The 143295-nt window shown below is 40.7% G+C and overlaps 9 protein-coding genes across 18 annotated transcripts; 7 read left to right on the top strand and 2 right to left on the bottom strand.

Moving 5' to 3' along the window:
- Positions 1-25449: 25449 nt before the first annotated feature.
- On the bottom strand, positions 25450-60841 carry susd2 (sushi domain containing 2). Its single transcript, XM_034692880.1, has 14 exons — positions 60410-60841; positions 60058-60256; positions 56186-56334; positions 54343-54691; positions 52808-53009; positions 52408-52493; positions 52052-52320; positions 50848-50991; positions 49098-49250; positions 47641-47892; positions 44846-45124; positions 44376-44552; positions 31392-31488; positions 25450-27219 (listed from the first exon to the last, which is right to left on the bottom strand). Exons 1-14 carry the CDS (start codon positions 60474-60476, stop codon positions 27168-27170), a joined length of 2475 nt encoding a protein of 824 aa, XP_034548771.1. The 5' UTR covers positions 60477-60841; the 3' UTR covers positions 25450-27167.
- Positions 60842-60855: 14 nt separating this feature from the next.
- si:dkey-174n20.1 (uncharacterized protein LOC796174 homolog) lies at positions 60856-66232 on the top strand. Its single transcript, XM_034692881.1, has 4 exons — positions 60856-61274; positions 62869-63111; positions 64390-64692; positions 65758-66232. The coding sequence occupies exons 1-4, from the start codon at positions 61154-61156 to the stop codon at positions 66015-66017; spliced, it is 927 nt and encodes a 308-aa protein (XP_034548772.1). The 5' UTR covers positions 60856-61153; the 3' UTR covers positions 66018-66232.
- A 2402-nt stretch (positions 66233-68634) lies between these two features.
- LOC117819591 (nuclear factor 7, brain-like) lies at positions 68635-73311 on the top strand. The gene is made up of 2 exons (XM_034693040.1): positions 68635-68784; positions 71221-73311. The coding sequence occupies exon 2, from the start codon at positions 71434-71436 to the stop codon at positions 72883-72885; it is 1452 nt and encodes a 483-aa protein (XP_034548931.1). The 5' UTR covers positions 68635-68784; positions 71221-71433; the 3' UTR covers positions 72886-73311.
- Positions 73312-78498: 5187 nt separating this feature from the next.
- Positions 78499-80313, top strand: LOC117818554 (nuclear factor 7, ovary-like). Its single transcript, XM_034691490.1, has one exon. It carries the CDS (start codon positions 78829-78831, stop codon positions 80311-80313), a length of 1485 nt encoding a protein of 494 aa, XP_034547381.1. The 5' UTR covers positions 78499-78828.
- Positions 80314-82349: 2036 nt separating this feature from the next.
- LOC117819593 (nuclear factor 7, brain-like) lies at positions 82350-86972 on the top strand. 2 transcript variants are annotated; one of them, XM_034693041.1, is made up of 2 exons: positions 82350-82419; positions 84888-86972. In XM_034693041.1, the coding sequence occupies exon 2, from the start codon at positions 85101-85103 to the stop codon at positions 86550-86552; it is 1452 nt and encodes a 483-aa protein (XP_034548932.1). In that variant the 5' UTR covers positions 82350-82419; positions 84888-85100; the 3' UTR covers positions 86553-86972. The 2 variants fall into 2 exon arrangements, with proteins under 2 accessions (XP_034548932.1, XP_034548933.1); XM_034693042.1 differs by lacking the exon at positions 82350-82419 and adding an exon at positions 82833-82891.
- Positions 86973-94249: 7277 nt separating this feature from the next.
- Positions 94250-96223, top strand: LOC117818721 (nuclear factor 7, brain-like). Its single transcript, XM_034691733.1, has one exon. The coding sequence runs from the start codon at positions 94352-94354 to the stop codon at positions 95765-95767; it is 1416 nt and encodes a 471-aa protein (XP_034547624.1). The 5' UTR covers positions 94250-94351; the 3' UTR covers positions 95768-96223.
- Positions 96224-98741: 2518 nt separating this feature from the next.
- Positions 98742-108049, bottom strand: LOC117818720 (UDP-glucuronosyltransferase 2A2-like). The gene is given in 3 exon segments (XM_034691732.1): positions 98742-99713; positions 99715-100689; positions 107867-108049. Coding segments are annotated over 2 exon segments (1584 nt in total). The 5' UTR covers positions 100677-100689; positions 107867-108049; the 3' UTR covers positions 98742-99091.
- Positions 107256-118858, top strand: LOC117818719. 7 transcript variants are annotated; one of them, XM_034691726.1, is made up of 10 exons: positions 107256-107351; positions 109161-109746; positions 109849-109885; positions 110890-110969; positions 111189-111269; positions 111441-111500; positions 111600-111686; positions 112629-114507; positions 117222-117371; positions 117707-118858. In XM_034691726.1, the coding sequence occupies exons 2-10, from the start codon at positions 109198-109200 to the stop codon at positions 117940-117942; spliced, it is 3159 nt and encodes a 1052-aa protein (XP_034547617.1). In that variant the 5' UTR covers positions 107256-107351; positions 109161-109197; the 3' UTR covers positions 117943-118858. The 7 variants fall into 7 exon arrangements, with proteins under 7 accessions (XP_034547617.1, XP_034547615.1, XP_034547619.1 ...); XM_034691728.1 differs by having other exon boundaries at positions 107330-107815; XM_034691730.1 differs by having other exon boundaries at positions 107331-107815; positions 112629-112827.
- A 4964-nt stretch (positions 118859-123822) lies between these two features.
- Positions 123823-140832, top strand: si:dkey-13n15.2 (protein transport protein Sec24C). Of its 3 annotated transcripts, none has more exons than XM_034692727.1 (21): positions 123823-124012; positions 124778-125482; positions 125688-125746; positions 126103-126156; positions 127006-127117; positions 128333-128460; positions 128630-128762; positions 130223-130332; positions 130602-130714; positions 130832-131023; positions 132018-132114; positions 132248-132352; positions 133420-133587; positions 134280-134376; positions 135300-135448; positions 135611-135749; positions 136632-136753; positions 136866-137045; positions 137500-137697; positions 137944-138033; positions 140272-140832. In XM_034692727.1, the coding sequence occupies exons 2-21, from the start codon at positions 124825-124827 to the stop codon at positions 140410-140412; spliced, it is 3045 nt and encodes a 1014-aa protein (XP_034548618.1). In that variant the 5' UTR covers positions 123823-124012; positions 124778-124824; the 3' UTR covers positions 140413-140832. The 3 variants fall into 3 exon arrangements, with proteins under 3 accessions (XP_034548618.1, XP_034548616.1, XP_034548617.1); XM_034692725.1 differs by having other exon boundaries at positions 128627-128762; XM_034692726.1 differs by lacking the exon at positions 123823-124012 and adding an exon at positions 124064-124378 and having other exon boundaries at positions 128627-128762.
- Positions 140833-143295: the final 2463 nt, after the last annotated feature.

The raw sequence follows: 143295 nt of genomic DNA, 5'->3' as shown, positions 1-143295 counted from the left end.
GCCCTTGTGTGTTTCCCTCCTTTTTAATTACCCTGATTAGTTTCACCTGTGTCCTGTGTTCCACACCTGAGTTAATTACTCAGTGTATTTAGTTCCTCTGCTTCCCCTGTCCCTTGTTGGATCATTGTACGTCTTCCCTGTGTTCTCCCTGTGTTTCTTTTCTTGTGCTCCCTATGTTTTATTTGGGTGTTAGATGGACATTTAAGTAAGTTTTGTTCGTACCTTTTGTTCTTGTATTATTAAATCAGTTTTATTTTTAAGTCTGCATCTTGGGTCCTCCTCCTTCGTTTCTCCACTCCATGAAAAATCATTTTTTTTAACCTTTTGCTTGTAGCTGTATCTTAAACTTTTCTGTACGTCGTTAACGCTTTATCTTTATGTTGAAGGCTTTTTATAAGTAATGCCTCTCAACCAAGTGGCAACCTCCGGGTGCAAGAATTGAAGCCCATGCGGAAGTGTTAAAAACTGCAGTTCATCGAGTGTCCACTTGGGGCCGGCTCCAGAAGTACCAGAAACCACATACACACCCATTCAAAAAAGCTGATCTTTGCAGCAGAAATAAACATGTTTACAGCCTGGTACAAAAAAACGATTGTAGTCTGGATAGCTCATTTCTCGATCGGCACACACTGCAGGGGGGGTGATTTTTTTCATAACGCGACAATTTGGAAGATATTGAGATTACGAGTTTTCCATAATGAGAGGCACAGCTGACTTAATTGACAGGCGGGAACACTGTAGCTGTTGACGAGGAGGCTCACAGCCTGCCTCTTTACCTCACACTAGCTCGACAGAAGTTAGGTTAAGTTCAGCATTACCTATATGGCTCCTGCTGACGATTGGCTTCAAAACAGATGGGTGACATCACGGATACAAGTCCATTATTTATACAGTCTATGCTCTCAACAAGCCCTCAACCCTCAAAGACCTAGACAGCAAGCGGTGGCTACTTGTTCTTAAATGTTTGATAACTTTTGAACCGCGAATCCTATCAACAAGCTTTAAAAACTCAGTTACAGCGGACATTTTCAGCTTTCCATTCATACCACATTTGTCTCATTCAGCATATTCAAAATAAATTCAGGATAGTCTGGCGTCCCCCAAAATGGTCTAGGTCTTTAATTAAGAGGTCACTAAAATTAGTAGTTACTGTCAAATGTACCTCGGTTTTATCCTGGCTCTTGTATTGAGCAGTAAAAATAATATACAGAAGACTTACACACACATCAAATGCTCACATCTAAGAGGCTGGAATCAATGACGTCTCATCTGAAACTGATGCAAATGTCAAAAATAAAGATTTTCTGCAGCCTTATTCATATACTTCTACACAAGATTTTTAATGCAGAGCTACTATTTTTAAAGCTAAGCTCTTCCATAATATAACCTGTGCATTCTTATCATTATTGAGTCAGTGTTGTTTATTGACTTAGCACTCATACGTGGTAGCCTCAGTGTCCCCAGACGGAATATGAACCACTGTCTGTTTGGAAAAGAGGCTAAAGTGAGTCGTGTCATTATCTTCCATCCTCCCTGATATCAGTCTGCTGTGCAGTTATAGCGAGACTTCCTTTGTCTTCTTTGTGTGTGTGTGTGTCTCTCTCTGTGTGTGTGTGTGTGTGTGTGTGTGTGTGTGTGTGTGTGTGTGTGTGTGTGTGTGTGTGTGTGTGTGATCACATGTTGGGCCTGTCTGTACACGCTGCCTGGTCACATTCCTTGTGGTCTGCTGGAGTTACTGTAATTCTGTTGTCTTTTGTTTTTGCTCTTTGGAGATCCGTCATTCACACTCTATTCCTTTGCATTTAAGTCACTTCAAATATTCCTCGCCATGCTTTGAACATCAGATAACGAGGGCTCAGTGATCCTCGCAGCACAATGCTGCTGCTGCATTTTGAGCATGGGTGTCCACAGTGAGCGCTGCCGGTGCGTCCTGCCTGCTGAGTTATGCGAGGCGGAGTCTGGAGGTCACACAGAGAATAATCCACTGAGATGTATTAGAGAGTACTCCAGCATCCCTGACCTGCCTGCCAATGGGAAGTTATGCATAGCTGAATTAGATGTTGGCCCAGATGCTTTGAATTCACAAATTCAGGAGCCAAGACTGTGTCGTGTCCTTGTTTCCTCTTGGGTAAACACGTGTGCCTGGCCCTGAATCTTAATACCACATTACTCTCCTTTGTGGTCAAAACTATTCCTGCGTCCTGGCTCTTTGTTCTCTGGAGTATCTTTGCTTGCTTTGTTCCCCAAGGCTCTGGAGTCATATTTTTATTAGCGAGACATGATTTTTTGATTAGCTTTGCCATTTAGTTTCAACGACAGAGTGAGAGACAGCAGACCTTTTTGGTTTTCATTATTTCAACTTTTGAGTTTTTGACATTTATGCCTTCACTTCAATACAATAAAAGGTGAATGGAAATTATTTTGGGCTGCTCACAGCATTAAAAATGACATTTCAAAATTCAGCAGCTGCGTGTCTTTCCAGAGGCAGCTTCCAGGTTATTCAGGATAATTCACAGACCTCACTGTGAGAAGTGTTTCTGGGAAGTTAAAACTGCAACAGCTCTTATTCTTCTTCTTCCTGAGGCGCTGTTTTGAAGCCTGAGCACAACCTAACTTTGTCCAAGCTAGTGTGAGGTAAAGAGGCGGGCCTTTCACCTTTTCCCTAACAGCTACAGGGTAACCACCTGTCAACCAAGTCAGCCATGTCCTTATTTGGGTAAAACTCATAAGTTTAATATCTTTGAAAATACCAAGTTATTAAAAAATTCACCCCTGTACAGTGTGTGCTGAGAGAGAAACCCACTGTATTTTGGCCTGGACCACTCACTCTTGCAACACCTGCAGCTGGTAAAAAACACAGCTGCCCATATCCTCACTGGCAAACACACTGTAGGAGTTGTTGTTCCTATAGAGGAAGCATGAACAAGACTAAGTATACAATTCCATTGTTGAACAGAGATTGGGATCCAGAGGTTCTGGAGTTGAGTTGAATTGAATTGAGTTGATTTTAGTTGAGTTGAGTTGAGTTGATTTTAGTTGAGTTGAGTTGAGTTGAGTTGAGTTGAGTTGAGTTGAGTTGAGTTGAGTTGAGTTGAGTTGAGTTGATTTTAGTTGATTTTAGTTGAGGTGAGTTGAGTTGAATGGATTTGAGTTGATTTTAGTTGATTTTAGTTGAGTTGATTTTAGTTGAGTTGATTTTAGTTGATTTTAGTTGAGTTGAGTTGATTTTAGTTGAGTTGAGTTGATTTTAGTTGAGTTGAATTGAATTGAGTTGAGTTGATTTTAGTTGAGTTGAGTTGAGTTGAGTTGATTTTAGTTGATTTTAGTTGAGGTGAGTTGAGTTGAATGGATTTGAGTTGAGTCGATTGGAGTTGAGTTGATTTGATTTGATTTGAGTGTAGTTGAGTTGATTTTAGTTGAGTTGAATTGATTTGAGTTGAGTTGATTTTAGTTGAGTTGAGTTGAATTGAGTTGATTTTAGTTGAGTTGAATTGAATTGATTTGAGTTGAGTTGATTAGTTGAGTTGAGTTGATTTTATTTGATTTTAGTTGAGGTGAGTTGAGTTGAATGGATTTGAGTTGAGTCGATTGGAGTTGAGTTGATTTTAGTTGAGTTGAGTTGAGTTGATTTGAGTTGATTTGAGTGTAGTGTAGTGGAGTTGAGTTGAGTTGAGTTGAGTTGAGTTGAGTTGAGTTGAGTTGAGTTGAGTTGAGTTGAGTTGAGTTGATTTGAGTTGATTTGAGTGGAGTGGAGTGGAGTGGAGTGGAGTGGAGTGGAGTGGAGTTGAGTTGAGTTGAGTTGAGTTGAGTTGAGGTGAGTTGAGGTGAGTTGATTTGATTTGAGTTGATTTGAGTGGAGTGGAGTGGAGTGGAGTTGAGTTGAGTTGAGTTGAGTTGAGTTGATTTGAGTTGATTTGAGTGTAGTGTAGTGGAGTTGAGTTGAGTTGAGGTGAGTTGATTTGATTTGAGTTGATTTGAGTGGAGTGGAGTGGAGTGGAGTGGAGTTGAGTTGAGTTGAGTTGAGTTGAGTTGAGTTGAGTTGAGTTGAGTTGAGTTGAGTTGAGTTGAGGTGAGTTGATTTGATTTGAGTTGATTTGAGTGGAGTGGAGTGTAGTGGAGTTGAGTTGAGTTAGCACCTTGTTCCAACAGGAACAGATAATAATCCATTGTTGTGTAGATTGTCCAGACAAACCAGGATAGTGTTTAAAGACTGCTGAAAAAATGTGCATAAGAATTCAAGCAGCAGTGTTGGGTAGGTGACACAAATCTCAGACGACTGCAATTTTTTGTTTCTAAGAAGAAAGGAAATCTTATGAAATGTATACCTGCAAAACAACTTTCTCTCTCTGTTGGGTCAGGTTTCTGGACAGAAAAGAAGAAAAGGTGTACTTGAATTTCAAGTAGGGGAGGTAGCAATAGTCTTAGACAACTGTAAGAAAATTTGGTCACATGAAATTAAAACCAAGTGATATGTTCTTTGTCAGATTGGCAAAACAGAATCTTTAGAAAAGGGAATATGTCAAACATCCTGATTTAGGAAAAGCCCGTTCTCTGGGGTTGATTTTCTGTTTTTGGCATCAGTGTGACAAGAGGAAGGTGATGATTTACTCTCCCTCTTTGACATCACCACTGAGTCACCGTGTACAGTTGGGATCGCTGTCCTCAGCGCCAGAATTATCTCTGCCATCGCTCGGCTCATTATGTTAATTAAAAACAAAACACACTGGCACACACATTGACGCACGACTTCCTTGGTCTACTCCTGTGAGAGACGCAGTGAGTCAATGTGATTACTCAACCCGAGCATCTGGATGCTGTCTGAAGTCTGCTCGAGTTGGCTAACAAAACCCCCCCTCCCCCACCCGGCCACATCAGTGTCTATATGATCCACATCATTAGTGGTCGCACACACAACACAACAACGCATCATGGTGTCACTCTCTGACCCCGTCAAAGCTCTGCTGAAGTGGGATCCCTATCTGACAAATGGCCGCCTCTGGCTGTCTCTGTAACTCTAACAACTCCCCCCAAAGTACCGTCCTGTCTCCACTCCCCCCCCCCCCCACACACACACACACACACCTGCACAAGCCCCTGAGCTTACCTGGGTTCAAAGCTGAGATAAAAGCAAACGCTTTACATTCAGCCACCTGCACGTAACCAGCAGCCACAGTAGCACCGCAACCCCTCCTCCTCCTCCTCCTCCTCCTCCTCCTCCTCCTCCTCCTCCTCCTCCGCCTCTCTCCGCTGACACACACAGCCGTCATCCATCTTGCTGGGCCTCCCGGGTCTCTAATTAGGCTCCGGGTGGGTGACACCCCCTGGAATGTTTATTGTAACATTGCTCTGCTTTACCTCCTTCAAAAGAAAGACAGAAACAGGAGTGAAAAAATAGAAAAGACACATACAGAGAAGCAGAGGGAAGATTAAAGGTGAGTGGAACATAACTTTGTGAAATCCAAAATATTAAATTGGTGCATTACAGAATATTAAACTTATGAAACAAAGTCCAGTCCAGGATTTAGACTTGATTCTGTTTTAAGTCCTAATTTTCTGTACTCATGACTCGACCTGGACTGGAGCACTGATGACTCAGACCCAGATTTGGACTCAAGCTCTGACACTGGCCTTCAAACTCAGGAGATGGAGAGGGGAGCTTGGGCTTATTCATCGATAAAGACAGCTTTATTGTTTTCGTTAGTTTTAAATCAGGCCCAAATAAATGATCCAGTTTCGAGCAAGAGCTGTAGTGTGTGTGGCGTGGCTACCTGCATGCACATTCATGTGCTGTCTTTTTCAGCAACAGTTCTTGCCAAAGAGAAGCCATGAATCATGAGTTTAGCTTTCACAGATTATAGAGCAATGCAAGAAGGAGCAGTTCAGCATGTGCACTGTTGAAACGAAAAAGCTGTGAAAACTCAAAATTTCAAGGCAACTGTCTGCACTACTGTAGGTTTTTTAGTTTTGAGGCTATCTAGAAATCTTACATTTGAGCCAACTGATTGGTTTTTGTTGAGATAACTTATCATTCATATGTAGTGTAACTAAAAGTTTTGAGTTCTACATACTAAGAAGTTAAAAGTTGTGGGGCACTGGTGGCCTAGTGGTCTAAGACATACAGAGGTCGACCATTTCCTGCATGTCTTCCCCTGTCTCTACTCCCCACATTTCCTGTCTCTCTGCAGCTGTCCTATACAATAAAGGCAAAAAGGCCAAAAATATAACTTAAAAAAATAAAAAAATAAAAAAGAAGTGAAAGTTGTGCCAACTTATTATTGTTTGTTCAGAAAATGTCCCTTAGTTACTGCACGTTACTGCACCGTTTTCCCACTTTCAAGGTAGCTAGCTAATGTTCAAGGCGGCTAACTATTGGTAATGACCATGCCTTATTAAACTAACTAAACAAATTAAAGTGACATTAACTGTTAATCAACTCACCATCAATTGACCAACTGTAAAGCTAGAGTTTAAATACAATACTCAAATAAAATACTCACCTTTAGGGCGATAACATCCACACAGGACAGGAGAGATGGCGCCACATGTGGGGAATTGAAAGTGTGGAAGGCCCCTGTAGATTTGAGTTGGAGACCCTGTTCTTTGCCTGAAGCATACTCAAATAATTTAGTCTAGCCTCAAACCCATATTTTCAAGTTTTGCCAGCCTAACTTATGAACTGAGACCAACTTTACACAACAAACTTAACACAGGTAGTTGAGGTAACTACTTTGATGTAGTTTGCAACAAAATGGAACATTTTTTGTTTACTTAAACAAAAAATCATTTTCATTTGGTGTCCAAGCAGAAGCTAGAAATGCTGGAACGTCACCTGGAGCAGAGGCTTAAGGAAATGGTCTGGAATCTGGTGGAAGTCCTGTGTTAGAAGGTCTGAAGAGACTCATTAGAAATCATACAGGAGAGGAACTGGTCGTTTAGTTTGTGCTGAAACCTTTGAAGGTGACATATCACGCTTTTTTCATCAATATATATTGGTCTAAGAGGTCCCCAAAACATGTCTTTAAAGTTTATGCTCAAAAAAACACTTTGAAATCAGATTTTGGCATGCCTGAAAAACCCTCTTCTTCAGTCCTCCTCAGAACACTCTGTTTTCTCTCTGACCACGCCCCCTCAGGAAGTGGATGTGCCTCGGCTCTCCAGCACGTTGATCTAATGTTTACATGTTGGCTGAATATACACACTGCTTACCCTCTGAATTTGATCCAGAATCTGATCCTGACGGAGAGGCGCCTGCAGCAGGACCTTTCTGAACGATTGGTCACAGATTTAGTGTTTCTTGTTGTTTTATTTATCAATATGTCGACATGTGTCTTGGTACACAGCGACGAACATGTAGCTATGTGGCTATGCTAACTAGCGCTAGTACTTATCCGTGATAAATAAAAATCATCCACTAGATCTTCAAATCTGCAGACGTGGGGAGTAAAACCGACCTTTGCCAGGAAGACAGCAGGACCTTTCTGAAGGATTGGTCACAGATTTAGTGTTTCTTGTTGTTTTATTTGTCAGTATGTCGACGTGTGTCTTGGTACACAGCTACAGCTACAGCTACGAACATGTGGCTATGTGGCTATGCTAACTAGCGCTAGCACTTTTCCATGATAAATAAAAATCATCCACTAGATCTTCAAATCTGCAGACGTGGGGAGTAAAACCGACCTTTGTGTTTATTAAGACAGCCTACAACAAGCATGCCTCCCTCCTAAGCTCCTTGTTAGCACACATTTGTGCAGGGAATGAAAAACAGAGGAAGGGTTGAGTTGTATTTTATACAGTCTATGGGCTGAACAAGCTCCGAGCTCTGACTCCGCGAAAGACTGGATATTGTTGTGACGTATGAAAAACACGGAAGTCTGAAACTGCTCGTTTCACACACATTTACAGAAAGGTGGAGAAATCAGAACAGGGGCAGAATGGATTCTTTTCATTATCGGGGGGTTTGTAGACATGCCAGGGAAACATATTTCAGGTAGAGAACCATTAAAAAGTCGATTTTGCATGATATGTCACCTTTAACAGTGCTTACATGTTGTTTGGTATTTAATTCTCAGCCAGATAGTAGAACTGAAGTGAGATTCATTACAAGATGTTGACTAGTTCAGATATTTAAAAATACATCCGCAAGGTTTTTCATTTTGTGACTTTCGTCAAATCAAAGTATTTTTAAAGTCAAATATGTTTCATTGTTGATGTTTTCTTAAAAGTAGTGTTAAAATACAGTCTTGTCTCGTTCATCAAGAATTGTCTCTTGTGTATCGTTGCACTCCGACAGATTGGCTTTCAATGTGAGAAATATCAAAGCATAACACAAATGTTAACTTAAAAATCAGCTGGTCTCCGGACTTTCCGTTTGGACATTTTCATTGTCTCTTTGTCTTTTTTAGTCTTTTAACCACTGTGGGTGTCAGACATTCATGTCGTCCATCAGCCTCAAAAGTGCAAAAATACCGAAAAAACTCAAATGTTTCAAATCCAAACCAAAAACCAAACCCAAAGAATCTGGGTCCTTGTAAACCCGATGTCGGTCCCTGCGTAAGTGATCATTCCATTTTGGGTCAATCCTATAAAAAGTGACTGATTTACTGGGTGACGCTGTAATGTTTGTTCGAGGCAGCCCTGGCAGAAATGCTGAGGATATTTAGAAATAATGATCTAAAAGCAACATCGACGACAAACTCTTACATGAGGACAGCTTCAACACCAGTTAGAGAAACAAACACAACATTTAACTATTAATAAAGAGACAGACATCATGGCTCACACCATCACAGTCAGCACTACTTAAAGTCACAACAACTGCACTTAAACATGATAATATTCCCATCTTTTGTGTTTAGTGTGGTCTTCTAAAAGGAACATTTAGATACTGTATAAGAGGAAGTGACAAGATAAAGACTTTTTGGGTAGAAGTGATGTATCCTATATGGAACCTAAGACTGTTATTTTAGAGGTTGACCCTCCTAACCTTCATGGAGAAAGGAAGGATTGATATTAATAAGTTAAGCATTCTGAAAGAAAAACGGGCAACTCTCTATTGGGGCCTTGGTTGAAAATATGGTATCATGTATGGGCATGGGTTTTTTCTTATTTAATCATTTCATGGACCAGCTTTTGTCATGCTGCTGTAGGACTAGACTGCTGGGGGAACTGGCGCACTGACACACTGGAATCCTAGCTCACCCCCTTCCCCCCATCACTTACTTTAACTCTCCCTGTCCCAATGAAAGTTACTAACCATAGACCTTTCTGGAGTCCCTGAGCTCTCTTGTCTCGTAGATTCCTCTGAGCTGCCGTAGACGTCCTCCTGCTGCGGACGATCTGGACTCCAGCTGATACGGACGTACTGGACTCCAGCGGCAACAGCTTCTACTACTCGTCTCATCACTATCACCTCTCTCTCTTACTCCCCTCTATCTGTCTTTCCAGACCCAACTCGGTCGAGGCATGATGGCTGTCTAACATGAGTCTGGTTCTGCCTGAGGTTTCTGCCTGTTAAAAGGAAGTTTTTCCTCGCCACTGTAACTAGCTAAATACTGCACTGTGCAATGCTCATGGTGGATTAAGGTGGGGTCAGACTGAGTCTTACCCTGTCTTGGTGTTGGGTCTCTGTTCATAATTTGACATAGAGCGGTCTAGACCTCCTATGTTTGTAAAAGCGTCTTGAGATAACGTTTGTTGTGATTTGGCGCTATACAAATAAAGATTGATTGATTGATTGACCATGAATTTTACTGCGCTATTACACAGGACTTCCACCAGATCCGTGTCCGGTCCATCTCCAACCGGTCCGGCTCCGTGCGCTCTCGTCCGTCAACACCCACCGGTTGCGTTTTCAGAATGCAGCATGGAGCAGGACCGCCCTACAGCTGGAGTCATGTGACCAAGGTTTTCCTATGGTAATTGCTGACTCAAGGATTCTCCACCTCCTCTCCTCATCCATGTTGTCTTTCTGGTCCTCTGAAAACCTCTGACCTGTTGACTCCAGGCCTGGCTCCGCTCATCATGACGGTTTGTTGTTGTAGTTAAGTGAAATACGATCTGGTGATAACACAGAGTGTTTTATTCTGAAAATTAACCGGATGTTTTCATTTTGTTTTGGTGCCTGCCTTCCTGTCCCGCTCCATCTGTTCTGTTGAGATTGATGCATCATGCCCCGGCATCTGGCAAAAATAGAAGTCTTGCGTATCTGATCTGGAGGGCTCCGACCTGCCGGATCAGAGACGCAGCCAGAACGCAACAGAGCGGATCCAGTGGAAGTTAACACATTGACTAGAATAGAAACGTATCAGACCCGGTGCCATGGCGGATCGGAGACGGACTGGACACTGATCTGCTGGAATTTGGCCGATACGCTTCAATAAACTGTCATGTTTTATTTTTAAAAAAGAAACTGATATGGAATTTACATTTTTCTTTTCTATTTCTGTGTTTTTTCTTTTTTCTTTATTTTACATCATTCATGTACATATCATGAGCGAAGAGATGTGGGGGTTAAAAGGAAGTTAAATGTTTTTTGTGAGTGTTTTTCACCCATGAACATGAAAACAATACAAATAATATTGGAGAAAAAAAAGAGCCTAAAGCTTGTTGACGAGGGATGTTTCACGTCAAGCCACAGAACAATAAAAGACTTCCCCACCCTACTGACCCCACAGGACTGAAGCCCCGGTACTTGAGCTTGAATGACGCACCTGGACAGTAACAGTATAAGTTTTCTGTGTACGGTTGGATTGACATTTCATGCAAATGTTAGATTTATATACTGTGGTTTTATTAGAAAACCCTAATAAAATGTATTTTGCTTAAACAGGAGAAATAAAACTCCCTGCGTTCAGAGATGGTGTATATATTTTTGTTTGAGAGTTGTCCGAATCTGCTCTTCAGAGGATTGTAACAAGCTGTCACCACATTAAATCATCTTCCATCCGAATGCTCTCTCTGAGCACAAACAACTCCAGGGGGTTTTATCTCTGTGGGGTACATTCAGGCCAGACTTGTTTTTACGCTGCACTTTTTCCCCCCTCTCTCTCTCTCTCAGAGTCTCACTCGTAAACACTGCAGACATCCTCTGATGGGTGTCCTTTTCATTTCACCCATCCAGGGAAGGCAGTGACAGAACCACAATCCAGCATATGCAAAGTGTAAACTGCTGATGAGGAACACATTTTGAGGATGCAAACTTTTGTACGGAGACTTTGTTTACTGCACAAGAAGATGAAAAGTGTCTTGACGTCATATTTCAGTTAGGCTTCTAAACACTTTGTGGCTAAGGGAAAATGAAAATACTGTTCTATAGTGTCACAAGAAATCTACGACACGATCCATAAAGTCAGAAATGAACATGTGTTTGCAGGATTATACTTTGAAGTGATCAACGAGGCCATCCCCTTTGAAATTACTGCTAATACATCATGCTGTGCTCATGTCTGGCAGAACTCTTACAAACATCTCAGTCCCAGTGATGAGATGATGCTGTCTTCTGTTATTTTAAAGGTGCATTACAAATTATTGTCTGCAACTTGTAATAAAACTGAAGGAGAAGCAAGTTGGAGGAGTTCACCTCTTTAATTAACATGGTTTGAGAAAAAGCAAGACATCACTGCAGATTGTTTTAAATCTAGGGCTGTTAACATGTTAATGCGTTAATCGTGACGCAATAAAGGCTCCAAAATTAAAGCTGGGGTTGGTAGTCAGATTTAGATACACTTTTTGTTATACTGGTTAAAATGTATGTCCCGATGGCAATCAATACATAATGTGTTCTTAAAAAAGAGGGGAAAAAAGCTGCTATCTACAGCCGGAGTAAACCTGGGAAAACACCAACCAATCACAGTTTTTGGGGTCCAAAATTTTCAACCAATCAAATCCTGTCCTGCCGTTCTGCCCGCCTCCTGCACGTACATTTCCCCGGCGTGTACTCCCCGGCTCCTGTCTCTGCTTCCCCTGACTCTACTGACTGCCCCTCTAGCTCGACCTCGGGCCTGTCCCCTCTGACCCGATGAGGTGCTTTGCTCAGGACTGTATTCCGGATCAGAGTCTAGACAGCTCTCACCACGGGGGCTCTGACAAGCAGAAGAATTAATGACATTTACTAAGTCCTACAGAAAGTGTATATGTACTGTAGCGTCCGTCTGGACGCTGTAGGGATCACAAGCCGATTCGTGAACACATTGAGCTTTAATAACCGGTCACTGTCGACCGTGATCACGCCAACCAATAAAACAACAATCAATGTTTGAATGAATGAAGACCTTCTCCTCTTGTCTCTCCTCTCTCCAGCTCACACACTCTACACCTCTCTTGATGCCTTCACTGACCGTCAACACTGTAGGAATTAAGAACATCTACACTTTACATGTTTAACAAACAGTAGAGCTGTTCCAGTATTAAGTGTGTTATAGCTTTTCTCCTGATATCGTGTCACCAGTACAACTGGATAATGCTAGCATGACAGTTGTGAGTACTAACAGCAGCCATGTTTGTTTGTGTTTTTAACTTTCACTATGAGAATGTTTCGGTGAGGACTGGTTTTGAATCAGTCATGATCATAGAAGCAGCGGCGCTGGTGCATGTGAGCGGGGGCGTCGTTTTGGAGGAGCTCCGAGGGGAGGGGTTAGACGGAGTCCTAAGGAAATGCTACATTCAAATTCATGCTAGTTTTCCGTGACTACCAATCTTAGCTTTAAGACATAATTAGCCTCCAAATCCCTCAAACCAACCAAGCGTCCATGGGATGTGCTGGAAAACTAAGTCAGATCCATGGAGTCCTCACCCCGCACCTTGCTGGATTTAAAAGATCTGCTGCTAACATACTGGTGCCAGACACCACATCACACCCTCAAAGGTCTAGTGGAGTCCATGTCTCATCATGTCAGGGCTGTTTTGGCCCTGACCTGGTAAGAGGAGGGCCTACAAAAATAGGCAGGTGGTCATTATGTTATGACTAATCAGAGTAAATTCCTCAGTGAGCGAGAAAGAGCTACTATCTTCAGCTAATAGTCATGACAGCAGTGCACACACGCACCACATCAATGACACAGATGTGTAGTAGATTGCAAAACAAGCAAAGGTAGTTACCAGATATTGAGCTACAATGATGCTCTGAAAGCCAGACCAGCTAACACACAAAGCATCAATAACATCATCAGGGTTTCTCACATTAACTCAGATGGATGGAGATAAGGCTGACAAAGAGTCTCTATAAAAAGAGGCAGTTTCCACAGAGTCCCTTTCCCAGGTCGTACAAAGGCATCACACTGAGTCAGCGTCATTACCATTTAAAAACTCCTCACAGCAGTCGAAATGAACTCGAAAAAACAAAAATTGAACCTGATGATTCTGTGGCTGCTCTGCCTTCATAATAAGTGGCAGGGCTGAGCGGAGCCGCTGCTATGAATACCTATGAGATCTTTGACCTTGAGGGTTCAGACATGCAGAGGGGGTAGACAACAAAATGAAACAGAGCGGTGAGAATTCATAACAAGACTGAGGGAGGAAAATAATAAAGGACCTTCGATGCCCTCTGTGATATGTGTCGTAGAATCATACTGGAAACTTTGTGCAAAGACACTCAAGAAGATAGAATATAAGTCAGCCAGTCTCAACAGAAATGAATACCTCAGAGGCCTCTGGGACCTACGAATGTGGGCCAGCTAGACTCAAAAGTCAAAGTCTTTAAAGTAAAGAATGTTGTTTAAGTTTGTCAAGTCATGCAGCCGTACAAACATTTACAGGACAGATTGATGTGAATACTTTTAAGAAGCACCAGATTTGAAAAGTTCCTGTGTGGACAGTGCAGTTTGTGTTGATTTGGCACCCCCAAGAAGAAAAGGACACATCTAATATCTTTTCTGATCATGTCTTGAAAATGAGTAAGGAGTGACAAAAAAATCTGGCTCACCTGTTTAGCTCAGTTACCCGGGACTTCCACCAGAAGTCCGATCTCTCGTCTGTCAACAACCACCGGTTGCGTTTTCATAACGCAGCACGGTGCAGGACACAGCTGGAGTCACGTAACCAAGATTTTCCTGCAGTAATTACTGCATTTATGATTCTCCTCCTCCTCTCCTCATCCATGTTGTCTTTCTGGTCCTCTGAAAACCTCTGACCTGATGACTCCAGGCCTGGCTCTGCTCATCATGACGGTTTGTTGTTGTAGTTAAGTGAAATATGATCTGGTGATAACACAGAGTGTTTTATTCTGAAAATTAACCAGATGTTTTCATTTTGTTTTGGTGCCTGACTTCCTGTCCCGCTCCATCTGCTCTGTTGAGATTGATGCGTCGTGCTGCAGCATCCGGCAAAAATAGAATGCTTGCGTATCTGATCAGGAAGGTTCCGACCTGCTGGATCAGAGACACAGCCGGGATGCAACAGGGTGGATCCAGTGGAAGTTAACACATAGAGTAGAATAGAAACCTATCAGATCCAGTGCTTGACGGCGCATACACCCATCTTCTTGGTAAAATACCTTAACACAATAACAAATCCACCTCTGCATTTGATATGGCAGTTTTGTCACACAAGTATAAAACCAACAATTTAGATGAAATCAAAAAGTATTGAAAGTGCATCTTAAACACTGAATTTCACAGCAAATACTGCAGCAGAAACTACCCTGCTGCTGTCTGTTAACTGCCATACCTATCGCTCACTTTGAATATCTGACCTATGACCTGTTGACTCCAGGCCTGGCTCCACTCATCATGATGGTTTGTTGTTGTAGTTAAGTGAAATATGATCTGGTGATAACACAGTGTTTTATTCTGAAAATCAACCCAATGTTTTTATTTTGTTTTGGTGCCTGACTTCCTGTCCCGCTCCATCTGCTCTGTTGAGATTGATGCATCGTGCGCCGACATCCCGCAAAAATAGAAGTCTTGCGTATCTGATCCGGAGGGTTTCAGCGTGCCGGATCAGATCCTGGGCCGTGACGGATCGGAGACAGACTGGACATGGATCCGGGGGAATTTGGCCATTATATCATGTGCCCCATCTACAGAGGCTAAATGGACTTATACTTCTATAGTCTGTCTGACCACTCAAAGCCCTTTTACACACTACTCGTCACATTCACCTATTCACACCCATTCAGTCACTGATGGTAGAGGCTGCTTTATAATATATATATCAGTGTTAGCCGATCTTATTCGTACAGCAGGAGCTGAGTCTTTCTCAAGGGCACTTCGGCATGTGACTGCAGTAGCTGGGATCGAACCGCCAACCTTCCGATTGATGGACGACCGACTACCCACTGAGCCACAGCTACTAGAATTTTCTTTGGGTTTAATTTCAGCTTCATCATCCCCTTCTCTCTCCACAGTTTCCCATTCTACCCTTGAGGTCTGTCACAATAACTGATATTGATGATAACTGTCTTTAAAAAAGAAAAGGAATTAAATGTTTATATCGTGCTTAAAAGGAGCAGACGGTCACTAACTGGATCATATTTGGGGGCGGTATAGTTTTTTAATGCTGGTTCTGTCAAATGGAGGACAGAGGCAGCAGAAGAAGATAGATGAGCTGGCTAGCTAGGGTTTACTGCATTTAGGGGCTACTACTGCAGCACACATCGTGTCAGAGGTGACAACACTCCAAAGTGAGGTGCTCTAGATGTGGTGTTTTTGAACAGTGTGTGACCAAGCATGCCGGATACGGCCCTGGTGGTGAGGCTTTCAGCAGTGTGACTGCCCCCTGGTGGCTGGCTGCAGTATAGGTCAAAAAATCCGTCTCCCCCATTCATTTGTATGGGGGAGCAGTCAAACTTTAAAAAATAAATACACGTCGTACGAATGTTTCTCACATCCGTATGCTGTGGTTATATGTAGTTAGTATTTGACTGTTTTGTGTCCAAGGCCTCTTTTTTCTGAAAAGTTTCTTTTTCGTTAGTTATTAGAGTTTAAAAAACGGGGTTTTACTTCCTGGTTTCCTTTGATTCACAGCCGCCGTAGAGGGAAACTTCAAAGAACACACAGCGTCTTGTGATGTCACGCTGTAGGGCGGAGCTTATTACAGTGGCTTCACAGGCTCTGGCTGCACAATGGCTGCGCCCAGGAGAGGGATTTTTTGGCTTCAGAACTGAACAACGGGAAGAGGCGGAGCAACGCTGTCCATTTTTATTTACAGTCTATGTGTGTGACCCACAATCACATACAGATGACTGAGTTTTCATTTCATTAGAAGTTTCTGTCACGAGCTGGTGACACAGATAAAGCATTACTATGAAGTAACGTGTCGTTATTACTTATTTTGACTGATAATGTTTTTATAAGTTTTCCATGATTAGAGCAATAATGTCGTTATTATTGGCAACAGCTTCTACTACTTGTCTCATCACTATCACCTCTCTCTCTTATTCTCCTCTATCCCTCTTTCCAGACCAAGCGGCAACCTCCGGTCTAAAAATATGAGTCAATGCGGAAGTGTTAAAAGCTGCAGTTCATCGAGGATCCGCTTGAGGCTGGCTCCGGAAGTACCGGAAGTCACATACACATGAATGGGAAAAAGACGATCTTTGCAGCATTAATAAACATGTTTACAGCCTGGTACAAAAGATGAGTGTAGTCTGAATAACTCATTTCTCGATGTCCTCTCACTGTGAGGGGGGTGAATTTTTTTCTAATTCGGCAATTTCGAAGTTATTGAGATTACTAGTCTTCCAATGAGAGGCACAGCTGCCTGCAGGAACACTGCAGCTGTTGGCTAGGAGGCTCAAAGCCTGCCCCCTTTACGTCACACTCTACCTGGTTGAGTTCTGCATTTCCAATATGGCTGCCACTCCCGATTGGCTTCAAAACAGCTTTCTGAAACAGATGGGTGACGTCACGGATACTACGTCCATATTTTTTACAGTCTATGTTCCAGACCCAACTCGGTCGAGGCATGATGGCTGTCTAACATGAGTCTGGTTCTGCCTGAGGTTTCTGCCTGTTAAAAGGAAGTTTTTCCTCGCCACTGTAACTAGCTAAATACTGTAATGTGCAATGCTCATGATGGATTAAGGTGGGGTCAGACTGAGTCTTACCCTGTCTTGAAGTTGGGTCCCTGTTCATGATTTGACATAGATTGGTTTAGACCTCCTATGTTTGTAAAAGCGTGTTGAGATAACGTTTGTTATGATTTGGCGCTATACAAATAAAGATTGATTAATTGATTGATTGATCATGAATGTTTTTGGCCAACATTAATGTGAGGGGAAAATGTGATGTCATGACAGCCCTAGCACTGAGCAATGAAATTAAAAGTTGCTGTTTTAAAATGTTTTAATAATTTTTTAATGTTTTTTTTTTTTAACAGATGATTAAAAGGCATGATGGAAGTTATTTACAGATTGGGATTCAGCCCACAGGCCACTGACTGAGCTCTTAAAAAGGGTGTAAACAGAGGAAACTAACAACAGATTAGCATCATATGAAATATTAGAGAAAAGGAACATCTTGTTGTAGTTACTGAATATTAATATGTTCTTAATTAAAGCACTGATGTCAGCAACTTTATAAGATGAGACAAAGGCAGGCTGTGGCTTATTTCAGCTGATACGAGTTCATTTTTGAGACATGAACATTGTATGCGTGTGGTGTCTGTGCACTACTACAAACAGACCCTCAGACTGTATGTACACCCACACACAGAGCAACACAAACAAGAACCCTGTGATGAAACTCCACGTACACAGAGCAGGGATTTAGATACTTCTGCAACATATCTGTGCATCGGACGAGTTCGACAGCGCCTGATCAGGAGATAAAGAAGGAAAACACAAACCGAGCATGGAAGAAAATGTGCCTTTTGAAGTTGTCTTTCTTCTTGGAACTAGCTTTGGCGTAACGCTGCTGGTTAAGCAGATCATTAAGCATAATGGTTGGGGAGGATTGCAAAGCTTTATCTCTGATGGCAAGAACAAAGTTCTCGAAGATCTGGGGGATTCTGGAGCTGGATTTGATGGGAATTCCCGAACCTGCTGGAACAGTTTACTTGTACTAACAGACAGGTGCTATCATAAATCTTGAGTGAAGGAATTACTCACTCAGCTTTACATAGTGAGACATAAGGTATAGTAGGGATAAAGTCATCCTTTGACAGATTAAATCTAGCGATTGAAGCGTCTCCCTTGGATAGACGCCATAATTGTTAATGTCTGGCGGTGACTTGAGAATAAATGAAAGATATGAAGAAAAACGTTTCAAATTTTTGAGGTGTCCTTTTGTTAAACTTGTTGCTAAAAATTCTAGAGGAGATGAATGAACACAGATCAAATAAAGGACCACACAGCACTACAGCGTGTATGTAAATAGGATCTGAGTGTTGCAGATAAAGCCAAATCTGAACGGCTGCAGGTTTCAGTCAGCTGGGGTAAAAAGTGATAAGAAGAGCAGTGAAGCTGAGTCTGTAAGGACTTAACTTCTTCAAAGGGAAACAACCAGCAAAGAGCAAAACTTCATCTCTGCATGCCGTGAAGAAGTGCGACGATGCACATCTTTATTCATGAAAACAGTTGATCCATGCATGAAAGCTTTTGAAAATGGTTTGTATTCTTTTCAGCTGAGAAATAAGAGAGGGGAATGTTGTTTGAGGATTATCACCACTAAAATGATTTCTCAGGATGAGATTGAGCTTTCAAAATATTTTGCCTCCAGGGAAATAAAAGGCATACGCTAACAATTCCTTTATTTTTTCCTCCTCTCACTTCTCTTCTGTGAGTGCCCTCCGCTGCTTTGCATTTGAATCAGTCCAAATCGGGGAAATCACTTCCACCCTTTTCTGGTGTTTATGAAAACACAAGTTTTCCAAGAGCCTGCAATGAACTTATATTTGGTACAAGCTGCGTAGAGCATCTCACTCCCCTGGCAATGTGCCCCTCCACAAGCTTTCCACGGAGGTTTGTCCCCCCCCCGGTTTCCACAGAGCCGCCTGATTGATTTACTCTTTAATGGCTTCCTGTGTTGGGCATGGGCTAGGACGAACATCTGTAAGGGCGGATTGGGCACGCTGGGTCTGTTTTGCTCTGCTACGCTCATCTGTGGTGTAGTAAAGTGAAGTATCTGCCTTTTCTGTGGCCTGGGAGAATGACGTGCTCCTTTATATAAAGAACTGACTCCAATGAAAAATGAGCCGCGGGTCCTTTGGGCCACTGGTTGCTGAGTGGATTACACTGCCTCAGGGGATGAAGTGCAGCCTCAGATGTTGATGACGGAGAGGGGGAACACTGGTAGCTGGCCTCTGAGGGGTAAACTTAGACTGAGAGTTAATGTCAAGAGCAGTTTGTGTCTGAAGGGCCACTTTGCTCTGGGTGGACTTTAGAGTAATTCCTGACAGGCAATAGTCACAGTACTCAAATACTGATTACTACGCTGCAGATGCAAGTGCATTAAGTGTGTGAATCGTTGGAATAGATGCACTGGTGCAAATCAGAGGAAATTGGGAAAAAGGAAAACAAGCAAAGACTAAATTATTATCGAAATTATCTTTAAAAAAAATGCAAGTTAAGAAGTTTGATTAGGGCTTAATGGTTAAGTTGCACGCCCATGTAGCAGGTGGCCTGGGTTCGAAATCCTGCCTGCAGGCCCCTTTCCCGCATGTTATTCCCCCACTCTCTCCCAGTTTCCTACACTACACACTGTCCTCTGTCTCTGTCAATCAAGGTGTAAAAGCCCAAAAATATAAATTAAAAAAAAGAAGAAGTTTGATTACAGAGAACATTAGAGCATGACTCAATAAGGTTTATTCCTAAATTTACAAAACTACTGTTAACTTCTTCAACTTTTCAGGGTGAGCGGCATGTGTGAACGCTAAATGCTGAATTTTTCAGCCCAACTTCACCTGGAATATTTTCTGTCAGCCCCTACGTGACGTCATCATGAGCCATGTGAGAAGGCAGAAGGTGATGAGTATTCATATCAATCTTTATTTCTATAGCGCCAAATCACAACAAACGTTATCTCAAGACTCTTTCCAAACAGAGCAGGTCTAGACCGTACTCTATGTTCTATTATTAACAAAGACCCAACATCAAGACAGGATAAGATCCAGTCCCATCTTACAGACAGGACTCAGTCTGATCTCATCTTAATCCACCATGAGCAGAGCACTTTGCAGCATTTAGCAAGTTACAGCAGCAAGGCCATACTTCCTTTAACAGGCAGAAACCTCCAGCAGGACCAGACTCATGTTTTTGACACGCATCTGCTGAGACTGAGTTGGGGTTGGAAAGAGGGATAGAGGGAGATGAAGAGAGAGAGAGAGAGATGATAGTGGTGAGACAGATTGCAGTAGTTGTAGCCACTGGAGTCTGGAACGTCCACAGCAGCAGACTGTCAATCATTTTTGAGACCAGAAGAGTGAAGATGTCTGCACATGCACACATTTACGAGTAGCACTGATGTCAATGCAGAAGCTGTTCTGTCACAGTGTCGCTGGTCTCTGTTGCTTTGTCTACCCTCATGTTATGAACACAACACTGCAGCGTTCACAGCGTGTTTTTAGGATTGTGTCCTCACTCATGAGACTCCTCCCCCCTTCCCTGCCCAGCAGAAAAAAAAATAATGAGGGACATGTGTGAACGAGCAACTTTGGAAGATTTCCAAGGCAGAGCTCCTGAAAGTGTCTTTAAATTTCCAGGAGTAAATATGTAAGAAAGACTTTTGAGAATTTAAAGGATAAAGGTGATAAAAGAAAGCTTTTAAATTATTAAAGTTTTCATTATATTGGTGCTGTGTTTGATTATTTACATGAATTTAAACAAATGTCTTTATTTTTGCAGTTCAAAAATGTGTCAAAGGGTTTTTTTTTAACTATCTGATTCAGTTGACCTTCTTGTAAAATGGTCAGTGTAAGAAACAAAAACAATCTAAAAGCTTGTGTTTAATCTAGCCTTACAGGACTAGCTGACATTGCTAAAATCTTCTCCCCATTGTGAAGCGTTCACGCTGCCAGCGACAAACTCCAACATAAAACTCTGTGTTTGGGCAACCCCCCTTAATCCTGAAATCTAACTTTGTTTCAACCTACGCCTTAAAATTAGAGCTAACATCAGAAGGCGCTGCTCAAGCGTGAGGTATTAAGAGGTTAGAGACAAAGCACACCTGCAAAGCTGGAGTTGACATGAAACAAAAAAAAAAAAAACACTCCCAAAACAAAAGCCTCATCCAAAAGCCACTTCAGAAGTCTTTCTGTTCTAATCCAGGGATGTAGAGCAGATCTGAGAAACGGGAAAAGTCCCACGTGAAAGCAACAGGCTTCCACAGAGTGCATTAGCATTTACTCGTGTTTGTCTTTGATTGAACTAATTACGCCGGGCTGTTGGGATGATAAGCGAGCATAAACATCCAGGGTTAGAACAGGCCTCCACAGAGATGAAAACCCTAGCTTCTTTTTTTCTCCTGATGCAATTAATCAGCATCAGACTCTGCAAACAGACACAGCAGCTTGCTCCACCGCCTCTCCTCGTAGTTATGACTGACACATGAAAGCAGGGAAATATGCACCCAGTTAAGAGTTTATACAGCGAGTGAGGGAAATTAGCTGATACTGTGAAAAGACCACAAAAATCAGAGGGATGCTTACTCCTCATCTGTGGGGGGATTCTTTTTGTATTACTGGGTGCATGTGTTCTCACAATGACCTGAGGACACTCTACAGAAAGAGCACTTTATCTTCATCCAGCATGAGTAGACACACGGCAGCATTGGCAAGGAAAAACTCTCTTTGAACAGGCAGGGGACCTCGAGGAGAACCAGACTGCTGCGTCCAGATTGACTGTGAAAGTTGGATAAAAGAAGAGGCAGAAAGAGAGAGAGATAGATGGAGACAAACTGACACTCAGCAACGAAATAACCACAACAGATAATCATGGACTCTACAAATCATGGACATGGTCTCAGTGACGTCACCCACAGGTTTCTGAAGAGGTGTTATGAAGCACAAAGATGGCATCTGCAATACTGAAATGCTGACTCAAACTTACTTTGGATCAATCCAGAAACAAGGAAATACCGATGCTGCCCTTACAACGCCAAATCATGCCCTTTCAATTTTGTAGTTACCACATGTTCAACAGTTTATTCCCTTTGTTATTCATTCCACGTTTGTAAAGACACTTCCTTCGGTGTCATGAAAGTTTTTCCCACTACTCATCTTTAAATCAGCCCTGATGGACTCAAACACTGTATGCTTGACGCCATTAAAGTACATAAGGGTTCAGTATTAAGTCCCAACTCGGTCGAACATGAGTCTGGTCCTGCTGGAGGTTTCTGCCTGTAAAAGGAAGTTTGTCCTTGCCGCTGTAACTTGCTAAATGCTGCAAAGTGCTCTGCTCATGGTGGATTAAGATGAGATCAGACTGAGTCCTGTATGTAAGATGGGACTGGATCTTATCCTGTCTTGATGTTGGGTCTTTGTTAATAATAGAACATAGAGTGCGCTCTAGACCTGCTGATTTGCCGCTATACAAATAAAGATTGATTGATAGATTGTCCCAGCTCTTTCTGCCTTATCCCACTTTCAACTCCAATGCCTGAGGCGGGCCCTAAGCCTCCTGGCAAACGGCTTCAACGTGTCCACCTTTTGCTAAAGTCACCATACCCCTAAATATGTAAATGTATGCTTAACTCTTATGATATAAAACAGATGATTTATCAAAATGAACAAAGTAAGAAAACAATCCTCCTAAACTGGAAATCAAAAAAGCACATCAATACTGCTCAATGGAAGAATCTTCTAATAGAACATATATCCCTAGAACAACTTTCTGCCTCACTCAATCACAAATCAGCTGACTTCTCCAAAACCTGGTCTACATTCATCAATGCACTAACCTCTGTTATGGCATGGATCCCAATCAACAGTTCTAACTCAAATACATAGACCAACTTCACTTATTTAGACAAACCACATGCCTGTGCACGGGCACACACACACGCACACCCCTCTCCCTTTATGTCCCCTACTTGCACTCACACTCCCTCACTGTACTCTAAACACTAAATGTTCAAATTTAATCATTAGGAAACTGTGATTAAGCCTCATCTGTTTCATTATCATTATTAATATAATATATTTATTTCCTTTCAAATGTATTTATTTATTTTTCCTTTTGTCACTGCTTACTTTTTATAGGTTATTTCTGTTCTATTTTTAAGAAACATTACTTATTTTTATTTGATTGTTTTTTGTTTGTTTTTGTTTTTGTCTTGGATTTAGACTCTTATTATTATTATAACCCAGTCCCTCCAGGATTTCGCGGGATTTTTTTGTGATTGTTGCGGCCCAAAAAGCCTGAATTTGCGACAGCTTTTTGAAAAAATTGCGTTGAAAGTTGCAAAATTTTTTTTTTGCTTTTTTCCCCCCAATAACATCTCAGGGGCAAGTAAATATGCTAAATTACAGTTGTTTTTTAGAAAGCATTCTTGATGTGGCCACTGACTGTATTTTGATTCTCTTGAGTCACAGATAAATGCCATGAAAGGGCTGTATTGCACATTTACGACGGTCCCTGAATGCACCTCGCAGCGACTGATGCACAGTCAGTTCACGGCACTCTGAAATGAATCTGCATCTTTGATGACAAGGAGTTGATCAAAACTTACTGAATGTGTCTGATGTTTCACCAAACTGGATTAAATCAAGCTGTAGACGCAGAGCTTTTTACGGTAACCACGGCAACGTCAAACATCAAATAGTAAACAGACGTCCCCCGGTTGTGTCTTTGTCTCTAACGCACACCGGGGGTAAAAATCATCAATGAAGATGAGACAGATGCATGGAGGTGAGGAGAGCTGGTTCATAAAGCACACCTGCTGCAGGTAGAGACCAAGCGAACACTGAGCCCCTCAATCTATAAATAACAACGTTGTCATGGTCACTTGTCCTGCCTGCTGTCCCCTCTTTTCACCCGTTCTCTGTGCGTGTTTTGTTGTTGAAAAGTGCAGATCAAGTGAGGACTTACGTTTATGTTCCAAGGAAGTCAAATTGATGACAAAACCGATGACGTGCAGGGGCTGAGATTGAGGTAATTGGTCAAATTTCCGGAAAGTTGCGGTGATTGTAAAAAAATTGCAGGGCCGCGAAAAAATCGCGCTGATTGGTTGAATTTGCGTTGATAGTTGCGATCGCGAAATCGCAACTTCCTGGAGGGACTGATAACTTCTTTGTCTGCTTTTTTATGTTGTTCATATTTGTGCCTTGTTTACTTGTTATTCTGTCTACTACCATTTGGTCACCCTCTCCTTGTAAAGCACATTTCTTGCACAATACATTCAATTTTTTATTAACAAAGCCTAAGTAATGTAAAATAAGTAAAGAAGAAATGGGGACCAAACAGGATTACTGTACCAGGCTGTAAGGGTGTCATCCTGCTGTCAGAATGTAGCATGGTGTGTTTCAGGGAAACGTGGCTGCATCTGGATATTCGCGACCACAACGTCTCCATTGACCACAAAGTCTCCATCGACGGCTTCCTGATTGTCCGGGCAGACCGGGATAGCACTGAGAGCGCCGTGGGCCTCCAACCATGTTGTCTGCGCAGGGAGATCTCACATGTCATACTGGTAGCTGTTTACATCTCCCTTCTGCCAACCCGACTACGGCATCCAACGTTGGATTTAGACTCTTATTATTATTATAACTTCTTTTTTTGTCCGCTTTTTTATGTTGTTCATATTTGTGCCTTGTTTACTTGTTATTCTGTCTACTACCATTTGGTCACCCTCTTCTTGTAAAGCACATTTCTTGCACAATACATTTAAAAAATGTTTTAACAAAGCCTAAGTAATGTAAAATAAGTAAAGAAGAAATGGGGACCAAACAGGATTACTGTACCAGGCTGTAAGGGTGTCATTCTGCTGTCAAAATGTGCATTTCAATACAAGGAGTGGTGGGGATTCTGCAGCTTTTGGATCCAGTCTCAAGAGGACACTTGCAGAACTGGGATCTTTTTCTTTTTTTCCCTTTGGATTTATTTTCTAACACCAAGAGTTGCCACTTGCAGACGATACAGACTTCTTTGTGCAAAAACAAGAGAGTCCCTAAGGCTCCACAGAGCAGCAACAACTGCCAGTGTCTGCAAGAGTCTGTAATAGAGAGAACATTGCACAACAGTGAGATAGAAAACAGTTTTCACATGCTGCAAAAAAAAACAACAACTTCAAAGACTTCCATGTCCAGCCGACCAGGTTATTTCAATTAGCCTCCAACAAGAACCCTTCTTCTTCCACAGCTGGACCCCCTCCTATCACTCCCAGGGATCAGCCACACAGGATCCTGTCACTCTGTTTCCTCCTCCCCCCCAGGGACTTTGTTTTGGGAAAGAAGACCAGAGTCAGGTTCAAAGAAGAGAAGACCGCCGGGGTAACATGAGATGATGGTCTGTCTGACGGGACATGTGGCTGTGTGAGACAACAAACATCTGCTTTATGGAAGAGAAGACCTTCGAACTAATTGATTCCCTCATTGATCTTTAATTAAAACATTTAAAGATATACTCATTCAATTTGTGTTTAATTACAGATATGTAGCAGTGCAAAGAATGCAAGTGTTGATTAAGTGCAAAGAGGTGACCTTTATGTAACATTTATGTTGTTTTGTCGCTCAGTCTCTCATCAAAGCTCTCAACTTGACTGAAGGCTGAGAGCCCACACAAAGGCTGCGTATGAGTTCAAAGTCTGTCAACCAAAAAATGATCAGGTTCACTTCCAGTCCGACATGAACACATCTGCTCCTGTTTTAAACTGAGCAGGAGAAAGGGAGTGTTGATTGTAATGATGATATCTCTATGTAGTATTTATACAGTTCTGTCTCTGGCAGAGATAGGACGTTCAGTCGTGCAAATCAGGGATACAAAAACAATCATGGCATTTCTGCTTCTACTTCAATGCCCTCAATCCGCAACCCATGCGCCATTTACCACGGCCTGGAGCTTCTCCAAACTAAACAATGAGGGAAAACATGAGGCCGAGCAGCACAGCTGACAGCCTCGAGAGCACCTGAGGTTTTCCTCCTACTCCTCGCTTACAAATCCCTGCATGCTCTCGCTCCCCCAATACCTGGCTGACCTCCTCCACCGACACACTCCATCCCGGAACCTGGGTCTCCTCTCCATCCCCCGGACTAAGCTGCGGACTTTTGGAGACAGAGCCTTCCGTGTTGCAGCCCCTACTCTGTGGAACTCTCTCCCTCCCGACATCCTTAGCGCCCCAACCCTGGACTGTTTTAAAAGAAGCAGTCAAAACGCACCTTTTCCTCAAGGCCTTTCCCCATTAGCTAGTGTTGTCCCCACCTACCCTTTTGACCCCTACCTGACCCTGTGAAGCAACCTTGGGTTTCTTGAAAGGCGCTATATAAATCCCAGTTGGTGTTATTATTATTAGATCATCGGGTCAAAAGATGACCATCAGCTTCATGAGCGACATGTCTGAGGACGCACAGAGGCAGAGGAGGAATAAAGCTACGAGGGAGGAGAGCGTGTATAAGAGGATGGAGGTTTATGGAGAGGAGATAGAAGCCATGTCTCTCTTCTCTTTCATCATGGGCAATGTGAGATCTCTGGCTAATAAGATGGACTGGCTAACAGGACTAGCCAGGAGTCAGACGGAGTTTCCAGAATGTAGCATGGTGTGTTTCAGGGAAACGTGGCTGCATCTGGATATTCCCGACCACAACGTCTCCATCGACGGCTTCCTGAATGTCCGGGCAGACCGGGATAGCACTGAGAGCGCCGTGGGCCTCCAACCATGTTGTCTGCGCAGGGAGATCTCACATGTCATACTGGTAGCTGTTTACATCCGGCCTCTGCAAAACTGACTACGGCGTCCAACGTTCTCAACGCTGCCATAGCCAGACTCCAGACAGACCACCAGAGTGCCCTAGCTTATTTTGTCTTCTGTACATACTTTTATTATCATTCTTTTCATTGTTTTTGTATTTATATCTTATTAATTAATTTCCTCTTTTAATATTATTTGATATTCTTACTTATTGTGTATAGGAGCAACTGTAATGACTGAATTTCCCCCTGGGATAAATAAAGTATTTCTGATTCTGATTCTGATTCTGATGTCTGTGTGTGATTTTCAAATGCTGTGTTTGATTTTTTAGCGCTCTTTTACATAACTGGAAACTAAGATGTGAGGTTGGAGTGATCCATCATCTGAGAAGACTTAGCAAGTCTGCTCTTGGGCTGCCTTCTGATCCAGCTTCTGTTTTCTCTCCCTGAAAACACAAATAGGAAAGAGTCAGGGAGAAAACTCAAGCAACTAATAATAACACAATGTTACAAAACGGCCAAACTACCAAACAATGACCTCCACCTCTTCATAGCTATTTTGGGGATAGAGCCACTCAGACGGTGCGTACTGCTGCTTGATGGGAGTAGTATGAGTGAAGTCATAGGAAACATTTGCTTCATCAAACTGGTTGCAGGAACGTTGTCTGGTGACCTTGCATCAGGGCAGGGATCATTCTCAACTTGGTTCCTAATAAGAGCGCTTTATTGCTCTTATTAATGGTGCCTTATTAAACTCATTCACCCATTAGGGACACTCGGAGAGCAGGGACATGAATATCGAGGAGCAGAAAAATGGCCGGGAAAAAAACAGAGCTAGATAAATTCATACTGTGTTTTAGACTACAGTACGGGTGTGCATGTAAGCAGTGTTTTTAGAGTGATCTGAAAGCATGTGTTTCAGCTCCTCCCAGATTAGACTTATTACTACAGGGAAGCTGGTTGATTTCAGTATTACCTGTGACTTTTAAAAAGTGTATCTCCTTCTTTTTAAAACATAGAACTGCATTTATTGCTTCTAAGTAGCCTGTTACCTTTCTAGAACGCTACACTCCCAGCATGCATTCCTGCTCATCGTACCTAAAGTCTCTAAAAGTAGTATGGGAGGTAGAGCCATCAGTTATCAGGCCCCTCTCCTTTGGAATCATCTACCAGTCAGGGTCCGGGAGGCAGACACCCTCTCTACTTTTAAGAGCAGGCTTAAAACTTTCCTTTTTGATGAAGCTTATAGTTAGAGCTGGCTCAGGCTTGGACCAGCTCTTAGTTATGCCCCCGCCCCCATTAGATACTTTAACTCTCCCTGTCCCATTAAAGTTACTAACCATAGACCTTTCTAGAGTCCCTGAGCTCCCTTGTCTCATAGGTTCCTCTGAGTTGCTGCCGAAGACGTTCCAAACTCCAGCTGCCACAGCTACTACTATCGGTCTGAGAAGCTCCTTCAGCAGCAGACTGGGACACCGATCCTGCAATCAGACTGCTTATCTAGCACTGCAGTGTCGCATTAGTCATCTGCCATCCATCATGATCCGTCATTTCACTACATGACAGCTACTTTGTGACCCTGCACTATGTTCTGTCTTCCCAGGTCATTGTTTCTGATTCAGACCTACAAACTGACTGTAAACAGCCCAAATTGAATCGCTCTGTGTGTGTTTTGCATACTGTGTGTGCTCATAAAAACCTGGTGCAATTTTACCGTGCACTAACTTACCTTACCATCGACTCATAAGGTAGACATGTATAAGTGTACGTAGTGTATATATCTATTATATTTGCAATATTTTATTTTACTTTATCTTATTTTATTTTTTTTTAAACTGTGTATGTACATCGTTGTATTCTCTTGTTTCTTGTTGTAGGCTGCTTTAACAAAAGAATGTCCCCCCCTGGGAGATCAACAAAGGTGTACCTTATCTTATACCTTATCTTTGATGATATAGAAAAAGATTTTGCCAGTCTGAAAGATTGTTGGTTGTAGTTTAATGATGACATATGGATTCAAAGTTGAATCCAGACATGTTTTAAAATGCTAATAAACTGTTAAGATCACAAAGGTTGGAGAACTGTGGGCCTCGTCACAGTTTACACGAGTGCTTCCACCCTCACCCCTTCAATCCATTTTGAACCCCTAGCCAGGTTCAGACAAAGCCCCCCTCTACCTTTTTGATGTGTCATATAGCTGCAGCAGAGTGGAGATGATGGTACACACACACACACACACACACACTCACAAACTTCTTAAGGTGTAATGAGTTTCTAGCTCCTGTGGTGAGCTTCCAGCAGACCTGTTGAAACCTGCTGAGTAACCCTAGATGTGGAAAGTACCCGAGCAAGTCTGAGTCTCAGACACGGGGAGCTGAGGCACAGGAGACCTTCACTATCTACCTGTCGCACACACACTTGCACATACACACACACTGAGTTGTGTAGTGTTGCTGCTTCTTTCCTCACGACACGCAACCCAAAAATGATGTGAAATACAGTACGACCCCGCTGCTTCTATCCTGTTATGCTTCTGATGCTGGAAGGAATCAATGTGTCTGCACTTGTTTGTAGGGGAGTGTGTGTGTATGTGTGTGTGTGTGTGTGTGTATGTGTGTGTGTATGTATGCATGTGTGTTTATGCATTTCAGTGTGACCACTAACACTCAGGGTATGCATAAGATTTCTCTTTTAAGCTACTGTGTGCACACTATCAGACCCTGTATGTCCCGGCTCCTATATTATCATGAGTACCAGCATGTTGTGTGTGTGACATCACCTCCCCGACATCTGCAGACCTCTTGACACTCTTCTTCTCTTTTTACACCTGGTCTCCCATGATCAAGGCTTCAAGAGAAGGCAGGTGTGCTCCCTTCTTGCCCTCACATCTTAAAACATAGTAGTTTCATCGCCCGCAAGCCCCAAGTGCTGCTGGGAGGTGGAGGTGGATCTTGACTCCTGACATGAACCTTTTTTCCCCCCCTTGCTGGAATTATAGCGGGGGAAAGCCCAGATGAAGTCTCTGAGACCATAAAACAGGCCTTTAATTTGCTGGTGTACGCCCAGGAGCTCGTGAGGAGTTAGCCTCTGGTTTCTCTGGACTGAAGTCATAAGTACGAACCCACAGGGTGAAAAGTTTTATTCGTTTTGATCAGATCAAAAAGGGAAATTTATGTGTAAAAGCTAGAAGGCTGGGACAAGTAAGATATTTCAAACAGACAGGTGGGATTTGCTGCTTTGTTGGCGCAGGAAAAAGGTTGTGTGTTGGGAGGAAGTGTGAGGGGGAGATGACCTCTAGCTATTTGCTGGTTTTCACAAGATAAGTTCCTCCTTTTCTGACATCTCATCTATCTATTCAGAGACGGAATAAAAGATACACGGATGGTTATTACTGGATATGTCTGTGGACTTTATCCCTAACCCGAACCTTCAGGCTTTCTCGCAATCTATCACCTCACCCAGACCCTTAACCTAACCACTCAGACTTAATGCCTTACCATAACCCTTAGTATTTGTCAGTTGACTTTATCCTGAACCCTAACCCTAACCACTCAGACTTTATGCCTAGCCCTAAATGTCGGTGGACTTTATCCCTAACCCTTACCGTCAGTGGACTTTATCCCTAACCCTAACTGTCAGTGGACTTCATGCTTCACCCGAACCGTCAGTGGACTTTCTGCCTAACCCTAACCGTCAGTGGAATTTATCCCTAACCCTAACCGTCAGTGGACTTTATCCCTTACTGTTAGTGGACACTATGCCTGACCCAAACCGTCAGTGGACTGATACCTACATCAAAGTCCTCTGCTTACCAGGGACTCAGAAGACAAAAGCCAGAGAGAGGCCTGTGGAGGAAGTAAAATGCTGTTTGTACAGTAAGTAGTGAAATAATAGCTGCTGTGTCAAATGGATGAAAATAAAACCACCCATTAGAGCGCGTACTTTTAGTTAAAGCTGGAAAAACCTAGTAGTAAAGTAGTTTTTAAGAACTTTCCTGGTACTGGGTTTGAGTTGTGCAAGATTACTCTGCAAAATAATCATAGAAAAAGACACACAATAGCTTTTTCTTCTAGCATTCAGAATGAGGGATGACCATGGGAAATTATTTACAGCAGAAGCTGTTGGGTTGTTGAACGTCAAGTGTAGTGATTTATTACCAGCAGCAGGGATTGAGTTTAGACTGCAAATTGAGGTGGGAATCACCTGGGGTCTCATTTCTAAAAGAGTGCTGAGAATCCCTACTAATAGTATACGTACTCCGAAAACCCGCCAACCACCTTGAGATATGCGCACGTAGTCTAGCCTCGTATTCCGCCCTTTTCACGCCCACATTCAACCATATACAGTCAATGCAAAGAGCTTTATGAATAAAAATGGTTAATGGAATGGAAAATGGATGGATGTGCATTTCCATGACTTTGAACCAAATGTTCTGAGTCTCAAGTGGAAATAATCTCTGCAACAATCAAGTTCAGGTACTTTGAAACTGCTGAAGGGGCATCATCAGCCCTCATCCTGAATCAAGTAGATTTTATGTCACTTGTTTCTAGTTTTGTAATTTTTCAAACCAGTTAAACAGAGGGATTTATTTTTTATTTAATGTACTGTTTTAACCCACCTTTCCTGCTTCCTGTTGTGCAGTTTGACCATCAATCCCATGGTTACCAGTGCAGTGAGGGAACCAATGGCGCCGAGAACAAACCCCACGTTGTCATCTGTGAAAATCAAACCAGTACAGAATTAGTCTCTCTATCAGCCATATATCATTATAATGCTTGTAATTTTGCTTCTTCTAAATTCCATCATTGTAGCTCTTTAGATATTTAACAATGTAGAAACTTTAGGTTGTCATTTCCACTCCGAGCTGCAGCAAACTAATATGTTGACTTTCCTCCATTTACCCATAATGTGGTGTGAGACCTCTTTCTTTTGTCAACAAAATCTTATAAGCGGGTCAATGTGTGGCTCCCCTTTGTCCTTCTTTTTGTGTCACGAGTCGGCCAGACTCTGTTGCTACAGAGCCATGCTGTTGTAATAAGTGCATAAAGTGGTTCAGCATTGTCTTGCTGAAATATGTAAGCTCTTCCCTGAGAAAAGCTTTGTCTGGATGTCAAGCATTACACAACTTTTCAGTGTTTTGTTGTCCGTGCCAACTTTTTTAAACTTGTTCCTGGCATCAAAGTTTCCAGTTTCAACATTTGATATGTTGTCTTTCCACTATTTTCAACTGAATCTAAGGTGATTATAAGGTGAAGGTGAATACTAGTGATTGCAAACCATCAGAATCAGTATTTATTAATGTTTTAAACAGTGGGTTGTATTTTGCACCAATGAATGATAGAATTGCAAATAGCTTTTAGTTTTTATCCGTATCTATATTATCCATGCAGCCATCCCAAAAAAGCCCATTGTGTTCTGCCAGTAAAACAGCAAAGCCATGAACCTGTTTTTATATCTATGAAGGGGATCAAACCAAACAAACTAACACCTTTGCTTCAAATATTATAATAAGCATAATGCTTGGTGGAGTGACAAAGTCCTCATTTAATAGACTTTCCCCAGAACTCTCCTTTGACATTGTTTGAACTTGATTAGATACTTTCGTGATCAAATAAGAGCATCTGAAACTTCCCTCAGGTCTTGGCAAATCCAGTGAACCATTTTTTTAATTTATTTGACTTCACTTTCATACAGTGTAATGAGCCAGGAGGTTCATTTGTCTCTTCAAGGTAGGCAAGTAAACAGGCATAGTCCGGTCACTCCGAGACATACGACAAATTTGGTTTATGTTTGTGAGAACGCACTGCAGGAGCTGGTTCTTTAAAATCCATCAGCCTTGGAACATCTAACACACACACATACAGAATCACAGTGAAATACACACCTATGTGTGCAAATACTCCAAGAAGTTTCTAAACTAATCAGTTCCGCTACACATGTCCAGGCCTTGGATTCAGCAGCACTGGCATCAAGCGGCCTGATGCTAAAGCCCTCAGCGTCAGAGTGACAAGCTGCCCAGAGTATAATTGTGCAGGGAGCATGTCGAGAAGCTTTAACATCCACCTCTTTTAAAGTTTTTTTTTTTTGCTTCTGGCAAATCCTTAAAGCCCCATCATCACTCCACTGAACCCAGCTTGTATTGGTCAAAAAGCAAAGCTCCAGGGAGCAATGGTGCTCAACTTGGACCATTACATTTCCAGTGATTCAAAGAAATTGAGAGACATCAGGGAGTTGGGCAGAAGAAGCTGTGGATAGAATACAGAAGAAAAAAAAATCTGTACACTTCAAAAATGGAAGTGTTAACTAGTGGAGGTGGAAAATTGAATGCTTGAAAAAAAAATTGAATAGTTCAATATTTTGCATGAGGATGTTATATCAATGCATGGCCCCCTAGTCTCACTTTTTATGTATATTAACTGCAAATATGAAATTAAGTCATAATTTTAATCAAGGGGTGCAACATGGAAATGAAATACTTAGGGTACACAACGCACATGAGGACTCAGCTCCCTCTCCAAAGATCCAGAGGTTGCATTAGCCAATGAGGGCAAAGCTAAAGCTAAACCAGCTCTGAGCAGACTGAGCAAACACTGCATATTATTAATAATGCCACTCTGTCTCCATCACCCCATATTGGTAACCTCACTGTCGAACAGCATATCACCCACGTCACCAGAACTGCCTTCTTTCACCTGAAAAACACAGCTCGACTCCGCCCATTAGTCTCCTTTTCTACAGCTGAAACCCTAAACCATGCATTCATGCATTTCATATAGTTCATCATCCAAAGTCCTCAATAAACTCTAGTATACTCAGAACTCTGCTGCCCATCTACTCTCTCACTCCCATTCATATCATATCATTTAACTCGCCCTCTTACATTAAAGTTACTAACCATAGACCTTTCTGGAGTCCCTGAGCTCCCTTGTCTCCTAGGTTCCTCTGAATCACTGCTGTAGACATCCAGCTGCTGTGGACCAGCGGCTACAACTACTACTATCCGTCTCATTACTATCATCGCTCTCTCTCTCTCTCTCTCTCTCTCTCTTATCCTCCACTATCCCTCTTTCCAACCCCAACTCGATCTCAGCAGATGTGTGTCTAACAAGAGTCTGGTCCTGCTGGAGGTTTCTGCCTGTTAAAGGAAGTTTGTCCTTGCCACTGTAACTTGCTAAATGCTGCAAAGTGCTCTGCTCATGGTGGATTAAGATGAGGTCAGACTGAGTCCTGTCTGTAAGAGGGAACTGGATCTTATCCTGTCTTGATGTTGGGTCTTTGTTAATAATAGAACATAGAGTACGGTCTAGACCTGCTATGTTTGCAAAAGCGTCTTGAGATAACATTTGTTGTGATTTGGAGCTATATAGATGGATGAATGGATGGATGGATGGATGGATGGATGGATGGATGGATAGATGGATAGATAGATAGATAGATAGATAGATAGATAGATAGATAGATAGATAGATAGATAGATAGATAGATAGATAGATAGATAGATAGATAGATAATATTAGTCCATCACTTACTTCTTGTGCAGGCATTCAACGGAAAACAAGGGCTAAAGAAGATGGCGCTACAAACACTAGAACCAGGGTACGTGACTGTCCCGTTATTTCATGGATACAGTCCCACTGAAGCTCAACAGAGAAGTTAAGTTAAGGAGGGTTGAGCACAGAAGAAAGGGTTTGCTTTGATGCCAGGATGTCACAATAACATGGACACATGGAGGTCACAGTCAGTGGATTCATATTACTGTAACGGCTCGTTTTGTGACGGACGACTGGCAGCAGCTATCTCACCTTCTCCAGACTTGAGCAGCACACGAAAGTCACACTGGGCAAACTACTCCAGTAATAGTACAGGCGTCCATACATGATTGAATTCAGTTAAGTTAAGTTAGACTAGACTGTAATACAAACAGTTCTGTTTGTCAGGTGTATGTCACCTTTATTACAGCAACAATAAGCTCTTTTAGTACGTGAACTGTGGCTGTCTCTGAGGTTTATAATGCAGACCTCACAGCCCTTTTTCACGGCTGAGAGGTCATTTGACTACAAAACATCTAATAAAAAAAGGGAACATGGTCAGAGATGCAACAAGTACCCTTATAAACTCAAAACTTTTCAAAGACCTGAGCTCACCATTGTTCAATCCCAGCGTTTGTCTCCTGGAGAAATTGCAAACAGGTGATACCAATCAGGAATCCAAGATTGTTTTCATAACCTCAACACGTCCACACACCCCTGAGACAAACTCTTATCACTACAGCATTTCGTAACACAGGGATGAGTCTTTTTGACGATGCTGATATCATCTTACAATAATTCTGCTGAATTTTCCTCCTTGAGAACAGCGTGTGTGTTTCTGTACTGAGCTACTGTTGTCATCTGATATGTGAATCTCCCCGGCGGACTGACTTAATGTGATGGGTGCAAGTATTCGTGGAATTCGAACCCCGTGTCAGACGGCGAACTCAAGACATCAAATGTTTTCATGTACAAACTTAACCAGCGTGTGGTTTTCTTAACACACTCAAAAGCAACAAGGCAAAGTAGAACTCCATCCTTTCATGACTGCAAACCTGCTTTTTTGACTTCAACAATGGTTTGAGATTCAAAACCCTCCTGGAGGTGTTTAGGATTACAAAGTGAACACAGCAGCAGCAGCAGCAGCAGATGTGGGTTTGCAATGGGATGCCAGGTGTGTATGCCTCAAATGCTAACGTGCGTATGATGCTGGCTCAAATGTATTGTAGGATTATATGTGTCTACTTGAAGGAAATATAAGTCTACGCCAAGCGGCAACCTCCTAAAAATATGAGTCCAATGCGGAAGTGCTAAAATCTGCAGTTCATCTTGGATCCACTTGAGGCTGGCTCCAGAAGTACCGGAAACCACATACACACCCAATCAAAAAAGCAGATCTTTACAGCAGAAATAAACACGTTTACAGCCTGGTACAAAAGATGAGTGTAGTCTGGATAGCTCATTTCTCGATCGGCACACACTGTACGGGGGGTACATTTTTTCATAACAGGGCAATTTCCAAGATATTAAGATTTTGAGTCTTCCAATGAGAGGCACTGCTGACTTGATTGACAGGCGGGAACACTCTAGCTGTTGGCTAGGAGGCTCAAAGCCCGCCTCTTTACGTCACAATTGCTTGACAGCAGCAATATGGCTCCCGCCAACGATTGTCCTCAAAACAGTGCTTTACAAACAGATAGGTGACATCACGGATACTACGTCCATTATTTATGGTTTTGAGCTCACAGCCAACAGTGTGCAGGTCAGGTAAAATACTCTGTGAAATGCCATGACATCTGAAACTCAAATCTTCCCAAAGTAAGTTACTCAAAGGTAAAGAGGTCCAGCCAAAGGGAAATTGATTGAAAGACAATCCTCATAAAAATAGCAGAGTGTAGCAAAGAGCCAAGAACAAGCAGCAGGTGGTCATAGACAAATAAAGCTCAAACATCTGCATCCACTGGACAGTAAAGTTGCAAATAACCACTCAAACTTCAAATAAAACATTTTTCCATGTAGAGAGATGATGTTGCTACATATCTTCATCCATTCTGGGATAAATAAAGTATCTTAGAAGTGACTTTATGACTTTGTACTCCCACAGTCCTTCATTTAACATCAGTATAATCTTTTCGAGACTCTGAAGATGGAGAGAAGTCTGACTGATTCAATATTCATGTCACTTTTTTTTAAAATAAGGCAATCTTGACACTAACCCCGAAAGTCCACAGGATGCGCGTGCCCCGCGTTACGGCTGCTACACGGCTTGCGCCCGGGTCCACAGGACGCGTGTTGGGAGTGCAGCGCCAGCAGGTCAGCTGGGTCCAGCTTAAGGCTGATTTATACTTCTGCGTCTCCCCTACGCAGCAGGGGCTGACGCGGACATGAGCCCCACATACTTGTGCGTCGATGTGTCCGTGTCGCGCAGCAATTCTCCACCGAAACGCTTGAGGGCAGTGCGGTCTCTCTGATAGCCGGTCGCCTGCTTCCGGTCCCGCTACGATCTCTGTTTACTTTTCCACAGAGATTCAGAGCGTGTTATGTTAATCTACAGCTGATACATGTTGCTGTTTATCATACAGACATGATTACGTGAAGAATAGAGAGGAGGAGATGAAATACACGGCCGATGTGCGGCCGATGTCCGGGATCCCGGAAGTGATATGAATGCGGGAAAGACAAAGCTGCCGAGCGGACCAATCACAGAGCTTGCAGTCCGCGTCGGCTCTACGCGTAGTTACATTTTGGAGGAGGTGCACGTCAGCTACGTGCGTAGGCCTCGGCGTAGGTACGGGAGCTACGCGGACCCCCCGGCGTAGGGTACGCCGTCGATTCAACGCAGAAGTATAAATCAGCCTTTAGAGAGAACTACATTCAAACAACAGGTTACAGCGCCTTTCTGTGGTTGAATTTCTGCTCATTTGGATAGTATTCCATTACTTTTGTGCTTTAATCATCACTGAGGGTCTTTGTTAATAATAGAACATAGAGTACGGGCTAGACCTGCTCTGTTCGGAAAGAGTCTTGAAAGAAAGAAACAAGTGTGAGGTCATGACTAACAGAGTCAAAGCAACTTGTGAAGACAGATAGGTTTTTGTGAAACTGACAGGGAAGAGGGGATTAAAACATTCCCAGAACATCAACAGAAATTGCCAGATTGAAGTGTTGGCATTTCAACATCTTCCTTCTTCTGTGCAAACTTAATTTTTCTACACTGCTCGGCCTCAGGGGCATCTTAGAAAAAAAACAAACCAAGGTTTTGTCTTGCAACACATTTTCTTGAGAAAACCACTCTTCCCCACTCTTGGAGCTGTCACCTTCCTCTGAATCACTTTCTTCCCCTTGCGTAAGGAACTCTATTAACACTATACTACCATCAACGTGGTGGTGGTGATGATCCTGTTATTGGTATGCATCTGATTCTCAATCAGGGCTATTGTTTTTCAGAGGACCGTGACAAAGAGCCGCCAAGCTAATAAACCCCATAACCTCATAGCTCTCACTCTCCTATGGTCCTGTTTGTGCTTGGATCAAACACACTTCAAGGACTTTATATCCCATCATTCCAGCCAAAGATACCAACATTGATCATCCGAATTCACCACACCCATTTGAGGAGGATAAAACACACACTGACAAGTCAGGCAGCAGGTTATAATCCATGTCAAATAGGTGGGGCTTTCACTGATGGAAGATATTCATACAGAGATTCATTTTTGACTGAAGGGACTTAGTGTCACCTCTGCTGACAGGCGCCTTAAAGTGACTCAGAGAAGAAGTCAAACTGGATGCGGTGGCATTTGTTGTTGGGCGGCGTGCTGCTTTCATCCAAACAATGGCTACAGTGCTCCGACTGTTGAGCCTCCACATCATGCTGTGGTGATTCATAAAAAGGGGGAGGAGGGGATATCTGTCAGGGCGGCTCCTGCTAGCTCTGCATTTAGTGTTGTTTACATGACTAGAGGACACATTTGAATGGCATAGGTAACAGCTCATGTGACACCTGCCATTGAGCACCTCGGGTCATGTTGACAGTTGTTAGCCCTGATTTATTTAATGAGAGTGTGAGAGCAAGTGTGATTGTTCTTAAATAGCTACAAATGCCACGCTTTGTGTTTGTGTGTGTACACCATGCTGCCTCAGTTCTGTAGGGTTGTGTTTATCCTGATGGTAACATGCATGTTAAGACAGACAGATAATAGAGAGACAGACAGACAGACAGAGATCAGATTTTGTCTTCTGTATATACTTTTATTATCATTATTTTCATTGTATTTGTATTTATATCTTATTAATTACTTTCTTCTTTTAATATTATTTGATATTCTTACTTCTTGTGAATATAGCTGTAATGACTTCATTTCCCCCTGGGATAAATAAAGTATTTCTGATTCTGATTCTGATTCTGAATATCAAGCGGCAACCTCCGTTCCCAAAATATGAAGCCCATGCAGATTTGTTATAAACTGAAATTTATCGAGAATCTGATTGAGGCTGGCTGCAGAACCACCAGAAACCACATACACACCCATTCAAAAAAGACGATCTTTGCAGCATTAATAAACATGTTTACAGCCTGGTTCAAAAAACGGCTTCGGCCTATGCAGCTAATCTCTCTATCGGCACACACTGTACGGAGGATGAATTTTTTTCTAGCACGACGGTTCAGAAGATATTAAGATTACAAGTTTTTGCCCAAATAAGGACATGACTGACTTGATTGACAGGTGGGAACACATAGCTGTTGGCTAGGAGGCTCAAACCCCTCCTCTTTACGTCACACTCTTTTGAATGAGTTCAGCATTTCCAATATGGCTGCCGCCGACGATCGGCTTCAAAACAGAATTCAGGAACAGATGGGTGACGTCAAGGATACTACGTCCATTATTCATACAGTCTATGGTTAACATGTGGGACAGCGGGACTACAACTATCTACGTTCCTATAGCGTGTTGGAACCAGGTAGAGAAGGTTTGTACCTACAAGGACTTTGACTTGGTATTTTGTTGCATAACAACGTAGTAAAAATAGGAGTAAAATCAGCATCAAATAGAAGAATTGACGATAAAAATGTGCAAAAATCTGAAGCTGTTGTGCAGCACTGTGCAAACCAAAGATTTTACACTTTGGGTACGGGGTAAGAGCGTAGACTGTATAAATAATGGACATAGTATCCGTGACGTCACCACTCTGTTTCTGAAGCGCTGTTTTGAGGCCAATGGACGGCAGCAGACATATTGGAAAGGCTGAACTCAACATAACAGCTGTCGTGCAAGTGTGAGGTAAAGAGGCGGGCTTTGAGCCTCCTCGCCAACAGCTACAGTGCTCCCGCCTGTCAATCAAGTCAGCTGTGCCTCTCATAATGGACAACTCGTAATATGAATACCTTTGAAATTGCAGCGATCAAGAAATGAACACTCGATGAACTTCTTCATTGGCTTCAATTCTCGCGGCCGGAGGTTGCCGCTTGGGTAAGTCCATGCCCAATGTTAGATAAGTAATGTGATTAAAAGAAGATCAGCAGTCCTGATTATTAGTATATTGGGTTATTTATAACAAACAAAGCTTAATGAGAAACATTTCCAAACAGCTCTGCACTGAATTAAAAAAGCCTGGAAACGAGTGTGTTTGCCTGAAGAAAGAGTCAGCATCTATTGTGTCCAGCTGTGACCCAGTGGGTTGTTACTAAATCTGACATATGAAGTCCATTCATCCCTGATTACTATCAAGAGGAAGTGTTGTTTGCAGCTCTAACAAGAAAAGGATGGAGGATGGGGGTGAAGCCGTGAACATGGGGTTAGATTACTAGTGAAGTGGCTGCTTCATTTCACTTCCCCAGGCCAACAGCTCAAAAAGAAAAACTCTTAAAATACCTCAAACCTGAAGGTATAATGAAGTATATGAGTATTCAAAATCCAAAGGGGCGATCGGTCAAAAGAGAGAGTTGGGCTCTTGTTGTTGTTTTTGTGTTAATTCATTAATACTGTGGAGGAAGCTAAATGTATGAAGCACTAAAGTCCAAGACAAATTTCCCTGGGGGGACAATAAGTGTGTGCTGTCGTATCCAGTTGTATTAAATCATATTGTGTCCCATCATCTAGTCACAAGAGGATGCCCACCCCACCACCACCATCACCGCCATCCATCATCTACAATCTGCTTGTTGATGTGATCACTGTCCCTTTGTTGGCTCTCTGCGCATAAAACACCTTCTCACTGCAAATTAGACCTTCTCTCGCCTATACACCTGTCTTAACCAGAGATCTATTCACTGCCTTCAGACCGTACCTAACGCAGGTCACATCACTCTAATTAAAGCATCCCTGCATTGGCTACCTGTTGTTTTCAGGATTGATTTTTAATACTTTTAATCACATTTGAAGCACAACAATAACCTCGCCCCTCCATATATTTCTGAGCTTTTTTCTATGAACCAGGACACAGTCTGAGATCCTCTGGCAGTGCTCTGCTCGCTGTTCCAGGGTCTAAACTGAAAACTACAGGCGACAGGGCCTTTGCTGGCACGGCCCCCCGACTGTGGAACAGCCTGCCAGAGGAAACCAGACTCACAGAGTCCGTCCCTAATTTTATTTCACTACTCAAGACACTCGTTTAGAAAGAAGCTTTAATTTGGGAATTTATTCTAATTTATAACATTTTGCCTCTCTGCTTTTATTGTCTGTTTTTATTATTTTTGTGAAGCAGTTACAAATAAGTATTATTATCATTATTGTTGTTATAATTACTATTATTATAATTACTATGATTAATATTATTAATATTATAGGTATTGTTACTATTATTATTATTATTATTATTATTATTGTTACTACTATTGTTATTATCATTATTATCATCATTATTATTATTATTATTATTATTGTTGTTGTTACTAATATTATTCTTATTATTCTTATTATTATTATTATTCATATTATTATTATTGTTACTACTATTGTTATTATCATTATTATCATTATTATCATCATTATTATTATTATTATAATTATTATAATCATTGTTACTATTATTATAATTGTTACTATTGTTATTATTATTATTTATGTAATTATTTATCATAATTATTATTGTTAATATTGTTATTATTATTAATAATATTATTATTGTTACTATTATCTTTATTATTATTATTTTATTATCATTGCTAATATTACTACAATGATTACTGTTATTATTATAACTATTATTATTATTGTTATTATGTTATTATTATTATTATTATTACTATTATCATAACTGTTATTATTTATATTAGTGTTACTATTTTTGCTATTATTATTATTATTATAATTAGTAATAGTATTTGTTTATTATTTTTACTATAATGGTTATTATTAATATTATTATTATCATTGTTACTATTATCATTATCCCTATCCCTATTATTATTATATCTTGCTGCACTGCACCGTACTGTATCACATCTTACTGTAGCCTGTCATATTGTATACCAAGGTATTATTCACTGTATCATGGGACACCATATCCTTACATGTATCGTATTGAGTCCTGTCATATCTCATTTTATGGTATCCTATCCATCCTTTCAGGTCATGTGTTGTTGTATCCTCTGTCAGAGAAAGGGCTCCATGGGTAATATTGTAAAATATAATGTTTTAAACTTCAAGGGTTGATGTTGCTTACACTGATATTTTAGGATTTATGAATAGTGGTGCATTTTGTTTTTTATTTCAGCTGCTAGTCTAAGTTTGTCGTATCTTGCTGTAGCTGCAGTTTGAATGAATAATAACTGAGCAGTGACCAGTTTGTTTGCAACATCCAGAAGCAGACTTTAAACTGCTTTGTCATGAACCCTATACAGAGGGGATTTAGTGGGTAATACTGCCATCTGATGGCGACAGCTGATGATTGCAACAACACTCTGAGAGTTAACATTTGGGATGATGAATGAAAGCATTAGAGTGACCCAGGTGCTTCTGATTTACAAACAGAAAGCCGAGCCAATCCAGGATCAGAAGTTTATAGCTTTGTAGCTAATGGTCTGCATGAGGAGCCGAGTGCTGAGTCTATTGAATCTTCTCTTTCAAAGAGGCCAGATGAGATGAAGAGCGTTCCCATAGTCCCTAACAGTTTTCATGGAGGATGCTGCCAATCATACTGAACGTGAAACATGTGAGGGGTTACCTAGTGATAAGTAAGTAAGTTTCAGTATTTATGCTGAGCTCTTTCTGGTGCATGGAGCCAAACTGACACACAAAGACTGAAAATAAAATACTTTGAGAACGATGAGGATGATTATTTACAGAAACTCCTGAGAACTTTATGGCTTTGGATGCTTTGCAATTAAGAATTATACCTTTCATTTTTTTGAAGTGTGTCATAGAATTAAAATATATCATACTATAGTGTGAAAATCAACCCACAGAGAGCAGATAAGATTAAGTAATAATGACAGCGGTATGAATTGATTGTTTCCTCATCTTAAGGTAATGCCACTGCAACGTGGGAGTTAAAGTGAACTTTAATTTGGATGTTTGTTTACGCAGAAAACAATAATTGAATGTTAATTCCTTTTTGCACAACATCAGAATGTACTGGGTACTCAGTTGTTCTCTTGAGACTGGCTTTAAGCACCGCCTGTGAATAACAGCTTTCCTGCATCTGGCTCTCAAACTCTCTTATCAGATATTCAGTTGTTGCATCAACAAGGAGAGCTTTTCTGGTATTTCTGGATCGGGCCGGATACATTGGTTTATGACATAGACTGTATAAATAATGGACGTAGTATCCACGGCGTCATCTATCTGTTTCTGAAGCGCTGTTTTGAGGCCAAGTCGGCTGGAGTCATATTTCTGCTCTTGAGCGATTGTGGCGTCAGGAGGCAGGCTTTGAGCCTCCTAGCCAACAGCTACAGTGTTCCCGCCTGTCAATCAAGTCAGCTGTGCCTCTCATTGGAAGACTCGTAACCTCAATATCTTGGAAATTGCTGCGTAATGAAAAAATGCACCCCCCGTACAGTGTGTGCCGATTGAGAAATGAGCTATCCAGACTACACTCATCTTTTGTACCAGGCTGTAAACATGTTTTTTTCTGCTGTAAAGATTGGCTTTTTTGAATTGGTGTGTATGTGGCTTCCGGTACTTCTGGAGCCAGCCTCCTACATTTTTTATTTAAAAGTGCACACACACATACTGTACAAAAAAAAAGATAGAACAAATGAAAGAAAGAGAAATCAAGTGAATCACACCTGTGTGATGTTATTATGGACGGCGGGCGGAATAAAAACACTGCGGTTAATCTACCAATCAAACACGTTCAGCATTGCAGGCCCTGCCCCCCAAACTCCCCGGGGACCTTTGAACAGGTTGCCGGTTCTATCCCAGCTCCGGCAGTCACATGCCGAAGTGTCCTTGAGCAAGAGACTGAACCCTGCATTGCTCCCTCTGTTGTTCAGAGGTGTGTGAATGTGAACAAATCAGCTAACACTGATGGTCCCTCACTACATAGCAGCCTCTACCATCAGTGAGTGAATGGGTATGCATAGGTGAATGTGACGAGTAGTGTAAAAGCGCTTTGAGTGGTCAGAAAGACTAGAAAAGCACTATATAAGTACAAGTCCATTTACCATTTACCAACAGTACTATCTTCCTAGCAGGGGCTTTTTAGGGGGGAGACTATCTACCCCTGAACTAAATTTAGACCCTGGGTCCACCGGTCGAAACGTAGGTAGTTCCAGGGTAAAATTCCTCTGGTTGAAAAACGCCTTTATGATACAGTCAGTAATCACAGGGTGTCAAACTCTAGTGCATACCCTGCTTTATCATCAATTTCCTTCAAATTGAACCTTAACTTATTAAATAAGTCTTAGTTTGTCTTAAAGAAGACTTAATGCAAAAGACTGAAACCATTATTCAAAACAGAAGATGTTAGCTTAAAAGATGAACCGTCAGTTCAGACCGTTTCCCCTCCTCTGGCATTTGTCACCAGTGGAGTCAGCCTCACTTTTGAAACCAGAGGCGATGTCCACTTTGTTAATATATTCCATATTCTCATCACAACCAGCTGTTTGTGTTATTCGCCTTAGAACTGACCTGTTACACATTGTGGTTGCTCTCCCGTCCAGGTCCCATCCTGCAGACAGGTACGCTCCGTTGACCTGTACAGTATGTAACCTTTGCTACAGGTGAAACTTAGAGTGTCCCCCTCAAGGTAATGTGTCCCATTTTTCTTCCCGTTCCTGGGTGTAGGGAGCCGGCCACAAGACGACACTGATGCAAAAAGAAGACATTCAACAATCGAACAACTCAAACTCTTTTGTCGTCTAACTAATGACAGTTTTACCCAGACACACGCCGGCTCTTGCAGGTCGTGTTTGATGCATTTTCAAGGATGCTTTTGCTTTTCCAAAACAGACCAAGCTGTTCCAATATAAGTGTATGATCACCAAAACTATTAATACTCTAGCAACACCAGAAACGAGCAGCCCAATGTATCAACATGTTTTTGTCGATGATTATAAAAGACAACAAATAAAAGGGCGGGGTTTTGTTTCCCATCATACCCGGCTCCAGGTCTTCCATCAGAGCTCGGTGACTCCGGTAGGCCCTGAGTGTGGCATTTCCCATTTCAAGGCTCCGAGTAGTCAGGGTGTCATATTTACAGAACTCTGCTCCTTCTCCAGAGCACATCCTCAACATATCCGCCACCAGAGGGTCATCGGGTCTCTCGGGAAGAGAAAAGGCAGGAACAAAAGCAGGATCGTGGCTCGGTGGGAAATAGTAGGTATCCAAAAGATACTCCGAGTCATAGGTGAAAAGAGAGGATGTCTTTGAGATGTTCCCTGAGAATGAACAGGATAAAATAACATGTAGATGTGAAACAAACAGGTTTTATGTTGATTGAAAAATATCAAAAAGATTATGTGAGCAGTGCTAGTGTTGCAAAATTCTGGGAATTTTCAAAGTTGGAAACTTTCCATGGGAATTAACGGGAATTTATAGGAATAAACCAGGAATTTACTAAATTGAAGGTTGGCTCTTAATAGGGAACTTAAATATAGTTGAGGAGAATATGTTTTAGCATAATCCTGACTATAACAATCAGATTTCATGCCAGTACAGTTGAATATCTATGCTATTACTCAATCACATGCACATAGCACACTGCTTACTGCAGGGCTATTGAGACCACGCCCCCTACATGCACTGTGCATTCCTCCTTCACATGCACAGATGATTTCTAGACTCCTGGACCACACTTTTGAGCCCAGAGCACAAGACTATAAAAGCCCCACAATGAAGTCTGGAGGACGAGGTAGTTAGTGATGTCAACGGCAGACACATTCAGAAATAAGCTCGGGTCAGTTAAAAAAATCGGAAGTCCTCATGAGAGGATGATCTCTTCCAACATAATCCAGAATTTGTTTCGGCCTCCCTGATAGCTTATTATGGGCTTATTACGCTGTTAGAAATTTGCTTGACTGCCTGAACGACATTTAAGTCCTGGATGGCTGCAAACTTTCTGCACTTAAATGATAATAAGACAGAAGTCATAATGTTTGGATGTGGTCCAGCAGTCTTTCCAGCTGGTTTTCTGTCCCCCCTTACACCAAACATCCAGTCATCAGTCAGGAATCTTGGCGTAATATTTGATGACAGGCTGAAATTTGATCGACAGGTTACTTCAGTTGTTAAAAACAGTTTTTATCACCTGAGGATTTTATCAAAAGTAAAGGGGTACCTCCCACAGAGAGATCTTGAGACGGTAATCCATGCTTTTATTAACACTAGACTGGATTACTGTAACTCTCTGTATTATGGCCTGGACCTCTCATTATTGCACCGCCTGCAGCTGGTACAAAACGCTGCTGCCCGTCTCCTCACTGGAAAACATAAGCGTGACCACATATCCCCTGTCCTAGCTTCGCTGCACTGGCTCCCGGTTGCTTTTAGAATAGATTTTAAATTTTTATTGTTTGTTTTTAAAGCTCTTAATGGCCTAGCCCCCCAGTACCTGACCGAGCTTCTCCAATATCATGTCCCTGCCAGGACATTGAGATCATCTGGTCAGTTGCTATTGGTCACTCCCAAAACGAGGCTTAAAACCAGAGGTGACCGAGCCTTTGTGGCGGCTGCCCTTCGGCTCTGGAACAACCTGCCCCAACATTTTAATCAACATTGAGTGGACATCTGGCATAATCTTAATTAAATTTTTATTTTTTTTATTTTTTTTTATTTTATTCTATCTTATTTTATTATATATTTGCACTATTTACGTATTCTAGTATTGTATTTTAGTATTGTATTGTATGCTATGTTTGTCATTTGTGCTGTTTTTGATCTGTACAGCACTTTGGTCAACCCCGGTTGTTTTAAACGTGCTCTATAAATAAAGTTTGAGTTGAGTTGTATAGAGCAGCACAGTACAGGCTTTCCTCGGTTGCGTCCATTCTGAAATGTACTTCCTGACCCCCATTTGAATTCCACACGTCACTGGCACGACGGTATTGCAAACAACTTATTCCCAGTTATTTCCCATAAATTCCCATAATTCCCAAATTGGTGTGTATGTAATTTCCAGCCTCAAGTGGACGCTCAAGGAACTGCAGTTTTTAACACTTCCGCATTGGCTTCAATTCTTGCTGCATGAGGTTGCCACTTTGGCAAAACTAGGAATATGCCCTCCAGTACTGAAACTGTTATGTATATTTTTTCATTCCCATAATAGCGAGGGATAAAAATGTTATTGTGCCATCTGTAATAGCAACATTTATGCTAGCTATCGCCTTAGTAGCACATGCTTGACCACCCTTTACCATCCTTACTGATTGCTTTAACTTGTTTTCTACAACACAGACTAAAAGAGAAAAAGACATACAAGGTAGAAAATGATTAGGACAACTCAAAGAGATCAGTGCAGGACACATACATTACATAGCATGCCCTCATGTTAATCTTTTACTTCCCACATGCTTTAAGTGAATGTGTACTTACACTGATGCAAACGGCTTCAGTCAAAAGTAAAAGTTAAAGCATTATTAGCATGTCTGTTCCAGAGATGTGCTTTTACTTGCACTGTATGGTCCCAGCCCCTGATATCTCTCTGTAATCTCTCACAGATGTATTAACTCGAAACATGTGGCTTGCTTTGTTTCTGTGCACTTTTAAGACTTTTTTCACATTTTAGCCAAATGGGGTTCAAATGTGGAAGTTATCTATCAAGACGAAATGATAGGGAATTACGAGCAAGTCATAAAATGCCTGATAATCCCTCGTTCTTCTTCACATGCAGCATGGCTCGCTACGTAAATCAAGAAGATACCTTTAAATGTGAAGTTTGGGAGTCTCTCAAACTTACAGCCAGCTCCAAAGGTAAAGATGTCCTCTGCTGTGACATCAGCTGGGGGGATGACCTCTCCCACATGGGTCAACAGGTCATCTGATGGGTCAGAGTTCATCAGACCCAAGAGACCCATGGTTTGGTTTGTAAACTCTGTTGGAAGGAGGACCGTCGCCGCCATGGTTCCTTCCTGCACACGAACCTCCACAGCAGCACCAGAGTGGAAGATTACTGTCACGTTCTGCAGGCAGGGAGCGAACACAAACACTCCTGGAAAAGAGAGATTGTGTTTGCATTTATAACACCTCAGCAGCTTGTTGATTGAATCAGAGATAGTTAAATTAAAGGGGGAGAGTGAATCCGGTTGTGTTATTTCAGAGGAGGGTTGGCAGGCTGGATTGCTGTATTGCACTTCTCATTGGGATCCCTAGCAAGAGCATTCAGAGGCTCCAGTATATCCAGAATGTCGCAGCTAGGATCCTTATGAGAGCGCTTACATCACATCCATCTTTAAATCACTACACTCACTCAGGATTGAGTACAAAATCTCTTGGACCAGCTCCTAGTTATGCTGCTATAGGCTTAGACTGCTGGGGGAACTGACAGACTGGGATCCTATCTCACCCCTCTCCCCTTATCACTTACTTTAACTCTCCCTGTCCCATTAAAGTTACTAACCATAGACCTTTCTGGAGTCCCTGAGCTCCCTTGTCTCGTAGCTTCCTCTGGATCTCTGCCATAGACGTCCTGCTGCTGTGGACGTTCGAGACTCCCGCTACTACTACCACTGTACTATCTGCCTCATCACTATCACCTATCTCTCTTTCTTCATCTCCTCTATCCCTCTTTCCAACCCTAACTGGGTCTCAGCAGATGTGTGTCTAACATGAGTCTGGTCCTGCTGGAGGTTTCTGCCTGTTAAAGGAAGTTTGTCCTTGCCACTGTAACTTGCTAAATGCTGCAAAGTGCTCTGCTCATGGTGGATTAAGATGAGATCAGACTGAGTCCTGTCTGTAAGATGGGACTGGATCTTATCCTGTCTTGATGTTGGGTCTTTGTTAATAATAGAACATAGAGTATGGTCTAGACCTGCTCTGTTTGGAAAGAGTCCTTAGATAATGTTTGTTTTGATTTGGTGCTATAAAAATAAAGATTGAGGTTTTTGACAATACTCACCCCTACATCTCACAACCCCTATTTTTGTCTTGTGGCCCCCCAGGGGGTCCCGACCCACACTTTGGGAACCCCTGCTTTACATGGGAAAAAATGATATTTTTCTCTGCGGTACTCTGCTGCACAAAAAGGATGAATCTACTATCTTCTGATTTCAATTTCATCCATGCAAGACTTCGAAGAGGATGATGAGGTGTCTCTGACATCAGATGACAATGTTTCATGGTACAAATGTCTTGCAATAGTCTCAAAGCTTCCTCTTGATGCCAAAGTTAACAGGAGGAGAGTGTAAATGATCTCACCGTGCAGGTCCATCCATCTTTGCTCCGTGAAATGAAGGACTTTTTGGTTCCTCAGCACCTGAAGGTTGCCCTCTGCTTGACGCACCTCAATGACATCAGACGCTTTCTCCTTCATAACCACTGATGACAGCCGTGTGGCCGTGGCCAAGGTACCTGTGTGGTCAATTAAAACATCATATATCTAAGTGGCTGTGTTACAGTGTAGTTAGTCCTTCCAATTCCTGTGGTTGAATCACATCGTAAGTCTCGAGGATATCAAATTAATCCAGATGTTTTATTCCATGATCTAACGAGGGGAATATTAATGCCATCTGGCCATCTACAGTTGCTTCAACCAGGGTTGTTGTGCAATGACTTGGAGGAAATTCTAAACAATAAAGCTAACATCTGTTCCTTTTCACTACATCTGACCCCAGGAGGTACAGAGTGAAAACAAGAGGGAACTACGGAAACAGGCTGTCATTTTGCAGCGCCAAGATCAGGACGAGGAAAAAAGATAAGAGAGAGCTTTAAACAAAACTGAAAAGAAGAGTGCAAGCAAAAGAAACCTCAAAAAGAGAACCCAGATAACCAATCCTGTGGCTGATTTAAAATAAATAATCAAACTACAGGATTCGTCTGGTCCAAACAAAGCTCTGAGCTGAAACATGTAGAATAGAATTTAAAATCCTTCTTTTAACCTACAGTACAAAGCCCTTAAAAATCAGGCACCCTCGTATCTTAAAGAGCTCATAGTGCCCTATTACCCCTCTAGAACTCTACGCTCCCAACATGCAGGCTTGCTAGTTGTACCTAAAATCTCTAAAAGTAGTATGGGAGGTAGAACCTTCAGTTATCAGGCCCCTCTCCTTTGGAATCATCTACCAATCAAGGTCCGGGAGGCAGACACCCTCTCTACTTTTAAGAGTAGGCTTCAAACTTTCCTTTTTGATAAACCTTATAGTTAGAGCTGGATCAGGCTTGGACCAGCTCTAAGTTATGCTGCTATAGGCCTAGACTACCGGGGGAACTGGCACACTGACACACTGGGATCCTAGCTCACCACCTTCCCCCCAACCCCTTCATCACTTGCTTTAACTCTGCCTGTCCCATTAAAGTTACTAACCATAGACCTTTCTGGGGTCCCTGAGCTCCCTTGTCTCGTAGATTCCTCTGAGCTTCGGTAGACGTCCTCCTGCTGTGGACGATCTGGACTCCAGCTGATACGGACGTTCTGGACTCCAGCGGCAACAGCTTCTACCAATCGTCTCATCACTATCACCTCTCTCTCTTACTCCCCTCTATCTGTCTTTCCAGACCCAACTCAGTCAAGGCATGATGGCTGTCTAACATGAGTCTGGTTCTGCTCGAGGTTTCTGCCTGTTAAAAGGAAGTTTTTCCTCACCACTGTAACTAGCTAAATACTGCGATGTGCAATGCTCATGATGGATTAAGGTGGGGTCAGACTGAGTCTTACCCTGTCTTGAAGTTGGGTCTCTGTTCATAATTTGACATAGAGTGGTCTAGACCTCCTATGTTTGTAAAAGCGTCTTGAGATAACGTTTGTTGTGATTTGGCGCTATACAAATAAAGATTGATTGATTGATTGATTGATTGATTGATTGATTGATTGATTGATTGATTGATTGATTGATTGATTGATTGATTGATTGATTGATTGATTGATTGATACAGAGAGATACAGAGAGATACAGAGAGATACAGCAGAAGCTCTAGGATGAGAGAGAGGACACATCGAACGTGGACTCACCGTTCTTGAGTTTCACCGGCTCTGTCCTGGCCTGAACGCTCAGCTCTCTGTCTGTCGAAGACGCGAGGTGGAACTCTCCTTTACCGTTGAAAGTGTAGCTGAGGCCGTCAAACGTTATAAAATGTGGATCCCCGAGGACGACACCTGTGAGGCGCCGAGAAACAAAGCACTGATGTGTTTACATCAAATGCCATGTGGGCACAAGCTCATTCAAGTTCTCATTCATTTAAAGATTGTTTTTTTGTAACACCAGAATGTGGATCGCAGTTGTGTTTATAGTCTCTGGAGATCAGGTGGTGAGGTGTTTGATCTAATCTCCACAGCCTCACTCTCAGCTGCAGTCTGTGATTCATTTACTTCTCCTACACACTGATCTGGTATTACCTGCTCCTTGAATGTCCATTTGCAGAGCAGAGTGTGTGTGTGAAGCATGTGAAGCCACAAAGAGGCTTATGTACAGATGAACAAACATAAGAAATGTAAGTATTTGTTGCTGCTTATGAAGTAGTGTCAGTTTAATCACTATTTATAAAAGCACTGTCTCTCTGTGAATATATTAAACTTAAATCTATTCACAGAACCGCAACCAGAGCATGCACTAGAGGAGACTGTGTGACACCATATAGGCGTACTACATTTACTCTCTGATAGCCGGTCGCCTGCTTCCGAACCGCTACAATCTCTGTTTACTTTCCCACAGAGATTCAGAGCGTGTTATGTTAATCTACAGCTGATACATGTTGCTGTTTATCATACAGACATGATTACATGAAGAATAGAGAGGAGGAGATGAAACACACGGCCGATGTGCAGCCGATGTCCGGGATCACCGAAGTGCTGTGACACAATGCTGACGAGCCGACCAATCACAGGGCTTGTGGTCCGCGTCGATTCTACAGGTAGTTAAATTTTGGAGGAGGTGCACGTCAGCTAGGTGTGTAGGCCTCTGCCTAGGTACGGTAGCTATGCAGACCTCCGGCGTAGGCTACGCCGTGGATTCAACGCTGAAGTATAAATCAGGCTTTAGTCAGCTGATTCACATCGAAACATGCCTTAAATGTGAAACGCCTCCCTGATAGCTGAACAAAGTATGAGACCACATGATGTTTGTTCCACGTGATAGAAAATTGAAACAAAAAAATGTGTTCGAGTAAGTTCTTAACAACCAATTCATCGATACTCAATATATTGTGGATGATCTCACCGGCTCTCGGGGGCTGGTAGTTGCGACATCCACTGGAAGGTCGATGGTTGAGGTAGATGTGGCAGTGGTGGGACCACAGGCAGCAATAGTAGAAACTCATGACATCATAAAGCCAGTGAGAGTACCCCGGCACCCGTGGTGGCGCCCTGTAAGGAGGGGAGCCCCAGTCGTGCGCCCTGTCTGGAGTGCTGCCGCCGGTCGAGTCTCCTGTCAAAACCAGAGCGCCTGTGCTGTCATAGCAGCACTGCTGACCCGAGCCATGTGTAGGACTGGAATCATGGGGAAAAAATCAACAGGGATAAGATGCTGCTATTTTCATTTCAAACAGGTCAAATCTGTCCTCTTGTCATTCCTACCTGGCCTGAACGGCTCGGACACAGTGGACACACCCGGGGTGATAAGTGCACACACTGCCTCTCTCAATGTCACAGCTGTAGTCAGTCTGAAAAAACACAATGCAAGGAAATCAGCCTCAATAAAAAGTTGTAAATGATGTGCCATTATTTAGATTTGATTGAAGAAAATTTTGATCAGCGTCAAATTCTGTTGACTCTGAGAGAACCTTGATAACACTGATCACAAAGTATGTTTCTAAAATGAATCATGTCAGCCTTTGTTTTTTCACCACTGAGCAGACTTTGAGGTGTTTTGGTTCATCGAAATATGCAACTAAAGCAGGGCTTAAAAACATTTGTTTCAATCATACTGCATCTAATGAGTACATCTCTTTACTTCAATAGTGAAATAAGCACTCACATGGAATCGGCCCGTGTCCGCTCGGGCCTGAGCCAGAGTACACGGACAAGGGATGAGTTCATCCAGGAAGTTGGGCAGCGTCTTCTCCACCTCGTCCCACTGCAGACACTTGTTCTCTGCCCAGGCTGCAGAGTCGTCCCTGAAGGCTTGATCCAGGTGCCAGGCGATCACATGACCTCCACTCCAGAGGCACGGCACGTCTCTGCATTCAAACATTTTGTGTATTATTTGAAGGTCATTAACAATCTAAAATATGAAATTAAGGCTAAAGTTAAAAGTGAAGGTTGATACTATTTATTTATTTATAAAAATTAAAAAAAAAATTTTTTAGGAAAAGTAAAAAAATAAAAAATATATATATTTTTTTTTTTTTAAGAAAAAAATAATAATAAATTTTTAGGAAAAGTAAAAAAAAAAAAAAAAAAAGTTTTTTTAAGAAAAGTAAAAAAAAAAAAAAAAAAATTTTTTTTTAGGAAAAGAAAAAAAAAAGATAATTGTGCTTGTATGCTTCTAGCCATATCATTTTTCTTGAGAAACCATCAATGCAACCACTGATGCATATTCCATAGGGCTTTAATTTGTCATAGCCATCTGTCATAGCCATCTATATGCCATACATAGTTTGGCCCACGACTGACATACACATGCTTTCTCAAACTGTTGTGCGCACACAGCTCTATCCCCGCTCCCATCCATCAGTCGCATCAATTGACCCACAGTTTCTCTGTCTGTAATTATTCTATTAGATACTAAGTCATAATAATGAGATACTAAGTCATAATTATGAGATACTAAGTCATAATATTGAGATACTAAGTCATAATAATGAGATAGGTCTAAATGGGCTTCATTGCATCTACAGTTTGAAGGGGCTGCGACAAAGCTTTGCAGACCTTAATGCCTTCATAGACCATCAGTTGCAAACGTTTGGCAAGCTACAGCGGCTACAGTTGGATGCACCAAATATGTTGGATGGCCAGAATAATTACAGACAGAGAAACTGTGTGTCAATTGATGCGACTGATGGATGGGAGCGGGGATAGAACTGTGTGCGCACAACAGTTTGAGAAAGAGTGTGTATGTCAGTCGTGGGCCAAACTATGTATGGCATATAGATGGCTATGACAAATTAAAGCCCTATGGAATATGCATCAGTGGTTGCATTGATGGTTTCTGAAGAAAAATGATATGGCTACAAGCATACAAGCATAATGTTTTTTTTTATTTTACTTTTCCTAAAAAAAATTTTTTTTTTTAAATTTGTTTTACTTTAAAAAAAAAAAAAAAAAAAATTTTTTTTTTTTTTTTACTTTTATTAAAAAAATTTTTTTTTTTAATTTTCCTAAAAAAAAAAAAAAAAAATTGAAATTTTTAAAAAAAATTTTAAACTGGCGGAAACGGGCTTCCATATAAATCAGCTCCATGATCAAAATGTCAAAAAATAATAATAGTGTCAGCCAAATTTAGTGGAAAGTAGGAAAAAGTCCAATGCATATTTTAATTGAGACTGGTTGAATGCTTTGTAATCCACATACCTCTCACCATCTGACTTAGAACCACCAGTGATGCGGATGTTCCCCAGCTCCCACTCAGAGTAGTCCTGCGAGGGCTCGGGGATGAAGCTGAAGGCGCCCGTGTTTGGCTGATCCCCGCCCAGAGAGTACAGATACCTCAGCTCGGCCTGCAGAGACTCCGCTCCTGCCCCTGTGCTCCTCCTGGACTCCCTGTAACCCCACAGCTCTATGTTCACCTTCTCTGCTGCAATCAAACAGCTGTTCCACGTCATCTGAAGCCGTCCGGATGTGTTTGAGGTGCCGTAGTTCTGCCACTGTGTTGCATTCATCAGGGTGACTTGATAGGCAGGGTCTGCTTTACTGGGGTGCACTGATACAGTGAAAACAACAAATATAATAATGAAAGAAACAAAGCATGTGGAGGTGGACTCAGCAACAGAGGCTTGTGTAGTCTGTTGAGCCTTTCATTTAACATTTTAGCATTCAACATATTGTTCAACCATGCTTCTCTACTGGTCGACAGGTTTGTAAGGTAAACACTTGTCTGTGAAGTTTCTCAGTCATCCAGGTCACAGCAACTGGATTTAATTAAAAAAGAGCTTTAGAACTAAAGAAGCTTTCCAGAAAGGAGGAGAAGTAAAAAATCTTCAAGGTGTTCTACCACATCCAGTTACATTTTCAGATGAAGCTTTGGAGGTAAATATTTGTCTTTATTAGGTGGAGAAGTAAGGTCATTTTGTGGAAGATTTGAAAGGGGTGCCCCCTGCTGGCCACAAGAAAAAATACAGGCTTGTATACTAAATAAAGAAAACACTTCGATCCTCGTCCAGATGTTTTGTTTATTATTAAATGTTCAATGAAAGAAAATAATAACTTGAATTAAATCACATAAAAAACACTTCTGTCCTCATAGAGGTGTTTTGTATATAACTAAATGTTCAATAAAATAAAGTAAAACATTTAATTTAATTTAATTTAATTTAATTGAAAAAAAAACAACACTTCTATCCTTATCCAGATGTTTTGATTACTACTAAATGTTCATTGAAATAAATTGATAAATTAAATTACATTAAATTAAAGAAACATTTCTATCCTTATCCAGATGTTTTGTATATTACTTAATGTTCAATAAAAGAATAATAATAAATGGAATTAAACTTAATTAAAAAACACTTCTATCCTCAAGGAGATTTGTATGTTACTAAAGTTCAATGAAAGAAAATAATACATTGAATTAAATTGAATTGAATTAAATAAAAAAAAAACACTTATATCCTTATCCAGATGTTTTGTTTAATACTAAATTTTAATTTAAAGAAAATAATAAATTAAATTAAATTAAATAAAACTTCTATCCCTATCCAGATGTTTTGCATATTACTAAATGTTCAATGACAGAAAATAATAAATTAAATTAAATCAAATTTAATTTAATTTAATTTAATTTAATTTAAAAAAACACTATTATCCTTATGGAGGCGTTTAGTATATTACTAAATGTTAAAATACAAAGAACAATACATTTAATTTAACTTAATTTAATTTAAATTAAATTAAACTAAATTAATTAAAATAAATTAATCACATTGAATTAAATTAAATTAAAAAAAAACTTCTATCCTCATCTAGATGTTTTGTATATTACTAAATGTTCAATGAAAGAAAATAATAAATTAAAATAAATCAAATAAAAAAAACACTTCTATCCTCGTCCAGATGTTTTGTATATTACTAAATGTTCAATAAAATAAAATAATAAATTAAATTAAATTAAATTAAATTAAATAAAACCAGGAAAGCTGCTCAGTGCAGTTCATAACTCTAAGTGAAAAATATCAAATAATATATTCCAGCAACATACCTGACAAGTACTCTCCAGATCTGTCAAAATGTAATCCATCAGTTGAGACATTAAATGGAATCCAACCCGTCTCAAACAACAGAGGAGAGATACAGTAGGCACGGCCTTCAGCATCTATAAAGCCTTCTTTGTTGATCTCTCCTTTAAACCTGCAGGAAAAAAAAAACATGATATTTTTGAGTTTTTTGACCAGTTAACACTACTTCTGTGTTATTAATACAATTTCTCTTGTTCAAACTTTGATCATCTACTAGTATTAAAGACATTTTAAGAGCATCCTGGCAATTTTAAGTCCAAGAACACAAGTTAATCTGAGGCTTTTATTCATAGCCTTAAATGTGAGTCAATGATTGATATTCATCACGAGGAAGTAGTGATGCCTGACATATTTTGTGCTTTGAATCTTACCAGAGTGCTCCTTCAGCTTCACTATACCTTTTGAGATTTTGTATGATTTTTTCCAGCATGCACGTTTTGTTTTTTTTAGTCTCAAGAATCCTTAAAATAATTTGGACAACTCGCTTGGGCAGTACATTGCATAAAACCAGAACTATATCAAAACATAACTACACTTCTTAGTCAAGAAAAGACGTGAACAGTACTCTACATGTTTTCAACTTAGCAGCCTTGCAATGTTAATAATACTAAATGCATTAAAGGTACAGTGTGTAGTTTTTAAGGGTACCGTATGTAGCGACATTTAGCATTACAGACTTGGAAGAAATGGACTACAACATTCATATGTATGTTAAAATTAGCATTTAATCACCTGAGTAAATAAAATAAAAAAAAGCCACCATCTTTCTCTTTCAAAGAACACAGTTAAACTCAAGCAAACAGAACCAGAACCAACTCAAGCAAACAGAACCAGAACCAAACTTAAGCAAACAGAACCAGAACAAGACTCAAGCAAACAGAACCAGAACCAAAATCAAGCAAACAGAACCAGAACCAACTCAAGCAAACAGAACCAGAACTAAAATCAAACAAAAAGAACCAGAACCGAACTCAAGCAAACAGAACCAACTCAAGCAAACAGAACCAACTCAAGCAAACAGAACCAAAACCAACTCAAGCAAACAGAACCAGAACTAAACTCAAGCAAACAGAACCAAAATCAAACTCAAGCAAACAGAACCAACTCAAGCAAACAGAACCAGAACCAACTCAAGCAAACAGAACCAAAACCAACTCAAGCAAACAGAACCAAAATCAAACTCAAGCAAACAGAACCAACTCAAGCAAACAGAACTAAAACCAACTCAAGTTTACAGAACCAGAACCAAACTGAAGAAAACAGAACCAGAACCAAACTGAAGAAAACAGAACCAGAACCAAACCCAAGCTTACAGACCCAGAACCAAACTGAAGCAAACAGAACCAGAACCAGAACCAAACTCAAGCAAACAGAACCTGAACCAAACTCGAGCAAACATTATTAATGTCCTCAGGTTGGCATTGAGAGAAATCAGATGCCTCAGCTTGGATTGGCTGATCTGATTTCTCCTCTCAGTGAGTATTTACCCTGTTTTCGGGAAGACTCTCGGAAGGAACAGATGTAGCCACGATACACAGCCTCCCCTCCATCACCTGTATCCTATATCCTCACATGTGATTGGCCGCATTGCCGCCATGCTGCCCAATCAAAACAAAGTTCTGCTGTGAGCAAGGCTGGGGCTGAGCACTGAGAGCTAAGCAGCAAAGGAAAAAACTGGGAGCCGGCTCTTTTGATTCACTATAAAGCATCAGCTCATCCCCTGTCCGTAAACTCTGGCTCAGGCCCGAGCGGACATGGGCTGATTCCACATGAGTGCTTATTTCACTTTTGAAGTAAAGAGATGTACTATGATTAGGGTTAGGGTTATGATTAGGGTTTGGGTTATGATTATAGGGTTAGGGTTAGGGTTAAAATTAGGGTTAGGGTTAGGGTTAAAATTAGGGTTAGGGTTATGATTAGGGTTAGGGTTGTGATTAGGGTTAGAGTTAGGGTTAAAATTAGGGTTAGGGTTAAGGTTATGATTAGGGTTAGAGTTAGGGTTAAAATTAGGGTTAGGGTTAAGATTAGGGTTAGGGTTAGGGTTGTGATTAGGGTTAAGGTTAGGGTTAGGGTTAGGGTTGTGATTAGGGTTAGGGTTAAGATTAGGGTTAGGGTCAATCAAACTCAAGCAAACAGAACCAGAACCAAGTCAAGCAAACAGAACCAGAACAAAACTCAAGCAAACAGAACCAGAACCAAACTCAAGCAAACAGAACCAGAACCAAACTCAAGCAAACAGAACCAGAACCAGAACCAAACTCAAGCAAACAGAATCAGAACAAAACTCAAGCAAACAGAACCAGAACCAAACTTAAGCAAACAGAACCAGAACCAGAACCAAACTCAAGAAAACAGAACCAAAACCAGAACCAAACTCAAGCAAACAGAACCAGAACCAAACTCGAGCAAACAGAACCAGAACCAGAACCAAACTCAAGCAAACAGAACTAGAACCAGAACCAAACTCAAGCAAACAGAACTAGAACCAGAACCAAACTCAAGCAAACAGAACCAGAACCAGAACCAAACTTAAGCAAACAGAACCAGAACCAACCTCAAGCAAACAGAACCAGAACCAACCTAAAGCAAACAGAACCAGAACCAAACTGATGCAAACGGAACCAGAACCAGAAACAACACAAGCAAACAGAACCAGAACCAACTCAAGCAAACAGAACCAGAACCAAACTCAAGCAAACAGAACCAGAACTAAACTGGAGCAATCATTATTAATGTCCTCAGGTTGGCATTGAGAAAAATCAGATGCCTCAGCTTGGATGGGCTGATCCGATTCCTCCTCTCAGTGAGTATTTGCCTGGTCTTCGAGAAGACTCTCTCGGAAGGAACAGATGTAGCCACGATACACAGCCTCCCCTCCATCACCTGTATCCTATATCCTTACATGTGATTGGCCGCATGGCCGCCAAGCTGACCAATTGAAACAAAGTTCTGCTGTGAGCAGAGCTGGGGCTGAGCCAAGCGGCGACCTCCAGTCCATGCGGAAGTGTTATAAACTGCAATTCATCGAGAATCCGCTTGAGGCTGGCTGCAGAAACACAGGAAACCACATAGACATGAATGGGAAAAAGACGATCTTTGCAGCATTAATAAACATGTTTACAGCCTGGTACAAAAAACGGCTTGGCTACAGTAGCTAATTTCTCTATCGGCACACACTGTACAGGGAGTGAATTTTTTTACTAATGCGACGGTTTAGAAGATGTTAAGATTACAAGTTTTTGCCCAAATAAGGACATGACTTCTTGACTCCCGGACAGGAACACATAGCTGTTGGCTAGGAGGCTCAAACTCCACCCCTTTACGTCACACTATGACTGGTTTAGTTCGGCATTTCCAATATGGCTCCCGCTGTCGATTGGCTTCAAAACAGCGTTAAGGAACAGATGTATGGCGTCAAGGATAATACGTCCATTATTCATACAGTCTATGATTTCTCCACACTGTACCTTTAAGCTTTAAGTGGTGATGATATCAAAATTTCAGGAGCAGGGCCACACCTCAACGGCGCCTCTTCCGTTTTCCCATAAATTAAAACCTGACCATTTCCTCCTTTCTCGCTCTCTTTCGGAATCCCTCCCTCCCTTTTCTCTCTCCTTCTGCTCCTCTTCTCCTTATCCATAGGGCCCTGGGGGGTTCGTCGTGCCCGGGTGCTACGGCGGATCCCCTACAAAGCTTCCCCAAAGCGACAACTAGTTCAATATCGATCAATACAATAATCAGTAATCAATAAACTATCTTTCAAATCCCATTCTGTTGTTGGTGTGGTCCTTGCTGGTGAAACATGGCAGGCTTCAGAGGTCACTGTGGCACAAACCTGCAGAGAAGCTGCCCTGCAGGATTAAGGACCAAATTGAGTATCCTGAGGGCTCTTCCACCCAGCATGGAGCTGGAGTGAGGTGACACCTGCAAACAGGACTGGTTGTAGTCTGCACAGCAGGTCAGCAATGACCCACAAGTTGTGTGGCAGGAGCAGTCCTCCATAATGTCTCCACACTGTCCTCTGCATGACTGGGCTACAAAACACAGGATGAATTATTTCACATCACAATAAATGAGGCTTGTTACTCCCAAAGTAGTTATATTATGATCATCATTAGTGGTACTTTATTTAATAAAACTCAAAAACCTTGCTGGCTCAATAAAAACATGTTTAAAAAGTGACTTACCAGCTGCTTTGGATGCACAAACAAGTAATCCACAAAGAATAAAAGTCACTCCTGAGGTAGCTCTCATGTTGATGGGAGGATTCAAAGTGACTCTTGCCTGACACAGTGTTGCAATTTTGGCATTAACTCGTTTGCATGTTTCAGGGGTAATTTAAAACCAAATGAGTGTTTTAAAGGTCAGTTAAAACCAAACCTGTCAGCTGAGAGTTTGAAGTTATGTATTAACAGACAGACATTATTAAAAAAAGTAGGTCGGTGAGTGATTTTTTTTTCCTCTTTGGTGATAACTTTGAAATAAATATTAAACTTTCAGAAACACTGTCATTTTACTCAAATTGTTAATTACTTTTAAGCTTTTCCTGCTTTTTCAGCAGTGAATGTACGCTACTTTTTATTTTATAGGCTATGGCTGCTCCCTTATGTTGCTCTCGCGAGACATTGCGATAACACAGAATTCGACGCATGCGCAAAGCCTCCCTACATCTTGATGCTAGCTGAATGAATGAGAGGGGATTGTCGAATTGACTTTTTAACGCTCTTTTCTTTTGTTATTTTTAACCTAAATGAACAACGACACGTGCACTGCGAGCAACGATAACCGAAATGGAGGTTATTAAGGGGGAATGACGTCTTACTCTGTCAATGAACACGTTCAGAAGCTTGGCTACGTTAGCTTCATGCTAGCAGCATCAGTATCTGTTTATATTGTAAGGTCTCAGGTCTCAGGGCAGCAGTAAAGGAGAGATGTACTTCCTCTACACAATAATCGCGTCCTTGGTTTGTTTTTTTGTTTTGAAATGGTTGAAAAAGAGGAGGCACTGCACCGATCTGTCAAGACTGGATGGGAAAACAGTTCTTATTACAGGTATAAGCTGCAAGCCATGTTTATTGCTATGGATGCCACTGATTTGTATTGTTTTTTTTGCTGCATATTTTAAGCTAAGTGCAGACTGACTTTACTGAATTCTTTATAACATGAGAATTAAACTTCACAGAGTCTCCATCTATAGTCTGATCTGAAGTCAGATTATTATTATTATTATTATTATTATTATTATTATTATTTCAGATGATACTGCTATTGTAGTGTGTATCCAGAATGGACAGGGATCTGACAAAAGACTTCAGTGACTGGAGTCACAAAAACTGCCTCCTACTTACCTTTTTGATCTGGCTTTAAATTTGGAGTCATTTATTTTAAGCCCTGGACTGCATTATTATTTTTTATTCATCCTATATACTTATTTATTTATTTATATATTTATATATGTATTTATTTATTTATTTATATATTTATATATGTATTTATTTATTTATATATTTATTTATTCATTTATTTATATATATATATTTATTTATATATATTTTTTTATTTTATTTTATTTTGTTATTGTACCTGTCAGATCTTTTTAACTCCCTGTATATTCTTTTTCTCAAGATTTGTTTTTATTTGCAAAACACAAACTTTACAATACAGGTCCAATATTCAAACATTTTTTTGTTTGTTTTAAAATAACATAAAATAAATTGATTAATAAATAAAAAACACATAAATAAAAATAAAGAAATATAATAAAATAATAATAATAACTATAATGATACTAAATATATACATACATAAGTTGAAATAATAAAAATATATTTACTGTATATACATACATAAATAGATACATATATGCATACACAAAAACTGCCTCCTACTGAACTCCTCAAAGACAAAGGAAATGATAGTAGTTCCAAAGATCCAGGCTCTGCCATCAGCTAGTTAACATTCGAGGGGTGGACATCGAGGTGGTGCCAACCTACAAATATCTAGGTGTACACCTGGACAACAAGTTGGACTGGTCCCTTAACACAGATGCACTTTAGAGGAAGGGGCAGAGCCGCCTCTTTTTCTTAAGGAGGCTCAGATAAATCAGTCTGTGCTGGCAAGTGTGTTATTCCGTGCTGCAGTCTGCTGGGGAGGCAGTATAAAACACAGGGATGCGAGGCGACTGAACAAACTAGTGAAAAGAGCTGGCACTGTGATTGGAACCAGGTTGGATTCACCGGAGGGCTGTGGTGGAGAGATGCACACAGAAGAAGCTAGAGGCCATTCTAAATTACACAGATCATCCACTTCACAACTTCTTTGTGGACCAGAGAAACAGCGGCAGTGGACGGCTCATCTCTCTGTGCTGCAGGACTGGGAGATACAGAAAATCATTCATCCCTGCAGCCATTAGGCTTCATAACTCTCTAGCAAATGGGAGATGAGCTGACAGACACCTGGATTACATGTTTTATGTGATTTTTATAATTTTATCTGCCAGACACCTGAATTTCCCCCTTCAAGGATTAATAAAGATCATTCCATTCTATTCTATTGAGACAAAAACACTGCTGTCTTTCCAGATTACTATCCTTACATGAGCACTGACACTCATACCTTTTGTCACCCATTCTGTATTTCTATGTAGGTGGGAATTCTGGCATTGGCAAGGAGACAGCTGTTGCCTTGGCCATGAGAGGCGCCCGAGTCATCATCGCTTGCAGAGACGTGGACAAAGCAGAGAAGGCTGTGAGGGAGATCAAGTTCAAGAGTCACAGCCTGAACATTCTTCACATGGAGCTGGATTTGGCCAACCTGCGCTCCGTAAGAGAATTCTGTAAGAGCTTCCTCCAGAGAGAGAAGAGACTGGATATCCTGGTGAATAATGCAGGTGAGGATGTCGAGCACACGGAGATCTGCTCACACGTGTATTGATATCATTATATCCTGTGGTTGTATTATGGATTTGTTCAGTTCTCTAAATTGATCCAAGCACAGAGGAAGCTGTATGCGTTTGTGCAGTTTGTCCTTACTCCTTTATCCAGATCCCCATTAGCCGCCACTAACGCAGAAGCTACTCTCGAGTGCTTCCCTTTAAAATTTCCTCATGTGTTTTTGTCTTAATTTTAAGCCCTGGACTGCATTATTAGGATTGATTTATTTATATAACTATTTATTTCTTGTATTTATCTGATCTTTTTTTTTTCTCAAGGTTTGTTTTTACTGGCAAAATGCAATTTTTACAATACAGGTCCAATATTCCAACATCTTTTTATATTTTAAACATAGTCATATGTGTATATAAAAATAAATTAATTAATTATATTAAATAAAAACAAATTACAATTAAAAAACATAAATAGAAATAAAGAAATATAATAAATAATAATTATAGCTATAATTATACTAAATATATACATACATAAATTGAAATATTAAATATATATATATATACTGTATATACACACATTTATAGATACATACACGCATACACATGTAAAAATAAAATTAGTAAAAAAGATAATAATAATAAATAAAATAATTTTGTTGATGTACTTCTAATAAATAAACAGGTAAATAGCTGAATAAATCAATAAATATAACACTGATAATTAAATAAAGGGTAATAATAGTAATAAAAATAAAACTCTAACTTATTTTTAGCTTTTCTTTCTACTCTTACTTATTTTATTATATTTTTTATTAATTTTACTGTTTTGATTTTATTTCATTTTTTGAGTATTAATTCATAATCATGCCTTTTATAATTTTACCATTGCTGTTGTTTTCTGTCTCTCTGTTATTTTGTGAAGCACTTTGGGCTGCATGTTTGTACGTATGAAACTTGCTTTATAAATAAAGTTGAGTTGAGAGGTCTGCAGGAAGTTTGTAGTTGAAACATGTCAAGGGAAAAAAAGAAAAACACTGGTCTAGTAAAAAGAAGTGGGAACAGACTTTGTGTTTTTGCAATGAAAAAAAGTGTGTATGTTCCTTTAGTGGTCAATATGAGTTTGAAAATATCTGCATATCCATAAAACCAGATATGCAAATGAAACATGAGAACAGAAATCTGAGGTCAAATAGCTTGATGCAGACTGATCAGCTGAAGGCACATTTATCTTGCTCCCTCAACCTTACAGATCATGATCTCTTCTCTGTGCTTCTTCAGGCATGCCCAGCGTTCTCGACTGGACAGACGACGGCTTCAGCATGTGTTTTGGCGTCAACCACTTGGGCCACTTCCTCCTGACCAATCTGCTTCTGCCTCGCCTGAAGGAATGTGCCCCCAGCCGTGTGGTTACCCTCACGTGCTCCACCTACAAATACCAGAAACTGGACTTCCAGGACCTCAACTACAACCTTCTGCCCTTCTTCACCCACTGCCGCAGCAAGTTGGCCAACATCTACTTCAGTCAGGAGCTGGCTCGCATCACCGAAGGGAAAGGAGTGACCTCGTACGCTGTGCACCCAGGTTGGACTTTTTTCATTATTAGAACAGAGAGTTTGAGTCACAGGTATATTGGGACTGTGCATGTGTGTGTTTGTACACAGTTTGTTTTATTATTATTAGCTCTGATGTATGTCCAGATCTGCAGTCTGGTTCTGAAGTAAAAGGGTTGAAAGCATTTTTGGGGCAATGTTCTCCTTTTTCTGATGTGACAATAAAGAGCGACAGGAAGAATTGGGATGAGATAGTCAGGAATTGAACCCAAGGCTGCTGCAAATACTGTCGTCTCTGCACACCTGACAGAACACGCAACACAGCTTCTGGTTCAGGCTCTTGTAATGTCACGCATTGACTACTGCATCTCTCTACTGGCAGGCCCTCCCTGCATGCACAGTCAAACCTCTGCAAATGATCCAGAACGCAGCAGCAGCACCTCTGGTCTTCAACCAGCCTAAGACGGCTCCTGTCACTCCCCTGCTCATTTCGCTACACTGGCTTCCAGTTGCAGCTCGCATCAGATACAAAACTCTAATCATGACTTACAAAGCAGTCACCAAAACCACTCCAGTTTACCTGGAACCCCTCATCCAGGTCTACTGACTGCCCTTCTCGCCTGCTAAGCTCAGCCTTTGAAAAGCGCCAAGTGCTTCCAGCACACAAGGCCTCAAAATCAAAATCACTAGCTCGACTCTTCTCTTCTGTTGCCCCTAAATGGTAGAATGAATTGGCCAACTCCATTCGATCTGCAGAGTCCCTCTCTACTTTCAAAAGACAGCTAAAGACCCAGCTCTTTAGGAAGCACTATGCACTTAGCTAGACTGTTCTCCACTGTTGTCCCCAGTGGCAGATCATGTCTTCCAGCTACAGTTGACTTGCACCGTCCTGCTCTACTCTGGGAATCTGTGTTCAGCTCTTGAGTGACCCAGCACAACACATGGGGCGTCCGCTCAAAGCTAAACCGGCACTCTGTCATGATACATCCTAAAGTGGAAATTCAAAAGGACACTTGCCGAAACAAAATGTAGTAATCAGTACGTATACCCTGACTCTGTTCCTCCTCATATCTCCCTCTTTCACACGTTGCTCCAGGTTTCGTTCAGAGCGGTTGGACGTGTCACTTCTCCGTCCTCTTCCGGATGCTGATGCAGGTGATCATGTGGATGTTTTTTGTTTCGTGTGAAGTCGGAGCTCAGACCGTCATCTACTGCGCCGTGTCGGACGAAGCCGCCAAACACAGCGGGGGTTACTTTATCGACTGCCGGCCTGCCACGCTGCGGCCTTTCGCAAGAGACACAGGAGTGGCGAAGAAACTGTGGGAGGCCAGTGAGAGGCTGGTCAAACTGGCCTGATGGAGGAGGCAGGGGTGGGGTGTGGGTCGTTTTTTTTAATCTTATTCATATATTTAATGTATTTATGTCTTTATCAACTGATGTACATTTCCTGTTCTGTTTGGGCCTGTTTGTCTTAAGTTGTCGATGCAGATTTAGGATTTCTTTTAAAGACTTGTTTTACCTGTTTTGCAATCTGCTTGAAGAATATTTAATAAATGACTTGACTTGTTTAACCCTGAGTTGACCTGATTAATTTCTGAAACATGTAACAGAACAGTGCATGTTTTTCCTTTTCTTCCTTTTTACTCAAAACTGTTTTGAGAATAGTAAATATAAAATCTTTTCATTGATAAATACAGAAATCTGCTGCCAAATATGTCAGCTGGTGGTTATTTTAGAAAAGTGACACTTGCTCTTATAGAATAAATATATATTTGGGATTACACTGAGCGCAAAGGATCAACAACAACAACAACAACAACTGGATTTATGAAAAGATTTAGTGAGAAGCAGAGACACATCTACACAGAAACCACCTTTATTTTCCCCTCAGGATTTAAAGCTAGGGTTGGTAGTCTCGGAAAACCGGCATGAATTTGAATGTAGCTTTTCCTAATGACTCCGTCTAACCCCTCCCCTCCTCCCTCGGAGCTCCTCCAAAACAACGCCCCCCCGCTCACATGCACGAGCGCCGCTGATTCTCGACGATATGATCGTGACTGATTCAAAACTGGTCCTCACCAAAACATTATCATAGTGAAAGTTAAAAACACAAACAAACATGGCTGCTGTTAGCACTCACAACTATCATGCTAGCATTATCCAGTTGTACTGGTGACACGATATCAGGAGAAAAGTTATAACACATATATAATACTGTAACAACTCTACTGTTTGTTAAACGTGTACAGTGTAGATGTTCTTAATTCCTACAGTGTTGACGGTCAGTGAAGGCATCAGGAGAGGTGTAGAGTGTGCGAGTGGGAGAGAGGAGAGACAAGAGGAGAAGTTCTTCATTCATTCAAACCAAGCGGCAAACTCCGGTCTCAAACGATGAAGCCAATGCGGAAGTGATATAAACTGCAATACATCGAAAATCCGCTTGAGGCTGGCTGCAGAAACACCGGAAACCACATAGATATGAATGGGAAAAAGACGATCTTTGCAGCATTAATAAACATGTTTACAGCCTGGTTCAAAAAACGGCTTGGCCCTATGAAGCTAATCTCTCTAATGGCACACACTGTACGGGGGGTGAATTTTTTTCTAACGTGACGGTTCAGAAGATATTAAGATTATGAGTTTTGCCCAAATAAGGACATGACTGACGTGACTCCCGGTCGGGAACACACAGCCATTGGCTAAGAGGCTCACACTATGTCACACTCTGCCCAGTTGAGTTCCGCATTACCAATATGGCTGCCGCCGTCGATTTGCTTCAAAACAGCTCTCAGGAACAGATGGGTGACGTCACGGATACTACGTCCATATTTTATACAGTCTATGATTCAAACATTGATTGTTGCTTTGTTGGTTGGCGTGATCACGGCCGACAGTGACCGGTTATTAAAGCTCAACGTGTTCACGAATCGGCTCGTCATCCCTACAGCGGCCGGACGGACGCTACAATACATATATATTTTCTGTAGGACTTACTGAACGTCATTAATTATTCTGCTTGTTGGTGAGAGCTTTTTAGACTCTGATCCGGACTACAGTCCTGAGCAAAGCACCTCATCAGGTCAGAGGGGACAGGCCCGAGGACGAGCGAGAGGGGCAGTAAATAGAGTCAGGGGAAGCAGATGCAGGAGACGGGGACTCGGAGGAGTACACGCCGGGGAAATGTACGCGCAGGAGGCGGGCAGAACGGCAGGATGGGATTTGATTGGTTTAAAATTTGGGGAGCCAAAAAACGGTGATTGGTTAGTGTTTTCCCAGGTTTACTCCGGCTGTAGATAGCAGCTTTTTTTCACTCTTTTTTAGGAACACATCATGTAATGATTGCCATCAGGACATAAAGATAATTTTAACCAGTATAACAAAAAGTGTATCTAAATCTGATTACCAACCCCAGCTTTAATGAACAATAAGCATCATTAAACAGAATCATTTCAGAAGTTTGATCTTCGTCTTTCTTTTTTTTTTTTGTTGTGACAAAATGTATTTTCATGTAACTGAGTGAAAACCTGCAGCAGTGTTTAGGAGAAATCAAACCCTGTTCCTTGGTGTGAGTGTTTGGATTCCTCACATGATCAGATCATCACACAAGCAGGCTTCAACTTCCCTGAGTCCTGTATGAACTCAAAAACAGGACAGCTTGTAACGTATCATGCTTGTAATAAGACCTGAAGGCTGCATGTATACTATTAAAGATCACAGAGCTGGCTGCAACATAAGAACATGGTTTCACTGGTTTAGTGTCAGTCGTCCTGTTTAGATGAGCAGTCCTCACAGAGAGACTAAAGACTCTTACTTTTGTGTGAATGGTGACTTTGAGAGTTGTTTTCATTATACTTAGACATAAGAAACAAAGAGATATTGACAAGTTTTACTTGTATTTTCTTCCCACAGACATGTGTACAATGAATGGGGTAATTATTTTCATCTAACAGCCTGGCACCGCCTGCAGGTGACCAACCTACATACCAGCACACCCTAATGATGACTTACCATGTGACACAGGGGAAGGACAACTAAATCAGATTTTGACAACAGATCGAAGACGCCATCACAGAGTGTGACATCTCTGCTGGACATCACTCAAGACCTGAAGAACTCTAACTTGGTGAGTTTTGCCTTTAGCAAAAATATTTAGATACTGCAGGAAATGGAAAATAACGCTGATTCAGAAAGATTCTTGAACTGTCACGGGGGTTCAGAGACTCTCAGAGATCCTGTGTCTGAAAAAGAAAAACTGTCCCATCTGACCTAGCAGTTTTCAAGGAACTTAAAGAAGCGTAAGGGAATACATTTGAGTGTTTAAGTAAATCACCTTTGAAGAAAGAACTGAACTGAGTGTTGTTCCTGCTGGCTGAGAAATAAAAAGGCAGTTGAACTGGTTTAGTGTTAGTCAGCCTGTTCAAACGGCAGTCCTCACAGGGAGACTACACAACAAAAACTCTCCCTTTCTGTTGTAACTCCTTGGACCAAGTGGTTGAAATAATCCTGTAGTAGGATATCAATAGTAGGGCCTAAGACAGCTCATGTCACTCCCCTGCTCATCTCACTACACTGGCTTCCAGTTGCAGCTCGCATCAGATACAAAACTCTAATCATGACTTACAAAGCAGTCACCAAAACCACTCCAGTTTACCTGGAACCCCTCATCCAGGTCTACTGCCCTTCTCGCCCGCTACGCTCAGCCTCTGAAAAGCGCCTAGTGCTTCCAGCACACAAGGCCTCAAAATCACTAGCTGGACTCGTCTCTTCTGTTGTCCCTAAATGGGGGAATGAATTGTCCAACTCCTTTCGATCTGCAGAGTCCCTCTCTACTTTCAAAAGACAGCTAAAGACCCAGCTCTTTAGGAAGCACTATGCACTTAGCTAGACTGTTCTCCACTGTTGTCCCCAGTGGCAGATCATGTCTTCCAGCTACGATTGACTCGCACTGTCCTGCTCTACTCTGGGAATCTGTGTTCAGCTCTTGAGTGACCCAGCACTTGGTACTTTGGTCATTATTGTAGTGATGTTAATTGTTGATGATGATAATGGAAGGTCTTAAATTGGTTGGTTGCTTCATTGTAGATGTTCCTTATTTCGGGAAGAAAAAAAAAAAAATTCCTTACTTATTTTTGTGCATTGCCTTTACACTGCTTGGCAGTACCTGCACCGACATTGACTTGAAGCACTTTGTTACTCGTACTGATCTTGTTTCCTCTTGTTTAGATCTTTGCTTGTGTTGTTCTTGTTCTCGTATGTACGTCGCTTTGGATAAAAGCGTCTGCTAAATGACATTGTAACATTGTAACATTGTAACATTGTAACAATACCAATACCTCTGGGTTCAGTCTTCTATGAAACAGTATCTTAAGAGCTCTAAATTCACTGGATTCACTCAGTTGGTAAGGAGATTGGTAGTAGCAGACTCAGTTAAGAGCAAGCGGCAACCTCCGGTCTAAAAATATGAGTCAATGCGGAAGTGTTAAAAGCTGCAGTTCATCGAGGATCCGCTTGAGGCTGGCTCCGGAAGTTCCGGAAGTCACATACACATGAATGGGAAAAAGACGATCTTTGCAGCATTAATAAACATGTTTACAGCCTGGTACAAAAGACGAGTGTAGTCTGAATAGCTCATTTCTCGATGTCCTCTCACTGTGAGGGGGGTGAATTTTTTTCTAATTCGGCAATTTCGAAGTTATTGAGATTACTAGTCTTCCAATGAGAGGCTCAGCTGCCTGCAGGAACACTGCAGCTGTTGGCTAGGAGGCTCAAAGCCTATATGGCTGCCGCTCCCGATTGGCTTCAAAACAGCGTTCAGAAACAGATGGGTGACGTCACGGATACTACGTCCATATTTTTTACAGTCTATGGTTAAGAGCGATAAGACCTCCAGTCCACACGAAACCCAGGTTTATCAAATATAGAAAAAAAATATTTCAGAGGTTATGTTCAAGATTTCTTCAATTCTTTATTTATTAATCTATTTATTTCCAAGATTTTTATTGATTTTTCACATTTTAACAAAACAGAACAAAACAATAACCGCGCTCTTTACAGTGAAAGACCACCGGAAACAACTACTGGTGAACCATTCAGGCCAAGACATATAATATTCCACCATCCAAGCTAGGGTATCTTCAAAAACAGACAAGAAAATAACAAGCAGCATTGACAATAGTTACCATATCAGTAACAGAATTATAATAGTAACTAAGAATGTATATGTGACAGCAAAATCAGCAATAGCCGCACTATTACCCAAAAAACAAATACAAAAAATAAAACCTTCAATTCTTTAAGTAAAAAAGATATTCAATTAAAGAAAACTTGACAAAAAGATGAGGTTAATAAACCCTCAGATACAAATATGTGAAAGAAATTAAATTGTATTCCCTCTAAATACCTTTTACAACAAAAAAATACTGAGAGCTCAGAAAGAAACTACAGAAAATAACCTTACACGGTCAATGATGTTTTTATGAGCTGTATTCATGATGATACTTCAAAAAGCAGAAATAAACAAAGAGGTATTTACATGTTTTCTTTATACCTCTGTCTACAGGTGTGTGCACAATGAACTGAATAAATATCAACATCTTACCTCGTGACAAAGGTGAAGACAAATCAAAGATTTGGACTTGTTGAATGGATCAAAGACGCCAAAACAAGGAGTGAGGTCTCTGCTGGAAAACACACAACTGGAGGATTTTAAAGCTCTGAGAGGAACAGACATTAACTTGGTGAGTCTGACATCTGAAGGCAAATATCAAGAGAAATGGCTGAAAGAAACGTTCTTCTTGAAAGTTACCTGAACTGCCACGTGTGTGCAGAGACTTTCACAGATCCTGTGTCTCTGAGCTGCAACCACAGCTTCTGTTCAAGCTGCCTGCAGAAATTCTGGGAACAAACTGAGAACAAGAACTGTCCCATCTGTAAAAGAAAGTCATCAAAAGAGTATCCATTAGTAAACTTTACACTGAAGGAACTGTGTGACTCGTTTGCTGGGAGACTGAAAGTGGGATCATCTGAGACAGAAAAAGGAGAGAAGAAGGTGGAGGTGGTGTGTAGTAAACATCAAGAAGAGCCTAGACTGTTCTGTAAAGATGAACAGAGAGCTGTGTGTCCTGTCTGTGAATTTTCTCTCCACCAGAGTCACACTGTGGTTCCTGTAGATCAAGCAGTCAGTGAGCTGAAGGAGCAGCTGAAACCTGACTTAAAGTCTCTACAGGACAAGAGGAACAAATACAAACAAGTGGAGGAAACATACAAAGAAGTGATTCAACACTCCAAGAAGCAGCTGTTGTCCACAGAGAGGAAGATCAGAGCAGAGTTCAACAAGCTCCACCAGTTCCTGAAAGAGGAAGAGGAGTCCAGACTGACAGCTCTGAGGGAGGAAGAGGAGCAGAAGGGGAAGACTATCAGCAGAGAGATGAAGAGGATTCAGGAGCAGATCTCCTCTCTGTCAGACAGTATCTGTGCTGTTGAAGAAGACCTGCAGAAACACAACGTGGCCTTCCTCAGCAGTTATAAACCCACTCAGACCAGAGCCAGAGTCCAGTGCTCAGAGTCAGATCCACAGCTGGTCTCAGGAGCGCTGATAGATGAGGCCAAACACCTGGGCAACCTGTCCTTCAGAGTCTGGGAGAAGATGAAGGACAGGGTCCACTTCAGTCCAATCATTCTGGACCCAAACACTGCAAGCGACTGTCTCTATCTGTCTGATGATCTGACCAGTGTGAGATATGGAGACACATATCAGAAGCTTCCTGACAATCCAGAGAGAAACACTAATACTGCTGATATTCTGGGCTCTGAGGGCTTCAGCTCAGGGAAGCACAGCTGGGAGGTGGAGGTGGGAGACCATCCTAGCTGGAATGTGGGTTTGGCTAAAGAGTCACTTGACAGGAAGGGAGAGATATTAGCTACACCAGAATATGGAATCTGGTGTTTCGACAATAGCAGTGGAAAATACAGGGATGTTGTTGGTGAGACTCTGAAAGTGAAGAATAGTCTCCAGAGGATCAGAGTCCAGCTGGACTATGACAGGGGGGAGGTGTCCTTCTACGACCCTGAAGACATGACTCACATCTACACTCACAGAGACACTTTCACTGAGAGAGTCTTCCCATATTTCAGTATCGCAAAGTCTGGTGATGCTAAAACTTGTGAGCTCAAAATGTGTCAAAGGTCGATTGGTGTGATGTTCAGGGAGGGCGGTGAGGTCTGACTGATTGATTCATGTCGTCATCATGGAGGAGGTTTTTCTTCCTGTTACTAATAATTCCAGTTCTTTCTTTAAAGCTGAGAATCATTTGATTTGAAGGAACATGAAGAAAATGTAGAAAACACATTTGGACTCTTTCAGTGTCGGACATGGTGGCACACATTGTTTAGTTCTTGAAGAATCCAGAAAATATTCCAGAGACACAGAATAAGCTGATCTACAAAAGTCGACTTTATTATTGATGTGAAGCAGTTTAGCTGGAAATGTTTGATGTGATGGAAACATGCTGAAAGAACTGGGACCATTTAGATTCCATAGAATAATTTAGATCATTAAATACTTGATATGAATATTTTTGATCAAATCATTTAACATTTTTATATTTTCTTTGATGAATCATCTTGTTTTAGTTTGAAAAATAGAAAAAAAGTGAACTTTGATGTAATATTTCTACATTTTTTGCAACATTTGGATTTTATTTCATTTAACCAAAACTTAAAATTTTGAATTCAAAGTTTTTAAAGTAGATCTGTAAATAAGTCTGTAAATAATCTCTGTCAAAATATTCACTTTTTTATGTTTTCCCTGAAAAAAAAATCATCTTTTTGATGAAAAAAACAGTGAGCATTGATTTAATATTTCCTTTACTTTATTTTATTTCATCATTACTTTTCATCTTTTAACTTCAAGGTTTTTAAAGTAAATTGAAAAAAATACGTAAAAATATTTGTTTATAACACATGCAACATTTTTTGCTTACATAAAAAATATCTTTTTTAAAGTTTTGTTTTTGTTTCTAAAAAATATTTAAAAAGTGAGCGTTGCTGTATTATAATATTTTTGTTATCTTTCCATCATGAAACACAGATTAGTCATGTTTCTTTAATTAAAGTATTTCATGTTAATTTAGACAAAAAAACTCAAATTGATTTCATACTTTTGTTTCTTTATCCATCAAAAGTTGTAGAGAAAATGTTCACTTCTGTTTGACGATGTTTGTGTTTGTGTCTCAGGTTCAATTCAAATCAGAGGATCCAAAAAATCACAAGACATTTTCTAAACTGTCACTGAGGTTGTGAGAATAACAGCTGCTCTGAAATATCATTTCTCTGATCTGAGAATGAGTTTGATGTTTTGATTTCACTCTTGTTCTTGACAGATCATTTGAACCAGGACTTGTTCTTCACATTTTCTCTCCTTTTAGTGGTTAAAGCTGAAAGTGAAGTCAACACTTTCACCTGGATTGTCAGAGGTCTCCGGTCTAAAGCGCTGAGCTTTTCTTTGAAATGTGGGTGTTGATAGTTTCCAAAGTGTCTGGCTGTGCTCACTTCAGTCTTGATGTGAACATGAATCTGTGTTTTCAGGATTTCAAAGCAGCTTTTATTTCCTCATTTCTGGACTTTTATTGTGAAAGAGCTGACGTGTGTTCCTGTGAGTTGATGAGAACTGTCACTCAGGTGTGTGTTTGAAGGACTTCAGGACTCACTCTGGATCACTGTGGATTCACTTGATGTTGTTTTCAATCACTTGTATGTTTTGTTTGTGCTTAGTGAATCCTCTGCTCCAAACCTGAATGACTTCATTCATGTCCTGACTTACTTCTATCAATAAAACTCTGTTCTGCAGAAGAACAGAAGAAAGCCAAAGTGACAAAAAGAGACGAGGGGGAACTAGAAAGAGGTGAGAGACTGCAGAGAAACCACTGAATCAGGTTGGAAACAGAGGGAATAATGGGAGGAAGAGAGAAAGACAGCCTACCAAGAGAAGCCAGCTCAGTGTTGTCAGTGCAGCTTAGTCAGTGTGTGGAGAAAGAGGATGGCCGAGGTTCAGAGTGAACACAGCAGCAGCAGCTCCAGATGATCTCAGTAACACTTCATCAGACTAAATCACTGACAGGAAGGCAGCAGAGAAGGACACTGATTGTAGTTTATATGTGGAGCTGATCACTGATTCATTTTCACACAGGATTTCAGCTTCCATCAGTCTCACAGGATCAGGATTTGTGAGCCGTGTTGGTGGATTTGATTTTGTTAAGAAGTCAAATGTTTCTATAAAGGGAAGTGTTTTCTTCTTCTACACTTAAAAAGCTGCAGTTATCTCTGACTGGACTGTCTGTCACATTTGATTCTGCACTCAGTTTATTGTGCAGCAACATTTGAAGCATCACACTGCTATCCATCTGAGTGTGTGTGTGTGTGTGCGTGTGTTCCTCTGTGTGAGTGCGCCCCCTGCTGGAGCTCAGGTGCTGTTCCTCAAAGTGACATGCAGGCTGAGAGAAGCACCAGTTCACTCTCTGTGCTGATGGTCAACGAGCGCTCCAGCTGTTCTGCACTGACAACACAGAGCTCTGCAGAAAAGCATGCACATCAGCCTTCATCATCATCATCATCATCATCACTGTCACCATCCTCATAGTGCCACAGTCTTTAATATCTTCATCCTGATCACTATCATCATCTTCATCACATCATCTTGAGACAAAAATAGCTGTATGCACTTAAAAAGCAGAGAAAACAGACGGAGAAAGGTGGAGTAAAACGGCATTCAGTAGAAAATGAGAAAACAAATCCAAAGGAAAACAACAACAAACAAGTGTCCCGTTGACTGTCATGCAAAGAAAACGCCAGCTAAGCTGCTAGTTAGCTGCAGTTGTGTAATACTGTGAACTCCCTCACTTGAAATATGTGAATCTTATTATATCGACTCTCAAGGCTCCAAAACACACGAAGAAGAACAGAGGAACAACACTTTTGGACATGCTGCTATTTCTTCTGTTTTCAGAGGACGCTGGTTAGCACGGTCACACAGGAACGCCTTTATGTAACCTTTGACCTTTTCCTTTAAAACAGGGTCAACTAAGCATTAACACTGGTACTGGATCAGACATGAGTACAGGACAAAGACTCACAAAGAAAAAGCTCTTTTGGAGGGACAGTTCTCACAAAATACAATCCTGATTCTGTGACCTTTAACTCTGGCTCTGATATGAACCCAGGGGAAAAGAAGAGTGGACACAATCAAACATGTTTGATGTTTTAATGAGCTCTTTGGATCTCCTGTCAGTTTCACTTGTTGTTCTTAAATCTTCCAGCAGAGGGCAGACTGTTAGTGTGTCTTCTTGCCTCTGTCTCTTTGAATGACAGACTGAAGTCAGTCATGTCAGGTGAAGTGAGCTGGTATCGATGTCGTCGTGTTCCAAGTTCATTTCTGATTTTTGCAACATAAATGATCTTTATGAACAATATCTGAAGGAAGAAAGAAGGCCACAGGTTTCTCTGTAACATTTTTCAACACTGATCTCAGTTTTTTTTTACTTCATTCATGTCTTTGAAAGCTGAAACCTGAAGTTTGAATATTTGTACATTTCAAAGACTGCAGCTTCAGTGACACAAGATTTATGAAATGTTTGAAACCAAAAGTTTGATCCTTTGTTATTTTGTTTTTATTTGTTAATCCTATAATAATCATTAAACTGGTGCATGGTCTTTAGACTCAAGTCCTCATGTCACCCTGAACAGGTGAATGAGAGTGAAAGAGAAGAGAGAGAGAGACTGAGTGAAGAGATGAATTATTAATATATGTGAACAAGTGAGGGAAACTAATGAGTCATATGAGCGCTGAATTAAAAACTGAGCATGTTTCTGTGTTTGAACTGAATTCAAACATCAAATCAAAATCAAACTGGAGGTTTAAAGAAGCAGTCGTATTGAAATGTTCACAGAACAAGAAGGGAATACATTTAGTGGGTCCTTCTTTATCAGAGTTTTAACTGAGACTTCTGTATTCAATCTAAAGATCAAACATTAAATCACTGCAGTGAATAAACACAATCATACTCTCAAGTAGCTAAAGTAGTTTCACATGTTCCTGCTGGCTGCAGCATAAGAACATAGTTCCACTGGTTTAGTGTCCGTCGACCTGTTCAGATGTGCAGTCCTCACAGAGAGACTAAAGACTCTTACTTTTGTGTTCATGGTGACTTTGAGAGTTGTTTTTATTATGATACTTTGAAATAAGAAACAAAGAGATAATACGTTTTATTTGTAATGTCTTCTTAGAGACACGTGTACAATGAATGGAGTAAATATTTTCATCTAACAGCCTGACATCGCCTGCAGGTGAACAAACTACATACCAGCACACCCTAATGATAACTTACCATGTGACACAGGTGAAGGACAATTAAATGAGATTTTGACAGTGTTGAACAGATCCAAGACACCATCACAGAGTGTGACATCTCTGCTGGACAACACTCAAGACCTGAAGAACTCTAACTTAGTGAGTTTTGCTTTTGAAAGAATATTTAGATTTTTTTTAAAAACCCAGCAGTTTCAGAAAGTTACCTGAACTGACACGAGTGTTCAGAGACTCTCAGAGATCCTGTGTCTCTGAGCTGCAGCCTAAATCCCTTTTGTTCAAGCTGCCTGCAGAAATTCTAGAAACAGTAAGAATTAAAACTGTCCCATCTGACCTAATAGTGTTGAGGGACTTAAAGAGGCTGAAGGGAACACATTTGGTGAGTGTGTGAATAAATCACCTTTGAAGAAAGAAGTAAACTGAGTGTTGTTCCTGCTGGCTGAGAAATAAAAAGAAGTAGAACTGGTTTAGTGTCAGTCTATGGGACGCTGTTTGTAAAGTTGTGCACACTGAAAGTAAAAGAAACAAGTCTCCACATTCGTCTCCAAGACTTCATAAAATGTAGTGCGAATTTTTCAAAAGTCACTTTTTTATCTTTTTGATTTTCTTCACATTTAACTTTGTTGTGAATAATTTCAATCACTGTTAAATCCAGATGCTAAATAATAAAAATGTAAATGTTGAATACAAATACAAATGTTCAATCGAAATTTTAAATATAAATGATTATTGTTAAATTTAAGTGTTATTTTGTATGGGGCACCGTTAGTACAAAATGCTCAGAGACAGTACTGACCCAGTCTATGGTCCAAACAAGCTAAGTTCATGAAGTGATACTCGCTTTATGAAGCTTTTATTTTGGTATTTCTGCTAGGGGGCAGTGAGAATTTTCATTTTAGCTCAATATGTAGGATCGCAATATGTAGGATCGTAGGATATGTAACATTTAACATTTATAATTAACACTTAACATTTAGATTTAACATTTAGATTTAACAATTAATAATTATAATTAACATTTAACTTTTAGATGTAACATTTAACATTTATTTTTAACATTTAAGATTCAAATTTAACAATCAACATATATTTACAGTTAAAATTCATCTTTATATTTAGTGTTTATATTTAACATTAATAATATATGTATATCTAACAATTAAATTTACCAATAAACATTTAGGTTTATGTTTAACATTTAGATATGACATTTATCATTTATATATAATAAACATTTTGATTTAATACTATAACTTACATTTTTTACAACAAAATTAAAAGTGAAGAAGATCACAAATATTGCTCTCAATGTGATTTAAATAAATTGACTCAAAAATTCACATTCTGTTTTCATGATGTTTTGGAGCTAAATGTGGAGAATTGTTGTTTTTATTTTCAGTGTGCACAACTTTACAAACAGCGTCCCATCTCAGTCGGCCTGTTCAGATGTTCAGTCCTCACAGGGAGACTAAACAACAAAAACTCTCCTCTTCTGTCAGTGATGTTTTTATGAGCTGTATTCATGATGATACTTCAAAAAGCAGAAATAAACAAAGAGGTATTTACATGTTTTCTTTATACCTCTGTCTACAGGTGTGTGCACAATGAACTGAATAAATATCAACATCTTACCTCGTGACAAAGGTGAAGACAAATCAAAGATTTGGACTTGTTGAATGGATCAAAGACACCAAAACAAGGAGTGAGGTCTCTGCTGGAAAACACACAACTGGAGGATTTTAAAGCTCTGAGAGGAACAGACATTAACTTGGTGAGTCTGACATCTGAAGGCAAATATCAAGAGAAATGGCTGAGAGAAACGCTCTTTTTGAAAGTTACCTGAACTGCCACGTGTGTGCAGAGACTTTCACAGATCCTGTGTCTCTGAGCTGCAACCACAGCTTCTGTTCAAGCTGCCTGAAGAAATTCTGGAAACAAAGTAAGAACAAGAACTGTCCCATCTGTAAAAGAAAGTCATCCAAAGCTGATCCAGGAGTAAACTTTGCTCTGAAGGAACTGTGTGACTCGTTTGCTGGGAGACTGAAAGTGGGATCATCTGAGACAGAAAAAGGAGAGAAGAAGGTGGAGGTGGTGTGTAGTAAACATCAAGAAGAGACTAAACTGTTCTGTAAAGATGAACAGAGAGCTGTGTGTCCTGTCTGTGAGTTTTCTCTCCACCAGAGTCACACTGTGGTTCCTGTAGATCAAGCAGTCAGGGAGCTGAAGGAGCAGCTGAAACCTGACTTAAAGTCTCTACAGGACAAGAGGAACAAATACAAACAAGTGGAGGAAACATACAAAGAAGTGATTCAACACTCCAAGAAGCAGCTGTTGTCCACAGAGAAGAAGATCAGATCAGAGTTCAACAAGCTCCACCAGTTCCTGAAAGAGGAAGAGGAGTCCAGACTGACAGCTCTGAGGGAGGAAGAGGAGCAGAAGGGGAAGACTATCAGCAAAGAGATGAAGAGGATTCAGGAGCAGATCTCCTCTCTGTCAGACAGTATCTGTGCTGTTGAAGAAGACCTGCAGAAACACAACGTGGCCTTCCTCAGCAGTTATAAACCCACTCAGACCACAGCCAGAGTCCAGTGCTCAGAGTCAGATCCACAGCTGGTCTCAGGAGCGCTAATAGATGAGGCCAAACACCTGGGCAACCTGTCCTTCAGAGTCTGGGAGAAGATGAAGGACAGGGTCCACTTCAGTCCGGTCATTCTGGACCCAAACACTGCACACAGCTGTCTCTATCTGTCTGATGATCTGACCAGTGTGAGACAAGGAGACACATATCAGCAGCTTCCTGACAATCCAGAGAGAAACACTAAGACTGCTGATATTCTGGGCTCTGAGGGCTTCAGCTCAGGGAAACACAGCTGGGAGGTGGAGGTGGGAGACCATCCTAGCTGGAATGTGGGTTTGGCTAAAAAGTCAGTTGACAGGAAGGGAGAGAGATTTGCTTCACCAGAATATGGATTCTGGTGTTTATGGCACGGTGATGGAAAATACACAAATGGTCTTAGTGAGACTGTCACAGTGAAGAAGAGTCTCCAGAGGATCAGAGTCCAGCTGGACTATAACAGGGGGGAGTTGTCCTTCTACGACCCTGAAGACATGACTCACATCTACACTTACAGAAACACTTTCACTGAGAGAGTCTTCCCATATTTCAGTATTGGAAAGTCTGGTAAAACTTGTGAAGTCAAAATGTGTCAAAGGTCGATTGGTGAAAATGTAGAAAACTCATTTGGACTCTTTCAGCGTCGGACATGGTGGCACACATTGTTTAGTTCTTGAAGAATCCAGAAAATATTCCAGAGACACAGAATAAGCTGATCTACAAAAGTCGGCTTTATTATTGATGTGAAGCAGTTTAGCTGGAAATGTTTGATGTGATGGAAACATGCTGAAAGAACTGGGACCATTTAGATTCTATAGAATCATTTAGATCATTAAATACTTGATATGAATATTTTTGATTCAATCATTTAACATTTTTATATTTTCTTTGATGAATCATCTTGTTTTAGTTTGAAAAATAGAAAAACAGTGAACTTTGATGTGATATTTCTACATTTTTGAAACAATTGGATTTTATTCCATTTCGATCTTTAACAAGCCTGAATGTGTGTATGTTTGTTTTTGCCCTCCTGCTCATCATCTTTAGTTTTCATATTTTTGGCAGCTTTGCAGGAATTTGCAATAAATGAAGTAAGTAAAAAAAGCACCTATTTCCTTTTTATGATTTGATTTATGAGACACTATGAAAATAAATATTCTTCCCCTTAGAATTTAATGAACAATAAGCGTCATTAAACAGAATCATTTCAGAGGTTTGATCTTTGTCTTCTCTTTTGTTGTGACAAAGTTTATTTTCATGTAACTGAGTGAAAACCTGCAGCAGTGTTTAGGAGATATCAAAACCTGTTCCTTGGTGTGAGTGTTTGGATTCCTCACATGATCAGAAGTAGTGGGTTTCAACTTGTCTGAGTCCTGAATGAACTTGAAAACAGGACAGCTTGTAAAGTACCATGCTTGTAATAAGACCTGACGGCTGCGTTTATGCTATTAATGATCACAGAGGTTGGTTTCACTGAAGGCAGATTGTGAGAAAGTTGAACACAGACACATCCTCACCTTAGGAGACTTTTCTAGCTTCACATTTAAAGGTGACATATTATGCTCTTTTTCATCAACATATATTGGTCTAAAAGGTCCCCAAAACATGTCTTTAAAGTTTATGCTCAAAAAAACACTTTGAAATCAGATTTTGGCATGCCTGAAAAACCCTCTTTTTCAGCCCTGCTCAGAACAGTCTGTTTTCTCTCTGACCACGCCCCCTCAGGAAGTGGATGTGGCCTCGGCTGTCCAGCACATTGATCTAATGTTTACATGTTGGCTGCATAGACATTTCTGCTCACAGACCCGCGTTACTTCAACCCTCTGAATCTGATCCAGAATCTGATCCTGACGGAGAGGCGCCTGCAGCAGGACCTTTCTGAAGGATTGGTCACAGATTTTGTGTTTCTTGTTGTTTTATTTGTCAGTATGTCGACGTGTGTCTTGGTACACAGCTACGAACATGTAGCTATGTGGCTATGCTAACTAGCGCTAGCACTTTTCCATGATAAATAAAAATCATCCACTAGATCTTCAAATCTGCAGACGTGGGGAGTAAAACCGACCTTTGTGTTTATTAAGACAGCCTACAACTAGCATGCCTCCCTCCTAAGCTCCTTGTTAGCACACATGTGTGCAGGTAATGAAAAATGGAGGAGTTGAGTTGAGTTGTATTTTATACAGTCTATGGGCTGAACAAGCTCCGAGCTCTGACTTCCTTTACAGACAAGATGTCGTTGTGACGTAACAAAAACACGGAAATCTGAAACGGCTCGTTTCAGCACACATTTACAGAAAGGTGGAGAAATCAGAACAGGGGCAGAATGGATTTTTTTCATTTTCGGGGGGTTTGTAGACATGCCAGGGAAACATATTTCAGGTAGAGAACCATTAAAAAGTTGATTTTGCATGATATGTCACCTTTAAAGACTTCAAGAGGCTGAAGGGAAGACCTTTGGTGGGTCATTCATCAGTTTTAAAGAGACTTAAATAAACCTCTCAGTTTTGAGTTTGTATGAGTTGTATTCATTATGAAACCTTACAAAATGTATCCCCCACAGACGTGTGCACAAAGACCTGAAATATATGAACTTCTGCTAAAGTGCTGACGCGACCTGCTGGTGACTAAACCACAAAGCAGCACTTCCTTAAAATGACTTACCATGTGACACAGTTCAGAGAAAGTGAAAGAAGATTTTGACATTGTTTAACGGATCGAAGACGCCATCACAGAGTGTGACATCTCTGCTGGAAAACACTCAAACCCTGAAGAACTCTAACTTGGTGAGTTTTGCTTTTGAAAGAATATTTAGATTTTCAAAAAAACACAGTTTCAGAAAGTTACCTGACCTGAAACGAGTGTTCAGAGACTTTCAGAGACCCTGTGTCTCTGAGCTTCAAACCACAGCTTCCGTTGAAGCTGCCTCTGTAACCTGTGTGTGCTTGCTTTCTGCGTTGTGTGATGAAACAGTCCTAAATATCCTCTTTTGGCACCAATACATGTTTCATTCTGTTCATAACAGAAGAAATATAACTTTCCCTCTGGTAAAGGCTCAAGAACAGATACATCAGACTGGCATTAAAATATCAAGTGTACCCCACAAGTCTACAGAGCTCCAGCAGAGGACGCTGTCGTGCAATCAATACAACTCTCTCAATACCAGACCTTACAAACATTAGGGACAAAGGATTTTGGCGAAATGACTCTATATGACATAGAATCCATATCAAAAACAAAATGTGAAAATACAAAGGGGTAAGTTGTACTATATCATTTCTTGTATCTGTTACACCTGCAGAAATTCTAGAAACAAAGTAAGAACTAAAACTGTCCCATCTGACCTAATAGTGTTGAGGGACTTAAAGAGGCTGAAGGGAACACATTTGGTGAGTGGTGTAAAGTTGTGCACAAGCGGCAACCTCCGGTCTCAATCTATCGGTCTCAATCTATGAAGCCCATGCGGAAGTGTTATAAACTGCAGTTCATCGAGAGTCCACTTGAGGCTGGCAGCAGAAACACCAGAAACCACTTAGACATGAATGGGAAAAAGACGATGTTTGCAGCATTAATAAACATGTTTACAGCCTGGTACAAAAAACGTCTTGGCTACAGTAGCTAATCTCCCTGTCGGCACACACTGTACGGGGGGGGGTTAATTTTTTCTAACGTGACGGTTCAGAAGATATTAAGATTACGAGTTTTTGCCCAAATAAGGACATGACTGACTTGACTCCTGGTCGGGAACGCATAGCTGTTGGTTAGGAGGCTTAAACTCCTCCCCTTTACGTCACACTCTGCCTGCTTGAGTTCCTCATTTCCAATATGGCTGCCTCCGTCGATTGGCTTCAAAACAGCGTTCAGGAACAGATGGGTGACATCATGGATACTACGTCCATATTTTAAACGGTCTACTGTTGTGCAAACTAAAAATAAGAGAAACTATTCTGAACATTTGGCTCCAAAACTTCATAAAACGTTCTGTGAATTTTTTTTAAAGTCACTTTTTTATATTTGTGATCTTCTTCACATTTAACTTTGTTGTGAATAATATATTTCAATCACTGTTAAATCCAGATGCTAAATAAAAATCTAAATGTTAAATTAAAATACAAATGTTTAATCGAAATTTTAAATATAAATATAAATGATAAATGTTAAATTTAAGTGTTATTTTGTATGGGGTGCCGTTAGTACCAAAATGCTCAGAGACAGTACTGACCCAGTCTATGGTCCGAACAAACTAAGTTCATAAAGTGATACACGATTTATGAAGCTTTTATTTTGGTATTTCTGCTAGGGGGCAGTGGGAATTTGCATATTAGCTAAATATGCAGAGCAACACTTAATATTAATATTTAACATTTAACATTTATATTTAATATTTAACATTTAGACATAACTTTTATATTTAACATTTAGACATAACTTTTATATTTAACAATTAAAATTTATATTTAACATTTAATATTTATATTTAATATCTATATGAAACATCTTTATTCAACATTTATATTTAAGATTTAACATTTAGATATGACTTTTATATTTAACAATCAACAGTTATAGTTAACATTTAACATTTAATATTTATATTTAATATTTATATTAAACATTTATATTCAACATTTATATTTAATATTTAACATTTGGATATAACTTTTATTTCCAACAATCAATATTTATATTTAAAATTTAACTTTTAGATGCAACATTTAACATTTATATTTAACAATCAACATTCATATTTACAGTTAACATTTATCTTTATATTTAGTATTTATACTTTACATTTGTAGTAACTTAATCTAACATTTACATTTACAATTAAACATTTAGATTTATGTTTAACATTTAGATATAACATTTAATATTTATATTTAAATAAACATTTGGATTTAATACTGTAACTTAAATTACATTTTTACAACAAAATTAAAAGTGAAGAAGATCACAAATATTGCTCTCAGTGTAATTTAAATAAAGAGACTCAAAAATTCACATTCTGTTTTCTTGATGTTTTGGAGCTAAATGTGGAGAATTGTTGTTTTTATTTTCAGTGTGCACAACTTTACAAACAGCGTCCCATCTCAGTCGGCCTGTTCAGATGTTCAGTCCTCACAGGGAGACTAAACAACAAAAACTCTCCTCTTCTGTCAGTGATGTTTTTATGAGCTGTATTCATGATGATACTTCAAAAAGCAGAAATAAACAAAGAGGTATTTACATGTTTTCTTTATACCTCTGTCTACAGGTGTGTGCACAATGAACTGAATAAATATCAACATCTTACCTCGTGACAAAGGTGAAGACAAATCAAAGATTTGGACTTGTTGAATGGATCAAAGACGCCAAAACAAGGTGTGAGGTCTCTGCTGGAAAACACACAACTGGAGGATTTTAAAGCTCTGAGAGGAACAGACATTAACTTGGTGAGTCTGACATCTGAAGGCAAATATCAAGAGAAATGGCTGAGAGAAACGCTCCATTAGAAAGTTACCTGAACTGCTACGTGTGTGCAGAGACTTTCACAGATCCTGTGTCTCTGAGCTGCAACCACAGCTTCTGTTCAAGCTGCCTGCAGAAATTCTGGGAACAAACTGAGAACAAGAACTGTCCCATCTGTAAAAGAAAGTCATCAAAAGAACATCCAATAGTAAACTTTGGTCTGAAGGAACTATGTGACTTGTTTTCTGGGAGACTGAAAGTGGGATCATCTGAGACAGAAAAAAGAGAGAAGAAGGTGGAGGTGGTGTGTAGTAAACATCAAGAAGAGCCAAGACTGTTCTGTAAAGATGAACAGAGAGCTGTGTGTCCTGTCTGTGACTTTCCTCACCATGTTGGTCACACTGTGGTTCCTGTAGATCAAGCAGTCAGTGAGCTGAAGGAGCAGCTGAAACCTGACTTAAAGTCTCTACAGGACAAGAGGAACAAATACAAACAGGTGGAGAAAACATACAAAGAAGTGATTCAACACTCCAAGAAGCAGCTGTTGTCCACAGAGAGGAAGATCAGAGCAGAGTTCAAGAAGCTCCACCAGTTCCTGAAAGAGGAAGAGGAGTCCAGACTGACAGCTCTGAGGGAGGAAGAGGAGCAGAAGGGGAAGACTATCAGCAGAGAGATGAAGAGGATTCAGGAGCAGATCTCCTCTCTGTCAGACAGTATCTGTGCTGTTGAAGAAGACCTGCAGAAACACAACGTGGCCTTCCTCAGCAGTTATAAACCCACTCAGACCAGAGCCAGAGTCCAGTGCTCAGAGTCAGATCCACAGCTGGTCTCAGGAGCGCTGATAGATGAGGCCAAACACCTGGGCAACCTGTCCTTCAGAGTCTGGGAGAAGATGAAGGACTGGGTCCACTTCAGTCCGGTCATTCTGGACCCAAACACTGCACACAGCTGTCTCTATCTGTCTGATGATCTGACCAGTGTGAGACAAGGAGACACATATCAGAAGTTTCCTGACAATCCAGAGAGACACACTAAGTATCCCACTGTTCTGGGCTCTGAGGGCTTCAGCTCAGGGAAACACAGCTGGGAGGTGGAGGTGGGAGACCATCCTGACTGGAATGTGGGTTTGGCTAAAGAGTCAGTTGACAGGAAGGGAAAGATATTTGCTTCACCAGAATATGGAATCTGGAATTTAAAGTATCGCAGTGGAAAATACACAAATGGTCTTAATGAGACTCTGAAAGTGAAGAAGAGTCTCCAGAGGATCAGAGTCCAGCTGGACTATGACAGGGGGGAGTTGTCCTTCTACGACCCTGAAGACATGACTCACATCTACACTTACAGAAACACTTTCACTGAGAGAGTCTTCCCATATTTCAGTATTGGAAAGTCTGGTGATGCTAAAACTTGTGAGCTCAAAATGTGTCAAAGGTCGATTGGTGTGATGTTCAGCGAGGGCGGTGAGGTCTGACTGATTGATTCATGTCGTCATCATGGAGGAGGTTTTTCTTCCTGTTACTAATAATTCCAGTTCTTTCTTTAAAGCTGAGAATCATTTGATTTGAAGGAACATGAAGAAAATGTAGAAAACACATTTGGACTCTTTCAGCGTCGGACATGGTGACACACATTGTTTAGTTCTTGAAGAATCCAGAAAATATTCCAGAGACACAGAATAAGCTGATCTACAAAAGTCGGCTTTATTATTGATGTGAAGCAGTTTAGCTGGAAATGTTTGATGTGATGGAAACATGCTGAAAGAACTGGGACCATTTAGATTCCATAGAATAATTTAGATCATTAAATACTTGATATGAATATTTTTGATCAAATCATTTAACATTTTTATATTTTCTTTGATGAATTATCTTGTTTTAGTTTGAAAAATAGAAAAACAGTGAACTTTGATGTAATATTTTGCCATTTTTTAAACAATTGGATTTTATTTCATTTAACCAAAACTTAACATTTTTAATTTCAAAGTTTTTAAAGTAAATCTGTAAATAAGTCTGTAAATAATCTCTGTCAAAATATTCACTTTTTTATGTTTTCCCTGAAAAAAAATCATCTTTTTGATGCAAAAAACAGTGAGCATTGATTTAATATTTCCTTGTATTTTTAATACTTTATTTTATTTCATCATTACTTTTCATCTTTTAACTTCAAGGTTTTTAAAGTAAATTGAAAAAATACCTAAAAATATTTTTTTTATAATACATTCAACATTTTTTGCTTACATAAAAAATATATATTTCTTAAAGTTTTGTTTTTGTTTCCAAAATATTAAAAAGTGGGCGTTGCTGTATTATAATATTTTTGTTATCTTTCCATCATGAAACACAGATTAGTCATATTTCTTTAATTAAAGTATTTCATGTTAATTTAGACAAAAAAACTCAAATTGATTTCATACTTTTGTTTCTTTATCGTCAAAAGTTGTAGAGAAAATGTTAACTTCTGTTTGACGATGTTTGTGTTTGTGTCTCAGGTTCAATTCAAATCAGAGGATCCAAAAAATCACAAGACATTTTCTAAACTGTCACTGAGGTTGTGAGAATAACAGCTGCTCTGAAATATCATTTCTCTGATCTGAGAATGAGTTTGATGTTTTGATTTCACTCTTGTTCTTGACAGATCGTTTGAACCAGGACTTGTTCTTCACATTTTCTCTCCTTTTAGAGGTTAAAGCTGAAAGTGAAGTCAACACTTTCACCTGGATTGTCAGAAGTCTCCGTTCTAAAGCGCTGAGCTTTTCTTTGAAATGTGGGTGTTGATAGGTTCCAAAGTGTCTGGCTGTGCTCACTTCAGTCTTGATGTGAACATGAATCTGTGTTTTCAGGATTTCAAAGCAGCTTTTATTTCTCATTTCTGGACTTTTATTGTGAAAGAGCTGACGTGTGTTCCTGTGAGTTGATGAGAACTGTCACTCAGGTGTGAAACAACCCATCAGCACATGAGTGTGTGTTTGAAGGACTTCAGGACTCACTCTGGATCACTGTGGATTCACTTGATGTTGTTTTCAATCACTTGTATGTTTTGTTTGTGCTTAGTGAATCCTCTGCTCCAAACCTGAATGACTTCATTCATGTCCTGACTTACTTCTATCAATAAAACTCTGTTCTGCAGTGAACACACAGACTGATCGACTTCTCTATTGAAAGCATCCTTTTATTGAGAACACCTTAACACATTTTCTGAAGTTAGAGAAACACGTGTAGCACGTAAGAGAACAGAGCAATAATCTGAAGAATCAGAGAGCTAGAGGATTCATATTATTCTACAGGAGAAAGCCAAAGTGACAAAAAGAGACGAGGGGGAACTAGAAAGAGGTGAGAGACTGCAGAGAAACCACTGAATCAGGTTGGAAACAGAGGGAATAATGGGAGGAAGAGAGAAAGACAGCCTATCAAGAGAAGCCAGCTCAGTGTTGTCAGTGCAGCTTAGTCAGTGTGTGGAGAAAGAGGATGGCCGAGGTTCAGAGTGAACACAGCAGCAGCAGCTCCAGATGATCTCAGTAACACTTCATCAGACTAAATCACTGACAGGAAGGCGGCAGAGAAGGACACTGATTGTAGTTTATATGTGGAGCTGATCAATGATTCATTTTCACACAGGATTTCAGCTTCCATCAGTCTCACAGGATCAGGATTTGTGAGCCGTGTTGGTGGATTTGATTTTGTTAAGAAGTCAAATGTTTCTATAAAGGGAAGTGTTTTCTTCTTCTACACTTAAAAAGCTGCAGTTATCTCTGACTGGACTGTCTGTCACATTTCATTCTGCACTCAGTTTATTGTGCAGCAACATTTGAAGCAACACACTGCCATCCATCTGAGTGTGTGTGTGTGAGTGTGTGTGTGTGTGTGTGTTCCTCTGTGTGAGTGCGCCCCCTGCTGGAGCTCAGGTGCTGTTCCTCAGAGTGACATGCAGGCTGAGAGAAGCACCAGTTCACTCTCTGTGCTGATGGTCAACGAGCGCTCCAGCTTTTTCTGCACTGACAACACAGAGCTCTGCAGAAAAGCAGGCACATCAACCTTCATCATCATCATCATCATCACTGTCACCATCCTCATAGTGCCACAGTCTTTAATATCTTCATCCTGATCACTATCATCATCTTCATCACATCATCTTGAGACAAAAATAGCTGTATGCACTTTAAAAGCAGAGAAAACAGACGGAGAAAGGTGGAGTAAAACGGCATTCAGTAGAAAATGAGAAAACAAATCCAAAGGAAAACAACAACAAACAAGTGTCCCGTTGACTGTCATGCAAAGAAAACGCCAGCTACGCTGCTAGTTAGCTGCAGTTGTGTAATACTGTGAACTCCCTCACTTGAAATATGTGAATCTTATTATATCGACAGGAACGGTCACACAGGAACGCCTTTATGTAACCTTTGACCTTTTCCTATAAAACAGGGTCAACTAAGCATTAACACTGGTACTGGATCAGACAAGAGTACAGGACAAAGACTCACAAAGAAAAAGCTCTTTTGGAGGGACAGTTCTCACAAAATACAATCCTGATTCTGTGACCTTTAACTCTGGCTCTGATATGAACCCAGGGGAAAAGAAGAGTGGACACAATCAAACATGTTTGATGTTTTAATGAGCTCTTTGGATCTCCTGTCAGTTTCACTTGTTGTTCTTAAATCTTCCAGCAGAGGGCAGACTGTTAGAGTGTCTCCTTGTCTCTGTCTCTTTGAATGACAGACTGAAGTCAGTCATTTCAGGTGAAGTGAGCTGGTATCGATGTCGTTGTGTTCCAAGTTCATTTCTGATTTTTGCAACATAAATTATCTTTATGAACAATATCTGAAGGAAGAAAGAAGGCCACAGGTTTCTCTGTAACATTTTTCAACACTGACCTCAGTTTTTTTTTTACTTCATTCATGTCTTTGAAAGCTGAAACCTGAAGTTTGAATATTTGTACATTTCAAAGACTGCAGCTTCAGTGACACAAGATTTATGAAATGTTTGAAACCAAAAGTTTGATCCTTTTTTGTTTTGTTTTTATTTGTTAATCCTATAATAATCATTAAACTGGTGCATGGTCATTAGACTCAAGTCCTCACGTCACCCTGAACAGGTGAATGAGAGTGAAAGTGAAGAGAGAGAGACTGAGAGAAGAGATGAATTATTAATATATGTGAACAAGTGAGGGAAACTAATGAGTCATATGAGCGCTGAATTAAAAACTGAGCATGTTTCTGTGTTTGAACTGAATTCAAACATCAAATCAAAATCAAACTGGAGGTTTAAAGAAGCAGTCGTACTGAAATGTTCACAGAACAAGAAGGGAATACATTTGGTGGGTCCTCCTTTATCACAGTTTTAACTGAGACTTCTGTATTCAATCTAAAGATCAAACATTAAATCACACTGCAGTGAATAAACACAATCATACTCTCAAGTAGCTAAAGTAGTTTCACATGTTCCTGCTGGCTGCAACATTAAAATGTAGTTCCACTGGTTTAGGGTCAGTCGATCTGTTCAGATGTGCAGTCCTCACAGAGAGACTAAAGACTCTTACTTTGGTGTTCATGGTGACTTTGAGAGTTGTTTTCATTATGATACTTTGAAATAAGAAACAAAGAGATAATACGTTTTATTTTGAATGTCTTCTCACAGACATGTGTGTACAATGAATGGAGTAAATATTTTCATCTAACAGCCTGACACCGTCTGCTTATAACCAAACTACATACCAACACAGCCTCCTGATAACTTACCATGTGACACAGGTGAAGGACAATAAAAAGGCGGCTTTGACATTGTTGAACACACCGAAGACACCATCACAGGGAGTGACGTCTCTGCTGGACAACACTCAAGACCTGAAGAACTCTAACTTGGTGAGTTTTGCTTTTGAAAGAATATTTAGATTTCAAAAAAGAAACACAGTTTTATAAAGTTACCTGACCTGCTATGAGTGTTCACAGACTCGCAGAGATCCTTTGTCTGCCTGTTCAAATGTTCATTCTTCACAGGGAGGCTAAACAACAAAAACTCCTTTCATATGGCAGGGTGTACTATTTCTCCACTAGCATGGAGGTATTTATTAAAGCTTCAAAGTTGGTAGTGATGATAATCTTAAATGGGCTAGGTTGAAAATGAAGCCTAGTAAGTTGTGAAGCATCTAATTGTCCCAGGGGAAGCTAACAGACAGGAAGTTTAATGTAGATGAGGAAGAAATTCAATCTATTCGGGGTAGTCAGTGAAGATTTTGGGTAGATGGCATAAAGGAGACCTGAAGGATCGTGATCAGGTAGAACAGCTTAGGATAGATGTAGCAGAGGGGATAGGAAAGATAGAGAAGTCAGGACTCCCAGGCAAGTTGAAGCTTTGGTGTTTGCAGTTTGGTTCATTCCCGAGGTTGATGTGGCCACTGTCCATTTACGAAGTTCCAACTTCAAAGGAGGAAAGGATAGAGAGGTTGGATATTTCATACATAAGGAAATGGTTAGGGGTTCCTCTGGGTTTTAGTGTAGCATTGTATGGAGAGGGCTTACTCCAGCTACCAATAACTAGCTTAACTGAAGAGTTTCAGTGTGCAAAGGTTTAGGACAGAGATGTTGCTCTACAAATCCAACTGTAATCCAGGAGATGCAGTACAGGAAGCTGAGGCATCTCTTAAGCACCTAGAGATTGTAGGGAACGTGCAGCAAGGCCGTAGGGGCTTGGGGCTTAGCTCAGGCCGACCAATGTGGTACAAGGCTGGTCCTAAAGAGAGAAGGAAGCTGGAAGTGGAGCAGAGAAGAAGTTGTTAGGTGTACAAAGGCAGTGGCTCAGGCTCAGCAGGGGCAGTGTTTAAATTGGGAGAGTGTAGAAAAGAGGAAGCTTAGCTGGAGAGAGCTGTGGTGTATGGAAGATAACTGCATTAGATTCCTGTTAGGGGCACATACGGTGTTCTACAACCACCCCAGAACCTGAAACGGTGGGTGGGGGTGGGGTGGGGCGCATCGTGCCCATTGTGTGCAGGGACAGCTACAGTACATTAAGGCATATTATGTCAGGTTGTAAGTTAGTCTGTCCCAAGGTCGGGATACACAGCGCCATAACCAGGTGTTGAAGAGCTTAGCAGCAGGGATTGAAGGTAGGAGACGACAGGTGACTTCAGGGTGTAATCAGGGAAAGAGTGCAGCCACTCAGTTTGTCTGTGAGGGAGAGAAATGTACGGGAGGTAGGCTCTTAGAGAGGCATGAGTCAGGTCACCTAAAGGGTGGTAGTGGTTAGGAAATGCAGGTAGACTTGGGAGGAAAACTTGCAGTGCCACAGGAGATCATTTCCACTAATCTGAGGCCTGACATGGTACTCTGGTCAAGCAGTCAGCTGAGAGTTTATTACATAGAGCTGACGGAGCCCTTGGGAGGACTCAGTGGAGGAGGTTTATGAAAGGAAGAAGCTTAGGTACTCAGAGTTTGCAACGGAGAGCAGCGAGGTTGGAAGGTTATTGTTGGTCCAGAAGAAGTAGGGTGTAGAGGGTTTGTAGCACGATCAACTCTACTACTGGGAGAACTGGGAGTGTGTGGACAGAGTCTGAGAAAGACAGTAAAGGAAATGTCAGATGAAGCAGTTAAAACTAGTCAGTGGATCTGGATGAGGAGGAGAAGTATCAGCTGGAAGCCAAAACAGAGATAAGAAAATATTTAGTAAGGGGGAGGTAGAGCACACAGCCTAGACCAGCAGGGATGAGTTCTAGCCAAGACCACTATCTCATCTTGGCTCTGCCTCCCCTGTCTTCTAATATCCAGCTGCAGACTCTCCTTGCTGTGTGTTGGGTGGTGGGGGCTGCTAAGGTCCAGGTGGTAGAGTAGGTAGTATCGGTGTTGTCACCAAGTGGAGCTTGGGGGCATAGTAGGGTGGGGTTCTTCACTGAGTGCTCTTACTTTCTTCCAGCACAAGTACCTTGTGTTTAACACAAAACTGAGACTTCTGTATTTAATCTGAAGTTCAAAACATGAAATCACACTGCGGTGAATAAACACAGTCAAACTGACGTGTTAGCTAAAAATGTTTACTGTTACATGTTCCTGCTGGCTGCAACATTAAAATGTAGTTTCACTGGTTTAGTGTCAGTCAAGTGTAGTGTGCAATGAATGGAGTAAATATTTGTATCTAACAGCCTGACACTGTCTGCAGATAACCAAACTACATACCAGCACAGCCTTCTGATAACATGGTGAGTTTGGCTTTTGAAAGAATATTTAGATTTTAAAAAAAGGAGCCGTTTCAGAGCATAGACTGTATAAAATATGGACGTAGTATCCGTGATGTCATCCATCTGTTTCTGAAGTGCTGTTTTGAGGCCAATCGTCGGCAGGAGCCATATTGCTGCTGTTGAGCGATTGTGACGTAAAGAGGCGGGCTTTGAGCTTCCTAGCCAACAGCTTCAGTATTCCCACCTGTCAATCAAGTCAGCTGTGCCTCTCATTGGAAGACTCGTAATTTAAATATCTTCCGATCAAGAAATGAGCTATCCAGACTACACTCGTCTTTTGAACCAGGATGTAAACATGTTTATTTCTGCTGTAAAGATCGGCTGTTTTGAATTGGTGTGTATTATGTTTACGGTATTCCGGAGCCAGCCTCAAGCAGATCCTCAATGAACTGCAGTTTTTAGCACTTCCGCATTGGACTCATATGTTTAGATCGGAGGTTACCACTTGGTTCAGAGACTCTCAGAGATCCTCTGTCTCTGAGCTGCAGCCAAAGCTTCTGTTCAAGCTGCCTGCAGAATTTCTAGAAACAAAATAAGAACTAAAACTGTCCCATCTGACCTAATAGTGTTGAGGGACTTACAGAGGCTGAAGGGAACACATTTTGTGATTGTTTCAATTAATTATCTTTGAAGAAAGAAGTAAACTGAGTGTTGTTCCTGTTGGCTGAGAAATAAAAAAGAAGTAGAACTGGTTCAGTCCTCACAGGGAGACTAAACAACAAAAACTCTCCTCTTCTGTCAGTGATGTTTTTATGAGCTGTATTCATGATGATACTTCAAAAAGCAGAAATAAACAAAGAGGTATTTACATGTTGTCTTTATACCTCTGTCTACAGGTGTGTGCACAATGAACTGAATAAATATCAACATCTTACCTCGTGACAAAGGTGAAGACAAATCAAAGATTTGGACTTGTTGAATGGATCAAAGACGCCAAAAACAAGGAGTGAGGTCTCTGCTGGAAAACACACAACTGGAGGATTTTAAAGCTCTGAGAGGAACAGACATTAACTTGGTGAGTCTGACATCTGAAGACAAATATCAAGAGAAATGGCTGAAAAAATCGCTCTTGTTGAAAGTTACCTGAACTGCCACGTGTGTGCAGAGACTTTCACAGATCCTGTGTCTCTGAGCTGCAACCACAGCTTCTGTTCAAGCTGCCTGCAGAAATTCTGGGAACAAACTGAGAACAAGAACTGTCCCATCTGTAAAAGAAAGTCATCAAAAGCTAATCCATTAGTAAACTTTTCACTGAAGGAACTGTCTGACTCGTTTTCTGGGAGACTGAAAGTGGGATCATCTGAGACAGAAAAAGGAGAGAAGAAGGTGGAGGTGGTGTGTAGTAAACATCAAGAAGTGCCTAAACTGTTCTGTAAAGATGAACAGAGAGCTGTGTGTTCTGTCTGTGATGTTTCTCTCCACCAGAGTCACACTGTGGTTCCTGTAGATCAAGCAGTCAGGGAGCTGAAGGAGCAGCTGAAACCTGACTTAAAGTCTCTACAGGACAAGAGGAACAAATACAAACAAGTGGAGGAAACATACAAAGAAGTGATTCAACACTCCAAGAAGCAGCTGTTGTCCACAGAGAGGAAGATCAGAGCAGAGTTCAACAAGCTCCACCAGTTCCTGAAAGAGGAAGAGGAGTCCAGACTGACAGCTCTGAGGGAGGAAGAGGAGCAGAAGGGGAAGACTATCAGCAGAGAGATGAAGAGGATTCAGGAGCTGATCTCCTCTCTGTCAGACAGTATCTGTGCTGTTGAAGGAGACCTGCAGAAACACAACGTGGCCTTCCTCAGCAGTTATAAACCCACTCAGACCAGAGCCAGAGTCCAGTGCTCAGAGTCAGATCCACATCTGGTCTCAGGAGCGCTGATAGATGAGGCCAAACACCTTGGCAACCTGTCCTTCAGAGTCTGGGAGAAGATGAAGGACTGGGTCCACTTCAGTCCGGTCATTCTGGACCCAAACACTGCAAACCCCTTCCTCTATCTGTCTGATGATCTGACCAGTGTGAGAAATGGAGACACATATCAGCAGCTTCCTGACAATCCAGAGAGAAACACTAAGACTGCTGATATTCTGGGCTCTGAGGGCTTCAGCTCAGGGAAACACAGCTGGGAGGTGGAGGTGGGAGACCATCCTGAGTGGAATGTGGGTTTGGCTAAAGAGTCAGTTGACAGGAAGGGAAATATATTGATGTCACCAGAATATGGATTCTGGTGTTTAACACATCGCAGTGGAAAATACCGTGATGTTGTTGGTAAGACTCTCACAGTGAAGAAGAGTCGCCAGAGGATCAGAGTCCAGCTGGACTATGACAGAGGGGAGGTGTCCTTCTACGACCCTGAAGACATGACTCACATCTACACTTACAGAGACACTTTCACTGAGAGAGTCTTCCCATATTTCAGTATTGGAAAGTCTGGTGATGCTAAAACTTGTGAAGTCAAAATGTGTCAAAGGTAGATTGGTGTGATGTTCAGGGAGGGCGGTGAGGTCTGACTGATTGATTCATGTCGTCATCATGGAGGAGGTTTTTCTTCCTGTTACTAATAATTCCAGTTCTTTCTTTAAAGCTGAGAATCATTTGATTTGAAGGAACATGAAGAAAATGTAGAAAACACATTTGGACTCTTTCAGTGTCGGACATGGTGAAACACATTGTTTAGTTCTTGAAGAATCCAGAAAATATTCCAGAGACACAGAATAAGCTGATCTACAAAAGTGGGCTTTATTATTGATGTGAAGCAGTTTAGCTGGAAATGTTTGATGTGATGGAAACATGCTGAAAGAACTGGGACCATTTAGATTCCATAGAATCATTTAGATCATTAAATACTTGATATGAATATTTTTGATTCAATCATTTAACATTTTTATATTTTCTTTGATGAATCATCTTGTTTTAGTTTGAAAAATAGAAAAACAGTGAACTTTGATGTAATATTTTGACTTTTTTGCTACATTTGGATTTTATTTCATTTAACCAAAACTTTACATTTTTAATTTGAAATTCTTGAAAATAAGTCTGTAAATAATCTCTGTCAAATTATTCACTTTTTTATGTTTTCCCCGAAAAAAACATCTTTTTGATGCAAAAAACAGTGAGTGTTGATTTAATATTTCCTTGTATTTTTATTACTTTATTTTATTTTATTTCATCATTACTTTTCATCTTTTAACTTCAAGGTTTTTAAAGTAAATTGAAAAAATACCTAAAAATATTTTTTATAACACATGCAACATTTTTTGCTTACCTAAAAAATATGTTTTTTTAACTTTTGTTTTTGTTTCTAAAAAATATTTAAAAAGTGAGTGTTGCTGTATTATAATATTTTTATCTTTCCATCATGAAACACAGATTAGTCATATTTCTTTAATTACAGTATTTCATGTTAATTTAGACAAAAAACTCAAATTGATTTCATACTTTTGTTTCTTTATCGTCAAAAGTTGTAGAGAAAATGTTCACTTCTGTTTGACGATGTTTGTGTTTGTGTCTCAGGTTCAATTCAAATCAGAGGATCCAAAAAAATCACAAGACATTTTCTAAACTGTCACTGAGGTTGTGAGAATAACAGCTGCTCTGAAATATCATTTCTCTGATCTGAGAATGAGTTTGATGTTTTGATTTCACTCTTGTTCTTGACAGATCATTTGAACCAGGACTTGTTCTTCACATTTTCTCTCCTTTTAGTGGTTAAAGCTGAAAGTGAAGTCAACACTTTCACGTGGATTGTCAGAAGTCTCCGTTCTAAAGCGCTGAGCTTTTCTTTGAAATGTGGGTGTTGATAGTTTTCAAAGTGTCTGTCTGTGCTCACTTCAGTCTTGATGTGAACATGAATCTGTGTTTTCAGGATTTCAAAGCAGCTTTTATTTCATCATTTCTGGACTTTTATTGTGAAAGAGCTGACGTGTGTTCCTGTGAGTTGATGAGAACTGTCACTCAGATGTGAAACATCCCATCAGCACGAGTGTGTGTTTGAAGGACTTCAGGACTCACTCTGGATCACTGTGGATTCACTTGATGTTGTTTTCAATCACTTGTATGTTTTTGTTTGTGCTTAGTGAATCCTCTGCTCCAAACCTGAATGACTTCATTCATGTCCTGACTTACTTCTATCAATAAAACTCTGTTCTGCAGTGAACACACAGACTGATCGACTTCTCTATTGAAAGCATCCTTTTATTGAGAACACCTTAACACATTTTCTGAAGTTAGAGAAACACGTGTAGCACGTAAGAGAACAGAGCAATAATCTGAAGAATCAGAGAGCTAGAGGATTCATATTATTCTACAGGAGAAAGCCAAAGTGACAAAAAGAGACGAGGGGGAACTAGAAAGAGGTGAGAGACTGCAGAGAAACCACTGAATCAGGTTGGAAACAGAGGGAATAATGGGAGGAAGAGAGAAAGACAACCTACCAAGAGAAGCCAGCTCAGTGTTGTCAGTGCAGCTTAGTTAGTGTGTGGAGAAAGAGGATGGCCGAGGTTCAGAGTGAACACAGCAGCAGCAGCTCCAGATGATCTCAGTAACACTTCATCAGACTAAATCACTGACAGGAAGGCAGCAGAGAAGGACACTGATTGTAGTTTATATGTGGAGCTGATCAATGATTCATTTTCACACAGGATTTCAGCTTCCATCAGTCTCACAGGATCAGGATTTGTGAGCCGTGTTGGTGGATTTGATTTTGTTAAGAAGTCAAATGTTTCTATAAAGGGAAGCGTTTTCTTCTTCTACACTTAAAAAGCTGCAGTTATCTCAGTTTATTGTGCAGCCACATTTGAAGCATCACACTGCCATCCATCTGAGTGTGTGTGTGTGTGTGTGTGTGTGTGTGTGTGTGTGTGTGTGTGTGTGTGTGTGTGTGTGTGTGTGTGTGTGTGTGTGTGTGTGTGTGTGTGTGTGTGTGTGTGTGTGTGTGTTCCTCTGTGTGAGTGCGCCCCCTGCTGGAGCTAAGGTGCTGTTCCTCAGAGTGACATGCAGGCTGATAGAAGCACCAGCTCACTCTCTGTGCTGATGGTCAAAGAGCGCTCCAGCTGTTCTGCACTGACAACACAGAGCTCTGCAGAAAAGCATGCACATCAGCCTTCATCATCATCATCACTGTCACCATCCTCATAGTGCCACAGTCTTTCATATCTTCATCCTGATCACTATCATCATCTTCATCACATCATCTTGAGACAAAAATAGCTGTATGCACTTTAAAAGCAGAGAAAACAGACGGAGACGATCAATTTGATTAAATACCACCCCACTTACCTGTTGCAGACCAACTGTCACATGGCAGAGGTGAAGAGCTGACCTAAAAAACACATTACTAAGGATGTTCCTGAGTGACAAACTTCACAGTCATCTAAAGATATTATTTTAATTCCTGCTAGATTTAATGTAAAAACACTCTGAGAACAGTCAAAATTGAGCACAGTTTATTCAACACAGTTAAACATGAGATCACAGAGTCTGCATGTAAACAAGGGTTAATTGGTTTGTAAAGTTGCCTAACATTAGCAGAGCTAGCACCCCACCACCAGCCTTCAGTCCTCCTTGCAGGTTGATGCCCACATGCTTGTGCTGGTTACACACTGCCCCAGTCAAGTGGATATATGCCAATTAAACCAGACACAGCCGACATACAACTTTATCTCCAGAATACTGACAAACCACGCTGTATAGGAGTAGCCACTAACCAGAGGTAGAGCTTGCATCCCAAGCTATAACCATGAAACATTTCTAAAACCAAATATATAATTTATTTTCTGACTTGATCTTTGAGACTGAAATTATCTGTGGGCTGTGTTTATCCTCTTACCAAATATTTGAAACCATAAACATTTTACTGTCAAAATACAAATCAGAGCCATCATCATGACCACAAACAACAACAGAGCAATGACATCAATAGAGTGGTACTGAATCCAGGACATCTTATAGGACTTGGTCTTCATGTGAGCCGCTCCCTTGTGTCTCATGACAAACTCGATCCAGAACATAGCCCGGTCCAGAGGCTTCATGGGCTGGTCTCTGTGCAGTCTGGAGAGCTCCTGCATGTTCTCCCTGTAGCTCGGCTCATGAAGCACCGCCTTCAACGCATCCAAGAATACATCTTTGTTTAACTTGCCAAAGTCCAGCACTTTGGCAACACCCCTCACTCTCATCCTAAAGAGGTTATCATCCTGGTCAAACATCAGAGGAAGGCCCACAATGGGGACTCCATGGTAGATGGCCTCTTGGAGTCCGTTGGTGCCTCCGTGGGCCACAAACACTCTGGTCTTTGGGTGTCCTAAGAGGTCATTTTGAGGCAGCCAGTCCAGCAGCAAGGTGTTGTTGCCGAGGGTGGATGGTCTCTTCCCAGTATGCCTCCAGATGACCTTCTGAGGTAACTCTGCAAAAGCAGCAGCAACATTCGGCGATCTCTTCTGGAAGAGTCCCCACCAAGGTCCCCAAGCTCATTATAATGACCCCATGCTCTGCAGAGCTCTGGACAAAGTCCTCCAGATCTTCAGGAAGCGGCTTGGAGGGTTTACACTGAAACCCACCCATGAAGACAACATTGGGCATTGTGGGACGAGGGAACTCAAAAGTAAAGTCCGTTCTCATCAACCATATGTCTGCTGCCTGAACCAGATCATCATAGTAAACATCAGGACCAAAGTGTCGCTGGACAAAAGGGTCGTAATAATGCTCTTTAACCGCAACCCGGCTATAAAGCACCCTCAAGGCAATTAAAACATTTGTCACCCTTTCCCAAAAATTCATCTTATCAGCCATTTCACAGCCTGGTATGGGAACATACGAGAGAGGGGAGGGGGCAATCGTTTGAAGCCCATCAGCCAGGATTGTCCATCGTACATTGAAGACCAGCGGTAGACCCAACCGATGAGCCAGAAGGATCCCTCCGCCTAAGAAAGGGTCTGTCAGAACAACATCATACTTGGCTTCTTGGAAGGACTGCATCAGTTTGGTATCCTCGAATACGTCTTGCATTTTATCAACCACAGCTTGGTGAGTATATAGCAGCATTGTTATGAACTCTTCCCTAGCTTTTAAAATCGATAAAGTCGAAGCGTGGAAGTCACGTCGGAGCTGCAGCACTCTTGTCATGTAACGATGGAAGTCGTCCATATCAAGTTCATTAACAACATCAAGAGGGATTAACTGGTAGGGATCAGACTCTGCCTTGATGTGCCTTGTGTTTTTTTCTTGGATCACAGTGATGTTGTGACCTCTGGAATGGAGCTCCTGGATGAGGACCTTCATGTTGAACCAGTGGCTTCCACCCACAGGAAAAACAAGGACTTTACCTCCATCAGTGATTTGAATGGAGAAGAGCAGTGCGGCCAGTGTCACCAGTTTCAACTGGATCATCTCTGAGGTGATGCTGTGATCACAAAGAAAAAGCATGTAAGATCCATACCATCCCTGCATTGTCTGTCACACCCCATCATTTCATCCTGAACTGACTTTCTTGACTGCTGCTGGCATTATAATGCAGAATATATTATATTATATAATTATCTTGCTATATTATATTATGTTATATTACATTATTATTGTTTACTAAAACTCATGGTCATACTACATACCCATATTTATTTTTATTTATTGCTTAAGGCTGCTGTGAGGAACTTTTGTTTTGTATCGATTCTGGCGCCCCCTTGTGGACAGAATGATACCTCTTATCTCTTGTCCTATACATGCAAAAGTAGTGTTTTCAACTAAAGCCTCATCCTGTTGTGTTCAACAGTCAACTTTATCAGGCAATGTGATTATTTTCTATGAAAACAGTCAAATAAAGGCTGTTTCTGAAGCAAGATGTCCATCATCTGGTCTGACACCTACCCCCTCAGGGCGGTTTCAGGCATTAAAAATTACAACAGAGAAGGTGCCAGTGTTTGCTGCTGATGGTCTTGTTTGCTATTGAAGGTCATAAAGAGGCATCAGTATCATTTTCAGTCTGTTTCTCAGCCATTTCAAAACTCCTCACAGAGCCTTTAATCTGTCATTACCAACTATAATCACACCACGTCAGCCTGTCACTTCTGAACCATTTTTAACACTGCCTGTTAATTAGTGCTATTTAATCTAAATTCCATTTTTAACATTGTATATATCTAAATTGTATTTTATGTTTATTTATCTATTTTTATTTCTACTTATTTTATTTTATGTATTGAAACTTCTTCTTGATTGTACTTATGTCTGGGTTGCTGTAACAACTGAATCCCCCCCCTACATATTTCTTATTATTAATATGTGATGACTGGTTTGCATTAAAGCACTCTAGGGCTGTCAACGAATATTCTAAATTCGAATATATATTAGAATATTAAAAAAAAAAACGGAGATTCGATTGTGATAATTAATATTTGACTGTGGACAAAAACACATCGGCGGCTGTTTTGCGAGTGGGCTCACTGCATGACGGGTCAGGGACAGGTCACAGGAGTCACACATGCACAGCGTGAAGCAGACTGCAGAGAGAAATCCTTCCGTCCCCGGATCCTCAGTGCGCTCTGAACGCGTCTTTTCCTCCACTGGGAAAACACTGAATAAAAAGAGATCGGGCCTCTTCACACCGACTGTCTTGTGTTTTTGGCAAATAACCTGTCAGGCCTAAGACCCTACATTGACAGTGGACTAAAAGAGCCCGACAATCAATGACACTGGGATAAAATGCAGTTTTTCCTCTCTTTTTTATACAAGCGCCAAGAATGTAAGTGGACTACTTTTTCGTTTTTAACTTCAATTAATATTAATAATATTTGCTTCAATCACTGAATGAAGCCTGCCTATATTAGGGACAAGAGTCAGGACCTTTAATTGTTCGCACAAGTCTTGTTCAGCACTCACGCAGCGCATTACGCACAGAGAGGGGAGGGGGGCGAGCGAGCGAGTGAAAAGTCTCGTGTTACGGTACAGACCATTAGGTCATTTACTTGTTTTGTAATGTGTAGGTATGTTTTAGGCATGTTATATATTAAATAAAAATACATGTACAAGTAGTTATGTCTCCTTGTATTAGTTTGTCCACCTGTTATTGACATAATGCGCAAATATAGATATTCGAATGGTTCGAACCTATTGTTTTTTTTTAGAGCGAATATTCGAACGTCATTTTGGAGCAATTTTGACAGCCCTAAAGCACTCTGAATAATGAGGGCTTTTCAACACTTACCAACAAGCTCAGTTCACACAATGTTGTCAAATGATCATGAAAGCTGACTGGCACTGTTATAATATTTCATGTCTTTCTTTTGAAGCCAAGAAAAAACTTGTTGCTGCTACTTTTCTGTCTGCGCTGGACTATGGTCAAAGTCAAAGTCTTCTTTATTGTCAAAAACTGCAGCATGTACGGAAGAGGATTAGTGCCACTGAAAAAAAAAAAAAAGAAAGGGTCAAATTTTTTATTTTTTTTTATTATTCTGAGAAAAAAAATCAGAATTCTGACTTTATTCTCAGAATTCTGACTTTATTCTCAGAATAATAATTAAAAAACAAAATTCTGACTTTATTCTCAGAATTCTGACTTTATTCTCAGAATTCTGACTTTATTCTCAGAATTCTGACTTTTTTCTCCGAATAATAATTTTAAAAAAATCTTGACCCTTTTTTTTTTTTTTTTTCAGTGGCCCTAATCCTCTTCCGTAAGCATGCACTAGACATACTGAGGATTTGATATTACGTTTCTCTCTCAGACCCTAGCAACGACAACAACAGATAAACATAAGAAAGCTAGAAAAAGATAAGAAGTAAACTAACAAAAATAATAAAATACAGTTTAAAACAGTGAAAAAACTTTGCTATAGTGCAATTTAAAATCAAAGTGAGTGTGTGCGTTTCAGTCCTGAGGATGACAGACCTCAGCGTTGATTTAGGGGGGGTCTGTGACCGAGTTAAGTCTGTGAAGGGGGCACTATGGGAAGAATGGGCAAAACAGGGAGAGAGTTGATGTCTAATATATATACGCGTCTGCTCAAAGCTTGCACACGCTGGATACTGTATACCATGGAGCATTGAGGTTTATCACCAATTTTAAAACTATGACTCATCACTGCGAGCTGTACTCGAGAGTAGGATGGTCTTCCCTGTTGTCACGCGGGCACTAACATTGGCATCTTCGAATCTATAAGAGCATCTTAGGTCTACTTCCCTCTTACCTCCTCGCCTACATTGCACTAAAGAACTCAGGAACTCATAATGTTCGATCTCAGGATCTTTTATCTGTTTCGAGGGTCAGGACTGAACTTGGGAAAAAAGGCCTTCAGGTTTGCTGCTCCTTTACAAAAGGATTTGAAACTTTGTTTTCTGATAACTTTGAATCCTTTTAAGCGGCCCTTAAATGACATGGAGGCTGATGCATCTGTCTGCAGATGTTTTGTTTAAATGTAACTCATGCTGTTTTTCTGGAGGTATTTGTTGTGTAGCTGTTGCATGCGTCTGCTATTTGTATTTATGTCTATTCAAACATTGTAACTGCGCTGCTGCATGCCTATCTTGGCCAGGACACACTTGGCCAAGAGATTTTTAATCTCAATGAGCCTTTCCTTGTTAAATAAAGGTTATAAATAAATAAATAAATAAATAAATAAATAAATAAATAAATAAATAAATAAAATGTCGTACTTACAGTTTAAAGCTGTTGGGACAGAAGATTTGCAGCCTGGGCCTCTTTAGTCACAGAGAGCCCAGCTGATCTACACTTTTTAAACTGTGTGAATGGGAAGCCTTACAACGACTTTTATCATTTTGTTCAAAGGTCAACATTCAGTAACTTATTCTACAGAAAAAAAGACCCAGTGTAGTGAAAAGAGTGACTGCAGCCCAAACAAATTAGAGCATTTATTTAAAGACATGGCAAAACAGGCAGAGATGGAGGAGTTACAAGAAACTGAAAGGTGAATTATCATGTCCAAAGCCACCCAGGCGTTAAAGGCATCTTCGAAGGAGGAGGAGATCCCAGGGTTACAGAAAAGAAGAATCGTTCATATAAACAATCACCATGACATGTTTCATCAAAAGCCTCATATAGTGCATGAGTATCGACACAGTCCCAGTTACTACACCGCCTACAAGATCCACAAATAGGTGTATGGATGAACACATGCCAGGTTAGACCACCCACACAGGAACTACACCACCTTAAAGCACTGCAAGTGCAGAATCAATAACATGAATAAGAAACACATGAAACGGTGACATTAAAACTAGTTGTTGATGTTTTGATAGTTTTTTTTAATCAAGCTGTTTATCTGGTGTGTATTTTGTTTGCCCAAGCATCTTTCCCTTCGATGTCATTTGATACATGTATATATCTAGTACAGGACTCGTACTGATTTTATACATACACTAATTAAGTTAATTGATTATGTTGTTTTAATAGTTAAACACCTTTTATTTTCCTGAATCGTGCCATAACCATGTCACCTGCTTCAACATATTTCTCCAGCAGCCTCATTTTGACCTTATCTATCATTCTGAACCAAAGCATAATGGTGATTGACTCAAGTTCACCTATGACCCTGAAAAGGAATGAAGTGGGCAAAGCTGATAAGTGAGCTAGTGAATCAGATAAGACAACACTTTATTGATCCCCAGAGAGAGATTCTGTTGTTGCAGCATCGCAGACATAAACACAATCGAGAATAAGTTTAAAGGCCCTGTGAGGAGTTTTCAACTGGCTGAGAAACAGACTGAAAATGATACTGATGCCTCTTTATAACCTTCAATAGCAAACAAGTCCATCAACAGCAACACTGGCTACTTCTCTGTTGTAATTTTTAATGCCTGAAACCACCCTGGGGGGGTAGGGGTCAGACCAGATGATGGACATCTCACTTCAGAAACAGCCTTTATTTGACTGTTTTCATGGAAAATAATCACATTACCTGATAAAGTTGACTGTTGAACACAACAGGATGAGGCTTTAGTTGAAAACATTACTTTTGCATGTATAGGACAAGAGATAAGAGGTATCACTTTGTCCACAAGGGGGGCGCCAGAATCGATACAAAACCAAAGTTCCTCACAGCAGCTTTAAATAAGTAAAATAAGAAAAATAAAAATAAGGATAAGAATACAAATGTAAGATACAAATGTTACACATGGTGTAACTAGTTTTATTACAGGCAGTAGGGAAATGTTATTCTGTAGCAGCAGGTTGACATGGTGAGATTATAGTTTGATTATGACAGATTGTAAACAATATAAATAAATAAATAAATAAATAAATAAATAAATAAGGGTAAATATAAAGGGCTACAGCAGTACAAATGTATAAAGCATTAAAACAGGGGTAAAAGCATTAAGGTGAAATAAAAGCAAAACAGAGATAAATCATCAATATAGGTGAAGCATTTAAGGATATGCAGATACAAGCAGTAAAATAAATAAACAAGTCAAGATGAATAAAAGCTATAAAGGCAGTAAATGAGATATTAGGAGAGTAAAACAATTAAAGGAAAATAAAGTGGGCTAAAAAGTAAAATGATAATAAACATAAAAGCAAGTCTATAAAGGTGACTTTTAAAAACAGACTTAAATTGTTACTTGTAACAATATAGAACCGTTTCACTGACTCACCATCTGTGGTATAGATTTTCTTTACTGACTTGAACTCAAGGCAATGTTTCATCTTGTCCCTCCAGTGTTGTTTATAACAGGGGTTCCCAAACTTTTCATCCCGCAACCCCCAAAATATTGGTGCCAAAGACTTGAGACCCCCACTGTCTGTCAAAGTGATTTAATGTGGCTTCATTTAGCTGCTCTGCAGAAAATTAGCCTACCTATATGACCATGTGTTTGTGTTTCCTGATGCTTTTGATAATTAACTGTTCACTAAAGGTGGGTACACACTACAGGATAATCGGGCTGATTTGGGTCCTGATCTCCTCCTGACGATCTAAGCCAGCAAAGGCCCGATTGTCTGATGTTTGCAAACGTCATTGTGTCAGATTTTCACAGATAAGTCTGTGAAGGGGGCACTATGGGAAGAGGGGGCAAAACAGGGAGAGAGTTGATGTCTAATATATATATATACGCGTCTGCTCAAAGCTTGCACACGCTGGATACTGTATACCATGGAGCTTTTAGGTTTATCACCAACTTTAAAACTATGACTCATCACTGCGAGCTGTACTCGAGAGTAGGATGGTCTTCCCTGTTGTCACGCGGGCACTAACATTGGCATCTTCGAATCTATAAGAGCATCTTAGGTCTACTTCCCTCTTACCTCCTCGCCTACATTGCACAAAAGAACTCAGGAACTCATAATCTTCGATCTCAGGATCTTTTATCTGTTTCGAGGGTCAGGACTGAACTTGGGAAAAAAGGCCTTCAGGTTTGCTGCTCCTTTACAAAAGGATTTGAAACTTTGTTTTCTGATCACTTTGAATCCTTTTAAGCGGCCCTTAAATGACTTGGAGGCTGATGCATCTGTCTGCAGATGTTTTGTTTAAATGTAACTCATGCTGTTTTTCTGGAGGTATTTGTTGTGTAGCTGTTGTATGCGTCTGCTATTTGTATTTATGTCTATTCAAACATTGTAACTGTGCTGCTGCCTAACTTGGCCAGGACACACTTGCCTTTCCTGGTTAAATAAAGATTATAAATAAATAAACAAATAAATAAATAAATAAATAGATAAATAAAATGTCGTACTTACAGTTTAAAGCTGTAGGGACAGAAGATTTGCAGCCTGGGCCTCTTTAGTCACAGAGAGCCCAGCTGATCTACACTTTTTAAACTGTGTGAATGGGAAGCCTTACAATGACTTTTATCATTTTGTTCAAAGGTCAACATTCAGTGACTTATTCTACAGCAAAAAAAAGACCCAGTGTAGTGAAAAGAGTGACTGCAGCCCAAACAAATTAGAGCATTTATTTAAAGACATGGCAAAACAGGCAGAGATGAAGGAGTTACATGTCCAAAGCCACCCAGGCGTTAAAGGCATCATCTTTGAGAACTCCTGGTTTATAAGAAGAGACACCGCTCTTATTTTGAAATCCAAACGGAAGTACAGTGTTCGCGAGACTGAAGTATGAGGTAAACAAACCGTTGGCTCTTCCGGTGATGATAGAAGTATCTAAACCGTGTAAATATAGTGTTAACCGAACACAAGCTTTATTTTCTTTAACTGTGTGTTTGTTTCTGATGTATTGTGGTGTGTGAGAGCTGGACTCGCAGTTCAGAAATGTAAAGTGAAGCATGCTAAACGATGCTTTAGCTAGCTAGTTGTAGCTAAACATCAGGGACACCACACTGCTAAGCTAACAACAGACTACAACAGTTTGGTATAGCTACTCTTTTTTAAAATCAATGTGTTGATACTTAATCATTCTGAGGAATCAAACAAGGCAAAGGATCCTAGTTATGTTAAAGTAAGGCTTTGAGGTGATGTAGCTTCCAGCGATGGCTCACCCTGCATCAGCATTCAGTGTAACGTCTGCAGAGGAGGCTGAGACTTCAGAGCAGAGTGTTTTTAAAACAGCACAACTTTCACCAAGCAGGTAGGAAGTGAAGATAGGAGGTGAAGGAATGTTTCTTTTTTTTATATTCACCTTATTTTCAGTAGTTGAACGAGCACAGGTAATCAGTGGATGTTTTGTGATTCATTTCCTGGTTCTTGCTTTCGGTTAATGGTAAACACCAATAATTTAACCCACTCGAAGCCCACAGAGCAGCAAACCTAACAACAGTGAGGTTTTTATGACATGGACCTAATCACATGTACTGGCACTTAACCACTTGCACTTATTTCGATCATATAGGATTTAACCATAGACCAGGGGGACTCAAATACAAATCTTAAAGCGCCACAAATGAGCCAAAGGTCCATTTATTGAGGTCGGTCAGACCATATGTAATGATACTGTAATATTTCAAACAAAGTGTCCCTTTCGTTCAAAATAGCAACAAAAATATGAACTACAGTTGTGCTCATAAGTTTACATACCCTGGCAGAATTTGTGATTTTTTTTGGCTATTTTTCAGAGAATATGAAAGATTAGAGATTTTTTTTTTTTTTTCACTCACTCTTTTTTTTGCTTCACTCTTGGGTGAAGCAAATTATTATCAAACAACTGTGTTTGCTCTTTTCATATCATAAAGACAACAGGGTATGTATACTTATGAGCTCAACTGTAAATGTTGTTGTGTGTTTTTGTGTCATAGATGTGTCAAGAGTCCTGCTTGCAGCTTGATATGATGATTTCAGTGCATTTATTTTTGTAGTTCTTACCTCTGAATTTTGAGGAAATGTCTCTTCAAAATATGCTTCGTGTTATAATGCCGTTTCAAATTGGAAATCTTCTTCACAGCTATAGTCTCCTGGATTATTAAGCACATGGGTCTTGTGGTTGTTGGAGGGTGAGTGAATACAAAAGTTTCACTCCATTCCTTTTTCAATCTCTGATTTTCACCATCCACTTTTCTTTGAGCAGCAAACTTGGAGCATACCGTTTTTGTGCATTCTAGGGTCCTACAGCTGGCAAAGTGCCAATATGCGAACTGCTCCATCAAGTTAAAACTTGCACTCACAGCAGTGGACTCTAAGTGTCCCAGTAACAGCCTGTCTGCGTATCATTGACATGGAGACAAGTCCCGGTAAACACGCGGTGACCCGACCAAAACACAGAGTGAAGGGCACACTGGAAATGTGGAAAGAGAGTGGAGGCTTGCTTGCATCAAACCCTATCATGACCAGTTATGCATGTTTTTAATTGTAGGTTATCATTTATGACAGTGCAAAGTGTCTATCGCCTTCTTATTTCCAGCTGTGTGTCTGTTTTTCTGCCTATGTCATCCCCTCTCAGACGACGGTTGATCAAATGTGTTTTTTTTCTCTACCTTTAGGGAAATAAGATAAGTAACAACCTGATGGTGATGGAGAATGATGGATGACCTGACAGCAAAAGAGGGCCACCTACCCTGGGTCGGCCAGAATGGCTGGTCTACAACTTCAGCTCAAGGACCCCTCCTGAACCCCATGTCCAGCTCTCAGCATCTGAGCCTGGGCTCATCTTCTATCCAGAGATCCTCCTACAACCACCTGCAGGTGCCCAATCAGAGCTGTATGAGAGACCTCAGCAGCTTATTGTCCAGTAACAGCCCTCATCAGTCTGCCTTGTACAAAGCCTCTCAAGCTGGCAGCAGTCCGTCACCAGGCATGCTGTTTGCCGACACTGTTATGCCCAATGTACCTCAGGTTATTCCCTTTGCCCAGGAAATCCCTCACACTTCATCCATGCTACTCTCTGCTAACCAAGGAAAGAGTATCCCCTCACTGTCTCTTATCCAAAGAAACCAAGCACAACAACATCTATCACTTCCCCCACCACAAGACCCTTACAAAGTGTCATTTCAACCTCAAATAACCAGTCATGGATTACCAAACGGACTTCAAACTCTGCCCATCAGCCTTCCATCATGTGGACTAAGTGTAAGTACACCTCAGGCTACTTTTGAAGGAGCAAATGCGGAGTTTGTGGAGTTTGCTGGTGTTGCTGGATGCACTCACAGCTATACCTCATCCACTTCTCAGGAGCAGTGCCAGTGGATCCCTTCATCGCTGTGCAGGGGTAAGCTGGATTTTAATATCGTCGTAGTATGATGGCATTTAGTCCTTTTAATGAGCGATGAAAAGGTTCTGTATACATATTTTTTATTCTGGAATATTTTTTCGTAATTCCAGAAAAAAAAATCTCTTGTTGATTCAAAAAAAAAAAAGAGCAGATTTATTTTTTCTGGAATGTTTTCTCGTAATTCCAGAATAAAAAACATCTTGTTAATTCAGAAAAACAGAGCATAATTTTTTTAAATTCTGGAATATTTTCTCGTAAATCTGGAATAAAAAACATCTTAATTAAAAAAATGAGAGCAGAATTTTTTTTTTCACACTGGAATATTTTCTTGTTATTCTGGAATAAAAACATCTTGTTAAATCAGAAAATCAGAGCAGAATTATTTTATTATACTGGAATATTTTATCGTAATTCTGGAATAAAAAACATCTCAGTAAATCAGAAAAACAGAGCAGAGTTTTTTTTTTTAATTAGTCTGGATTATTTTCTCATTATTCTGGAATAAAAAATATCTTATTAATTCAGAAGAACAGAGCAGATTTTTAAAATTATTCTGGAACATTTTCTCGTAACTCTGGAATAAAAAATCATCTCATTAATTCAGAAAAAATGAGCAGATTTCTTTTTCATTATGGAATATTTTCTTGCAATTCTGGAATAAAAAACATCTTGTTATTAATTCAGAAAATAAGGGTAAGGAGATAAGCAGCCTTGATCGTAGCGTTGAGTCACGACATCACTTAGCAAGAGCCAATCATTTTCACCTTCATGAAAGCTCGACTTAGCACAGGGCTGTCTTATCAGTGTTCCTGAGTGCATATCCAACATTAAGCTGTGAGAACAGGACTCGAGTAGGAGTGTTGTAGAAATAACACCTGATCATAAAAAAACCCTACTACTTATTCCTCAGTTGTCAAAACAAGTGGTGCGATCCAGGATGGAACAAGTAGTTAGATGTTGCCTGAAACTTTCTTAAATTTTCTAACTCGTCTCCTCCTCAGGAGCTGTGAACGAGTCTCTCCCCGGTGCAGCTGCTCATCCAAACAAAGAGCAATCGCAAGAAGGGAACATCAATCCGCTGGTGAGTAAATTTACTGCACCTGATAATATTAAAGAAGAACGTTTTGTTCTTTGTTGATCTATTGACGTCCCTGCAAACCCTGCAGATAAAAGTGTTTTGATATTACCCATAATAAGCTACCATCATGTGGGGTTTTCAGTGGAGGTCCAGAGGTGTGGCACTCTATTTGATCTTTGTTATACCTTATTAAATATGTATGTATTTTTAATCTGCTTTCAGGCCAGCAATGAGAGACAGCGTTTGGTCCTTTTAAACCAGCGTGCTCAACTTCTTCAGCAACTGGCAGAGCTGGATAAAGCTGTAAGTGCATCCAAGTAATTTATCATCTGACAGTCCTTGTAATAGTGTGACATATTTGCTACCCAGTAAAATTATAATCATAAATGATGCTCAAAATGTTCAAATGAATGTGACATATATTTTTAAAGATGGCTCCACAACCTGTTAAGTCTGCTTTGTGTCCCCGTACAGCTGGAATCAATGCCTCCAGAAGACAGCAGTGATGGCCAGCCTCCACACACAGCTAACCAGGTAGATTAAGATTTTAAGATGATTTTAAATGATGCACAAAAATGATCTAATACCTTTTAATTCATACACAAGCACAATGGAATTTTACTTTATTTTAAGCCTACCCCATCAATGGAAGATTCCCAGTGTGAAGAAATGAAGACCAGTGATGCCCAGCAGGACCAGGTGCCCACAGCCAAGTCAGAGGTAAGATAAGATAAGATAAGATACTCCTTTATTTGTCCCACAACGGGGAAATTCATGGAGTTACAGCAGCAAACAAGAAGGTGTACAGTACAAGAATTTCAACAAGAATATATATAGAAAAGAAATGTCCATCAGAGACGACAGCTTGGCAACAACTCTCCCGTCAGCCACCACCTCCACAGGATCCAGGACTGAGCTGGCCTTTTTCACCAGTGTGTTCAGTCTTGCTCTCCTGTATCCTGTCCGCCCACTGCAGGTGAAATCCTCCCAATGTGGCGTTCGTGTTCGGTGTTAGCTCTGTTAGCATGATGCTACTCTGCCAGTACACCCTGTGGTGCTGGGTTAGCTCGTCCACCTTATCATAGATAGATCTTACATTCCCCATAACGGTGGGTGGAAGGACAGGTCGAGGTCGTCTTTTTTTAACTTGCACCTCAGTACCAGCACGTCATCCTAGCATCCTTCTCCTCAGCTCGCAGAGAACATCGGGCTTGGCATTGTTTAGCATCGACATGCTACGGGCTGATAACAGGTGATCTCATATGTAAACAATGCGACCATGGTTACACGTAGGATCTCTGGACTCACACAGGAACAATATTATAATATTTGAGGAAGACCTGCTTCTTTGAGTTGTTATTTTTTTCATCCTTGACAAGTTGTACATTATTATACAAGCATTGACATCAAGCGGTTTGTTATTTCAGAAACATCTCCAAGTTGTTTTATTACTCTGAATACTCCTAATGATTAAAATCACAAGAATACTAACGACAATATACGTGCAAAACAACTTTAATAGTAAAGTTTTCCAAGTTCAGGTTACAAAATGTGTCACAAATGCAGCGCCATGAGGAAAAGCTGTGAAACAATTCATGACACTAACAGTCTGACTGTTGATGACCTCACTACTTAACAAAACAATATTTCCCTTTTCTGCAGAATAAAGAACCCGACTCTGCAGAGTCAGGGGACGACGGTAATCTGGATGACCCTGTGAGTGATGATGACTTTTCTGAGTTTATTCCTGACCCTGCCGGGTTCTCCTCAGACGACTCCTATCACAGCCGGCCCTCGACCCCTGTAGACGAAAAACCCGTCCTCTCAGGGCAAGAATCCAACGAATCAGGAAGTCCCCCAAGTAAGGCCAAAGATGTTGGAACTCCAATTATGTCGAGTGGAATATCTTGGAAGAAGTCATCTAAAATTGCAGTGACGCCAACTCCAAACTCTAAAGGGAAACCTTGTCGTTTAAGAAAGAACTATTGCCTGTTTTGCTCTAAGCCAGTTACAAAAATGTCACGACACTTTGAGGCTATCCACAGTGACAAACCAGAGGTCGCAGTTGTATTTCAGTATCCCAAAAAGTCCAAAGAAAGATTGAAGATATGGAAAAGACTGATAAATCAAGGGAATTTTCTTCACAACAAAGATGTCTTGAAGACAGGGAAGGGTCAACTTACTGCCCGAAAACGTCCAAGCATGACCAGACAAGCACAAGACTTTCTTCACTGCCTGTACTGTCGGGGTCTTTTCCTAAGGAGATGTTTGCGGAAGCACATAAGGTCATGTCCAGAGAAAGTGAAGAATGAAAATCAGTTAGAGGTCGGTAGAAGACGTATCGCAGCGCTGTGTGCGATGGAAGCCTCAGAGGACCTCTGCATTACTGATGGTTTGAAGAACATTCTGTCTGTGATGACATACGATGAAGTGACGCGAGCCATCATGGATGATCCTGTTGTCCTGCAGCTCGGGGAGCTCCTTTTCAGCCAGCATGGATCCGATGAGAAGAGGCACGAATACATTCGACAAAACCTTCGCCAGCTAGCAAGACTGGTACTTGAAGCTCAAAAAACAAGCCGTCTTAAGAAACTGGAGGACTTCTTTAAGCCCTCCAACTTTCCAGACGTGGTGTCCACAGTGAAAGTCCTGGCTGGCTTCGATCCAGAGACTAAAACATACAAAGCACCCTCACTTGCCGTCAAGCTTGGCTACATCATACAGAAGGCCTGTGCTATTGTGGAGGGTAACGCAGCGAAGCGCGGTGATGCACGTGCGGCAGAGTCTGCACGCGAATTCCAGTTGGTGTACCAGGAAAGGTGGACCCAGCTCATTTCTTCAGCTGCATTAAAAACGCTCCGAAAAACAAAAGTGCTGAGAGACAAGAAGGTGCCGTTTGCTCGAGATGTGAAGCGCCTAAACTTCCACTTGGAGAAAGTTCACGATCTTACAGAGACAAAACTCAGAGACTGCCCTTCTGTGGAAAACTACTCCGCTCTGACCAGGGTAATACTCGCTCGAACAATGTTCTTCAACAGGAGGTGTGCCAGAGAGGTATCATATGTGGAACTCGAAGGTTTTATGTCCCGGAAAAAGTCAAGCTTGCAAACTGGCATGGACGTATCCGTCTCAGATCTGGAAAGAGCCATGTGTGCGTACTTCACTAGGATTGACATACGAGGGAAATGTGGGAGAACTGTCCCGATTTTTCTAAAACCATCATTCGTGTCGGCTTTGGAGCTCATGGTAGAAGTCCGTAAGGCGTGTGGAGTCCCCACGAAGAATCCTTACCTGTTCGGGCGACCTCATGGACTGTCACCCTACCACGGGTCAGATTGCATCCAGAAATACGTCAAAGACTGCGGAGCTGAGGACCCTGATGCACTGAAATCCAAAAATATCAGGAAGCATTATGCAGAAATGCTACAGATGATGAACCTGGATGAAAATGAGGCCAACCTCATTTTAGGCCCAAATAATCAAGTGCAAACCCTGCGACGGGACACTGACATGCATGACGCCGCCGCAATGCAGTCGGATGGTATGAATTGTTTTGTTTAGATGCATAAACGCCTGAATTTATATCAATAGAAACAACGTAATGAATTTCAATTGTTATAGGTTTATGTTCAGAAGTGAAGAGACTTATGTTTTACCAGCATATCATTCACAAATTAATGTTTTTTTTTTTTTTTAAAGGTGACATATTACGCTTTTTTTCATCAAAATATATTGGTCTAAGAGGTCCCCAAAACATGTCTTTAAAGTTTATGCTAAAAAAAACACTTTGAAATCAGATTTTGGCATGTCTGAAAACCCCTCTTTTTCAGCCCTGCTCAGAACACTCCGTTTTCTCTCTGACCACGCCCCCTCAGGAAGTGGATGTGCCCTCAGCTCTCCGGCACGTTGATCTAATGTTTACATGTTGGCTGAATATACACGGCTGCTCACAGACCTGCAGTACTTCAACCCTCTGAATTTAATCCAGAATCTGATCCTGATGGAGAGGCGCCTGCAGCAGGACCTTTCTGAACGATTGGTCACAGATTTAGTGTTTCTTGTTGTTTTATTTATCAGTATGTAGACGTGTGTCTTGGTACACAGCTACGAACATGTAGCTATGTGGCTATGCTAACTAGCGCTAGCACTTATCCATGATAAGTAAAAATCATCCACTAGATCTTCAAATCTGCAGACGTGGGGAGTGAAACCGACCTTTGTGTTTATTAACACAGCCTACAACTAGCATGCCTCCCCCCTAAGCTCCTTGCTAGCACACATGTGTGCAGGGAGTGAAAAACAGAGGGGGGGTTGAGTTGTATTTTATACAGTCTATAGGCTGAACAAGCTCCGAGCTCTGACTCCGTGACAGACCAGATATTGTTGTGACGTAACAAAAACACGGAAAAGTGAAACGGCTCGTTTCAGCACACATTTACAGAAAAGTGGAGAAATCAGAACAGAGGCAGTATGGATTTTTTTCATTTTCGGGGGGTTTGTAGACATGCCAGGGACACTTATTTCAGGTAGAGAACCATTAAAAAGTCGATTTTGCATGATATGTCACCTTTAAGTTTTCCTCCAACGTCAAAGCTGCGTTACTGCACGTTTACTGAGTATTATGACTAACCCCTACTTCAGGCCAATTCAAAAAAGCCAATATTTACAGCAGAAATAAACATGTTTACAGCCTGGTACAAAAAACGAGTGTAGTCTGGATAGGTAATTTCTGTATCGGCACACACTGTACGAGGGGTGAATTTTTTCATAACGCAGCAATTTCGAATATATTAAGATTACGGGTTTTCCCTTATGAGAGGCACAGCTGACTTGGTGGACAGGCTGAGCGAGGAGGCTCAAAACCCGCCTCTTTACCTCACACTAGCTCGACAGAAGTTAGGTTGAGTTCAGCTTTTCCAATATGTCATCCACCGATGATCGGCTTCAAAACAGCGCTTCAGAAACAGATGGGTGACGTCACGGATACTACGTCCATTATTTATACAGTCTATGATTATGACCAGCTTTTTTTAAATGGATTTTTTTTCACACTTCATGTAAAGCATCTTTGAGAACCTAGAAAAGAGCTATATAAGTCTTATGAATTCTTAATATTTTTATTATTGTTAAAGAAAGGCGGTTTAATCTGCTGTTCAGAACTAGTGATTTGTGTCTATTGGAGAAAGCAATACCTCTTATCTCTTACTGATTTTGTCTCGTACATGTATTACAATTTTATTAACAAAACAGTATTAATTCAACTTTCATTAACTATGTGGAAGCGCAGAATGTTGTTCTAAAACTTTGATTTTTCAAAGAATGCTTCATGATTTTAAAAAACATGATTGGATGAATAACTTTCATTTGTCACTGTAATACATGGCAACAGATGGTAAGTGGGTGTTAGGACTGCAGCTCCTGGTTGTTTTCACTATTGAACAATCTGCCCATTCTTTTCAAGCTCCATGTATTAATATCTGGTTGATAAAAATAACAGAGTCATGAATAATAATCTAGTGGAATCATAGACTGTATATTAAATGGACGTAGTACCCGTGACGCCACCCATCTGTTTCTGAAGCGCTGTTTTGAAGCCAATCGTTGCCGGGTGACATTATGGAAATGCTGAACTCAACCTAACTTCTGTCGAGCTAGTGTGAGGCAAAGAGGCGGGATTTGAGCCTCCTCGCCAACAGCTACAGTGTTCCCGCCTGTCATTCACTATCATTTTTTGTACCAGGCTGTGAACATGTTTAATTCTGCTACGAGTTTTCCATAATGAGAGGCACAGCTGACTTAATTGATAGGCAGGAACACTGTAGCTGTTGGCGAGGAGGCTCAAAGCCCGCCTCTTTACCTCACACTAGCTTGACAGAAGTTAGGTTGAGTCCAGCATTTCCAATATGGCACCCGCCGACGATTGGCTTCAAAACAGCTGCTGCTCAGCTGTGACTCTGCATCCTGTGTATCTAACAAAGTGAATCTAACTTGATTTCTAGAGTACAATAAGTAGGTCACACTCAAATCTCCAGGTCACCTTAGTAAACAGGTTACTACGTCTGATTCGAGTGTTTCACTTGACAATAACAACAATAAGTCAATCAGTTTCCAGCATATGGTTGACATTTTTACTTGAACAGTCACTTAAATGACTGAATATAGATTTATAGTTTTCTCTAATGTTTTGCTGCAAAGTGAGCGAGGGAAATATGTAAAGTTAGATCGGATATGTAAAATATTTATGTCTTTACACAGAGCGATTACCTCAAGCTGCATCATGGGATCAGAACGAGTGTTCCAGTGCACCCAATGGACCATCAACATTTAATCATCCACCAGCACATGAAGAAATGAGAGGCGACAACATGACGACACCTCAACCGTCCGTCAACCCGGATAAAAAAGGTAGTCACTGTAGTTTTTAACTTTAAAGCAAACATTTGATTTTAAAAGTGTTGATGTCAAGTTTGCAGTTTGTATTTTTTCTCCTCATTGTCTGAGCACAATTTAACGTCAAAGTACGACCAATAGAAAACAGCAGATTACAATTTGAAGCATTTTTTTAATACTTCGCCCGCAGCACACAGAACGTGGATATGAATGCAGAAACATCCATCTTACAAACATTCGGCTAAACTTTTAGATAAAGAGAAGTTCCAGTGTCATGTAAGAACTGTTGATTATATGAAGTAGCTGTACAGTCATTGCAAAAGTTCAGTCTTTTGTCTTTTACTCCTCAGGGTCCAAAAGTAAGAGTATCCACAGGACATGGGAGGAAGCGGAGGTCCAGGCTGTTGAAAGACACATGATGCGTTTCATTCAAAGACAAAAGGTGCCTCAGAAAGACGACTGCGTTGAGTGTCTTGAGGCTGAGCCTGAAGCGCTGAGCACCCGCTCGTGGAAAGGCGTAAAGGACTACGTGAGAAACAGGATCACTGCCCTAAAAAGAATAAGTGGAACCTCCAAAGCCTCATAACAAACAGGGACTGTTTCGGGGAAGTGGAGCGACAGAGTGCAGAACCATTACTGCAGTTTTTGATGTTGAACTTTTTATATTTTTCTATCACTCACAGCCCTTTGTTTCTCTTTCTTTCACTGTTCAGCCTCAATATTTGTATTTTATGCAACACAGCAATCATTTTCATCTGCTAATTTGTTTAAGATGGATAACTAGAAATGTAAGCTTATACTCACGATTCGATCTGAATCTCGATTTTTTTGTTCACGATACGATTCACTCACGATTTTCAAGAAAACTGGATTGATTTGTTGGAAATTTTCCGAACAATTATAAAACAAAGGAAAGTGAATGATTCCAAAATGAAAGTATTAAAGCTAGGGTTGGTAGCCATGGAAAACTAGCAGGAATTTGAATGTAGCATTTCCTCAGGACTCTGTCTGCTGTCGCCATGTCTGTTATGTACAACTCAGCAAGTGATGAGAGAGCAGCGCAAGAGACTTAATGATGTTGAACAAGCGGAGTGAAATGCAGATAGCGCCTTATACTGTTTAAAAATAATATAACAATGCAAATTTTGTAGAATCGATTTTAATCCACCCTTATTTTATAGATTTTTTTACCATCTTGTGATATGTCCTTACATCCCTATGGATAACAGATCCTCTTTTGGGGTTTGATTTATTTGCAGCTCCAAGTCATCGCTCTCATTTTGTACAAGTACAGCATATCTTCAACTGTTTTTTTTTTTACATACATACATTTGGAAAGAGACGGGATACAATAATCTGTCATACAAGGTTTCAGCTGTGAGATAACTTCTGTAACCAGGTTAGCAAGGCTAGGTGACTGTATCTCTTTCTGCTGTTGGTTATGTTAAAAATTTGCTTGGCTTTGGGGAAAAAAAGGGTCAATAAAGTGCCAAGAATTGTAATCTTGTATGTTTTCAGTCGACAAAACAGATAATCTGTCTTCTTATCATAAATTGATCAAAACAGTATTTCAGTTTACCTTTCACCAGCATGCTCAAACAAGAATCATGAAGACAGTGGTGGATAAAGTTTCCAGTTTTCAACCTTATCAGAGCACATGCCGTGAGGTCACAAATTCAAAACGTTGTCAATGTAAAGGAACAGAAGCACTGATGTATTTACATCAAGTCTTTAGGCAGCAGAATTGACCCTTTGATCAATCAATCTTTATTTTTATAGCCCCAAATCACAACAAACATTATCTCAAGACTCTTTACAAACAGAGCAGGTCTAGACCGTACTCTATGTTCTATTATTAACAAAGACCCCACATCAAGACAGGATAAGATCCAGTCCCATCTTACAGACAGGACTCAGTCTGATCTCATCTTAATCCACCATGAGCAGAGCACTTTGCAGCATTTAGCAAGTTACAGCGGCAAGGACAAACTTCCTTTAACAGGCAGAAACCTCCAGCAGGACCAGACTCAAGGCCAAGGGTATTGTCAGAGGGACACATTCAACACTGACAAAAGAGACTGAGAAGGGGGGGACCGGCTGAGAACAAACTGGCAAAACATCAGTGCATCTCTATATACTACAGTCATGGCCAAAAGTTTTGAGAATGACACAACTATTAATTTTCACAAAGTCTGCTGTTTCAGTTTTAATAATGGCAATTTGCATATACTCCAGAATGTTATGAGGAGTGATCAGCTCAACTGCAATTAATTGCAAAGTCCCTCTTTGCCTTGAAAATGAACTTTATCACCAAAAACACATTTCCACTGCATTTCAGCCCTGCCACAAAAGGACCAGCTAACATCATTTCAATGACACACAGGTGTCACACACATTAACACAGGTGTGGGTGTTGATGAGGACAAGGCTGGCGATCAATCTGTCATGATTGAGTGACTGGACACTTTAAAAGGAAGATGGTGCATGACACCATTGTTCCTCATCTGTTAGCCATGGTTACCTGCATGGAAACACGTGCAGCCATCATTGCATTGCACAAAAAGGGCCTAACAAGGAAGTTTATAGCAGCGAGTAAGATTGCACCTCAGTCAACCGTCTATCGAATTATCAAGAACTTCAAGGAGAGAGGTTCAATTGTTGCCAAACAGGCTCCAGGGCGCCCAAGAAAGTCCAGCAAGCGCCAGGACCGTCTCCTGAAGGTGTTACAGCTGCGGGATCGGGCCACCACCAGTGCAGAGCTTGCTCAGGAATGGCAGCAGGCAGGTGTGTGTGCATCTGCACGCACAGTGAGGCGAAGACTTTTGGAGGAAGGCCTGGTGTCAAGGAGGCCAGCAAAGAAGACACTTCTCTCCAGTAAAAACATCAGGGACAGACTGATATTCTGCAGAAGGTACAGGGACTGGACTGCTGAGGACTGGGGTAAAGTCATTTTCTCTGATGAATCCCCTTTCCGATTGTTTGGGGCATCTGGAGGAAGGCTTGTTCGGAGAAGACGAGGTGAGCGCTACCATCAGTCCTGTCTCTTGCCAACAGTGAAGCATCCTGAGACCATTCATGTGTGGGGTTGCTTTTCGGTCAAGGGAGTGGGCTCTCTCACAATCTTGCCTAAAAACACAGCCATGAATAAAGAATGGTACCAGAACGTCCTCCAAGAGCAACTTCTCCCAACCATCCAAGGGCAGTTTGGTGATGAAGAATGCCTTTTCCAGCATGATGGAGCACCTTGCCATAAAGCAAAAGTCATAACAAAATGGCTCGGGGAACAAAACATTAAGATTTTGGGCCCTTGGCCAGGAAACTCCCCAGATCTTAATCCCATCGAGAACTTGTGGTCAATCCTCAAGAGGCGGGTGGACAATCAAAAACCCACAAATTCTGACAAACTCCAAGCATTGATTATGCAAGAATGGACTGCCATCAGTCAGGATTTGGTCCAGAAGTTGATTGACAGCATGCCAGGGAGAATTGCAGAGGTCTTGAAAAAGAAGGGTCAACACTGCAAATATTGACTTATTGCATGAATTCTGTGTAATTCTCAATAAAAGCTTTTGATACTTATGAAATGCTTCTAATTGTATTTCATTAAACCATAGAAACATCTGACAAAAACACCTAAAAACCCTGAAGCAGCAGACTTTGTGAAAATGTAATATTTGTGTCATTCTCAAAACTTTTGGCCATGACTGTAGACATATATACTACTGTGTACTATATCAAAATGCAGACTGACAGCAGCTGTTTGGCTGTTTACACTCAACATGAGTCCCTTAGCGCTCTCAGGGACTAATATTTGTTTGGTGTGGAGGGGGGCCACAGGGGGATCCAGGTTCAGTTTTACAGGGGGGCACTGGCCCCTGTTGGCCCCTCCCGAGAACCGCCACTGCCCTACATATAATATAGAATACATTTTAAATATAATTTGTGCATCTGTGTGCACTACTTCATGTCACCCCTGCAAGAGTCAGTCCCACAGTAGGGTCACCCCATCAAAAAAAGTCTGGACACGCCCGTGTTTACACCCCACCTTGCAAATAACAACAGCCTTATTTTCTTGACGAGCTGAGTCCTCGTCTCCATTTAACAGTTCTGGCTCCGTTCCTGTTCACCCTCTACACTGCAGACTTCTCCCACAACACAGCGAGCTGCTACCTGCAAAAGTTCTCTGACGACTCCGCCATTGTTGGCCTAATCACCAATGGGGATGACAGGGAGTACAGAGAGCTGATGCAGGATTTTGCAGTCTGGTGCCAGAGAAACCACCTCCAGCTCAACACAGGACAGACCAAAGAGCTGGTGGTGGAATTCAGAAGACTCAAGTCCCCTCCTCCCACACCAGTGAACATCCAGGGAACGGACATTGAGATTGTGAAATCTTACAAGTACCTGGGTGTTCACCTGAACAACAAACTGGACTGGTCAGACAACTCAAATGCGCTGTACAAGAAGGGACAAAGCAGACTCTTTCTGCTCAGGAGACTCAGGTCTTTTGGTGTGGAGGGGGCTCTTCTGAAGTTCTTCTTTGACTCTGTGGTGGCATCAGCCATCTTCTTTGGAGTGGTCTGCTGGGGAAGTAGCATCTCTGCTGCTGACAGAAAGAAGCTGAACAGACTGGTGAAGAAGGCCAGCTCTGTCCTGGACTGCCCACTGGACCCTGTGGAAATGGTGGCTATCTTCTCTGATGGACAACACATCACACCCATAGACTGTAAATAAAAATGGACAGCGTTGCTCCGCCTCTTCCCGTTGTACGGTTCTGAAGCCAAAAAATCCCGCTCCTGGGCACCGCCATTGTGCAGCCAGAGCCTGTGAAGCCACTGTAATAAGCTCCGCCCTACAGCGTAGCGTCACAAGACCCTGTGTGTCCTTGAAAGTTTCACTCCACGGCGGCTGTGAATCAAAGGAAACCCGGAAGTAAAACCCTGTTTTTTAAACTCTAATAACTAACGAAAAAGAAACTTTTCAGGAAAAAGAGGCCTTGGACACAAAACAGTCAAATACTAACTACATATCACCACAGCATACGGATGAGAGAAACATTCGTACGACGTGTATTTAGTTTTTAAAGTTTGACTGCTGAGACAGATTTTTTGACCTATGTTGCAGCCAGCCACCAGGGGGCAGACACACTGCTGAGGGCCTCACCACCAGCCGAGGGAATTTCTCCCTTGGTCACACCCTCTCCAGGAGACCATCACAACACAAAGTAGCTCGTTCAGTGACAGACTTCTTCACCTGCAGTGTCTCATGGAGAGACACCGCAGGTCTTTTCTTCCTGCAGTGGTCAGACTCTATAACCAATAATATATATGTAGCTCTAGCGAAAGTTCAGACAGGAAGACTATAAAGCAATCACAGCAGTTGTTAAACTCTCCTCTCCCTCGTTCAATAGCTCACCCGCTTCCAGCTGCACGCTCCGGAGCTGTCATTGGTTAATCAGCAGCTGCGTCATCCAATAGCTCAGTGGCACAAACCTTATCGTCAGCCTATCAACTTTCTGCTGTCTCTTTAAATGCGTCTCTCTCTCCAGCTAGTTCCTTCTTGCATTGATGGTGCGCACCCCTCCACCTCCCCATCTCCACCTGGCTCTGCAAAGTCTTCAATTGCTAGGATCATCAACCACCACCACCAGTGTCTGGACTCTAGGGGGATTTCTTAAAGGCCCTGTGAGGAGTTTTGAACTGGCTGAGAAACAGACTGAAAATGATACTGATGCCTCTTTATGACCTTCAATAGCAAACAAGACCATCAGCAGCAACACTGACACCTTCTCTGTTGTCATTTTTAATGCCTGAAACCGCCCTGAGGGGGTGGGTTTCAGACCAGATGATGGACATCTCGCTTCAGAGACAGCCTTTATTTGACTGTTTTCATGGAAAATAATCACATTGCCTGATAAAGTTGACTGTTAAAAGACAACAGGATGAGGTTTTTGTTGAAAACACTACTTTTGCATGCATAGGACAAGAGATAAGAGGTTTCGCTTGGCGACAAGGGGGCGCCAGAATCAATACAAAACAGAAGTTCCTCACAGCAGCTTTAAGCTGCCAAATTCATGCATCCTACGCTCACAACATTATCCCCCATAGAGTCCTTACGCCAAAGATTTCTGTCAAGTTTCATTATTCATTAAGTTGTAATAAATAATATTTAATATTCAAATTGTGTCTCTCCTGATTGAAATATATGTGTGTGTGTGTGTGTGTGTGTGTGTGTGTGTGTGTGTGTGTGTGTGTGTGTAAGATATGCTTATCTTTTACCTCTTTAATTTTGCTAATAACTTTTTAATAATTGTTCATTTATAGGCTCTTGTTTGCTTTATATATTTCGTTTGCACTTTGTCTACTCTGTTACTGTGACACTTGAATTTCCACATTGTGGGACGAGTAAAGGACTCTCTTATCTTATCTTAATTCACCTCGGGCTTTTATTTTGAAAGGATGTACGGAACGCGTCGCCCAAAGTGACGCTAACGTGATGCTGATACTCGTACGTGGATACTCGTACATTCTAATTGATGTTGTTTTAGTTCTAAATGTATTCGAGTAGGTTTCAGAGATGAGCTGCAAACAGAACAACACCACCGGAGGGGTCTGCTGCTTTCATTGAAGAGGAGGACATGACGTTAACGACCAACGGTACGGACGCACCACCAGTTCGCCTGGGCTGACCGCTCAGCTTCGCTCGTGTTCTTTTCAGGCGTGAATTGAGATTTCTCTTCAACCCAAAGACTTCTAACACCATCCCTTACCTTAAATTATATCACAGTTTTCTTTGAATGAATGATTATAACACAGTAAGGGGGGGAAACATGTTGTAAAGTGACACTTCCGGGTTGCTTTACGTCGTTAGGTATCCCAGAATGCCTTGAGTACGGCAGCGAACCTGCCGCTTTGCCGCTCTGCCGCTTCTCGTTTACTATGACTGGGAGCGGATTTACTCGCGCGTCAGATCGCTCTCAGTTGCAGCTCGCAGCCCCCCTCTGTTTCCGTGGATGCTGAAAGGTACTGAATTTGTATAAAGACCATAAAGACACACAAACAGGGTGTTTCTATCTGAGGGAGCTTTTTAAATCCTGTCTTTGTAGAGTCACTGGCTCACCAGGGTCCAGTGAAGACTCCTTACAGATGAGAGCACCTTTGCTGTGTGCTAATACTGCTAGCAGGTGCAATAAATAAGCCAACGTTATATTCCTACAGTAGCTTGTATAATTGCTGCACTTGGATTTATTTGTTGCTGTTGAATGCAGGGGGATGAATGCAATTAATGCTGCTGTAGTCACACCACCAGGCGTTTGCATCACCCTCATGCTATCTGCTGTCACGACTGTCAATGTGTTTCAGAGGCGAGCTTAATAAACATCATGACCCTGCTCATTTTGCATGTTTTTGTTACCTCTTCAGATCCCGCCCCCGAGGAGAAATACAGCAATCAGTGATGGTTATGGATAATGATGGACATCCCTGCAGCCAATCAGATTCAGACACCCAGTGAACCATGGGCAGGCCAGAATGGATGGTCCCCAGCTTCACCTCAAGCAGCTCCATACAGCACCCTGCCAAGCTTAAAGCATCTTAACCTGGGTTCTCCTTCTGACCACAGAGCTTGTGTGGAGCACCTGCACCAACCCAGCCAGGGCTGTCAGAACGACAACACCTTTCCACTCAGAAACAACGCCTGTCACAGCGCGCCTCAGGCTTATCATGCTGATCAGAGCGTGCAACAGAACTTTCTCGATGCTCATGTTTCACCCATGGTTCCATCTGCATGTCAAGAACGGATTATACCTCCATGCTCTCTCCCTCTTAGAAACGAAGGGATTCAGCCGAGGAAGCCTTTCCAGATGCCATTTTATTCCCCTTATAGTCCCTACCAAGCAATATCTCCACCTTTTCAGCCCTCATACACACATCAGGAGTCACTGAATGGACCTCAGTCACCTCGACAAAAACACCCATCATATGGACAATGTGTGGGCCAGGGTACACAGATTTCACCTCAGCCTTCGTTTAACAGGGAGGCCTCTGCTGGGTACGTCCATAATCAATCCACACCCACCTCTCCGATCAATCAGCAGCCTCAGTGGATGCTTCAACAACACTCTGGAGGTAGGTTCATCTGTCTGCTTTTCATAAAACTAATCACTTACATTTGATGACTCACCAGGTCATTTTGGCAACATTAAGCAAAGTGATCTATAAATTTCAGAAAAAAAAACGTAGCTCAGTATTTGTGTCAACTCAAGAGATAATTATGTCTGGATTTGTCCTGCATTGTGTCCTCCTAGCATAGTTTCCCTGCTTTCCTCCTCAGGACACACAACACAATTTGTTCCCAGTGAGGCTGTTCAGGACGGGAGCTTCACACCACAGGTGAGGGAAACAAAAAACACAGATATGTGTCATGGTTAAGGCACAAAAAAAATGTGGTTGGGTTCAGTTCAGGCTGTAAGTGAACACAGTTTCTTAGGAAAATGCAAATTGCAATGTTATTTTGTCATGGCATGTGCTTTGTGCAAAGTGATGCATTTATTTTATAGTGAAGTATCTTAAAACTGACGACATGACCTTTAGAATCAGAGAATATAATTTCAGTCTCAGTATTGCTGCAGTCACACGCGTCTCAAGTCTCGTTGAAGTCTTGAACAACAGAACCCAACATCAAACGCTTTCATATGTTGAAATGATTTAATGTTCTGAGTAGGTGATGTTTGCTCTTCTCTCTGCAGTCTCCTAACTCAGAGTCTCGTTACGGCCTGGACCCAGAGCTCCTGCCCAGCGCTGTAAGTTCCCCCTTCTCATTCTCTCCATCCACCACATCACTCCTGTCCTCCAACAGCTCCACTGGCTCCCTGTTCAGTTCCGCATTCAGTTCAAAGTCCTTCTGTTGACATTCAAGACCATCCACAACCTCGCCCCCCCATATCTGTCCGACCTCCTCCATGTTCCCACTCCCTCCCGCTCCCTCAGATCCTCTTCCTCCATACACCTGTCTGTCCCCTCCGCCCGTCTCACCACTATGGGGAGCCGAGCATTCAGCCGCTCTGCTCCCCGTCTCTGGAACTCATTGCCACCTCAACTCAGAAACACAGATTATTTCCCCCATTTCAAATCACAACTCAAAACATATCTGTTCAAAACCGCTTACTCCGTCTGACTCCAATTGCACTGTCATTTTGTTATTGTTTCTATTTTTTTCTTACCCCTTGTTAGTTTATATTGTTTTCATTTCTGACTCTGATTTTGTTTCCTTTAATGTGAATTCGTGTATGTATATATTTCTATCTGTGCGGTGTCCTTGAGTGCCGAGAAAGGCGCCTTTTAAATAAAATGTATTATTATTATTATCTCTTCTTCGTCTCAATTCTTCACTGACCTGACTAAAAGAAAACACCCTTTCCTTCCCATATCAGGAGCAGCATGAAGCATCATCTGAACTGACCCGTGTCATGTTGCACTGATATGTGTTGCCTTTTAAAGTGCATGTTTTAGTCACTATCAAACCCTTTTGTAGAGGCCAAGTGAAAACTGTCTTCAACTTCAGAACTACAAATACTACTCCACTGTTGTATAGTTGTATAGTCATATTGCAGATTGACACCTGTACACCTCTGTGTCTCTGTCTCTCCCAGGTGAAGGTGCTTGCAGAGGACAGGGCAGAGTGGGAGGGCAAGCTCTTCGTATCCGAGCCTTTTTCACGTCTTCCTCCTCTGGCGACCACGTCCTGTGTCGTGGAGGACCGGGGTAAAACTCACAACACTAACGGCATCTGTTTGATACAGTTCTGCTTCATAAATGTTTATTTCATCCCGCACTTTAGAGGGGGGGCAAATGGGACACTGAATTGTCTCCTTATTGTATACTGTTGGCGTTTTGCACTATCAAGTCATCACGCAATTACAAGCACAGGCTGTAAAGAAGTCTTCCATGAATGTAGGATGCCTGTTTCATTATTATTATTATTATTATTATAATTGTTGTTTTTGTTGTTATTATTATTTATTTATTTTATTATTATTATTGTTATGGTTAATATTACTGTTATTATTATTATTGGCATTATTACTGTTATTAATACCTTTATTATTATTTGTATTATTCTTATTATTATTGTTAATATTATTACTATTGTTGTTTACTTTTATTATTATTACTACTACTATTATTCTAATAATTCTTATTGTTACTAATTATTATTATTATTATTATTATTTAAATTATTATTATTGGGATGATTATTCTTACTTTTATTTTTATTTTTATTATTATTGGCATCAATACTATTATTATTACTTGTATTATTATTTTATATTATTGTGAATATTGTTATTATTACTATTATTATTTTATTATTATTGTTAATATTATTATTTTTATTATTTACTTTAATTCTTCTTCTTCTTCTTCTTCTTCTTCTTCTTCTTCTTCTTCTTCTTCTTCTTCTTCTTCTTCTTCTTCTTCTTCTTCTTCTTCTTCTTCTTCTTCTTCTTCTTCTTCTTCTTCTTCTTCTTCTTCTTCTTCTTCTTCTTCTTCTTCTTCTTCTGTTACTTTCTGAACAGTTTGCTGCCTGTACTTGTTTTCTATTCTTAATCTCTTTCAGGGTTCATTGAAAAGTCTTTGCATGTGCAAACCTACTTGAAAAACAAACTCTGGTGCAGATTCAAAACACAGCATCAAAGTTTTTTGTGCTACGACATCAACAAAATTCAAGCAGCCTTTATCCCTTTAACATTCTAGTTATAGCATTGGAGAAAAGGTAGATCAGATATTAATGAAACAAAAGGAAGAATTATTAACTTGAGCATATTTATTTTAAGATGGAGACTTCAGACCTTCAGTTTTGTTGTGATAATCTGACGTGTTCATTTTCAGATTCACTTTCCCTTTGTCCTCCTTTTCAAACTGCTAAGTTTCATGGTATTAGAAACACACCTTTACGTTATTTTTATTCCTCTGCAGGTAGTGCGAGTCCTTGTGCAATCCGCGCTACCTCGTACTGTGTGCCCTGTGAAGGTCAGACTGCCCTGCTCAGCCGCCTGCCGATGGGAGCTCTGGTCACCCCTCTGGCCAAACAAAATGCTGGAGAGGTCGGTTTTCAGCTTCTCTACTTTTTCTATGATTGTTGTATTAGTAAAAAAAAAATTATAAGGGGGTTGATTATTTTTTAAAAACTACAACTAACCTCTGTGCTTTAAAAAGAAAAGCTTTATTTGAAGATAAGATAATTATTTTTATGTGTGTGTTTGTTTCTAGAAGCCTCTGCCAGTGGTGACAGAGTCAGAGTGTGTTATGGGATGTGGCTGGTGCGGCGCCTCCATGTGCCCGGCGATGAGCTGGCAGGACTGTGGTCAGAGGTTTTACTGTCCTTTCTGTGGTAAACTCAGTGAAGGTGAGACACGACTTTAAGCACCTAAACACAAAGTGAATGCTAACACACAAACTGCATTAAGGTTCAGTCAGTGTTAGCATGATGGAAAGAATACAGCTTCTTCATGCTGCAGTCACAAGTATAGTTTGTTTTAGACTCAACACACTGCTCTGAGGATGATTCTAAAAAATATAGACCACATGTGAGAACGAGTGCAGTGAGCAACATGAAACAAAAGATGCTTAAATGAAGAACTTGAAAACAAAAACACATTTAAAGAGACAAAAAGGAGGAATTTAAAAAGTGATGTTTGTTTCGGTGTTCAACAAACTGACTGAGCACTACGTTTGTAAAGTTGCAGGGAGACAAATCAAGAACTATCCTTCAAGTACTCCATAATACAATTACTACTTTGATACTCAAATCAATTCATTTTTATTTATATAGCACCTTTCATACATTCAGGCATGCAGCCCAAAGTGCTTCACAGAAAACTAAACGGAGACAGAAAACAAGCAACAGGTAAATTGAAAAAAGGCTATAACAAGATAGAGGAAAGTAATATGAAATACTTAAAAATAAAAATAAAATCACTACTGTAAGAACAATAGAATGTAATCAGAACAATGAAATAAAATCACTGATAAAAACAATAAAATATAATCCAAAAATTAATAAAATCACTGCAATAAAAATCCGAAAATATAATAGATAAATATAATAAAATCACTTCAATAAAAACAATAAAATATAATCAGACAAATATGATAAAATCACTACATAAAACAACTATAAAATATAATCAGATAAGTACCATAAAAATAAAATAAAAGCATTACAATATTATCAATAACATAAAATAAGGTAAATGCCATTGATAAATAAAAAATAACAAAAATAAAATAAGATTGAATAGAATAAAAATAAAAAAGATGCTAAAACAATGGTTAGAATAATAATAATAATACAGCTCGGGGCCAAATTTTAAGCCAGATTAAAAAGGTAAATCTTAAGTTTACTTTCAAAACACCCTTGCATGTATGCAAACACCATGCATTAGTCCATCCATCCATTTTCCTCTGCTTATCAGAGGTTGGGTTCGGTAGCAGCGGTCAAATCAAGTCAGCCCCGACCATCATTCAGAGAAAACCACCCTGAGCTCATGACCACAGATGAGGCTTTGGAGCTGCTGCTTCACCCACCCTGAGATACTTCAACTCCTTCAGTTCACTTTAATACTATTTTGAATACCCCTTTATTATTCTTTTACAGCAGGTAGACATAAAGCTGATGTATAAGCAGAGACATAACGTAGATGGCAGTACTTTAAAGAGAGATCTGAAAGAAGAGGTGTGATATAGGTCAAGTGAAGTACCATGAAAGTGTAGTTCAGTGTATTGAAGCTCTGCACTGAACCAACCTGTTATCTTTTACTTTAAAGCTCTGACTGAACAGCTGTTGTCTCCTCTCTTGTGTCTCAGTGCCGTGGCAGCACTACCAGCCCACCAAGGGGGTGGAGGGGCTTCGGGTGGACAAAGACAAGAGGCCTGAGCTTAGTTTGGGGTCTTATGAGATCCTCAGCTCTCAGAAGGTTTGTGTCACTTTCTGAAACAGTTTGCTTTTGCTTCCAAGCGTTCATTAGCTGCCTTTAAATATCAGCTCAGTCATTATTTCTTAATTTTGAGAAGGGCAAGTGTTAAGGCAATCACACACACCTCCGGAATATTTCTGCTAATGATAAAACATGACTTTACTGTCACTCAATTTCAGTTTGTTTTAAATATAACTGTCTTAATCAAAAGTGTCCTTTGATCAAATTTTTTTACGCCATGTGTTGAGTTTATTGCACTTCTCTCTCAGGGTGAACCCGCTGCTCTGCTCCTCGCCATCGACGTGTCTGCCTCAGCGCTAAGAGGAGGACATCTGGAGTTCACAACACAACAAATTCTCACTCTGCTCGCCTCTCTGAACAGGTGAAACACTCACCTCCTCACTTTGTATTCACACACTCATACAGCAGCGCACAACTACACATGATCGAGTTTCCAGCCAGCGTTTGTTTCATGAAGCGTAATCTTTTCCTTTTGAAGGGAGGATGGGGAGGACTCGTCAGACATCCGTGTTGGCTTGATGACGTATGACAGCAGGATCCACCTGTACGATCTCAGCCCCACTCTGTCCCGCCCACACATGCTGGTCATCACAGAGACAGAGGAGCTGCAGCTTCCTGTGAGAGAGGGGCTCCTGGTGTCTCTGAAGGACTGTATAGACGGCATCGACAGGTACTAAATACATGAAGACTCACTACAGGCTGTCAACATGGTTCTGCATCACTTTAGTGGTATTATTTTAATCCTAGATTCCTGTCCTAGCTTTATGAAGCCGGACGGAATGAAAGGGATTCAATCAGCTCACAAGATCACATCTATGATAACACCTCACATCATCTTTTAGACTACAGAAAGCAGCAAAAACATGCACCTCCTAAAGGAACTTTGATTCTAAACTTTTAAGAAAGCTCATCTCCTGAAGAACACCCAGAAAGTAACAAATTCTTCCCTTCAATTTAAAAAAACTAATATTTGAGGGGGCTTTTGGTGCGTTTTATTTAGGGGGTAGATCAGAAGATAGATGAGGAAACTGGGGAAGAGAGACTGAGGGTAAAGGGTTGTGAGCTGAAATCTAAGGCTATGTTCACTGCAGGCAAAAGTGTCCCAAATCCGATTTTTTGGGGCTCAAGTGACCAGGTCAGATTTTTTTAGAGGCAGTGTGAACACTCAAATCTGGCCCAAATCTGATTTGAAAGACCACTTCCATATGTGGTCCTGAATCAGATACAGATCTGATTTTTTTTGACTGCACAAAAGGGCAAAAATGCTGACTTCCTCCATGTTTACTTTTGTGAAACAGCTGCATGTGACGTCATTGTTACTGTTCTTTTGCCCATGCGGGGCAGTTCGGAGCCGCAAACAGTTCACACTGGAATCGGATACAGGTCACATCATAGATGGTAATGTGAACAGGCAAACAAAAAATCAGATCTGAGCAAAAAATTTGAATTGAGCATTAAGCCTTGCAGTGTGAACGTAGCCTAAGTCAGGTTCCCTGCTTTAAGGACTGAACCCTCTACTTTAGGCGTTGGATTAAACCCTTACCTAAGCATGTGCCCCCAAGTCTTTTTAAAATAACCTTTTTGTTTCTGTTAAGTAATGTCATCCTTTATTCATCCAGTCTTTGAGGTAAAGTGAAATCATGTATCTGTTGTTCTATGTTCAGTGTGTTGCAGCTGATCCCTCAGTTTGGTCCAGAGTCTGATGCCTCTGATGGAGTTCCCATGGAGCTGCCTGTCAAAGCAGGGCTGTCTGTGCTGCAGGTCAGTAATCACTGCTCACTCTCTGAAAGGCTTTCTTCAGAGTTAATCCTGAGTTTCCTGTCATCATCGTGGTTGGTTTAACCGCCAAGGCAAAAGTATTTCTGTGACGTGTAAACAGTATTTCTGTTTCTAGGCTCTGAACTGTCCTGGAAAGCTGCTGATCTTCCACACTGCCCCTCTGATAGAGACGGATCACACAAACTCACCCTCAGGGTTTTTTGGCTCCAACAAACCAAAGGTACTCAACACACACACATAAAAGGTGCTTTTGGACCGCAGGAACTTTCCCCAGGAACTATGGACCCTTTTGAGGAACTATGTGCTTTTCAACAGCAGGAATCAGGGTCTAAATTTAGTTCTGGGAGAGTTCCTCTCCCCTGAAAAGCTCCTCCTTGGGGGGTAGTACTGGTCAAAGGTCCAGGAACTTTCGGGGGCAGGGCCTGTAATGCTGAACGTCTCTGATTGGTAGAATAACTGCAGTGTTTTTATTTCGCCCGCTGTCCACAATAACATCACACACAACTGGTAGCACATAACTTAATAGCTCTTCTTCTCTGAGCCTGATAATGCAAATGCATAACTCTCAGCTCCTGGTGTTACGGTTTTAAAAGAGACCCTGTAAACTGGAGACCTTTAGCAGAACGTGTCGTGTTTGTGGAGTTTAAAACAGCTGTTGAAACACAGAAAGAGTCATTGGGAATTAATTTAGTCTAGTTTGTATTAAAATGTCAAAATATCCTCATCAGAAAAGTATTTAATATTAATTGTTATTGTATTTATTTAACCTTTATTTAACACGGTAAGTCATTAAGAACAAATTCTTATTCACAGTGTTTAAATGATTATGTAAAAAACATTTGTTAGGGAGGCATGTGGCTGAAAGTCGCTAATTAACCGGGTCACGCATTAAACTGAAACACCGGTCGATCTCTGCCATGGCTTCTAAAAAATCAAGCGTATCGCTCAACTTAAAGCAATTTTGAAACGGCTTTCCTACTTGCGCTGGACAGGCTAACTGTAGGATCGCTCATGTTGATGCGTGTCTGTCTCTCTCCTTCTATGGCGTTGTCTTTGTTGAATGGTCTTTGTCTTACTGCCCTCTGCTGGTCTGGTGGTGTAGTGCAATTACTTTTTTTTCCTCCATACGCCACAAGCCTCAATGACAACAATAGCCCACAGGGACCATTTAAAATCTTAAAGTTCCTGGAACTTCCTGGAACCTAAAGCATCTCAACATTAGTTTTTCTTACAAACTTTTCACTCACAAACTTTAATCGCTGTCTCCTTTTCTTTTGTTTATCACAGTCCATCTTTCAGCCGTCAGAGCCAGTCGTCTCATTGGCCAAGCAGTGCGTCAGTCAGGGCTGCGGAGTTCACCTCTTCCTTCTCTCCCAGCAAGATGTGGGCGGGGCTTGGCCTGGGCACATTCCATATCTAACAGGCGGAGCTCTCCACACCTACAGCCACCTGCAGGTACATCAGCAGCTGCTCTCATCATAAAGGATCAATGGCTCTTATCTGGAAGGAATACTTTGAACATGTTGGAAATCTTCACTTCTTTTTAAGAGTTAGAGAAGCAGCTTGCTCCTCTCTCGTATCTGCTTAGTGTAGCACAAAGTCAAAATGAGACAAAACATTTGTATATTGGAGACAAACCTCCCTAAATGCTTCTTATTTCAACTTTAAATCACATGACTTTTGCAGTTCCTTCTTCTTTTGATAAAGGTTTTGCTCCACTAGGAAACAAAGATCGCTCTAGGGTGCTTTCTAACCTGTAGCTTGTTTGCTTTGTTCTTATTCAGATGAAGTGATCCCACTGTGTAAGTACAAAGGCCATGGGGACTGGTCGCACTTTGCATTGTAGGAAACCGGCCCCAAGACCCAGACTACAGTTAGCCAGTTTTAACTGACCAAACGACCACCGCTTTCAGGCGATCTGCTTTTGTTTGCATCAGAGTCTGCCATTGCTGTGTTCCCCGTCGTTAAATGCAGTCTTCGTTCTCAGGAAAGAGATAATCACATAAGATGATCCCAGATTTTGGGGTGCATTACAAACTTTGTTTAATGCAAACAGCTTTGGAGTTTAAAATGAAGTGAGGCGGGTCTTTTTGGGGGTTAGTGGTCTAACTTTAAACTGACAGGTGTCTACAAAATCTGCCCTGCAGGGAGAACTGGACAGAGAGCGTTTCAGCACTGACCTGAAGAGCATCACAGAGACAGACGGAGGCTTCAAGGCTGAGCTCAGGATGTTTGTCAGCAAAGGTGAGAGGAACCAATCAAGTGCCAAATCACAACAAGCGTTATCGGAAGACTCTTTACAAACAGGGCAGGTCTAGACACCGTACTCTATGTTCTATTATTAACAAAGACCCAACATCAAGACAGGATAAGATCCAGTCCCATCTTACAGACAGGACTCAGTCTGATCTCATCTTAATCCACCATGAGCAGAGCACTTTGCAGCATTTAGCAAGTTACAGTGGCAAGGACAAACTTCATTTAACAGGCTGAAACCTCCAGCAGGACCAGACTCATGTTAGACACACATCTGCTGAGACCGAGTTTGAGAGAGGGATAGAGGGAGATGAAGAGAGAGAGAGATGATAGTGATGAGACAGATAGTAGTTGTGGCAGCTGGAGTCTGGCACGTCCACAGCAGAGGAACCTACGAGACAAGGGAGCTCAGGGACTCCAGAAAGGTCTATGGTTAGTAACTTTAATGGGACAGGGAGAGTTAAAGAAAGTGATAAGGAGAGAGAAAAGACACCAGTGACACCAGTGTGACAGTTCAAGCCTATAGCAGCATAACTAAGATCTGGTCCAAGCCTGAGCCAGCTCTAACTATAAGCTTTATCAAAAAGGAAAGATTAAAGCCTACTCTTAAAAGTAGAGAAGGTGTCTGCCTCCCGGACCCTGACTGGTAGATGATTCCAAAGGAAAGTGGCCTGATAACTGCATGCTCTACCTCCCATACTACTTTTAGAGACTTTAGGTACAACAAGCCGGTCTGCATTTTGGGAGCGTAGTGTTCTAGAGGGGTAATAGGGCATTGGACCAGCTGAAGAGTCTTAAGAGACTTATTAGGGCAGCCTGGGGGACTTACAGTAGGTTTGTCAGAGTCATTCTAGAGAGCGAGGGCTTTTGAAAGCACCTCTGACTCTGTTATCTGTTACCTGTCTCATCAGATCTTCGTGTGTCCGGCTGTTATGGACTTTATATCCCCGGGCAGACCCCCAGCCAGGTCAGCATGGCGAGTCTTGATGTGTTTACAACCCTGGCTGTGGAGCTAGCACACACCAGAGCTGTGGATGAGACGAGAGGTGTAGCCATCCAGGTGGGTTCATGTTCATTATCCTCAAATTAGAGATTTCATTCAATGATTATCCTTCTTCTGTGAAACTCTAGAACTGAGGCCGACTTTTGACTTGTGTGTCCTACAAGTTGGAGTCCCGTAAAGCAACTCTTTTTAACCGTGTGCCTCTCTCCTGTGTGTCAGACTGTTTTATCTTACAGCACTCAGACAGGAGACAGACGGACCCGGGTCCACACTCTGACCCTGCGATGCTCAAGACATCTTCAGGACACTTTCCGGCAATACCAGGCCCAAACACTGCTCACCTTCTTCTGCAAGAAAAGCAAGTTTCCTACTCTCTTGATCGTGCACCATTCAGACATTATGGTGTCAATCAATCAATCAATCAATCAATCAATCAATCAATCAATCAATCAATCAATCAATCAATCTTTATTTGTATATCGCCAAATCACAACAAACGTTATCTCAAGACGCTTTTACAAACATAGCAGGTCCAGATCAAACTCTATGTTAAATTATTAACAGAGACCCAACATCAAGACAGGATAAGATCCAGTCTAGCTAATTACAGCGGTGAGGAAAAACGTCCTTTAACAGGCAGAAACCTCGAGCAGAACGAGACTCATGTTAGACAGACGTCTGCCTTGACCGAGTTGGGTCATAAAAGAGGGATAGAGGAGAATAAGAGAGAGAGGGAGCGGTGACAGTGATGCGATGGGTAGTAGTAGTAGTCCAGCACGTCCGTATCAGCTGGAGGACATCTACAGCAGCTCAGAGGAACCTACTAGACAAGGGAGCTCAGGGACTCCAGAAAGGTCTTTGCTTAGTAACTTTAATGGGACAGGAAGAGTTAAGGAGGGAGGTGAGATGGGATCCTAGTGTGTCAGTGCGCCAGTGCCCCTGGCAGTCTAAGCCTATAGCAACATAACTAAGAGCTGGTCCAAGCCCTGAGCAAGCTCTCTGACTATAAGCTTTATCAAAAAGGGAAGATTTAAGCCTACTCTTAAAAGTAGAGAAGGTGTAAAGAGAATACAGAGCTAACTGACAGCGTAAGGTCTACAGTACATGTTTCAGGAGATTGAAAACAAGACTGATTATCTTGATTTTAATACTTTAGTTCTCAAAACTTTAAAGTGGAATAATCCCATCCATTCTGAAGAGTCATAAAACAACTTAAAAACGTGTTGTGGTGTCTTTCCAGTTTATTGTGCAGTGTTGGAGCGCCCCCTACAGGAGCTAAGGGAGGAGCTGCAGACAGACGTAACGGAAGCTTTGGCGTCGTACCGCAAACACTGCTGCTCTGCGTCAGTGTCTGCTGGACAGGTGAGAGAAAAAGATCCTAAATCCTTTCTACAACATGATCGAACTTAAATCTTTGGAACAATCATTTTTGTACTGTACTGTGTGTGTGTTTGTGTGTGTGTGTGTCCTGTAGCTCGTCCTCCCTCAGTACCTGCGAGCTCTTCCTGTTTACATCAACAGTCTGAGGAAGAGCGAGGTGCTGCTGCCTGGCCTGAGGAGCTCCGTCCACCAGCGGCTGCAGCAGCGCTGTCAGGTGCTCAGCATGGACACCTGCAGCACCTGCAGACACTTCTACCCTCTGCTGCTGTCTCTGGTCAGTGCCATCAGAACATGTTCATCACACAGAAACGTTTAATTCATGGGCAACATACTGAAACGTGAAATGTGAATAGACCGTACTCTATGTTCTATTATTAACAAAGACCCAACATCAAGTCAGGATAAGATCCAGTCCCATCTTACAGACAGGACTCAGTCTGATCTCATCTTAATCCACCATGAGCAGAGCACTTTGCAGCATTTAGCAAGTTACAGTGGCAAGGACAAACTTCCTTTAACAGGCAGAAACCTCCAGCAGGACCAGACTCATGTTAGACACACATCTGCTGAGACCGAGTTGGAGAGAGGGATAGAGGGAGATGGTGGTGGTGAGACTGATAGTAGTAGTTGTAGCAGCTGGAGTCTGGCACGTCCACAGCAGCTGTTGTGCTGTGATGATCAGGACAGATAACAATGAACAAAACTTTTCCCATGTTTGTCTCCTGCAGCCGCTCTCAGTGGACAGCTCTGACCCTCCAGATCCAGAGGAGGCTCTGCGCTGCTCTTCTGCCAGTTTGGAGCCCAGACGACTGTATTTGGTTCATGCACCCTTCACCCTGCTGCTCTGGGTGGGCACCGAAGTCCCAGCGAGCACCCTGGTGGAGCTCTTCAATACCAGCTGCTTTGCCTCCCTGCCCTCTGGAGAGGTTTGAGATTACACACAGTCACACTCAGAGATCTACAGCTAAAGATCGAGCCCCGGCACAGGGGATAAAAAACAACATTTATTTATTTCATACAGCGATGTGAAGTGTTTTATTTCACTGTAAGGATGGGGTAATAAAAGAAAGAACTGGTATCAGAAAATCTTCAAGAGTTTGCTTCAGCATTGACAGATCCATGTTACAGTCTGTGTCTAATGTTTGTGTGTTGATGTGCTCGTGTGTCCTCAGACCAAGCTGCCTTTTCTGGAGAACCCTCTGTCCATCAGCGTTCAATCCCTCATCAGCAGACTGAACTCCCAGGCTCCCCGTGCCCGCAAGGTGAGCTTCTGAACAACCCGCTGTTAATGGAGGCGAAGATTTCAAATTGCAGACATCTCAGACTTCCATTAAATATTTGTTTTATGTGGGTATGAGGTGAGGAAGAAACGTATGGAAGAGGATTAGGGCAACTGGAATAAAAAAATTAAAGGTGCAATAATAAAAAAAAAAAAAGATTAAATCTCAGAATTCTAAGAAAGAGTCATAATTATTCAGAATTAGTCAGAATTATGAGATTAAATCAGAATTGTGAGATAAAAGTCAGAATTGAGATTAAAGTCAGAATTATAAAATTAAAGATTAAAATCAGAATTGTGAAATTAAAGTCTGAATTATGAGATTAAAGTCAGAATTATGAGATTAAAGTCAGAATTATGAGATTAAAGTCAGAATTATGAGATTTAAGTCTGAATTATGAGAATAAAGTCAGAATTATGAGATTAAAGTCAGAATTGTGAGATTAAAGTCAGAATTGTGAGATTAAAGTCAGAATTATGAGATTAAAGTCAGAATTATGAGATTAAAGTCTGAATTATGAGATTAAAGTCAGAATTGTGAGATTACAGTCAGAGTTGTGAGATTAAAGTCTGAATTATGAGATTAAAGTCTGAATTATGAGATTAAAGTCAGAATTATGAGATTAAAGTCAGAATTGTGAGATTAAAGTCAGAGTTGTGAGATTAAAGTCAGAATTATGAGATTAAAGTCAGAATTATGAGATTAAAGTCTGAATTATGAGATTAAAGTCTGAATTATGAGATTAAAGTCAGAATTATGAGATTAAAGTCAGAATTATGAGATTAAAGTCAGAATTGTGAGATTACAGTCAGAGTTGTGAGATTAAAGTCTGAATTATGAGATTAAAGTCAGAATTGTGAGATTACAGTCAGAGTTGTGAGATTAAAGTCTGAATTATGAGATTAAAGTCAGAATTGTGAGATTAAAGTCAGAATTATGAGATTAAAGTCAGAGTTGAAAGATTAAAGTCAGAATTATGAGATTAAAGTCAGAATTATGAGATTAAAGTCTGAATTATGAGATTAAAGTCAGAATTATGAGATTAAAGTCAGAATTGTGAGATTACAGTCAGAGTTGTGAGATTAAAGTCTGAATTATGAGATTAAAGTCAGAATTGTGAGATTAAAGTCAGAATTATGAGATTAAAGTCAGAGTTGAAAGATTAAAGTCAGAATTATGAGATTAAAGTCAGAATTATGAGATTAAAGTCTGAATTATGAGATTAAAGTCAGAATTGTGAGATTACAGTCAGAGTTGTGAGATTAAAGTCTGAATTATGAGATTAAAGTCAGAATTGTGAGATTAAAGTCAGAATTATGAGATTAAAGTCAGAGTTGAAAGATTAAAGTCAGAATTATGAGATTAAAGTCAGAATTATGAGATTAAAGTCTGAATTATGAGATTAAAGTCAGAATTATGAGATTAAAGTCAGAATTGTGAGATTACAGTCAGAGTTGTGAGATTAAAGTCTGAATTATGAGATTAAAGTCAGAATTGTGAGATTAAAGTCAGAATTATGAGATTAAAGTCAGAGTTGAAAGATTAAAGTCAGAATTATGAGATTAAAGTCAGAATTATGAGATTAAAGTCAGAATTGTGAGATTAAAGTCAGAATTATGAGATTAAAGTCTGAATTGTGAGATTAAAGTCTGAATTGTAAGATTAAAGTCAGAATTATGAGATTAAAGTCAGAATTATGAGATTAAAGTCAGAATTGAGAATAAAGTCAGAATTGTGAGATTAAAGTCCGAATTGAGATTAAAGTCAGAATTGTGAGATTGAAGTCAGATTTCAATTCTTTTTCTAAGAATTAAAAATAATATTGCACCTTCAGTTTTTTCCAGTGGCTCTCATCCTCTTCTGTAGATTTGAGCTCAGTTCAATCAAGCTCCATTTACACTTCAATTCTAAAACAAAACAAGAAAGGCCTCCAAACAATCCCTTAAACTATGGAGACATTTTCAGGAGACTGAGTCTCAGCAAACCCAGAGAGAACTGCTCTTTTAAAATGTTACATGAATGTGTTGTCATCATTAGAAGAAGTGTTTGACAGATTCTAACAAAGCTTCAGGACACGATCCCCCAAACGAAACAAGGACGAGTCTCCATGAGACGTCTAACCTGCCTCACTGAAGTCGTGTCAGGATATGAACGCCGTTGTGTTGACTGATGATGCGGCTGTGTGTGTGTGTGTGTGTGTGTGTGTGTTCTCTGTCTCAGCTGTGGGTGGTGAAGCAAGGCGACACCTGTGAGGAGGCTCTGCAGCGCCACCTGGTGGAGGACAAGAGTCCCAACGGAGGAGCGTCCTATGCAGACTTCCTCTACCATCTCCACGTCAACTCTGTCCGGCTTTTGCAGTGACCTCACACACAAACACACACAAATCATATATCCTCTGACCTCTCTGGGCGGGGTCGGGGTTACCTTCCTCTTAAAGATGACGTCGCAGCGTTCAGTATTTACCTTGAAAAAAACAAATGTATGATAACAGAAGCATTACTCCCAAATCCTGAAGTGGAAATATTTAAAGGCCTGATGTCAGGCGGTGCATGAGAGACTTTTCAAGATGTTCATGATTTTATTTATTTGTTTATTTATTTATTTAATGACTGCTGTGAAATGTGTGGCGTGATGAATGTGATCTGTTCTGTAAATGTGTGTATGATGTTTATTTATTGCCGTGTATATGTGTGATGTCCACAGCACTCTGTGTGTGTGTGTGTGTGAGTGTGTGTGCATCATCGCCTGTAAATAAAATAAAGGTTTTAACTGAACCTTGAAGTTGAAGTTGATTCCTGTGCTTTTGCAGACGTAATCCTGCAAAAGCAAACAAACATGCAACCCACAAACACACGAAAAGCAACTTATCACTCAAGATGTGTCTGAAGCAGCAAGAAGAGGGATAACCGGGATTATTAGTCACACAAATTCATTTGTAGATCTCAAGTCTTTATACTTTTATTTTTTAATTCAATCACCTCATCATCCCAGATTGCATGATTGAAACAACACTCGTCAGAGATTGTCGGACACACTGAAGAGAAGACGGATCATTCAGTTTATTTACTTCCTTCCAAAAGAAGAAGAAGAAGAAGAAGAAGAAAAAACACCAATATTTTGATCCGTATCTGTTTGTTTTTCACAAAGCTGTGTGGGCCACTCTACTCCGGCTGAATTTGTATCCTCAAGCATTTTGGATGCAGCGCAGTGAGACTGTGGTGGGAGCACACTGACTCAGAGGATGTGAACTGTTCGAGTGCTTGCCCTTGCCGTTTAACTTTTGCTCCATGTTTGGCATGTTGGCTCAAAGTATAAAGAAAACATATCTCTCTTTAAGTGCAGAGAATAAGATATGCATGTGGTTTCACTTAGGATTACATATATCTGATTTTAACATCTTCTCTGGGTTTTTTAAAGCAGATTTGTTTAAGTACAATATAAACATGATCAATAATCTTGTTTATTAATTTAAAAAAGCAGGTTTCAAACAACAATTAGATACATTAATAATTTCAGCAGCCACATTAAGACAATTACAAAGTCAGGATAAAAGGACTTATGTCTCAGCAGGATGCAGAAAAACTGGTCCATGCATTTATCTTTAGCAGACTAGACTACTGTAACGGGGTCTTTACAGAACTCCCTAAAAAGTCCATCAGACGGCTGCAGCTCATACAGAATGCTGCTGCTCGAGTCCTAACAAGGACCAAAAAAGTAGACCACATCACTCCAGTTCTTAGATCCCTTCACTGGCTTCCTGTCTGTCAGAGAATAGACTTTAAAATCCTGCTGATGGTTTATAAAGCCCTGAATGGTTTAGGCCCAAAATACATTGCTGATCTGCTGCTACTGTATGAACCACCTCGACCTCTGAGGTCATCAGGTACTGGTCTGCTTTCAGTCCCTAGAGTCAGAACGAAACATGGTGAAGCAGCGTTTAGTCATTATGCACCACATATCTGGAAGACACTCCCTGAAAGCTGTAGGTCTGCTCCATCTCTCACCTCTTTTAAATTCTTTTAAATCAAAGACTAAGACTTTTTTTATTTGCCACTGCCTTCCTATCTTAGCTCATTTTAACTCACTTTAAATTAAAATTTTACTGAAATGTACTTTTTAACACATTTCTAATTTTCCTTTTCTTTTCTGTTTAATTATATTTGTCATTTTAATTGTGTTCTTTTATGCTTGTCTGAATGTCTCCAATGCTTTTAATGTTTTAATGTAACGCACATTGAGTTGCCCTCCTGTATGAAATGCGCTATACAAATAAAGCTGCCTTGCCTACAAAATGAGCAAAAAATAAAAAGTTATGATGGTAGAATTTGGTTACTAGTGTTAAGTATTTCAAAAGACTCCTGCAGAGTAATTTTGTAATGCAAAAACCACATTAATATGCACATTTATTTAGCATTTAAAGCCAAATGCATTGATTTAATGCATTCTTATTGCATTAATAAAAGCTTTAGTGTCCTATGTGAAATACTGGCTGTAAGTGTTACTCTATTCTATCATCTGCAGAGCTTAACACACCAAGCTTAATGCTATAACATCCAAATCATGTCTTTCTAAAATAAAAATGAGTGATTAAATAATTAATATTGTTTTGTTTATGTTCCTGTTTAACCTCCTAGAGCTTTACTGTAGATAAACACTTATCTCCTTCACACATGACTGCGCATTTTGCAGACACAAACCCGCTCACTCATATTTGCCCCTATTTGGAAATACGCACCGTGCAGACAGGAGGTGTGTTCCATTCGGTTCCATTACGTTTCCGCGCTCTGCAGTTGCGCGCCTTGTCCACCAGAGGGCGGCAGAGAGCTGATCCTCTACCGCTGCTCCGAGGTGAAGCTGCATCCAAAATAAGAGGGAGGCGTCAAAGCAGGGGAACTTATCAGTGCACGAGCAGGAAGCTGTAGATGTTTGCCTTCAGAATAAACGTCTGTTTCGTTCAGGTCAGTGTAAAATACATAGATATGAAAATGTTGGGAAGTTATCTCTATGATTTAAAAAAAAATGATCTGCATGTTAGAGAAAGTTTTCTCTCAAAACTGCAGTGACTTAAATTTGTTTGCACTAGCAAGTGAATATGATAAATATAGCTCATTATATGAATTAAAGTCAAATAGTTGCTTCTGATAGCTTGTGAGCAAAACAAGGGTTTCCAAAATCACACAATGTAAAGGCAAAGACGATGTCAATGGTGCATGCTCCCACATGAGAATTTTGAAGGAACTCAAC

Source organism: Notolabrus celidotus, chromosome 9, assembly GCF_009762535.1.
Source record: "Notolabrus celidotus isolate fNotCel1 chromosome 9, fNotCel1.pri, whole genome shotgun sequence".
Lineage (NCBI taxonomy): Eukaryota > Metazoa > Chordata > Actinopteri > Labriformes > Labridae > Notolabrus > Notolabrus celidotus.
This window is presented reverse-complemented; position numbering and strand designations above follow the sequence as displayed.

What these genes read in the sequence shown, in the direction of transcription:
- susd2 (XM_034692880.1), bottom strand. Translation starts at nt 60,476, where the DNA reads ATGAGAGCTACCTCAGGAGTGACTTTTATTCTTTGTGGATTACTTGTT. An exon ending in TTGTGCATCCAAAGCAGCTG is followed by an intron (nt 60,257 to 60,409) that starts GTAAGTCACTTT and finishes TGTGTTTTGTAG; the next exon opens with CCCAGTCATGCAGAGGACAG. An exon ending in GTCCGAGCCGTTCAGGCCAG is followed by an intron (nt 52,321 to 52,407) that starts GTAGGAATGACA and finishes CCATGATTCCAG; the next exon opens with TCCTACACATGGCTCGGGTC.
- si:dkey-174n20.1 (XM_034692881.1), top strand. Translation starts at nt 61,154, where the DNA reads ATGTACTTCCTCTACACAATAATCGCGTCCTTGGTTTGTTTTTTTGTT. An exon ending in TATCCTGGTGAATAATGCAG is followed by an intron (nt 63,112 to 64,389) that starts GTGAGGATGTCG and finishes GTGCTTCTTCAG; the next exon opens with GCATGCCCAGCGTTCTCGAC. An exon ending in CTCGTACGCTGTGCACCCAG is followed by an intron (nt 64,693 to 65,757) that starts GTTGGACTTTTT and finishes ACGTTGCTCCAG; the next exon opens with GTTTCGTTCAGAGCGGTTGG.
- LOC117819591 (XM_034693040.1), top strand. Translation starts at nt 71,434, where the DNA reads ATGGCTGAAAGAAACGTTCTTCTTGAAAGTTACCTGAACTGCCACGTG.
- LOC117818554 (XM_034691490.1), top strand. Translation starts at nt 78,829, where the DNA reads ATGGCTGAGAGAAACGCTCTTTTTGAAAGTTACCTGAACTGCCACGTG.
- LOC117819593 (XM_034693041.1), top strand. Translation starts at nt 85,101, where the DNA reads ATGGCTGAGAGAAACGCTCCATTAGAAAGTTACCTGAACTGCTACGTG.
- LOC117818721 (XM_034691733.1), top strand. Translation starts at nt 94,352, where the DNA reads ATGGCTGAAAAAATCGCTCTTGTTGAAAGTTACCTGAACTGCCACGTG.
- LOC117818719 (XM_034691724.1), top strand. Translation starts at nt 109,198, where the DNA reads ATGATGGATGACCTGACAGCAAAAGAGGGCCACCTACCCTGGGTCGGC. An exon ending in CGCCGCAATGCAGTCGGATG is followed by an intron (nt 114,508 to 117,221) that starts GTATGAATTGTT and finishes GTCTTTACACAG; the next exon opens with AGCGATTACCTCAAGCTGCA. An exon ending in CGTCAACCCGGATAAAAAAG is followed by an intron (nt 117,372 to 117,706) that starts GTAGTCACTGTA and finishes TTTACTCCTCAG; the next exon opens with GGTCCAAAAGTAAGAGTATC.
- si:dkey-13n15.2 (XM_034692725.1), top strand. Translation starts at nt 124,825, where the DNA reads ATGATGGACATCCCTGCAGCCAATCAGATTCAGACACCCAGTGAACCA. An exon ending in CGAGAGGTGTAGCCATCCAG is followed by an intron (nt 135,449 to 135,610) that starts GTGGGTTCATGT and finishes CCTGTGTGTCAG; the next exon opens with ACTGTTTTATCTTACAGCAC. An exon ending in ACCCTCTGCTGCTGTCTCTG is followed by an intron (nt 137,046 to 137,499) that starts GTCAGTGCCATC and finishes TGTCTCCTGCAG; the next exon opens with CCGCTCTCAGTGGACAGCTC.